The sequence below is a fragment of the Amphibalanus amphitrite genome, unplaced genomic scaffold (assembly GCF_019059575.1).
Source record: "Amphibalanus amphitrite isolate SeventyFive unplaced genomic scaffold, NRLGWU_Aamphi_draft 001540F_arrow, whole genome shotgun sequence".
NCBI classification, from domain to species: domain Eukaryota; kingdom Metazoa; phylum Arthropoda; class Thecostraca; order Balanomorpha; family Balanidae; genus Amphibalanus; species Amphibalanus amphitrite.
In genome coordinates, this window is record NW_024883033.1 from 1 (window position 1) to 142,180 (window position 142,180).

Consider the following 142,180-nt stretch of genomic DNA (forward strand, 5'->3'; position numbering starts at 1 on the left):
GACGCACTCGGTGCTGCGATACTGAGCGGGCAGGGCGGGACTGGTGGCGCGGTAGACAACAGCAACATGGAATGCATCTTGCCACAGAAGTCTATTTCCGTAACATTAAAGCTGTTTGTGTCCGTAAACGTATACCACAAATGCTAGACATTCCTAAAATTTGATAAGCATATTGTTGAAAGCACAATTATATTGTAGGTCACAAAAACATGATATTTTTGGCCCCCCAAAACTGTGGAACAAATAATAAAAAAATCAAGCACGCTGTGAATGAGGAAGTATGGTTTACAATTTTGTTGCGTCCCAACCAGCGGCAACAAATAAAGACGGTGTAATAGCCAGAATATAATCATGTTGTGGACATCTGCCAAAGTTAGTGCACAATAGCCTTGCCGAAGCGACGTGCCTGTTTGGTCCGTTGAAATATGACTGCCTGCAAGAGGACAATACACACGTCATTTACATCGTCACGTTAGAGGAAGACAAAGATCCTGTGCGGCGGTCGGCGGCGCACGCTGCAGGGACGACAGGGACACGGTCGCGTTAGGGAACACATGCTGCTTTACGAGGCTCCCACTGCAGCTTTTATAGTTGTACGGCTGACAGATCAGCCGCAGTAATCCTGCGTTATTTGTTTCCGGGACTGTCCGATGAAAGACGCCATTGAGGCTGGCCTCAAGGAAGAGCCCACACGGGGCCAAATATCGCAACCACCTCGGCTAATCGCGAAAGGACTCGGGGAGACAGCGTGACCGACGCGGCACCCTCACGCCGACACCACCCCTGTCACCGTCAGCGCCTGAAAATGGCCCTTTATCGACGGCCCAGAACAGGCCAGCGCCGTCCTCCAGCCGGGCGGCCACCGGAGCCTGCCGCGCCCGCGCCCGATTCATCTCCGGCGCACGTGCACAATGCGGCGCAGCTCGAGCGCCGCCAGCTGCCGGTCGGTCGGACGCGCCGGCCGGCCGGCTGAAAAAGACATTCCCAGGACGTCATTGATCTCTCGCGGGCGCCGCCTTTTCACCGGTACAACTCCATCGGCCCTCTGAAAGCGTGTAATGACGACATACAAAGCACGCGCCTTGGGCGAAAATTTACGACGGCTGGTGGCGGACGCGGCGGCGACAAAAGCGGCGCTCCACACCGCGCCGCGACCGGCGCGCCGCCGCGCCGGACAGACCGACGGACCGACGGACGGGTGTGTCGGAGAGAGGTGTGACTGCGGAGCGGTGGACGGGGCGGCATTCCAGTCGACCACCACGGCGTGAGCAGTGCGTCAGTGCGCCCCGGGCGCCCCGGCGCCCCCAGGGGTCAGCCGGAGAGCGACGGGCACCCATGGCGCCCCGCCTCCCCCGCTCTGCCCTCATAATCGGCCGTATAATAACTCTGCCAACGTGTAATTTGGTCGGTCCAACCTTTATGTGGGCGGGACTGGTACAAAATATACGACTAGTAAAACTGGAACGCTGTCCACTTTGTGAGAGCTGCGCGCATAAATCACTGGGCGAGCCCCCGGGCCATAGGTAGGGCCCGGACTGGGTGATGACCGTGAATTTGAGGACATAATAACGAGAAATAAATCAGTCAGGCGCGAGCAAAAAGCTCAGCACGGAATGGGAAATGTCTGGGGGGTTGCAGAACTACTGCCTTTTCTGAGGAGATATTGAATCACAATCTGAGGCAACGCTTTTCAAAGGCGAGCGATTTCTCTGATGACCGTCTTATTCGCCGCTTTTGAAGCATAGCACTTCCGCTCAGTCGTCATTTTGTCATTTCCAGTTGGGATCCGGCAAGGAGCTGGAATATTGCCGGGCCGCGGATGACTGACCTCGAATACTCCCGGCTTCTCTGTGTGAGGGCCGGATTTCACTGGCGAATTGGTTCAACATTTAAACGGTATTTAGTTGTCTGCGTTCCTGCGTATATCTCAAAGGGCATCATTTGATGTCAGTTACTTGTCAAACTACTAATTAAAGGCTGGGATACTCGTAAATACCTACTATTCCCACTCAACCGCCATTTGTGAAAGCGATATAAAAGTAAAGTTCGAAGAAATACTTACAGTCTACACTACATGGATCAATACCTACTACCCGCTTTTCTCAACAGGAGTTTTCCCAATATCCATCGTGTCACCACAACGCATCTATATCATCAGTTTTGTGGTTCCATTCCACTCCCTTCGGTAGCAACTAATGCGTCCAGCAATTAGTTCAACTAACCTGTAACCGCAATTATAGCAGGCTTAAATCATGCCGTTTGATATTTTACACCATCAGCTGTGACAGGTGCGTAGTCATGCAGTTGCAGTGGATACAACAGTATTCAGAAGGAGAAGGCCATAATTTTCCCGGACCCCACCGAGCGATAATTACGCGTAGCATGTGTTCCAGGGAGTATGAAGATGGGAAGCGTACAGGAATACAACGGTAATTTGAGCCAACTGCCGATCGATCGACCTACTGTAGTTGCAACTTGCAAACTGCAAAAGTATATATGCATTCTAATCTAGCCAAAATAGAAACCGACTGCGTTATAATGCTTCAGTAAGCCATTATAGCGGACTGGCGTCCATTAACCCGTCTTGGAGGCGGCTAAAGGAGGCGAGCAAAGGCATACATACCTGGGTGGCGACGAATTTCCGGGCGGGCTCATTGCAGCTTGTCAATCCGTGTCGAATGGGCGCTACGGCCAGATTGGGTGGAGCGGCGGCTCCCACATTTACCCGGGGTCCACCGGCCGGCCAGCGCGCCCTGCGCTTTGTTTGAGCCCGAAATTGGTCCTCTGGATGGTGGATTGCACGGCGCCGGCCATAGAGGCGCTCTGACGCCCGCCTAGGTGTGATTTTGAGCCTTGTCGGCCGGCGACTGATGAAGGCTGGTAATTATGTTTATGAGTGCCGCCGGTCCGGTGGCAGAGGCGCGGCGGTGGCGGTAGCACATTTCTCCTTCCGTCACTCTGAGTGTGCCTAGCTTACCTCGCTATCAAACTGCAGTGCAACCACACATCGCCCAACCCGCCCGGATGCGCCCACAGTCGAGCGCACGTCCGCCCTGCGGCCGCGCCGCCGCCGCGCCGCTCCGAACTGCAGGTCAATTGGGGCAATTATGCGAGCATGCAACGGCAGCCGGGCCCGTTTGGAAACAAGACATTTGGCCGCCGGTGCGGCTGCCGTTCGGCCGGTAACGATGGGAGCCTCTGTAACGGCTGGCGGCGAGGTCGGCCGGCGATGGGAGACCGGCCCGACGCCCTTCCCGCTCGCATACCGGCGGCGGCGGCGTGTCGCGGGGTCAGACTCGGTCGCAGCTGACCGCGGAGGGGTGAGAACGGGTGCTGCCGCAACTCCACACAGCGCGGCATTGATAGTGGGGACGAATCAGCCCGTTCAAACGGCCTCCAGCGGTCGGAGCCTCCGTTACAGGCCAGCGCCGTGGCTCAAAGTTTACATGTTTACATTTGGGCCGGTGGCGGTGTCGCCGTTCGCAGTGTGTTACCAGCGCGGTCGGTGCGGTCACATTCCGGGTCGTGTTGACTCGAGTCGACCCACGTCTGCTCGCCAGTCGCGTGTCCACATTCCCCTGCAGTCTGTGACACGATGGACCGGTGGGTCCGCCCGCCGCCCCCGCTTACCCGCCCGCCCGGCTTGTAGCGTGTCACTCAGACGGCGGGCAGTGCGGGCGATCACACGCCGATCCGAGCCGGCGACACCGCCAGCCCGAGCCTGCACGAGCAATCTCCATTACGAGCTGCAGTCGCGCCGATCGGGCCCGTTTAGCCGGCAATCGATCGTGTAGGGACACCGACCCGACTGGATTGGCGGCCGGTGCTGAATCTTTACCGTGTTCAACAGTCGAAACCTGCCCAATGCCGGCCGTCGCGCCGCGCTTGGTCGTCGCTGGGGCAGCGGCAGCCGGGAAATGTCGCACTGTTGTGACACGTTCGCAGCTCTGGTGACGTTGCAGAGCGACACTCGTCAACAGGGCAGGCTGGGGGAGGGCAGAGTGCGGGAGGATGGGGAGAGGGGTGGGTGTCGCTCGCCACCGTAACAGGCAGGCCCGTTCCTCACCGCGCACCGAAGTCGCACCGGCCCATCGCTTTGGTCGCCAGGTCACGTACAGCTCGCTCACCGACCGCCGGGCAATCCACCAAGACCAAACACGAATCTACATACACGAGCAAAGTCCGCCTCGGTACCATGCATAATTCCCAGTACCGGCCGGGTATTTACGTTCTGGGACATTAGCAGTGGCGGCTGTGCCGCGCCGCCTTTATACGACTTGACCCGACCCGGTCCGGGCCGAGTCTGTCCTCCGCTCCGCCCCTGGTCGGCGGACAGAGGAGGGCATCGCGCGCCCGACGGCCGCGGTCCAGCTTTGTTTATAGCTTTATACCAGTTCGGTTTATTTCTTGGAGGCGAGTCGGTGGCCTGATACGTCTCTGAGACGACCGTTAATAAGGGCAGTGACACGTCCGAGGCTTCTCCGTGGCTGCTGTAGGAAGAAGGCATGCAGATATTTCAAATGGAGGGGCGTCAGGGTGACTAGAACGCAGCACGGCATAGCACAGCACGACACAGCGGGAAGCGTCTCTGCAGCGGCAGTGCACGGGTCGGCCAGTCTGGGTCCTGTTGGACGCCCGCGGGGCAGAGGACTGGTCAATCGTCTCCAGAGGCACCCTCCGAGGAGATAAAACAAGGCGATCATGATGATACTGAGTCGCAGACATGCCTCCTGCTGCGGGAGATGGGGAGCAGGGAATCCGCCTTGGCAGCTGGATGAGAAATGCCAGTCTGTCCAGTCCTTCCAGTTCTGTCCCTCCCAGCTCCTCGTCCTCAATATCTCTCCTTGCCTAGCCCTCCTAAGACGCCTCACTTTATTACGTCTGTTTCTGCAACAATGATGACAGATTCCCTCCCGAATGGATCATAACGATCCTAACAAAGAAGGGAAAACCGTCCTTCGAAGCCCAGTGACACGGTTCGTCGTCAGTTTTACCCCGAGCTTGTGAAACTTTAGACACGCTGCCAGCTGAGCGGACGGTGCCTTCCTCACATTCTCACATGCAGAAGCACCCGAAACAGTGAACGATGTGCTGGGAGTCGCTCGGTGACGGTGATCTGCCCTGCAATGCCGATTTTCCCGCTGCGAATGTAAGGTGCTCCGCTGCAGGATAACCGCGCACGTGAGCACAGATCTGCTGTGCAAGGTTGAAGAGAGTGAACGAACGGGCGAGCTTCCTCAGGTAACGGCCTGTGCTACCACAGCGGTCGGCGATGGGGGGGGGGGGGCAAAGGTCGGCAGACGGGTAGGCCACCACCACCACCCACAAATCCAACCAAAACCTCAAGGCACATCGCATATTGCACAGGATCAGCGCACTGGATGTCAGCATGCGACTGAGCCCTGTCAGCAGTGTGCCACGAGCCTGTGGGTTGGGACGTTTGTAAGTGTCCCGCGACAGTCAACCATCTGTTCCTTTCCCCTGACAGCTGCGGGCAGCCCGGCGTCCTGCTTTGGCACAAATTATTCAGCCGCCCCGGGCTTCACCGCGGGTTATGGACGACCAGTTTTGGCATGCTTAAGCACTATCGGAAGCCCTGGAAGTCACGCCTGTCATCACAAAAGGCTGGGAGCTTTTGAAGAATTGGATTAGCGCTAGTTTTGTCGTGCTGGGCCCCAAGTGTGGTCCGTGGGGCTTCCTAATGCAATTAAACGTCACTCACGATTACTGTACCCCCACAAAACTCTTTCGTTTTTTACCTTTCCCTCAGTTCCTTCTCTCTCTCTCTCTCTCTCTCTCTCTCTCTCTCTCTCTCTCTCTCTCTCCTCTCTCTCTCTCTCTCTCTCTCTCTCTCTCTCTCTCTCTCTCTCTCTCTCTCTCTCTCTCTCTCTCTCTCTCTCTCTCTCTCTCTCTCTCTCTCTCTCTCTCTCTCTCTCTCTCTCTCTCTCTCTCTCTCTCTCTCTCTCTCTCTCTCTCTCTCTCTCTCTCTCTCTCTCTCTCTCTCTCTCTCTCTCTCTCTCTCTCTCTCTCTCTCTCTCTCTCTCTCTCTCTCTCTCTCTCTCTCTCTCTCTCTCTCTCTCTCTCTCTCTCTCTCTCTCTCTCTCTCTCTCTCCTCTCTCTCTCTCTCTCTCTCTCTCTCTCTCTCTCTCTCTCTCTCTCTCTCTCTCTCTCTCTCTCTCTCTCTCTCTCTCTCTCTCTCTCTCTCTCTCTCTCTCTCTCTCTCTCTCTCTCTCTCTCTCTCTCTCTCTCTCTCTCTCTCTCTCTCTCTCTCTCTCTCTCTCTCTCTCTCTCTCTCTCTCTCTCTCTCTCTCTCTCTCTCTCTCTCTCTCTCTCTCTCTCTCTCTCTCTCTCTCTCTCTCTCTCTCTCTCTCTCTCTCTCTCTCTCTCTCTCTCTCTCTCTCTCTCTCTCTCTCTCTCTCTCTCTCTCTCTCTCTCTCTCTCTCTCTCTCTCTCTCTCTCTCTCTCTCTCTCTCTCTCTCTCTCTCTCTCTCTCTCTCTCTCTCTCTCTCTCTCTCTCTCTCTCTCTCTCTCTCTCTCTCCTCTCTCTCTCTCTCTCTCTCTCTCTCTCTCTCTCTCTCTCTCTCTCTCTCTCTCTCTCTCTCTCTCTCTCTCTCTCTCTCTCTCTCTCTCTCTCTCTCTCTCTCTGTTTCTCTTTCTCCTCAGCCTTTTCAACTCTGCAGTCACAAGTGACATTCTTTGTTGTTGATGCATCATGCTCTTGCAGTACATTTTTACTCGTTCATTCACATTGTCTGAATTTGCCAATATCGGCATACCGCAGCATGCATTGTTAATTTAGCAGTATGCAATGAAGCCCGCATATTCCGGTGCCGCTTTGAACATCAACCGCGGCCACTGGCGGTGATTATCCGACACACGGCGGGGCACAAATTGCTACCGAGTTTACACAAAGGCACCGACTCTACTGCTAATTAGTGGCAGCTTTGGACGCGGCGGCATCCGGCTACCGGTTCTGGCCAGCTCACTTCGACAGTCAACGAGAGCCGGCGACAGTCTGCGACAGTAGGCGACAGTCTGCGACAGTCAGCCGACGTCAGCTACTTAGCATCATCCAACATCGGCTAGATACAGTCAGCTATCCGTCAGATAATGCCTTCTGACTGCCAGCTATCTACCGTCTCCCACCATCAGTTGTCATGCTGCCGTCAGCTAACGTCAGCTCAAACTTCACCGCACTGTCATGGCTACCGCTGGCATACTATATAGACCGTCAGTGAAATGTGTGATGACAGGACTTACAGAAGGTATAAGCTGATAATGTGTGTGTATATTTGAATATATTTAATGTGAATAAGACGAGAAAAATTGCGTATCAGGCTGTGCTTTTCACCAAATCTGGCTTCCGCTGACCGTGATCGCTGTCATAAATTGTCAGCACTCGCAGTCTGCTCGGACGTGCAGCTTTGCTAAATGTATCTGACGGCACATCTATTCCCGTCAATACCTGGCAGCTTTCAGCTTTGCATCGCAACTGATTCTAGTGCGAGCTCTGTGAGCGACAGCTGAAAACCAGCCCTTCCTCCAATGCCCTCAGACAGGCCTGTCAGGACTGGTGCGAGGATAATTAGAGCATTTTGCAGGCGCTACCTAACGGCGCCAGATCTTTGCTCGGATGCAGTATACTGCAGTGTTACTGCCATTCTGGACGCAACATGGCGGCGTGTGGAATCTGTCATTCTGATTCTGGACGCTGGATGTGGCGCAGGTGCAGGCTGTTTCTGGGGCAAGTGTGAGGTTTATGTGCAGAGCGTGTGTTTTTTTTTTTGTGTGTGTGTGTGGCTGCTGCCTGCTTACAGATGTTGGGCGCCATGCTGGCTGGAATGGCGAGCGATGCCAGGTCAGGGGACCGAACACGATAACCCAAGATACAGCATTAAACATTTACTCTGGCTTCGAGCAATTCATAACGAGCAATGCCATAACACCGCGAATGTCATTAATTATAGAAACCATCTGCCCAGCTCATACCTACACAAACGGCAGTTGTTCTCCCAATGACCTCCCTACAGCCTACAAAGCAGGCTCACCATCAGAAACAAGTTCGAATAAACAGTTATTCGCTGACCCCTGAGTAGTCTAGCAAAGTTTGCAAAACTTCCTGGTGACCTTAGACGTTCTAGGACAGAGTTTTTTTTTTTCCAGAATGGAAGTAGGGAGTGTTGATAGGAGTAGGTATTTGCTGCAGCCGGCGCCACTCAATTGAAATTCGATAACAACTAAGTGCCTTGAAACAGGAACGTTCCTATAAATTGACCTAGCACGGACAATTATTGCACTGCAACAAACATTTACTTGAGCATAATTTGCATACTATGAAGCGATGTTACTGTAATGTTGAGACTTGAGCTATTATTCACATTGCACGGTATTCTAGATAAAAAGACGCTTCAGTTTACTTTCATTATTTTCAGAAATACAGGTATATAGAGGGTGTGCTAAATGCGGGAATCTCAGACAGCCTATGATCGGTATCGCTTAGGTGTTTTGATACTGTAATGGATAAAATCGTAAAAAAATTAAGCCACGTCCACAAGTTTAACTCTATAACGTCACTGGTAGACGTTTTCCGCATTAAATCAGTCTGGATCCAGCATTTTCACTCGCTGGAAACAAAAGCGTTGCATGCAAAGATCCACCCACTTAATCAGCTTTATGGCCACCCACGCAAGCATTACTGGCTGGCACAAAAGTGCCTGAGCGCTGTCAATGAACTGACAAGTGGAGTTAAAGTATACAGCTTCTGCAATACCACGGGGGCAAAAATAGGTGAGTCTTTTCCGTGATTCGTCAGCACCGCGCGAGCTGGGACTTGCTTTTGCAAACGAGCCCGATTTTATCAACAATGACACAAGGCAGGGTCTTAGAACAACAAATAGAGCATTGCAGCGCCAAACAGGATGGTTTCCATCTAGCCTTGTTCCACACAGGCCTTTCCATTGCACAAAGAGATAAGTTTCACACCATGTTGCGCGGACGGTGGTTGTTAGGGTTGACGGGCTGCTGCGATCGGAGTGTGTCCTTGAGCAGTGCTCTCCAGGGACCTCGCTCCTGGACCAGCTCCAGCACTGCATGGGCCACGGTGACACGCCGCAGGCTGTCGCGGGTCACGTGTGTCACTGACACCAGACACCGACGACACCGACACGGTCAGAGGTCACCCGATGAGGCGACACGGCCCACCTGAATCAACACTGGGCGGACACAGCGCCTGGCACGCCCTGAGAGCGCGCCTGCAACATACCCAGGGTGGACTGAACAAGACTCGAGATGGTGAAACTCGATCCAACGGTCACCAAGGCAGAGAACGAACGCCCACTCTCGTACATAACAACCTCACGAGAGGACAAACTGGTCAGAGCACACAGGCACCAGAGCTGGCGATGGCTAATTCCATCTGAAGCGCAGCTGAGGTTCGTTGAGCCCAAACTGCACACAGCTCGCCGAGCAGCCGTGCCCCGGGATTTGCCCACTCAGGAGCTGTATGATCACGGGGCGTGCGCGGTGCCGGGCCGCTGAGCAGTGACGGCAGAGATCCGTGTGGACTATGGGTGGAGGGCACGGTCGGCCCGCCATGGACGCGGGAGCCCCACTCCCGGCCGGCAACCAGCCGCCCCAACCACTGCACTCAAGCACTGAGATCACTGCAGCGGCCTCCCACCAAACACGCGCTCGCAGCCGCTACGGACGGAGGCATTGCGCAAGGGTAGCGACTGCGTTCCGGGTCGGATGCCTCTGTCCGGTGGCAGGGTCGTCTGTCAGATAATGTCTGCAGTGACAGCCCGCCGCTACCTGTCACACTGCGCCGCGTGGGTGACAGTGGCGCGGGGAGGGACTGCTGAGGTCCTCAGGGAGATCCGGAGTTGGTCCGGCCGGGTTAGGAGGAGCGGTTCCCAGCCCTGAGTCGAGGAACCACAGGATGGTGCCGGTCACATGCCACAGAATATCAGTCGAGCAACGAGCAGCTGCCGATCGACAGATAAAGACGTCATTCAGTCCACCAGCATCGACACCGCTGCATCGCAGTCTTCAAATAACAAATACTGCTCGACTTGAAAAAGGTGACGTGCTGACACGACAAAGACACAAGCTGTCTCTTCGCTGTTGAGCCACGGGATTAACTTTGAACTGTCGTGAGAGGAGACCATCAGACGCCGAAACTCATCGGCCTAACGACCGGGCGTCATCGCGGGGCAGCGGCCTGTGATGACGGTCGTCACCGGAACCGGGCGACCTCTGATGACATTTAATGGCGTCACGTGACGGCCGGTCGTAACGCCGGAGCCGGCGGCAGATGAGTAGAAACTGGGGCCGCCTCAGTAGCGCCGGACGGCCAGTGACACGGCGTCCTCCGCACCAATGGCCGCGTATACATTCAATTACGTGTCACGTACGATGGCGTCGCAGTGGCCCCCCTTACCCGACGGAAGGGCGTGATGGACGGCGCTGGGGATGGCGAACGCGCGAAATGCAACACCCGATAACCCCCTGGACGGCCGTTTGCGCTTATTCGATTACGGAGCCAATTGCGCGAAGCAGAAATACGGTTCGCCTATGCAAAGTGCTCGGCGCCCCAGGGAGCACCGCGCGGATGATTGCCCCGAGTTGATTAAATTTTAGCCGCTTCTGAAGCATCGACGATTACAAAGCCGGCATTTTGATGTCTCTGTGGACTCGTCCAGTGAGACACCACTAAGTGGCTCGACTGGCTAGAGTTTCGCGAGTAACATTTTAGCGCTTCGGTGCACTTACGAGTCATGGCAACCACGAAATAGTCCGTGTGGAACATTTGGCCATGACCACGTTTTCACGGTACCTTGAATCTGTTCCCAGAGTGCGCTGTGTCTCTATAAACATTGTGTGGTTCCCAGTGCGGCCGGTGTTCGTTCATCGAGTGACCACAACCAAACCGTGAAGGCAGCGAGGCAGTCACGGTTCCCACTTAGTTACACTAAGGACTCGTCACATTCGAGTCCTAAAATTCAAGACACATCTAGCTCTATAGAGATAGATGTGTCTTGAATTTTAGGCCACCTTCATATATATATGAGCCACCTTCGAGCCGGATATGTCTCATTCGTGCTATGTGAAATGAATTCGAGCCCCTGAATCCCACTTGAGCACTGTGACTTCTATTCGATCAAGCTAAGTTCCCATTCGATCAATCAGTCCTTTTTTAGCGAAACTAGCAAGCGGCCACTGGGCCTTCTCATAATTAATTTGACTGTTTCGAGCCACACCCATTTCAACTGCACACTCGTCGGCCTATAGAAAGAGCAGCACTGGGCGAAACGATACGAACTGGTGGCTAGAGGGGAGCTGTTTTGAGTTGCTCCGTCTACACAAGTCTCTGTTTCCTGCCTGTCTCGGCGACCAACGCTCGCCAGCATGCTGCGGTGGGGGAGGCAGCCTCAGATGAGTTGTGACCAGTCGACATGCATACCGACACACACAAAGGTAATGACTTCTCTGAGCCACATTAGAGAGTTGAGACCACTACCCGTCGGAGGGTCCGCGGTGACCGGGTGACCCGTCCAGGTCACGCCCTGACCTCTGACCCCCAACTCCCACCGGTGAGGCCGCACAGCGGTGGTATCATTGCTGGATCAATTTAAATTTGTAAATGTTATTTACGTCTGGTCGGCTGCGAGCCGATAGGTGACTGGCACGCTATGACTCTGTGTCTAATGGGGGTCTGCTGCTGGTCCGACCTGCTCCGGCCGGGCTGTCGTGACAGAGCTCCGCTCCGAGGGCGCCCACGTCCCGGGCCGCGACCGGTCAGCTGCAGCACCTTCCCCGAAAAACAATCTCCAGCGGGTGTTTGTTATATATAATCATATTGCACGCTGCTGAAATAATATTTATTTTCATGGGTAGTGATTGGTGAAAGTATCTGGGAGGCGTTCCTTCAATGCGAGCACTGTGGGACTTCACAATGAGCCCAACAATATGGCGCCGTTAACCCTCGCCGGCCGAGGGGGGGGGGGACGGGTGCCGCCCCCCCCCATAGGTTTTTTCGCGATAGCTCCGAACACGCTGGCGATAGAGAGCTGAAACTTGGCATACCTGACCTTTGATCCAAGCCGCATCTTTTAACACCAACCGCATTTTTGGGTCAGGTCAGGTCACTGACCTATGACGTCATAAGTGAACCTCTGCACGGTCTTCAGATGTCGCAACTTCGCAACGCCCTCACTGCCAGAGGAGATGTCACAGGGAAATGAAACTTGCAGGATCTAGTATCCATTATGAGTCTCACAACTTGTATATCTCGGATTTTTCCTAAAGGTCATATGAGGTCAGGTCATTTTTGTGACCTCACCATTATAAGTCAATGGGGAAAAATGAAAACTGCTATTCTGGCGCCGGGAACGATCTCCAACTATCTCAAGCACACAGAATCGTGATTTGATGCACGCCTTGCAAGGTTAGATGCGTCACTTTTGCAATGTTGACCTTGCGTGACGTCATTTATGACGTCATCAAGGTCATATTAGTTTTTCGTCAATAACTCTTGATCAAATTGAGATAGCGAGTCGAGAAAGCCACCAATGGACTCAGGAAGACCTGCCGAATCGAATGATATGCGACATGACCCCTTTCGACCAACTTCGTGACCTGGGGGTGCTGACCTGACCTTGACCTGAGGTCAACACCCCAAGTTGACCTGACCCGGACAAAAAGTATATCATTCGAAGCGCCTGAGCGAGGCGAACACGATGCTGCCAAAATCGCGGCTCTGCGGCCGTTTTTTGCGAAGTTATTCACCAAAAACTGAACCGTACCCTGGGGCACTTGACCTGACCTCAGAGGTCACCGGTTGACCTAGGACCTTAAAATTGGGTACCAATCTCTGCGTCTCGTAACGGCGCACACGCTCGTTTTTTTCCGCGACGCGCTAGCTCCACCAGGGGCGAAACGGCGAGGGGGGGTCGTACCCGCCCCCCCCCCCCTCGGCCGGCGCGTATGTAGAAAACCAATAGGTCCGGCGAGGGTTAACCCTCGCATGTGTGCGGCGTTTGCCAGCTTCTAATGTGTAGGGGGGGGGGGTCGGTTGGACCCCCCCCCCCTTGCCGTTTGGCCCCTGATCGAGCTAGAGCTTCGCGGAAAAAACGAGCGTGTTGCCCGTGACGAGAGGAAGCCGATGATACCCAATTTTAAGGTCCTAGGTCATTGGTTGACCTTCCAGGTCAGGTCAATGACCCAAAGTCGGGAAAATCGGGACCTGTTAGAAAGTCGTAAAGTGTGGCTGCTAAGGGGTTTTTCGGGGTGCTGATCACGAATATCGTGTTAGTTTTGATCACAGATGATGTCTTGAAGCATTTAGACCAGGTCGGGTCAGGTCAGGTCAGGTCAACCAGTAGGCGTCGTGACGGGTATTCGTAGTACGTGTCAACCGCCTCTGACAGCTTCGTAACATGTTACGAAGTCACCAAAACTACTTTGTAAATGTTCAAATGGTTGCTAAATTCGAATTCAGCTCCAAAAACTAGCCTAGAAACATGTAAAACTCGAAAAAGTGACCCGAGGTCACCCGAGGTCACCAAAGGTCAATGACCTGACCTGACCTTCAAGTGACCTTGACACACACGGGAGTAACATCAAATCACATGTTTGAACGTTTGAAACCACGAAAAGCTTGCAAACACGCGGCTAGTGCGAGCCGACATACGCGGAATCGCGATTCCGGCCAAACATGGTCTCGGAAAAGAGGTCACAGGTCAAAGGTCATTTGGGTCAGGGTCATGAAATTTTCAGGGTAGGTGTAAAATTGATCAATGCGAGGGTACTGAAAGTTTCGTCGCGATCGGCCGCTTTTTACGCGAGTTATTCGCAAAAAACCATGGGGGGTCCATCCGACCCCCCCCCCCTACACATGCGAGGGTTAAATCACCAGAAAAAGCCTGTCTTATATATTAATAAACATATTAACTGGGTCCCTAGTTATCAACACATGACCCGGCTAATGACGTCATCAGCTCGTTAGCCTGTGGATTTGACGTTCATGCGTTGCAGAACACCTCGTTTAGATGCAGTCCAGGCCAGCCAGCCTTCTTTTCCTGCAGGCACCCTCAAAACTTGCTCAATACATTATATACTGCTATACTTACCTACTGTTACGCTAACCTGCCATGTTTTATTCATTTATGGTTGGAGAAAGCAGAATGCCAAAAGCTTATAAATTTTACGCTTTACGATTTTTCACTTTCCATTTTTAGAGTGAGATCAAATTGTTGATTATTTTCATTAAAGTGTAGATGGTTAACTAAAACTTCATAAAAGCCAATTTTCTAAGTTGCAACACAAAGAGCGAAACACAAGTGTCCCTTGGTCCCTGACAGTGGCTGACAGGAGCTCTCAGCCCCGCAGGCCTCTCCAGCAGCAGGTCAGTGTCGGGCCGCATTAGCTGCAGCGCCAGTTTGGCTGTTTACATTCGATCGGTAAATAGGCGGCCATCTGTTTATGGTAGCCGGCCGCGAGTGGCGTATGTGGCCGGCCAAAAACGTCCCACCGCGCCCGGCTGCCGCAACCAGCCGCCGTAAATATTAGCTCCAGGAGCACCCCTGCCCCGAATAGCGACAGCAGAAAGAAAGCGCTGTCGTCGGCAACAGAAACAGCGACCGTGACGTGGCCGCTCGCTGGTCACATGACGTGACGTTCAGTGGTCACGCACCGACCTTCTGAGGCCCCCTGTCATGACCCGAGGGACTACCATGGATCGTCAGAGCGCGCCATGACCTCAGACCTCAGAACCCGCATGTCGTCGGCTGTCCGCTTCAAATCACTCCTATGCGGTCATGTGTCGTATGCCTCTACCCCGATTGCTATGCGCGCAGTTTTCTTTTTTCTCTCTGTGGTCTCCGTGATCGATCAGCAGATAGATCTGTACTTGGTTAGTAGCATAGTAAGCACAGCGGCGCATGGGATCCATATGTGGTCACGAGCTGTTCTCAGACGTCCTTCGGGACGGACAGTGGCCACCCGTGCGGTCCACGTCATCGTTGGGGGACAGGATCGTACCACTCGTGTTGCAGCAACGATGACAAATCTGACCTGTCAAGTGTTATCGATAAAGACCACCATCTTTTGCAAAATGACCAATTGGTACCATAATCACCAAGCAAAACCTATATTCGTCAAAATAAGAAAAATCTACATATACATAGACCGAAGGTCATTCCGTTTAGATGAGTGAAACAGAAGGATACCAAACGGCAAACTTTTACCATGAATCATCATTCAGAGTGAAAATAGACTATGTCGTCAGGCATTCGATGAAATCATCTAACGTTCGTCTTGACAGTCGAAGAACATAAAACAGTCCTACATTCTAGTCCCTGTATCCATTCTTTCCAACTTTTTTTATTAAAAGTAACCCAGATACGTCTCGACCCAGACGGCCGTCAGTTCATGACGTCAGCGCTTCCAACTCCGTTCGAACGGTCGAAATAGCAGTACGCCGAGCAGACGTCGAAATCGAGTGAACATCTGAGCCGCCGGAGTATCACGATGGGCCAGTCATCACTTCGAGATTCGTTTCCGACTGGTTGCGATTGAGGACCTTAGTCGGCGTGCGGGTGGCGGCGATACGGCAGAGATCGAGCGCTCTCCAGCGTGATATGTGACCGGACCATCCGGTGAGCGCGGCACCCACAGCCGACCCGACCGGCGAACCCACCCGGGAGCTGCCGGAAGAGGAACCCTTCCAGTGATGGATGCCGCCGCGCATCCGCCCCAGCCACGCACCACAACCGCCACCCGTCGCGACAGCGGCGACGGCGGCGGCGACAGAGGCGACGCACCCGTCAGTGTCTGACGTCCTACTGGATCCGTTTCCGATTTCAGTCCCGGGCGTCGGCTCCAGCTTCGATTTCCGAGTCTTTGGCATAATTTCTAGCTGACGCTTCCCTCTCAATATGCTCCGAGTCTGACCCCATGGCAGAGCTGGGCCCGGTCGGTCGCTGCTGGTCGATGTTACCCAGATAGCTGGCGGCTTTGATAGGCCATGGCGTGCGAGCGAGTGGCGTGCGCCCGCCGAAAGCAGGCTTTACAGCGCGCCGATGCCTGTCCCTGTGGTCCAACTTTGGCCGAGTACATACACGACCGTAAACCGGGTCGTATGGTGCCGCCCGCCGCCGACCGGCTATGGGTGGTAAATACACCGCCAACTTGTCCCGTTTCTGCAGCTGCGGACACTGATAGGGCTGATGGCGAGCTAAAAGCCACGGTGCTGCGACGCAGGTATAGCCCCTGATTAGAGCGAAGTTTGCCAGTCTGCGGTGACATTATGCGAAGGTGCCCTTCAGAAGGTGCCGTGATGGTGTGATTGGGCACCCTCTGGAGCAGTGCTCACGCCGACAAAATGACTCAACTACAAAGTGTCAAGTTCAAGAGGGCGAATAGCTTGGTTGAAATGAAAGTAAGTTCACGTAACGACCCGACTTAAGAAGTGAAAATAGAAGCGGCACATATGTTAAGTCAGCTAACCAGCAGCATAATTTGCGCATGCATGGTTATGATATCAAACGATCGTTAAACATACCTAACGAAGAGAAACAAGTAATTTGACATCACAAAGTTTACTTCAATGTCTGCACATCCGGGACCGTGGGAAGGTCAGAAAACATCCAACCGTTGCACAGCTAGATGCCGATCAGATATAAAGACACAAAGGTTCGGAACTCCATTTAAATGGGAGACAAAGGGACACAGCACGACTCGACGGCCGCATCACCCTGCATCTGTCGGCATCATCAGAGAGACTGTGACTCAGCTGGGCTGAATGTGCACGGTACTGTGAGCAGTCTGAGCTGTAGGTACCGCAACGCATCACACTGGAACCACACAGAAACGCATGCCGCACTGCACTGCAGTTCATTGCAATCAGGAACAGTGTCGCATTCTGTCCCTCATTGCACCAACTGTGTACATTTTGTTGTGGTGTGAAGCATTTGCACCGCTACGAACTATAGCAACGGGCAAAAATATCATCTCTTTGTCTATTATTTTGCAATGCTTTGGATTGGCAGGTTTGGCATGTCTGACCTGCTGTCATGTCAGCTCGACTGTCTATCACCTGCGGAGACGGGCAGCGGCGCGCGTATGATCTCCATTTCTCGCCGGTCCAGATCCTCCTCCATAAGAGAATGCCTCCTTTATGATGCAGCGAACAATCACTCCCGGATACAGCGGTATCTCAATCATGCATCAGACAATCCGCGGCCGGCTGGCCCTCGCCGCCGGATGACCTATCGGCCCGTGGCACCGGCCGGGGCAGCGATCCCTAGTCGGCTCCCCATGGACTGGTTCAACGGCACAGGGAACAGACTATCAATCTCAACAAAGAAAACACAATATGGGCGCAATGGTGCCTTATATTGAGAATCAGAAAATCACCTACATCGAAACATTGTCTGACCAGCACACGTGTGACGGTATGCGTTACTTTCCCTTGCAGCTGTGGCTTCAAGCTTTGCCCTCCCCTTCAGCCGCCGCGCCGTCAAGGCACAGGTCACGCATCGGTGGCCCAGCTCACGCATGCCACCACGCGCCGCCGACACCCAGTCACGTGGCTGGGCCAGACACGTGGCACGTGTGACGCGTGACGGCCGCCGACCATCCGTGACGATCCAGTGACGGTCCGTGACGATCCAGTGACGGTCAGGTGACGGTGTTCGTGTCGGTCCGCTAACGACACCATTTCTCTTTGTGATATGATCACGGTTTGATAGCCATAGCACCGGTGTCCTCAGAGTAATCATTTTCCATTGATGTCGCTCGGTACTATTGTAACTCAGTTGATCACCTAATTTTTGTATCGGAACTTGACCTAGCCTGGTCTGGTAGGTCCCTTGAACCGACACAAAGTCAACCCTGAGAGCGGATGTATTATGATCTGCCCTATCTACACATTGATCGAATGAATGCACACATACCTACATAAAAACACCTTCTATATCTTGCACCGTGTTCGATGACGAATGAAATCGAGTTGACATCTGTAGCTTTACAGTGGATACTTCCTACACAGTGAAGAGTGAGACGTTGTCTCGATCCGTGGGCGGCTCGGATGTGTTCCGTCTCTGCAGTTCAACCCGGCGTGGGAGGAACAACTGCCGTCTCCTAGCCCAAATCCCGCTGTAATTGACAATCTACAACATACTCCCACAGACAAAACACAGCCGACACACAGCGTGTAGGCAGGCGAGTGCATTGAACACAAAAGATGCTCGCTATAACCGAACCGAACTGACGGGTTGTGGGTGTACGATAGAAAAATCGCACGATTGTACAATGTGTACGCAATACACACCAGCCCAACCGATACGAGACTGCCACATTCCAGAGGCACAAGGTCACAAGGTCAGTGCCGGCTGGCTAGGAGGGGGAGGGCTGTGACACTCGAGGGGGGCATGTGACGGTCGTGAGCTTGACAGCACAGTGTGACCCTGCACTAGGGACGCAGTAACCGCCGCAAGAAATAACAAACATCGCATCTGCTTGGGTACTGCGGTCAGCGATGGGCCGCGGGCGGCGGTCAGCGGGGCCGGGCCGGGGGTAAGGGGAGGGGGCGTACCCCAAGGCGTGCTCAGCCGTAACTAACGCCGTCAGCCGGCACTGACTGGCCCGTATTGACACGAGCCCGCCGGCGGCCGGCCTACACCCTTCATCGCGCACATTGCCCGCGCCCCGCTACGGCCGTCTGTTTCCGCCGGCACGGCGACTACGGCCGACTACGGCCGGCTACGGCCGAGCACGGCCCGAGCACGGCCGGTCGCGCGGCGGCGAGGTGCCAGTAATGGGCCGGAGAACACGGGTTTGTGCCGCCAATGAAGTCACCCCAGCGGCGGTAAATTTGGCCCGAGCGACAAACGTCCGTCGGACACGGGTACGGGGGCGACTCGGACCGCTGCTCTAGATCGGGACGACTGCTATTAGAAACGGCCCGAACCGGCATTTGTTCAGGCATGCCGGCATGCCCAAACATCGGCTCACTAAGCAAAAGCACGCTTCTTTCTTCAGGACAGCGCTCGAACGTGCTGGACCGCCAGTGAGAGGGGTCGCCGTTGTCCTCAGTTATTTGTCAAGTGGCAAATGACATGGGCGGCGTGAACTGCACAGTCACCCCTGCAGCCATGCTCCCCCTGACTGACCTCTGCGTCAGGGGTCACAGAGAACGCACAGGCACGCCGCGGCGGCTCGGCGGCGCGAGGACAGTTTTTATTTGGCACAGGACTGTGAACTGTGGGGGACAGAGAAGGGGAAGGGGAGAGTGGACTGGCCGTCTGGTCTGTTCGCCTGGCTAACCTTAGATAAGAGGTCCGCTGTGGCGGCAAACCCACACAAGGTGAGGCTGTTCCCGAATGGTGTGTGTTTAGTGGAGAATCGTCTAAGTGAGTTGCAGATTGCACGTCTGCACACAGAGATCATCTAGATAGATGACATCATACAGGGAGGCGGCTCAGATCCACCGGAAGCGGCTTTGATGCACACGCGGTGCGCCGCCACGCCGGTGTCTCTTGAAACTTAGTGCACCGTGCAAACAAGTCACTCAGTTTACCGTCCTGCAGTGTCTGGTAGTTCACATCAAATGTGCACCATACCTACTAATTCATTGAGGCACATGAGCACCTGAGTTTTTTTTTTGTATTAACCCGTATGTTATAATCATTGCGGATGGACGTTTTAATCGGTTGTTCCTTTTTATCATTTTCACCATTATCGTTTTAAGAAACGATTTCCATCATTTAAGGAAATTTGATGAAGTGGCTAGTGAAGGCATTATAACATAGGCAAGCACCTTTAGCATACACAAGAGTTTTTACTTCGGAGGCAAAGGGGTCCTCACTATTTTAATTCGATCGACATTTTTTACTAATTGGCTGTGATATTTTATGTTAAACGTTTCAAATATTTCAATTTCCATTTTTAAAAGTCACATCGCTATGCAAAATAAATACTTTATTATAAGAGCAATATTCTACAGGGCTTCAAATGTCTTAACATGTTCAATTATTGTCCGTTCCATCTCACACTCAACAGCGCGGTTCATTCACAGAAAATTGCAAAGCACAGGAACGGCTGAGAAATCACCACACTTTTCAGCCCATCGCCATTTTCCCCCACTTCCGGGCTGTGATTTTCGCGGCGGGCTGTCGTCGGCGGCACCTTTGTGACCCTCCCCCCCCCCCCCGAGCGGGGAGGGCGCTCCCCAGCGTGCGGCGGACGGCAGCCTGCCGACCTGCGCGCCGCCTAGCGGCCTCCAGAACAAACCTCGGCCAGCGTCCGGAGCCGGCGGCGGCCGGCCGCCAGTCGCAAGGGCCAGTCGCCGCCGAGGAGAGTGGAGGGGTGGACGCACGTCGGACGATCCGTGCCCGTGGCCTGCCGACGCGCCGAGTCAGTGATCAGTCTTTCTGTGGACCGGGGGACGGTAGCCGCCTCAGGGCCGCTCGTTCCACCCGCGGCGCTCGTTCAGTCAGTGGACGGACGGAGAGTTTTGACCGGCGCGCTGCATTGTGACATGTGAGAGGACGCCGACTCGGGGAAACAGATCTCAGGTGAGTTCACCCGCCGTGAAGGCGGTGGTGGGATTTTGTCACACACTTGCATATACGCACATCACAAACTCGCATTATATTTCATTGAGTCACGGCGAATTCGATCTCTAACTGAAATTAGAGCCCGTGGAAAATATTTTGCCTTCGCGGATGGCGGCCGATCGGGTATCACGCTCCGCTGGCGTTGCTGAGGAGGTGGCCTCTCTCACACCCTGTGTCATGGCCACCTCGGCGCCGTCAAATTAGCGGCCCGATCGACGCCGATCCATCGACGCCCAGTTTTTACCACCTCTGAAAGGCGCCCGCATCGGCGGCGGCGTGGCCGTCTTCACCCCTGCCGCGGGCCATCTCCATATCAATGGCCGGCCACAATGCGCCCATATGGCCCTCGGCGGGCCCGGCTCGGCGCTACGGCGGTAGCGCGGCCCATTTTCGTTCATCTCTCGGGCTCGATTGAGGCCGGCGGACGCAGAGTAAACAGTCATCTTCCTGCGCGCTGCGAGAGGAGCTCACTGAATGCCACCTCTTGACGGCCGCCTCTCACAGCAGCCGCACAAAATAACAGCGGCGACGCGTCCGCAGATTAAAAATCCGCTACCGAAATTCAGCCTCACTTGAGGATCACTGGCGCCTGATTTAACCCTGATACGGAGCCTCGGAGAGCGAAAGGATTGGTCGGCGTCCGTTCAAGGCTGTCGCTGGCCGTGATCAGACTTTTCCCACGCTCGGTTCGGCCGGCGTGCCGGGCTGCCACCGGGGCAGGTTCTGACCTGTCGGCACATGGAGCTGAAAACTGTTATTTCGCCTACTGTTCGGTTCACAATTTGCCACTGTCTTGTCCGCTGTCAGTGAGCGGACAGGCGTTCCTAGCCGCCTGCATCACGGTCCGATTTGCCGCGCCTGCCTCGCGTTGTAAGTCGGCTCGCGTGTCGGCACCGGCTCTTTGTCCGCACCAGTGCGCCCAAATACGTCAGTCGACCGGCGAGGCGGTCGGTGGCGTGTTGGAGGCGCACGTTTTCCTGCGAGTGGCCGCGGTCCGGTCCGGGCAGGGCCGTCGGGAGCTGCCAGTCGGACTCGCCAGTAATCTGCGGATTCCGCCATCCGGCACGATCGCGCGCTGGATGCGTCCGCCGGCCGTGTCCGTCTCCGCTTCTCCGGAGATGGTCTCCGCGTCTCCCGGAGAATCGTCTCCCGGAGACAATCGGGTCACATTCAGCATGTATCAACCTGGGACGTGCTGCCGCGCCCGGCGGCCAGTCGCGGCGGACATTTAATTCGGCCAGAAATACCAGGTCGGCTGTGTCTCAGGCTGGTCAGCCGGAGCCCGTTTAAATCCCTCCAAATACCGGGCCACCGGTGGAGTCGGAGTTACGATGGTGACCTTTTTCAGCCATCTGCTCTGGCTGACTGGGCTCGTAGCTCGGGGAGACACAGGGTCGGTCAGGCTGGGTGGGGTCAGGTAGTGCCGTGTAACGGCCGAGGTGGCCGGCGGCCGGTCGGGGCGGCCGCGGCGCGCGGAAGCAATGACAGCCTGCCGCAGCCGGTAATAGCCGGGTGCGCGCGCGCCGCCACCGCCACCGCCGCATCTCCATAATCGGAGACCACTTTGAACTGCTCCCGATTCAAATATTCATGCCCGATGTTCTTTGACTTTCAAATGGCGGCCGGTGCGGCGACCGAATGGTTTAATCCGACGGCGGTCCGTGTACCGTTCGGTCGCAAACAGTGTCGCGCCGTGTCCCCTCCGTGCGCTGCACGGGCACGGTCCGTGCACGCCGGTCCGTGCACACGAGCGTGCACGACCGGCGCCGCCAGCCGCTGTTTATGTCATGCGCCTGAGTGCCACCCTGCCCTCTCTCATTACGGTCCATTACCTCGGCTATGAAGAATGGGTTTGGATCGGCGCATTTGTCGGCCTCTGTGTCGCGGCCATCTGCCGGCCCGGCCGGACACGGCGATTAGCGGCCCACCCTTTATAGACGGCTGATATTTTCATCCCGGCGCAGTGCGTCCGCCGCCGAGGACAGCTGTTTGGCAGCGGTCCGGGCAAATGTGGTGTATTTGGTCGGTTTAATTCCAGTCGGGCGGTCGCACCGGGCTGTCCGGGACGGCCCGAGCGCTCCCTCCGGCGGAGGATCGCCCCGCCGCGCCGCTCCGGAGGGACCGGACGGCCCCGCTGCAGGGGGCGCGCGCAGCGGCTAATTCCAGACGCCAAATCTTTAATTAACTGTCCATGACCGCTTTGAAGGCACCGCCGGTGCGTCCAGGTTGTTTCTGTTCGCAAAATAGCGGCTAATCCCGCCGTTAGCACCGGCTGAGTGCGCAGGGAGGCTCTGAGGGGACGGCCCGCCGGTTTGTTTGAACTCTCCTCTCATGCAGAAACACGCAGGGTAGCGGAGGCCACCCGGCGGTTTGGGACAAACCGGGGGCCGTTCGGCTCTGGACGGGCGATACGGTCTTCATGCCTCACCGGATCTGGAGATACAGCCGGGAGGAAGCACCATCCGGTCGTCTGACGACAGTTGGCGACCACCCCCGCAGTCTGCCTGCACCAGCAACAGCAGCGCGGCTATCTTACCGCAGTTTTTGAACAACGGGACGTGGAGACTGCTGCCTACCAGACCACTGGCTTCCTGTCGGCCAGGGTCGTTCGGTTGAGCGCCTGCGTCAGTGGGTCACGTCATGGGCGGGAAGCGACACCTGCAACTTCCTGTGCAGCGCCGCATGTCGGGAAACGGACCCGATAGTGGTCCGCGAGCGACTCCGCCGGAGGAAGGGCTTCAGCTCGAGTCGCTGCGGGCGGTCGCGAGGTGAGGTCGGGGTCATCAGAGCAGCTTCTCGGCGAGAGCGGTCTCCGATCGCTGAGATAGCGACCGGCAGACACGACCAGTGGTCCGGGCAGCTCTCGACCTGCGCCTGCAGTCGGAGGGCATTGTTTACGAGCGGCCGCCGGTCGGCCGTACACATGCGTCCGACGCGATAATAGCTAGCGAACGGTGTAATTTGGCCGCTGGACTGCAAACGGACGGCGGATTTATGCAGTGGCGATAATAATATATCTCCGCCCCGTGCGCCCTCAGCGCCGCAGACCAATTTGTACTCACGACTCCATCCGATGCAGCCTCCCCTTGCGTGTGAGGTAGGATCGTCCGGTAGTGAGTGCCGGCAGTGCACTGGTGATGGACTGGTCCGAGCGGAGGGGAGGTCACCTGAACGACCCGCTAATGGCCGCTGACAATGGGACGGACTGAGGTGGAGGGTCGCCTGCGTGAATGGCCTCCCGGTAATGACTCCGGCAGGCGGCTACCTCTCGACCTCTGAATGGCCGCGATGGGACGCCATTGAAGCGGCGCCGTTATCGCCACGTGAAGGCTTAATCTGGCAATCAGCCTGGTGGACAATCACCATCGGCTCGGCGGCAATGGTGGCGCAGTCAAACACGGCGCCGCAACTGACCGATTATCGGTCTCTGTGGGCTGACAGTGTCACTGCGCTCGGCGCCGACACGGCACGACCCAGCTGCCTGCTAATGAGCGGTCCATTGATGGCGCACCGGTGAAGATTTGATGGTCAAAACACGGGGCTGGTGGAGCGGCGGCAGGGTACGATCACCAGCCGCTCGGAGTGGAATGGCCGCATGGCCTCCGCACCCCACTCACCGCAGTGTTATCGCTCATTTCATTAGACTCCACCGTGAGTTGATTTATGGGGAGCCGCCATAAAACTCCGACTCCTCTCATCGTGCCGCGTCTCAGCGGTGGGGACCGCCTCCCGTGCCGTCCCTCCAGGCGAGGGGACGGGGAGGGGACCCTATCCGGTGTCCAGCCGCCCGTGTCGCCCGCGGCCGGCCGGAGACAGCCCAGAAAATATGACACCCGATGATATCTGCCGGTGTCAGTGAGTCGCGACGGTAGATGAGGGAGGGCAGGCGCTCTCCCGGTCCCCGCATGCCTCGTCCGCCGGCCGCCGGCGCTCTATCGGGCGACCATCGCCAGCTTTAATTATCAGCTTCCATACCAGCCGCCAATTAAAGCTGAGCATAAAAGTGTCGGCTGACGCAGCGTCTCTCCGGCGGCCCGGCGCGGCGGCAGGCGGTGCGTGCCTCCTGACTCGGCGCGTTGTCCCAGATGAGATTTGACGACGATACGGCTGTGTCTCGATTGGGGACAAAAACGGTGACGGCCATACGCCCGCCGCTCAGCGTCCATGTCAATTTGTTGAGCCGTGACTGCTGGCTTTTTATCTGCGGTGCCAGTGTCACTGCGCGTCAGAGCCTCTCAGGCTCCTCAGTCGGAGACCGCAGCTGCCACAGTGATCCGAGACCGGAGAGAACGGCCGTCCGATGACGGACCGCATTCCAGCCCGGCTGTCTCCGTTCTCCCTCTCTCCGCTCCTCCGTCCCTCTGCCCTCCAACTCCTGGCACCGGCGCAGAACATGACGCCGTAATAGGCCGCGTCAGCTGGACGGAGGGTCGGTAATCACAGCTCCCGTACCGACAGCGTGACCCGGTGACCCGCCGCGCCGGTGACCGGCCACTCGCTCCGTGTCTCCTGCTACTGATGGTGCCGTGACTGGTGCGCTCAGCGGCCGCCGCTCGGTCCGTTCCCACCATCAGCCCACGCACGGGACCGGCGACGCGACCCCGGGTCGGCGGCCAGCACTCCGACAAAGGTCCGGCCGGCACGTCCGTACTCTGAGCACGTCTCAGCGCCCGGCGCGGAGGTGACGCCGAGCGTCCTACCAGCAAGCCCAAAAGCCGACCGTGACTGGACACTATGCAGGCGGAAATGGCAGCTGATGACAAGTTGTATCCGCAGAGCTGATTCACCGCTGGATTTCTGTGTCGACTAGGTCGCTCAATCGGGACCGGATCTGTGGAATCTCGGGGCTCACGGGATCGCGCGTGTTTCGACTGGCCGGCTCGCCAGCTGAGCTCGACAGGAGAGCCTGTCATCGGCTTACCGAGCGGCGCGGGGGCGGCTCGGACTGCGAGCCTGCGTTTGGAGCGTTCTCAACACGGGCCGAGAGTGGCACAGAAGCCGGCCGTGCGCGCTCGTTAATCCCAGCCGGCGCACTAGACCGGACTGAAGAGCGGCAGGACAGCTGAGAGAGGTCCGCTCGGTCCCGGCCCGCATCAAACCTACACTGGAGAGCGGACCCGCCGCAGGCTCCGACGGCTCCGCGGCATCCCGCCTCCGTCTATACGGCCGCTGCAAACCGAGGTCGTAGGAGATGGCGACAATCAGCTCGTTCTCGTCTGCAGCAGCGACACCGACCTCGCAGCACGGCAGTTGATGTCACCCAGCCGGCCGGAGAGACGTGTTAATTCGATGATCGTCCGGCGCCGACGCCCCCGAACCGCCATGCTCTCTTGTCACCCAGACAGCGAAGGGTGAGGGGGGTGACATTGCTGCACCGTGCCCCGCGTGCCGCCCTGTGTCCCAGCGGGACGGAGGTCGCCGCTCGCGACTCACGTCACGTGTTAATTGCCGTGATGGCGATCGGCGGTCGCTAGTTAGTCGGCCACCAATACCGGTCTCGGGTGTCGACTGTAACGCTGAGGTATGACCCCCGGCGGCTGGCGGTGACGCCTCTGCCGACTGCGTCTGACACGGGCCGGGTGATATCACCTCACCCGCCACTGTTTATGTGGAGGGTGGCGAGAATTCCGAGCTGCCGCTGAGCAGAGCGCGCTGAGACCGCCGACTGTTTGTCGGAGAGCGCGTCGAACGCACGGCCGATTTACGGGCGGTCCGGGTGTATCAACAGCCAGAGCCGACGACGATTGTTTGTTTGAACTTGGACGCTCACGCGCGCAACTGAAGAAGCCTGTGTTTGGAGGGCTCGCCGGCGGAGCGAGCCGCCACGTCCACCGCCCGCTGTTTCCGCTCACTTACACGCGCGCACTCGGAAAACTTCGGCACTTTCGCAAGTTTGCTGGCACCTAGAAAATCCGGCACAAATGCAATCTGTCTCGGGGCTCCGCGAAGCCGGCTGGCTGACGAAGTACCTAAAGGGCGCAAAAACTCCCCTCCTGTGTGGCGACGTTTCGGACAGGCGGTGCCGAGTTCGACTGGAGGTGCTGTCTAGAGGTGGTCTTTTTGTTCGAGCCGAACGTTCCGCGAGCATCAGTGTGTCGAACAATGAGCTAGGTTTTGTTGGCCCGGGTCAGGCTCGGGCTGGTGGTGTGGGACCGCGGCCCAGCCGGGTACTGATGTCAGTTTGTAGTTCCGGGTCGATCGTCAGTCTCTCCGTGTGCGCTGATTCTCCGTGGGAGCCGTCGGCTGACGGTCCCGTGACCGTGCTTCCGTGGGCTGCTGTCTATTTTGACCCGTGACCCACCGTGACCCAGTGTGACCCAGAACTCCTCGGCGACCAGGACATGTTTCCGGTTTGCTTGGCGGTGCCGTGCGATGTGGACCGCCGAGTGGCGGCTATGTCGTACCCTACCGTACCCTTTGTTCCCTGTCGCTCCCTGCCGTACCCCAGCCGTACCCGGCAAGCTCGCCAGAACATCACCCCACTTGGAGCGCTCCACTTGACTCGATTACCGTCGAACCATGTCGACGCCGGTGGCCACGTGACCGACCCCTCCGCTCGTCCAGTCAGCACCGGACCGGCCCTCCGCGGCGCCGCGACCGCTTCCGCCTGTTGAGCGACTGCTGGTGTCGTCAGCGATGCGGCCCTCGACGGCCGACCGGACAGCCCCCGTCGGCCCCGCCGCCGCCGTTGTCGGCAGCGACGATATTCTCGGCAGGACGGGCGTGAGATTCTCCGCTCGAGCGACGGCCTTCTTTACGAGCTGCCGAATGGGCTGCGGCTTAGCCGGGCATCTGTGGTCCAAATTTATGAATTTGCTCAGCCAATATCGCCCGAGATAATTCGCCAAAGCCCGCCGGGATTGATTTATGGATGAGCTAGAATTAAGTCGCAATCCTTAAACAAATACGGAGAAGCCCATACCAGCGATAAGCGCTTATTGAAACGTCATTTTTTAGGCACGTTTGACGGCTGTGTCGGCGAACAAACGACATCCGAAACTGAACCCGGAATAACCGTCGGATTATGGAAATGTATTCTGTCCGAGCTGATATCGAACACCTAGGCGGAGACGGTCAGGCAAAACGAACACCTCGCTTGGGAGGCGCACCTCCGAACATCGGGTGGGGGATGGGGGGGGGGGGCTGTCGTCAGCCCCCTCGCGCTGTTTGGCATGCCGATCGTGACTGGTGGCCGGCGCCGTCCGCGCTGCCGGAGCGCTGTTTTCTATTCGCCGTGTGCGGTGATGCGGCGCTGCGCGGTCCATTTGGTTACCGTCTCCGCCGTGCCCACAGCGGCTCCGCGCGGCGTCGCCATCGATCCTGCCCGTCCTGTTTGCTGCCGGCACCCGCAGCAAATGGTCACTGCAGATCGGAGTCGCCGGCCGGCGCGGCACGCTCCCTTTGATCCGGCCTGTTTTCGGACCGCTCGCGTGATTTGTACCCAGTGGACTCCCCATCAGCGCCGAGCCGCCGACGGCAGCGACGACGGCGACGACGAAAGGTGATACACTGTAATGACGGTGTTTTCGCGCGCGCATCGCCGCCGCGAGGCGAACACCGATAGTCGCTCTGCGCGCCGGCCGGCCGCCGGCCGCCGAGGCGGGTAATTACATTACGCTAACAGCGTTCCGGTGTAGGTATGTGCGCGCCGCCCAGGTGACGTATTGATTCGCACGCCGCTCCGAGAGGCACTGCTGCAGAACAAAGCGGCCGCACTGGCCACGCGCGGGCGACGACCGAGCTGGAAATCACAGCGGGTCGACACTGGCGGTCCCCAGCAACAATCAAGTCTGTTCCGAGTCGCGCCGAGCGCGCCGAGACGTCATCAGCGCCTAATCGGTCCGGTCTGGTCCGGTCCGGTCGGGCTGGTCCAACCGTGAGAACCGAGTACAGGTCTGTGAGCCGCCCGGCCGCGAACCGGCCGCCGGCGGACACCGGGCGGGGTGGATTGTTTTGATATCTGGCGGCGGCGGAAGGCCGGTATGGGCCCGGTTCGCCGCTCCATTACCAGGCCGGTGATTACGGCGAGGCATTAGCGGCGCGGCGGCGGCGGCTGCGTCATCTGGCGGCCGGCGACACGCCCCTTTCACCCCTGCAGTTGTCCCTCTCTCCCCTCTCACCCTCTCCCCTCCCCCGGTCAGCCCGGCGCCACTTTGTCCGCCGGCCGGCAGCAGTTCTGGTCAGCCGTGCAGTCGGTATCGGTCCGTCATTACACAGTCATCGGTCTGTCATCCGACAGTCACCGTCACTGTCACAGTCAGCAGACCGATCACCGACCGACAGCTGACTGATGGTCGGAGAAGCGTGACGCCGGGGGCCTGACCGTCACCCGCCGCCACCCTGGCCGGACCCCGCCACACCACGTGACCGGCATGGCTGGCTCCGTGGCGTTTTTACCACCCGTCACGTGATCCTCTCGGCGAGAGGGCTGTAAAAACGGGCCGGCTCGTCCCGTCGCTGGACGGCCGAGGAGCGGCTATCCGGTGTCGGGCCAGCCGGTCTGTTCTCACTGGGTCGGTCTCCTCTGGCCTCGGCTTGAGGACCATGGCATACGGTGGGCAGTGCCCGACCCAGAGCGAGGCTGCTGCAGCCCTTTTGGACTTGAAACTCCTTTTCTCTTCACGCGAGACTCTTGTTCGAATTCTGAGCGTTTGAGAGGCGAGGCGGCACGCCTCACTTCATTGTGTTCGCCATTCGTCAGTGTCTGCTGACGACGCCATGGTAACCGACTCAAACACTGCACATAAAAACAACGCCGAGCGGCAGTACCCGGCCCATAACACAGCGCCGCTCTGACGTCACCAAATCTCGGCTGACAGACAGCGGCGGCCGATCGGGCGCCCAGCGGGGCCGTCAACAGCGTCAATGGCTGACTTCCGACAGGCTCCAGACGCGCCCCGCCCGGCCGACACGGTCGGGGGCGGAGGCACGCGCTGAGAGTTTGCTCGGAGCAGGGACGCGTCTAATGACTCGGACTCGTATCGCGGCTAGATCGACCCGTAATTAGTCGCGCCGGACAGCTCCAGATGGCGAGATGGCCGGGCCAGTCGGACTGAAGCACAGGCGCGCTCCTCCCGATCGCCGCCGCGGGCGCCAATGACGGATAGCCTCCGAGCGCCGCGCACCTGTGCAGAGGCTACCCGGGCCGTGTCACTGGCGGGTTTGAGTCGCAGCTAGTGCCGCTAACTGGCCTCCATCACGACACGGGACGGCCTTTTGTCCCTGCTCGCCGGCCGGATAGCGTGGTTTTTGTGCGAGCGGCGCCTTTTTGCGGCGGCGCCTTGAATCGGAATGCCGCCGGACGCTGGTGGCGTTCTATGGGCGCCGAGGGGTGACGGACGGCGCCGGCCGGGGCTCCGGGGGTGCCGCTGATGTGCTACCTCAGCGCCTCCTCCGGCCTCCCCGGCGTGACGACTGGCGGCCGGAGTCTCAGTGACACGCCGCGCCATGACCGGACCGGCCCAGTTTCTGAAGAGGCTGGGCGGCGCCGGCTGACGGCTGCAGACTGAGCGCTGACGGCCGGTGGCTGCAGCAGAGGAGCAGCTCAGCCACCCTGCAGCTCAGCACCCTGCAGCTCAGCACCCTGCAGACTCGGCTGTTGACGGTCGTATTTACCTCTGGCTGACGCCGTGCTGCAGGATGACATCCTCAAACTTTCGTTCCGGTAAACAAACGACGCGTCGCCACAGACAAATGGGCTCGTTTCCAGTTGTGACATGGAAATTTACCGATCGCTCGGCGGCGGCCGTCACGGTGTGGCGGGTGGGTGCATCAATCACATTCAGCATAGACTGCGCGCTCGACGCACGGCCCCCGACCCGACCCGGATCGGCCGCTCGGCCGGCCGGGTCAGAGAGCCAGCCGTTCTCCGAAATGATTACTGAACTTTGGGGCGTCGATCGCTGGCCGTCCGCGAATCAGCAATCTGCAGATCGAGTTTGTCGGCTGATTAGGTGCGGCGCGTTTGTCTGCGCCGCGCCGCGCTGTCAGCGCCGGGCGTGTGACCGACGCGGCGCAGAGCGGCTATTGCGGCGCCCATCCGATGGAGCCGCCGGCGCCGGCCGCTGCCCGGCCACTCTGCATCACAATGAAATCATTTTCACGATGTAAGTGGTCACGGCGAGGCACCGGCCGGCCGTTTGTCGAGTTGTGATTGCTTCGTGCGGTGCGCTGGGCCGATCGGCCGCTGCAGACACCGCTAGCTTTCCGGAACAGGGTGCTCCGCCGGGCGGTCCAGCCTCTCAGCGCGACCCGGTCGACTCTGCTCGACTCGGTTCGACTCTCGGCCGTCAGCCGCAGCCGGCTGGCCCGGTCGTGTCCCGACTATTAGCGGCTATTCTCGGTTTCTCTGGACAGATGGTATCGACGGGGTATCCGGCCGGCCGGGGCGACCATGAAACCGGGCCCAGCTCGATAAAAACCGACAGGTGGGAGAGCGATGCGCCGATACGGGCCCATTTGTCCGGCCGCTCGGACATGTTACCCCATCACCTGGTCGTCTCGACGAGCAGGCGAGACATGATACCCCTCCAACCCGTCCGCGCCTGTCCTCGGCCGGTAACCGGCCAGCCCGTCCCTCTCATGGCCGCTCTCTCCCGACTCTGACTCTGCCCGCCACTCCGACTCCGACTGAGGCTCCTTGTGCCGCTCTGTTTGACTGTGTGTGTGTGAGAGCACGGTGGTCGGCGCAGACCTCCCCGGGGCGGTAAACAGCCCGCTCGCTTCTGGTGAGGTGAACTGGATAAACAGCCCGGCCGGCATGGCACCCCGCCGAGCTCCCATGTCACTGCCGACGGCTCAGAAAACGGGCCCTCAGAGACCATCTCCGGCCCGGGAAAGTCCACCGTCTGCAATAAAATCATCTGCTCAATTAAGCTCAAGGCTTGTAATTACGTTTTTTGAGTCGTTAGGAGAAAGGTGTTTTAATTACGCCGGCCGGCAGAGTGTGTGCAACCACGGTCGCCTGGCACCGGCACGCTCGCTGTGTTTTGAAAGCGACGCCTGCCGGTGCCGGCCGACGAGCCGCCATCCATCTGGGGTCCAATTAAACGTTCCGACGGGCCCGCCTGCGCCCCGTTGCCGCGCCGCTGCCCGTCGACCCATAGCGCCGAGTCTGCGTCGTGATCGACGAGGTGACGGGCCCGTCGGCCTGCCGCCCCCCGTCGGTCCGCGGGTCGGTGGAGGGTGCCGCCCGCGCCGCCTGAATTATACAGCGGCGGCGTGGGAGTCGCCACCGGAACAGACGTAAATAGTGCACATCTGTCGTGTAAATATTACACACATTCATTGGAGGCCAAATGACTCAGTCCAGACTCCCTGTCTCCTAATTCATTTCAGCTAACCACTGATCCGAATCGTTCGCAAATATCTGAAGAAAAGACAGCTTCCTGTGTGACCTCAGTTCCAACCCCACGTATTACCCTGACCCAATATCTAACCAATGACCTTCCAGCATGCCACTCCGCTCAATGAACAAAGCGATCATTGTTTTTGGGAAGACCCGCATCCCTGCCGGTTCCAAGTAGCATCATCTGGCGGCGTTGGACAGGGACACGTGAGCCTCTCTCCCTCTTTGTCTCCCACTGCTCTCTCTCTCTCTCGGCTCTCTCCGTGCAGCCGCCCTCGCTCCTGGGGAGGTCCGTCTCTTACGCGTGACGCCGAGCGCCGCCCCAGCTCCAACAGGGGCTGCTGCTGCGTGCCGGGCCGGCGCCCCACGGCCGCGGCTTCGTCACGGCTCTCTCTCTCTCTCTCCTCGCGCCGCGCGCTGACCGGACCCCCGCCGGCGGCCCTCGGCGCCGCCCATCCATCGCCCGGCCTGCGCGTCGGGCCCGACGACGCTAATTGAAATCGACGCTCCCACGCACCGAAAGGTGGCCGCTCCATCACGATTGTGACGTCCCGTGCCGTTTTGGCTTTCTCCGGCCGGATGATATTGACGCAAACAGCCCGGCCGGCGCGGAGGAGGGGAGGATGGTTCTCCGCTCAGCGGTCGGGTCGCTCGCCGATTGAGAACTCTTCAGTGGCTGATTGGCTCCATCGGCGAAACGTGCTCAGCCAGTCAACAGGGACCGGGCACGATCGGAAAATCGAGGTTCGGTTGAACGCGGCCGGCGACGAAGGTGGTTTTGCCGCACGCCACGACCTGTGTCGGCTCTCTGCCGAGTCAGGAGCGGAGTCGGGCAAACCGGGCCGCTCGAGCTGCGTTCATTCACGAGAAGTCACGCTCCGCATTTCAGCATACCTGCGCGTCCCATCGATCCCGGGGATGTATGCGGGAATGCGCTGTTTTACCACCTATCGCGGCGCCCCGGGTAGCCGAGCGGCGGGCGGCGGGCGGGGCGGTCCCCGTGCCGTCCTCACGAGGTGCCAACACGGCCGGCTGTCCACCCGGTCCGCTCCCTCAGAGCCGTCCACCCCGGTCTTTGTGCGCCGGCCGGAGAGTGTCGTGTCGGCGCGGGCAGAGGCTGTTGTGGCGCCGGCCGTCACTGGCGGCCAGCGGGGTCGACAGCCGGTCGGGCCGCGCCGTCACCCCGCCGCCCCGGCTGCCAACCATGATCGATCGCTGCCGGTATTTTCTGATATTTTCCCAGTGGCTCCCCGCGCGCCGGCGGACCCCGGCCGGCCGGCGGGCGGATGGGGCCGGGACGGGTGGGTGCCATGCCAGGTGCCGCTGCCTCTACTGTGCCAGACCCAACCTCTGGTGACTGTCCTGTCCTGTCAGCCCGCCGCAGGACACAACTATCGTCACCGCGCCGCAAATGCCGCCGTCTCGCCACAATGACGGCTGCTGCGCCACAATGGCCTCGGTCGGGCGGTGCCGGCGGCGCGGCGCGGTGATTTTGTTTTGGTGGCGGTGTGTATTTGCGGCGGGCCAGGGGCCGTGATTGTCGCACCTCGGGCTGTCATTAGCGGCCAATTACCCATCTGAAAGCTGCATGACGCCCTCGTGGCGGGGTCACTGCTCGCTCCGTCGCCCCGCGCGTCACTACGCGTGACGCCCGTGACGGGTGACGGGTGACGCCAGTGACGCGGGCGAGGGTGAAGGCTGCCGCCGCCCTCTGACAAACAGGCGCTCCTTATCGTGCGGCGGCAGCGCCGGCCGCCCCCGCCCCCGCCCCCGCCATCCGTCTGTGGCGGCTGCCGCCGGGCCGGATTTCCGCAGCTACCGTCGCGCCTCCCTCGGCCGTCTGCTACTGCTCTCGGAGGCGTCTGGTGCCACTGGGAAGGAAATAACTCGGCAGCGGCGGCGGCGCCGTATCAGGCGGCCACATCTGGCGCCGACGCACCTTCCGCACTGTATAAACATCTCGGCTGCCGCCGCCGCCGCCGCTCCTCGGCCGCCGTCCGGGCGAGTGTTTGCCGTTTTCATAAACGGCTGGTGGCGCGAGATTAGGCGGTTTCCGATACTCGGTGGTGGCGTGTGTGTGCCGACACCGCGGCGTCTGGCGGCCCTCTATTGTTCGCCGCCGTCCGATGGCTGCTCTCCATCCGCCGCCGCCGCGGCACCATATGTGGGTGAAACTGGCCCGTGTGCCCGCGGCGCCCGGCCGTCGGAACCGCCCTCTCCGCGCCGCGTTCGACACACAATTGATTCAACAGGCAAAGCGACCCATTAACCCCGTATTACTCCATTTAATTAACATTTTCGAATCGTAGACGTGGAGCAAAATATCCATTAGACGGCGCAGCACCGCCGTAAATTACTCGACTAGAAAGCTGACCCTGAGGAGATGAACCCGTGAACTATGAGAGTCGGCTCCGTCGGCTTTACACAACGGGTCGTGTCGACACGAGTTTGGCGTCGACGCTGAGGGTGATTTTTCGTGTTTTATGGATGCTAATAATCGTTTTGTCTCTCTGTTACAGACGATGCCGAGACGAGTCGGCGCGATGCGTTGGCTAACGTCGGCCTTGTGCCTTCTTCTACTTCATCTGTCATCAACACACGCAGGTGAGTTGGGCTCGCCCTCGGCGGGGCCGCGCGCGGCGCGCTACGTCCGGCCCGCCCACCGCCCGACCGGTCATCGGCTGCCCAAGGACAGATGCTGCACGGGATACCGCAATGAGCGCAACAGGGCGGCCGTTTTTGTGCGTGTTTACAGCGCTGTCGGCGCGGCGTGGGCCAGTCTCCCCCGACGCTGTCGATCGGTCTCCCGCGCGCCCGGCCACCCTCATACATAGCTCATGTTTCCGTGGAGGCGGTGGGTTGGTCGGACGGGCGACTGCGAGTACGGTGGTCTGGGAGCAGCGGGGAGCGTGAGGGCGGGGCGGACGGGACACGGACGGCCACCGTGCTCTGTATCGGGGTGGATAATCCTCAGTGGACTGACCGTCCTCTGGGGCCGGTCGGGGTCGGCACGGAAGCTGCTGCCGTACCGATTTGGGATCGTTTTTGTGCGCCGGCGGCGGCGCTCGGGCCGACCGGGGCTCACGGCAGCCATTACGGTCCATTTATTACAGCCGGCGCGACTCGGTGGCAGCCGCGCCGATCGCCGCCCGGACGGCCAGCTCCACGTCTCAATGTGGTCGGTCGGCCGGCCGGCTGCGCCCGGTGCCGCCCGCTCGCCGGATCGCCGGCCGGCCGGCACCGTTAGCCGCACCTCCGGCGCCGCCGAACGACCACGATCGCCGCGCCGGCGGCCGCTCGCCACGCCTAATGATAGGAAATCGTCAACATTAATTAGCGCGTCCTGACCTGCGGTCGGCGCCGACGACCTCTGCGCACCTCGGCTCGGCCTGCGGCGGCGCCGGTGGTAGCGGTGGGGCGGCGATGGCCGTCCCCGCCTCCCCATGCCCCACACAATCAGCGCCAGCGAGCGGTCGCTACTCATTCGCCGGATCCTATTAGGTTTGCATTCACAATTATCCGGGGTCGTATCCCATTTCCCGAAGCCATACGGTGGACGGTTTTTCCTGGCTCCCACCAATACGCCTTATTACACGAGCAAGAGCGCAGACTGTGGTGACGCATTATCGGCGCAAAGGCATCATTTGTGCGACTATTTCGGTCGCTGCGTTCCGCGCTCGTAATTATTCCCATCGATTTGACACACGGCGCGGTCGACGTCACAGAATCTCGCCCCTGCGCCGCCGCCGTCGCGGACCCTCGGCCGCCCCTCCGTCGGGCTGTTTGACACGGTGGGGTCGGATACCGTCGCCGGAGGGGCGGCTCGTAGAACCGACACGGCCGGGTGCCGCCGCGCCGCGCCTGAGCCGTGAAAATAGCCGCGGCGAGCAGTTTTTCAGCTCCAGCAGCCGCTCGGCTCGCGGAGCGCCGCCGCGTTATTGTGCCGTTTTAACGGTGCCGCGCGGAGCACGGAGTGGCTTGACGGTCGGACGGGTCGCCGTGAGTGACCTGAGGTCATTGGTCAGACCGAGCGAGTCATCTGTGGCCATCAGAGGCCGCGCCGCCGCCGGCTACCGGCCACCACTGACCCGAATTGTCACGTGAAATGTGAAGTGTCTCATGTTTTATGAGCGCCGGCTGGCGTGCGGGCATGCGGCGGCCTGGAATCCGGCCCGGGACGGCTGGGAAAGGCGGCCTGGCCCGCGCCCGGTCCCGCCGCAGGGTCGCCCCGTTCGGCTGGTGGAAGCCAGCACCGTGTCCTGCCTTGCTTTACGATGGGAGAGTCTTCCGTCGGTCGAAATAATGCAGCACGCTAGACACGTCCGGAGTGGACCGCGGCTGCCGCTGTCTCTAACGCTGCGTATACAGCAGCTCCAAATAGAAGCTGCGTGGCTGCGTACCTATACACGTCTCGGCCCAGCCCGGTTGCGTGCCATCAAGTGTGGATTATTAATGGAGCCGCTCGACGATACAGCCGCGGTACAAAGCTTCCCCTGTCGGGCCGGCAACGAATGTTCCTCGAGCACGACACATCCGAAAGGGTGTATTTACGAACATACTCGGCTGGCATTAAACGCGCCACGTATTAATAACTTCTAATTAAACGGCCGCTGCGATGGATGGCACGGCCGAGTGGCCGGCACGTTTTTCCACATGGACGACTCGCCGGGATATTAAAGCCATTATATTGCTTTTTGCCACACCCGGCAAAAAGCACCGTTCATGTCAACTGGCATTATGCGGCCGGCTATGGCGAGTGGCCAGGTCATTTGGCGGAGCTGGTACTATCCCACGGCCCGGGAGGCCGTGCGCTCGGGATACCGGGCCGGCTTCGATCGCCTCTACCCTCCGGCTATGCAAATTACTTCTGTCTCACGCCTGAACTCAACGCGTTATTGAAACTCGCAACGGAGAGCGGCTAATCCGGCGAGGAGGCTCGATGTGGCGTCCGAGCGCGCGAGGAACCGCTGCCCGAGCCTGCGAGAGGAAGATCGCTCGCCCCGGGGCACAGGGTGAGAGCCAAACTGCTGCGAGAGCTGGCAACGAAATGATGCCCTGCCCTGAGAACCGGCACTTAGCCGACCAGATTGGCCGTATAAGATCATGTGTGACAAGTGGGATGTTCTGAGATCCCGGAGGCCGCTCGGAGAGAGCTCACATCCGCGGTCCGCCGGGCGGGCCGGCGCGGTAGGTGTTCTGACCTGATCTGACCTGACGCGGACCGCCACCGGCGACGGAAGACTCCATCCGGCCGCATTGAGGACGCCGCCCGCCGACGGCGGGAAAAACAATACCGTAACAGCCAAAGGTCGCCGCTGCTCTCATGATCGTAAACCCGGAGAGCGCCGGCGGCCGACTAACGGAGTCATTGTCGTCCGGGGCGGGCCCGCGAGTCATCGGGCAGAGTCGTCAGCCGGGGTCATCAGCAGAGTCATCAGGCGAGTCATCAGTCGCGCAGGTGTCGCCCGAGCGACTCGCCGCCGGGCGATGATGTGACCGACCGGCGCAGGTGACTGTCCTGCGGTGGTCCGATGGTCGGGACGGACTCCGGACCTGCGGCGGATCCACACACAGCCCGGATGCCCTCCGGTAAGCCGTGGGGCGGCCGCTCGCCGCCGCCCGCTGGCAGGCTGCAGCGCGCGGCGCACAACTCAGCGCGGCGGCCGCGGCCGCTGACGGCCGGCTGTTTCTGCGGCGGCGCGGCCGCTCTCTCTCTCCGCGCCGCGCCGGCCTCGCCGTCTCGCAACTCACAGCCGGCGCCCCCCGGCCGCTCGTTGTTGCAAATTGCGGCCGGCGGGCGGCTGTCGGAGTTGTCTGGTTGCCCACCGCGCTCGCCGGGTAGCGCCCTCGCCGGGCACACCTCTGGGTGAGCTCGGGCAGAGTGGCAGCGCCCCGGAGAGGCGGGTAGAGCGGGACCGCGCGGCGATCGTCCGCCGGCTGGGAAGGTCGCCCATCACTCGCCAACCGACCCTGTTGTGACGGTCGGTCGCGTTTTATCAGCGCCCAAGTGCCGCTTATTTGGCACTGCCGCCGGTCGAGATGGTGCGATAGAGTAATTTTCCCGGCCGGCTGGCCGGCGGGCCGGGCGGTGATGGGGTGACGGCCGGTCGCCTTTGCCGCCCGCTCCCCATCCTATCGGCCCTGTCTCTCTATGTGAACGTAGCCTCACTGTAGACCGCGTGCTCCGCTGTCTCCTCGCCAACCCCACGGCGGCGGCTCGGGCGCAGGTTATGCATGCCAGCATGTATTTAACATGGCGCGGCCGGGCGGCGGCGGTGGCATTCCTGCTGGTCGGTGCAGCAGCGGCGGTGGCGACTGCAGCGAGCGGTGAGGCGCTATCACCGGCCGTCCGCTGCCCAGTACCCACAGCCCGCACACGGCTCACGGCCGGCGGGGAGGTGGCGGGGGGCCGACCACTGACGGCCCTATGCAGCGCGCAACAATGGCGCCTGTGCGCTGCATTTCTGCCCCGGTCCCGGTTGGCCATTAATCGTACCGAGCAGACAGAGCGCGTCCCGGCGCGCGGCGGCCGCCAGCCGGCGCGAGGATGAGTTATTTTTTGTTGACGTCGCCGCGTCGCCCGGCGAAATGTCGCCCGGCGTGACGCGATTTATGGCGTATTGACTTTTGGTCGTGTTATTGTAGAAAAATGTGAAGCGGAACGAGAAATGTTTCTGCCTCTAGCTCTGGCGCTGTTTACGAGATGATGCTACGGCCCGCTGTTTTCGTTGTCTGCGCCGTGCGACGTTTAATCGCCGTTTTAATTTGGTCGGCTGGCGCTGTTTATTTGGCGTGCTCGGTCGCGCAGGCCGCGGCTGTTGTGCTGCTCGTCGGCGCTTTTCACGGCTAATTTCGCTCGGCGAGTCTGGCTGCACGTCGTTGCGCGGCCACTCAGCTCCGCGCTGACCACAACACCCCGCTGGTGATGGATGTCGAACGGTTACATCGTGCGCGCCGGCCGGTGTTGTTGCAATTATTCAGAATCTATCCAGTCACTGCTAATTGTCGAAATGGCAACGAGCCGGCGCGAACGGTGGCTGTCGGCAAGGCTCAGCGCCGGCAGCGAGCTGCACCAAAATCGCCCTTCGGCTCCGGCCGCTGCAGATTGATGATTTGCACTATTTGTGATGACATGATCCTCATTGTGGCGCACCTCATCGGCCAGACGGAAAATGGAGCTCCTTTTTAATGCGGGCTAATTCTTGTCGGTACTGCCGGAGGCACTGGAGGCTTCCAGCACTACAATGCCAGTCGTCCCGGCCAGTAATGGCCCTAATACTGACCGGTATTTTTCACTGTGCACCGGGCTGGCCGCGATGGCAGGCTCGGTCCTCCAGCGCGGCCGCATCAGCCGACATGTGTTTGTGGCTTGTAGCTCCATATAGAGTACCAGACAATTACGAACGGCGTGCACGTGCTAGAATGCGTCCTGGATCGGCCGGGTGCGACGACCGGCCCTCCCAGGCAGCCGGATAGACCCGCCGACCGGGGACGATGTCCGTTCCCGTGTCTGTGTCGGCCGTCCGTCGGTGAGCTGATGTATGAGTCCGGGCACCGCGGCACAGTCCCACGGCCCTCCGGGTCGGTGGGTGTCCGTACGCCGGCCGCGCGAGGCGCCCCTCCAGCGAACATTAATCGCCGAGGCCGTACACTTTTTACCGGGCTCTGACCGGACCGTTCCGCTGTGCACGATGCCGAAAAAGGTGTAACCCTATCTGTGCCGGCGGCGCGCGCACGCCGTTTTTACGGCTGTCTCGCCTGTGGGGACGCTGTGTCCCCGCAGGTCGGTAACTCAGGCAGGGCGAGAACCGGCTGCCCTGTGACCGGCTCTGTGTCCGCCGCCGCTATCGCCGCCGCCATCGCATGACTAACGTGAGAGTGGCGTTTGCGGCGGACGTGGCGCTCTCTGCGGCGGACGCGGCGCGCTCGGCGGGGACGCTGTTGCAGAGGACGCCGGCCCGTGTCGCCTGGTGATTAGGTGACGACGACTCGTCATCCGGCCGGCGGACGACGCTGTGGCGACGGTGATCCGATCAGCAAGTAACGAGATGCTAAAGAGCCGTGAGAGCGGAGCGCTGTTGACTCATACGTCCCCGCTTTGGAGGGAGGTATGTGTCCGGTCCTGGATTCGAGGAGGAGGGAGTACACTGGGAGTTGCCTCCTCTCTCGCTGTCCGCCGCACCTCGCCGCGCGTTTTAGGGCCTTGGCCGCGCGGAGGCCGTCCCACGCGGCTGAAAACCGAGCCGGCAGTCCCTCCTGCCGCTGTCAGCTCAATTATTTTATCTTGTCACCGTGCAATGAACGACCGACCACCTCTCGTTTGCATATCAGGGGGTATCGCTTGGCGCTGCCGCCGGCCACCGCCTTGTCGCGGAGGCGCGGGGCGGCTACCGACCGGGGGCCGACAGACTTCCTCATCTGAACCGCCCTCCGCAGTTCGGCTTACGACCCGAGCAGCATCCACGAGCCCCCAGCGACCCCGCGCCGCCGACTTCACTTCCGACTCGATATTTCCAGTGGCAGAGCGTCGGCGTTTTTCTTCGTCGTCGTTTTTGTCACATGTTCAGCGACAGACGGAAAATATGAGCCGACGCGACAGCGACGGGCGCGACGCGTGTTTGGCTGGCAGCAGCGGTGAAAGGAATACCTGTCCGGCGCTGTTTATTTGCCTGGCGCGTCTGAGCGAGCCCCGAGCCGGGTCCGCGCTGGGTCCAAACGAGCTGTCCGGTCCGCGCTGGGTCTCCGGCCGGCCAGTCCAGGCCTGTGGGAAGACGCGACGACCGAATACCGAGCCGGGTCTCTCCTGCTCGCTCGTGCCTGCCGATGGCTATCTGGTTGCAGGTAAAAACGGAGATGCTTGTTGATGGGTCGTAAAGATTAAGCCGGACGGTTCTCGTGAGATGATGCGAGAGCCGCGGAGATGCTGAGATAAGACGACGGAACAATCGCCGCCCGGAAAAAGCACTCGATTCGCGGCGAAGGCCGAACGCCACACCTTTTTATTTTGTTGGCGTATGAGGGTAATTAGTGCCTTCATCGCGGCTCGTCAGAGTCCCCATTGTACGGCGCAGCCGTGCGCCGCTGAAAAACGCCCTGCGTGTCGGCGGGGAGCGGTCGGCTGCTGCCTGGCTGGCCTCCTTTCAGAGCCGGCCGCCAGATGTCTCCTCGGTCGGCGGACCTCTGCCGAGCTGTTGTGAATGCAGGTGGCCTGCCTGCCTGTCCATCAGTCCCTGCTGACAGTACACAGCCGATTAATTCGACGACACCCGCGTATTCATCCCATCACAGCTGAATAATGACTGTTTACTGCGGTGACAGATGCGCTGCTCCGTGTGGTCCGCATCAATCGGATCCTCTCCTCTCCTCATCCTCTCATCCTCTCTTCTTCTCTTACCCAGCCTCATCTCTCCCCTACGGACAGCTGTGCCGAGTTCATCATCTAGAACGCCATAGTCGCCCAAGTGAACCCACCGTTATGAATGTCGTCCCATCCGTCCCGCAGTTTTTCGATCAGTTTCTCCCACCCCTGTCCCAAACGGTCGCAGTTCTCTCGCCGAGGCTTCGCCGAATGATAAGCAGAAAGTCGGTCGGACCTGGCCGCAAATGAGAGTGTTAATGGCGGCCGAGCCGGCACGCCACTGCCGTATTGAGCCGTGCACGCCGCGGCCCGCCTCCATAAAGGTTTGTTGCAGGCTTATACGGCGTTTAATTAGCCAACCCGCCGCGAGAGGCGAGCTTGAAACAAAGCCTCGCTCCGCACCGCCATAAAAACAATACATAAATGAGTGACGCGGACATATCCATCTTAATAAACTGTCGCATACCTGGCGCGATGATGCTGTTTATGTTCGACGGGTGTCTGGACTGGCCCGACGCAGGACCGCCCGTGGCATCGGTGACTTTTTTACCGCTCCCTCGGCCGGCGCGTCGGTATACCACTGTGTGTAATTTCACCGGCCGGGGCGGGGCGCTACGTTCCACTGGGTGCGTCCCGTGGTTCAGACCGGTGATCTAAAGTGACCTCCCCGGTGGCGGCGGAGTGGGTCAGGTGTCCTCCCAGCCCTCACCAGGCCGTCCATCCCTACCGGCGTTGATCCGGCAGCACTGTCCCAGCTTCAGTGCCCCTTGTTAGTGCCTATCAGCTTTCATGGATTTTTTACTGCACTTCTGACATTTAATACCGACGGTAAAAAGAAAAGAAGGAGTCATTGGTTGCGGCGTGCAGGCGGGCCGGGGCTTGTTCACGTCTTCGCCGCGAGTGACGGGCTGTCAGACAACTGTCGGCTGTCCGGCCGGTCCCCATTCACTGCAGGCGAACAGCCCCGGCCCGGCCCCGAGCAGGTCACCGTTCAGAGGCGGATGGCGCCTGTCTAGCGGGCACCATGTCGGCCCGGCCCGGGTCTCTGTCCGGCCCCGGTCACAGCCCGGACGCCCCCGCTGGCACGGATTAGCAGCAGCGTCGGCGGCCGGCGCTAATACGACCCACGCTCCAGCGACGGCGGAGGCGACGTCAAATTGCACCCGCTGCCGGCGACGGGCTGCGCTGAACAGTCGCTCCGGCTCGACTTAGTCGGACTCGGGACTGTCCCTGATGTTTCGTAGTCGGTACCAAACGGCCTGTTGAGATTCAGACGCTGGGGTCGAGATTCGCTTGCTTGTTGTGTTTGCGGCCTGCCGCCAGTGGCGATGTGGAGATGCGGAGAACCGTTGCCCCTAAATTTGGCTCGTGCCGACCACGCACCTCTGCGCCGATTTCGTCACAGATCGCGGCAATCACGGTGCGTGCAGCCGCACCGGGCGGCAAACAATCGGTATTAGCATGAGAACGGACTGGGCAGTGTCGATTGAACGGTCGCAGCCGCAATCACTACGCAAAAAGTCGCTCATCACCTACCGAGACAAAGCCTGACCGGCAGAGGGCGGGCGGGGGCACCGGGCGTAGGGCGGAGGGCCGGGGAGGGACGTAGGTTACGAAGGGTGCGAAGGGCGGGTGGCGTTGTCGCACCACCTCACCTCCTGCTCCCTGCGTGTGTCCGCGCAGCTCCAGTGTGTCGCTCCCGTGCGGCGCGCGGGGCGATCGACGCTGATGGAGCGGCCGCCGGCCGGGGCGGGCACGTCTGCCGCCGCTGATGGATAGGTGCGCTAAAGGAAAGTCTAATCAGGACAGATTTCATGGGTGGCTCCGACAGATGCGCCACCGGTGGGCGGGCCTCCGCGTCCGAGCGTGTTTGTCAGAGATGCCAGAATTGGGGCTGGTAGCAGGGCGGACACCGTTCGTGTGTACCCACTACACAAGTCGGTTTCCTTGTGGCACGTACTCGTTATACGATGTTGTGTCATTCAGCCATGCGGATGCGGGCCCTTCCATTTGGATTTACAGTCGAAACAATCGAATTAATACATCGTAAAAGAGAAATACTGGAGAAATTGCCCGGCCGTTTGTCTTCCACGGGTCATAAAAGGCGATCATGTGTCGGTGGCAGGCTGACGCTGGCGCCCGAGGCAGGTCGCCGCCATCACCGATTCTCTGCGGCCGGGCTTTCTCAGGAATCCGCCGACACAACAGCCTGCTGAATCGCCGATCAAAACAGCCACCATTGTGTGGCCGCGACTTCATCCGGCGATCGGAGCGTCGCGCCTGGCGGCGGCGCCCGCGGCGGCCGTGAGAACCGGCAGCGGCGGTGGCGGCGCGACCTGGGCGGGGGCGGGGGCGGCCACCGCCCGGCCACCGCCGACAGGTGGCGCGCAGGTCGGCGGCCCTCGGGAGGAGGCCGTCCGCCGACCCGAGACGACACTAAAACCGCCCGCCTCCACCGACAACGGCGGCGACGCACGCGAGCCGAACCGCCGGCCCGTCCGGTCACCGACATCGGGTCACGGCGCCCGGGTGAAGTGGAACCGCGGACGGGCGTGAACCGGGACGGATTTCAAACAAAGCGGCCCCGCACCCACTCTCAGCCCGCTGCCATACCTGCCAGTCAGCACCGCGGGATGCGGCGGCATCAGTCGTCGTCGCCGCGCACTTATCCCATTATCGTTTTATTGAGTCCGCTCTGATGGCTATCGAAGGTGGCAGCGCCGCCGTGGCGCGGCGCCGCGCGGTGTGCGAGCGCCGCGCGACCGAAGATAGCATCTCAGCCGCGCGCGCCGGCCACTCGCCGCCGCGCCAGACTCTGCCGAAAAACACACGGCATAACAATGAGATAAGTGCCCGGCCGGACGGCAGTGGCGTTCGTATTTCGCCGCGATGGCCGGGCGCGGCCGGCGCGGTCGGAACACGCGGTCGCGGGGCGGCGCGGCGGCCAACCCGCGCCGGCGTCGCCATCGTCGGCCTTTTGTCTCCATTACTGTCGACACCGACGACACATCGGCGCACAGCTGCGCCGCGCGGCCGCCGTCGCCACGAGACGAGAACGACGCGACGACGGGACGAGAACGACGCGGCGGCGGCATTTGGCGAGTGGCCCCGTCGGATAATTTGTCCATAATTTTCTATATGTGTCGTGGAGGCCGGGGCGCGCAGCCGCCCGCTGACGGCTCGCTCTCCGGCTGATTTGTCGCCGCTGCTAGAAAGTAAAATGCGCCGCCGGCGAGCCTGTCGCGGATTTATGTTGGCCAGAACAGCGTCGGTTGGCAGAGAGACGCTCGTCTGATGGCGAACGCGACGCAGCAGACGGCGGCGAGCGACGGACCGACGGACGGCTCGTTCGTTTGTGGGACGATTATTCCGGTATCAGCCGGCGGCCGCGCCGCCATCCGGCCACTGACATCGCTGGAATTAGAGAAAAACACGACCCAGAGCGCGCCGGCAGACCCAGATGATTGGAATGGCGGCCAGATGCCGGTGGGTGACCGGTTAGTTTCTCTCCACAGCTCGTCGTGACATACCCCGGCTAGTTCCATTAACGGAAACCGACAAAAATACCGCCATAATAGTGGTCTTATTTCCTGGCAGCGTGCTATGAGGATTTGTGAGAGCATTACCGATTCCCATAATGGCGTGCTTGAATGGTGTGTTTTGTGTCCCGTCCTATCCCTAATTACCTGGTTAGATGAGGGTGGACACGACGGCTCGAGATGAGCGACAGTGCAGAGAACGTGACCGCCGGGGTCCTGTCGGTAATTCACTTTCGCTGTCGGCCGGGTTTTTGTCCAACTATCGGCGGTCGATCGGGTCTGTTGGCTCGGCGGCGACCCGTCGGCGGCCGGCCGGCGGTCCCGCAGTCTCGGCAGCCGATAGTTGTGACACGGGCCGATCTGCTTCAGCGTGGCCCCGGGTCGGGTCTCTGCCACCCTATCTCACGGGAGGAGGGCCTCCACCCGCCCTCACCTTTGTCTCTCACGCGCAGTTAACCCGTTTTCCGTGTGTTAACGAATCTCTCCTTTTGTTCCAGGTACGCCCCCCGTGGAAGTGAGGCGGCCCCGGCGAGCCGGGCAGACACGACCGCACGGTAAAGCCGATCTTAATTAGGCGCTACAGAATTATCTTCGGGCGTGTTCTAGTGAACGCATGCTCTCCGCTCATAACGGCCGGGCGCTCTGACAAAAACTCAGCGGCAGGTTGGCAGGACGGCGGTAATTGGCTACCGCTCCGCACCGCCCGGCCGCCGTGTCACCGACCTGTGACGTCACTGGGGTGGTGACGTCATTGGTATATGGCGCTGACGTGTCTCTTGTCCAGTCTGACGGCTGATGACGAACGGGTGCTGGCAGCTGCCGCGCCCAAACGGAAACGACGCGACTGACCGTGTCCGGCTCAGAGCCAACTTTGCGGCTGTCAAGGGCGGGACGTGTAATAGTTAGGTGACACCCACAGCTGACACTTCAGCTGACACTCCAGCTGAAACACAGCTGACACTTTGTTCCGACACCCCCGTCGACACCCCACCTGGTTCTGAACCGTGACTGCGGCCAATTAGTGGGCAGGGCGGCCAAAAATGTCCCCAGTGCAAACGGTCCTGCCGGCGCCGCTTACCAAAGGGGCTCGCGTGCGGCTGTCGCCTTTTTCAGGCGCTATGGGCGGACCACAAGCGCTCGACAGGCGAGCCACAGGCGCAGAGGAGGCGCCGTCCGACCCCCTGGGCAGCCCAGATGCGGCGAAGAAGGTCATTTCTGTTAGCTACGGCCCGAGCGGGCGCGCCGAATGAAAAATGGACAAAAGGTGTGAAGCGCCAGTCAAAAACTCGTAATGAAGTATCGGCCACGATTTATGGTAAATTAAGGGTGAAGGTCAGGTGTGCGGGGCGTCACGCTCTGTCGACAACACAGAGACGTCAGGAGACGCAGACGGAGACGGAGGCGGAGGCGAGGTCGCTCCGTGGGGACGGAGAGGCACGGTGAGGCAACGCGGCCCGTCCCCGCCTTTTGTTGTCGCTGGCGAAAGATGAACGTGTCGCGACCTGATGACTGATGGCGGCGACGCCGGGGGCCGATGAGCCTCTGATGGCCCCTACAGCGCTCCTGCAGCCGGCCAGCCGTGGAGGGTCGCGTGTCAGCCTCTTACCGTCCCCGGCCGGTGACCCTGTCGGAATGTCGTCGCACGTGCGGCTCTGTCAGTGCCGGCGTCTTGCGAGGCCCGCGAGTGTGACATTCCTGCCGTCGCAGGGGCGGCGGGGGCGGGGGCGCGGGCGGTCATGCGTCGTCGGCGCCGGCGTTGTGACAGGGTGTCGCTCCGACGCCAGGGGCGGAGACGGCCGTCTCGTCGGCGCTCGAGCGTGCAGCGTCGCGGCCACTGGCGGCTAACGCTGTCCGACAGGCGGCGGTCTATAGCGGTGTGTCAGCGCGGCCGCCCCCGCCGTCTCCACTGCACAATGCCGTCCAAGGTCCCGGCGCGGCCGCCCGCTCCCCGCCGCGGCCCGCGGATCGTGGGACGGCACCGGCAACCGCAGATTACCCTCCGTCGGCCGACTGGGGCGCCGCTGGCCCCGTATTATGTGGCCCCGGCCTCAATTCGCCGCCGCTCTATTATAGATGGCCGCTATCGTCAGGGGTCGGATCCCACCGGCACCCCTTCGCGTTCGACCCGACACGGTAAAAGAAGCACACACTTTTTCTTGGTCGGTGCACGAGGCCTACAATAACGCGTTATCTGCACGGGAAATGGACCGTATTATTCCCGGCACTTGAGGCCGGTTTATGGGGCAAAAAACGTGTTAGAAATAATCATTTAAGTGTCAGTATCTAATGGGACAATTTGATATGCTATTATGGAGCTGATGCGCCCCGCTCGGCTCAGCCGTTATGGGTGCGCTACGGGTTTCTGCAGAAGCTATCTCTTCCACTTTTTAGCCACACTGCAAAACACCTTTTACGAGACGAGATTGAAAATCATAAAAGCTCCATCGTCTCTGGTTGCCGGTCAATATTTCCATTCAGCAGCGACATCAACAACTTTTACGGCACCATTGGGAGGACGAGAAACGACCGCACGGGGCTGTGAGTGCGGCGGCCCGCTCTCTGGCCGCACCGGTCGGCGGCGGCGACCACCGACACGGCGGTGCTAGCCGACGGCCGCCGCTGCAGTCGCCGTCCCGCCTGTAATGACCGCGGCTGGCACGGCAGCCGCTAATGGCCGGCCGCGACACCTTTTTGCCGGCGATCGGGCGCGGCGACTGCCCGATCGGGTCGGGCAGCGCCGCCGAGCGACCGGGCCGGGCCGGGCTGCCGCGCCGTAATGCGGCCATGGCGTGCTGACCGGCCGGGCCGCCGCAGCAGCGCCGGCCAACAGCCAACGGCCCGGCCGCACGACAGGCCCTGCCCCGACCTTTCTGGACGACTCTCACATTCAGCAGCCATTATTACCGGCGAATTAGATTTAGCGGGCTCCATTTCCCAGACCAGTAAATTCGGCCCGGGGTGCGGGCAGTGTCCGGCAGTGACGCGGCCACTCCCCAACCGCACCGCTCCCAGGAACGCCCCAGCATAACTCACTAATTGGTAAACAAAGTCGGTGCACGCGCGCGCGTAATTAATTTCCGCCGGTGAAGGTGTCCGCCTGGTTTTACTTTTACCGTCCAGCCTTCAGCCATCAGTCGGCTGATGTATCGTAATGTATTTACGTCGTGTTCATTGTGTATGCATCACCCACGTCGCGCAGTGCTGGGCCCGAAACGTCGGGCGGAGCCGGTGGCACGTCTCTATTGGTGGCGGTGACTGCCGCTCGGCTGAAATACCGACCTGTTGCATGACACGTCACGTGACCTTTGACCGGTCGTATATGTCACCCCTCCTCCCCTGCCCATGGCTCGGCGATGCGCCGCTCCGCTGTCACGGCCGCCAGCTCAGCCGACTCTCCGCCACCCCACCGGACGTTATCTATCAATCTCGGGGCCTGTTTTCCTGCGTGGCTCACTCTCAGTGCGCTCAGCTCTCGCCATCACTGGAGATGAAGACGCCGCCGGCGGGTGACCCACAAACCACGTGACCTTGCCCGCCGGCGACTGACCCGACGCAGGGGTCATCTGATGATCCCACGATAGCAGGATCTCGGGCGCTGCAGGCTCGACGCCACTCTCTCCTCTCAACGATCCGCCGCTTTTCTCTCGTATATTGCCCTTCATCTCCGCTCTCTCCCAATTCGTCTCCGTCTCCGTCGTCTTCTCTCCCTCCTTCTTCCGTTTTCCTCTTTCGCTCTACATCTCTCTCCCTTTTTGCCTCTCTCTTTCTTTTTCCTTCTTCTCTGATTCTCCCCTATCTCTTTCCTTCCTCTCATCTCCGTCTTTCCATCTCCTTTGCTCCCTCTTTCTCCAAATAAACCTCTCCCGTCCCCAGAGATACGGCGCCAGATATCGGTGCCGTCATATTCGATGTGCGGCAGTAACTGTGTTATTCCAAGGAAGTGCGCCCGGGATCAGATTAGTCCACCCCGCTGGCTCAATTACCTGTCAATAGGACGGCTGGCTGGCGGATGGCCTCGCCAGCACTCCTCTCCCCAGAACTCAGTCCGTGCAGTGAGACGAGCTGACGGCCGGCCGACCAACTGCCAGCCCACCGAACCCGTCTTTTATTAGTCAGACTTTAATGAGCCATCGGGAGGGATTTATCTCGCCGGCGGGGTGGTTGACCAGTCGATTGAGCGCTGGCCGTCCCGTCTCCCGCTCGCCAGCAGTTTACGAGCAGGGCTGTTGGGCCGAGCTCGGCGGCGATTAGTCGGCCGGGCGGCGCGGTTCCCCGGACAAATTAGCGGCCGCTCCGGTTCCCCGTGCTGCGGCTACTGCTGCTACGTGCCGCCGCTGCTCGCCAGTCAGGAAGGCGCGGCTCTCAGCCAGACGCCGTGCGAAAAGTTCATTGCCTCATCTGGCGTTCTGCCGTGCTAAAAGCCGGCCGGCTCTCCGCGGCCGGTCGGCTTGGCGGCGCTGTGAGACGCTCATGGACGGCCGTAGACGGGCGCTCGGCGCCTCGTTCGGCCGACGGCGGACGCCGGAGGCGGTGTGGCGGCCGCCACTCGGCCGCTCTGTCTCGGGTAATTGAGTGTCGCCGGCGGTAAGACGGAGACGGATGCTGCCCTGTCACTGGAGGGCGGTCGGAGCCGCGGAGCCGTGACAGGTCAGACGTGACGCCGCTCCCGGGGAGTCGCAATGGCACCGGAGACCCACCAGGGAACCAGCTGAAAATTGTACCGACGCCACCCGAATCGCGCTCACCATAACCTCGTAAAGTACGGCATTAATCCTATGGCGTTGCATGAAAAGGAAAATTAAGGGTCGTTCCCGGATTTAACAAAGCTTTGCCTGGGCCATTCACGCGAACAGTCTGGGAAAGGATGATATCAATTCCGTGGCACGATTCCGGTTAGAAGAAAGGGAATTTGAAAATGGATTCCGGCCCATCTGCTGTCGGTCGGGGCCGTGGGACGCTTCTCAGGGTCCCTTCAGTGGGCCGGAGGGTTCCCCTGGAGTCATTCGACAGGGGAGGAGGGGTGGCAGGGGCGGGGTTCGGGTCGTCCCCGGACAGTAATCGGTCCGAGGACGCAGTGACCCGGCGTGACCCGCCACGGCCGCGGGCCATATCGCCAGCGTCGGCCGTAAACGTCGCGCCGTGAGCTCTCAATCTGGCACCCCATATTTCATCGCCGCACTCCGGCCGGCCGGCGGTCCTGACGGCGACAAATTCGGCGCACTGATGGCGTTTGGAGCGGCCATCGTTCGCACCTGCCGGTCGTTATCTGTCCCGAGTTCGGACCCTTTATTGGTATATGGGCCGGCATCGAACGGGGCTCGCCCGGCGACTATATAGGAGGTGACTGTGGACCTTTAACCTCGCCGCGTTCTGTGCCAGGCACTGGCGAATGGTGGCCGCGCAGGTTGCCCACCAGCGTCATAGGTCGGTCCACCCCGGCCGGCAGGCTGCCGGGCCGTTTCCTGCACCGTTTTCCTGCACTAGATCGGCGCGTCGCCGCCGCCGGCGTGGCCCGAAGGAGACACGTCACCGGCCTCCCGCCGTGATCCCAATACAAAGTGGTCCGCTCGAAGGCCCGGGTAACAGCGCGCCGCCCTCATTCACAGCAGCTCTGTCCACTCTGATAAGCCGAAGAGGCCTGGGTGTACTGCCGGCGTGAACGTGCGTGTGCGTGCGAGCGGTTCCACTCGGCCGGTGTTTGTGATGGGCTACCCGTGGGCCGGCGGCGGTCACTATCACCCTCCCATCGCGCCCCGGCAAGCTCCGTCCAATTACCCTCGGCCGGCAATCACCTAACGGCGCTCATTACGGCACGATTACAACTTCTGTGTTTTCAAAACAGGCGGGCGTGGGCCGCCTCTGTGCCGCCGCGGTGCCCCGTCAGATGAGATTACCCCAAACTCCGCTCTCCGGGAGAGGAGGGTGTCGGGGTCGGCCAGGTCCGTCAGCTGGGCCGAACGGGAGCACGTCCCGCAGCGACGGACACGCCGCGGCCGACTTTCGCGGCGTGGTGCGGCGCGGCCGAGACGACGATGGCGTGTCACGTGTGACGCGGCGCATTCCGGGTGGTCGCGCTGTGACGCGCCGCGCCGCGACCGTCGCCACCGCGCTGCCGCGAGATGAGCCGTCCCAATCTGGGTCAATCGCCCGCCGCTGTTTGCCGGGTCGCCGTCAAGCCGCCCTGAAGAGGCCCCGCGGCGAAGTCATCGCAGATCGGCCGCCGATACTGTGACACGCGTCCGATAAACACGGCGCCCTCGTATCGCCGTCTGCCGTCCACTCAGCGGGCCCCTGGCTGTCACTGCCTCCGCCACGGAGCCTCTCAGGACCCTCCGGGAGCCTCTGACTCTCTTGGGTCGGCGGCTGGCTGCTCGGCCGTCGTCTGATGTCGTGGGCGGACCGCCGCGCGCCGAACCGTACCGGGCCACCGCCGAATTCGGCTCAGTTACGCCTCCGTGGGGCGCGGCCGATGAGCAGACCGCACGGCAGACCAGCGCTGAGCGGCGGCTGGCACCAGCTCGACCGCCCCCGGGGCTGAGAGCAGCGCGCAGACTGAAGGGCTGTCCGGTCCCGCCGCCGGGTGGTCGTCCACGACCTTCGGCCCGACGGGAGACCGGAAAGGCAAATTACGAGTGGCGCATATTTTCCAGGGGAGGCGGGCGGACGCGCCTGCACTGGCACCCGTGTAATAACACACGCTGGGGAGACTGGTATGGTCCGTGGGGACACGCCGATCCCCCGCACACCGGACCGACCATGCGGCTCGGGTACACGGTGCTCTGTAAAAAGTCGAGCCTCCCCGTGGGGTTTGAAGAACGAGGCGCCGAGAACAAGACAGCGCGAGGATATCGGGTTCGCGTCGTCGCGGAAAATTAAATGGGTCGACGAACGGGGAGAGATGGAGACATCCCTCACCCGCGGACGGCCCGACTTACGGCCGCCACCAGGCGAGTCTCGCCCAATTTCCCGGCTCTGACTGGCGCGGACTGGACGCGGAGTGGGCGGGACGGCCTGAAAGCGGCGCCGGATGGACTGTCGCCTTCGCCGCCGGCTGGTAGTAGCGTGCGTTAGATGGACCACTGGACGCAGAGCGTCGATTCAAAGCCCGAGCGACGCGCTGCCTTCCGGAGCGTGTCCGAGATTATTGAGAAACTTTTTCAATCAGAACAATGTCGGCTGCTCGGGCCGCGGACGGGTGCGTTGTGTAATTGGTGGCGACACGACTTTGGAGCTCGCTGACGAGCTGCCTTCCGCTGGGAACGCGCAGTCCGACCGTCTTCCCGGCATTGTCCGTCGTCAGAGACAGTCGCCTGGCTACGCTCTCCTGTCGCATTGCACGCGCGTTTTTCCCCTGCGGCCCGTCCCAGTCCGACGTGCCACCGGTGTGTGTGACGCCCCTGATCCCCGTGACGGCCTGTGACGTCCTATGATGTCCTGTGTGAATGCCGTTTTTGTTTCGCCGGACGGCTCAACGGTCCGGTAGCTCAGAGGATGGCCATCTCGCAGTCACGTGAACTGTGCCGCAGTCTATAGCGTCGTATCACGCATGTTCGCGTCCGGTGTGGGCAAACGTGCGCCCGCCCCTGCCTCGCCACCACAGCCACCGCAGCCGGCGCATTTTCTCTCGTCCGCCTGTGTGCGGCCGACAATCAAATGGTAATCAACCGACCGACCCCGACAAAGGAAACCGCCGCCGTCCGATTCGGCCGAGGTTGAGCAGGAACAAACAATTAGCCGATGGCGTCTGTGGCGGCGGCGGGTCGGCGGGTCGGGGCAGGTCGCACCGGCCGACCCTAATGGCGGCCCCTTCCCAGCGGTCGGCCTCCGACCGGCTGAATTGGGATCATTGAGCGGCCGGCCGCCGCCTCCGCACGCCGTCTGCGGCTTCCTGACAAGGTCATACCGCGCTGGGGGTCACTGGGGAGGCGCCAGCCCACGCCCTATCCGCAACGGCCGGCACGACTTTATACCGTCTGAATGGCGCCGCTCGCCGGTGGACTGAACTCAGCAGGACGTCCGGCGGGTGGCAGATGACGCTGGTCATGTCAGGATTCCTCTCTCCGCGCCGGGGTCAGAGGCGGCGCCGCGCCACACTGGCGGCGGTGCGCCGGTTTCGCCGCGGTTCGGCGGTACCTCCGCGCCGAGTTGCAGCGTGCATACTGATGGGTACCGACAGTGCCGGCGCGCGCGACCATTTGTAACCGCGGCGAGCCGGCGGCCGGCTGAGGCAGCTGGGGGAGTGACCATGGCGATGATAAAGCTTCCCAGTCGCGGCTCTTCTCACCTGCATGTAGCACCTCCGGGGACAGAGGCGCCGCCGCGCGCCGGTCGCCGCCCGGGACCAGCACAGGTTTGTTGGTATTCACAGTTAATACCGGGGAATCGAATTGACGCCGCTCGGCTGGCAGCAAGTGGCTCCGCTAACGCGGTTAGCCGGGGTCATATAACTAAGCGCTGATAGTGGCGACGCTATTGGCATAGCAATGGCCCGGTACCTGGGCCGGCTCCGGCCAGGAGGGGGCAGGGGTGATGGCCGGAGAGGCTCGGGACGGCCGCTGGGCCGCGAGCGACCGCCGCCGGACGGGCCGCCCGCGCGGCGCACCTCAGCCCCGCTCAGCTAATGATGATAAACTGGGGATGAGTTGTCGTTTTTCGATGTCATTCTCTCCTTATAAATGGCGGCGATCGCCACAGCCGGGTCGGAGCCGGGTCTTAGGTCCGGTCCGAGCTAGTGGCGGAGATGGGGCGCGACGCGCGGCGCATCCCACCCCTGAGGAGGCGCCCGGGGCGGTACGGCGGCCGTCGCGGTGCCTGGTGCCTCTGGAGCACGCCCCGGGGCACCAGTCCACTCTCCGCCGCACCGGCGCCGTGAATAGAAAACTAATTAGACGGCGCTGCGATGCCCAGTTGGTCCGACGGACCGGCGCGGAGCGGATGATGATACACCGGAATACGGGCGCCGATGACAAATAAGAAAAGTTTCGGCCAAGTTTGTAAAAGTTAGATATTGCCTGCTGTCCCTATATATAATGTCGAACGGGAATGGACTGACGCCAGCGGTCGATGAAACCCACGGTCACGTGAAATTGTCTGCCAGTTTTAGACGGCCTTTGTCAGAACGGTGAATTACCGCGCGCTTTGCGCCTGATTATGGTCGAAATTGAGAAGCACTGCTTTTCCGGCGTTTGATGGTAACGTTCGCTATGATAAATTTACGGCTGCCGTTGGCGGCTTGATACGCCCTTAATGTTCGCGCCTGGCCCGTTTGTAATTGCCAGTCGACACCTGAGTTCCCCATCGAGCGAGTGAACGGCCTTCAGCTAGAGTGGTCAGCTGATTAAATGGGCCGCTCGTCCCCATCTAATAACGCCAACGCTGTTGCAGGCAGAGTGCTTTTCGTCATATTTTCATTTTCAACACTAAGCAAACAAACCTTTCAATTTCCTCATGAACAGTTAAAACTACCACCTGTGCAGTGTACGAACCTACTACCTCGACAAAGACTTCTTGCCTTCGCTCAGCATGTGTCCCTCATACGACTCAGCTCGGACCCATTACCCTATTGTGTGCGTGCTCTCAGTGTCTTAGAATGCTTGTCTGACCCGATGTCCCCTCTCCACAGCTGGGCCTCGCTACCGGACCGCCTACGCCTGCGAGCACTCAAACCTCACGTTCAGCTGTGAGCAGGGCGAGGTGATCCACGTGGTGCGCGCCAACTTCGGCCGCTTCTCCATCACCATCTGCAACGAGCACGGCAACACGGACTGGAGCGTCAACTGCATGAGCCACCGCTCGCTGCGCATCCTCACAGACAGGTCAGTCAGAGGGAATCGTCGCTGGGGTCTCCTGCAGGAGCTCACTGCTCGGGCGGGCTAGTCAAGAAGGGTCCGCCATGTCCCTTTTTGAGTCCTCAACATGGAAGGAAAGTCACAGCCATGGAGCTGTCCCTTGCGACGCAGAGCCCCACCGGTGGAGGTGGCAGGTGACAGCGGGGTCAGAGCCATAGTCGTCCCCCGCGCCGGTACACGGCTCTAGGGGATCGTTACGGACCGTCCGGTGTAATCCCGTATCACGTCTGTAATCCTCCCTGCGTCGCCGGGCTGTGCCACGGTCCCTGTCCGTCGCGGCCGGTGGACGGCGGTCACTGGCCGGGTTGATCGGACCGAGGGTGGAGAGGGGAGATTGGACAAGATCCGGAGATCCCCAGCCCGATCTCGTGCCGTCGTGAGCTCCCCGTCACGGATTGTGGGTCACGCGAGGGGAGCGAAAGCGCGCTGCGCCGCGGCCAGGTAGCGCCCGAGTCTCAACAAAGGGCGGAGAGAGGACAGGCTCCGGCCCTCGTCGGCTTTTGATGTCGCCAGGCGTAGGACAGGCTTTCGACGAGGACGGCGCCCCGTCGAGCGCCGGACGCCTGCCGCCGTCCCGTTGCGCCATTGCTGCCAGTGGCCGGCTGGTGGCTCCACAAAAGACGAACTGACGCGCGCCGAGTGGGGTGGCATCACCTGCCCTCGCGGCCCCTTTGGCCGGCGAGTTCTGCGCGGCCGGACGGCTGGTCCACCATAACAATGACAATTATCGGCCCAGCGGCGGAAACGATTAGCGAGTTGTTGACGTCGGCCGGGCTCTGTCATCAGGGGATTCAGCCGGACGGGACGGGTCTCAAGCCGCTCTGCAGCGTCCAGCCTCCCCCGGTTCAGAGCCGTGGGTGGGTTTGATCCAGTCCGGCCTGTGCTGTCATCAGGAGGGTCTCCGGCCGCGCGGCACCCAATTAGAGGAGCCGGGCAGCGGCTGCTCAGCGGTCCGAGCCCCACCCCACCGGAGACGGAGCGGGGCGCCGACCATCAGCCGCCGACGCCCCCGCGGCGCCCCGCGGCGGATGCCGGCCGATAGTGCGCCCCATTAGACGATAGCCGACGTGTGCGCCCTCGGCGTCTCGGCGGTCCCCCGGAGGACACCGCCGGCGACGACCATCGCTCCCGGGAGCACCGCGCCGCGGCCGCAGTGATGGATCGGTCGCGCTCACTGATGCATTGCACAACTACACTCGACCGCCGCCGATGGCACGGAGGGGAGGCTCGGAGCGCGCCGCGGGACCGACCGCGACACGGAGACAAAGAACGCGACGTGCCGCCGCCGCCGCCGGCCCATCTCGCCACTTTTCACCGCCCTGATAGATGCGCCACCGGGCCGAATGCAATCAGAGGCGAATTTCGCCGGCATTTTTCATCCATCGTATCTCAGTCCGGAATCCGGCCGGGTCCGGGTGCAATATTTTACTCCCATGCGGCCGTCTGTCCTGGTACATTCTGATTAAAACCGGTAATGCAAAACTCTGCATCCAATCGGCGTCTTTAATACAGTCCTCTTTTGTTATTTACAGCCGCCAATAACTCGTCTTATTGAAGGTTTACGGCGACGGGGTCCGTACGGCAGTCGCTGACACAGAGTCCATCCTATGGGGGCTCTAAAGCTGCCGTGCCGACAGCGCGCCGCGGCGGCACGGTGAGCGGCCCATGACTCCGCCCGCCGCGCCGCTGCGCCTCCTCTGCAGCGAGCGGCCGCTGCAGGCCGACCTCCGCTGCACAGATCCAATCGCCGCGCCGCGCCGCCTTATAAGAGCTCGCTGCAATAAGACATCCATCTCATTTAGGAATGTGCCAGTTGAGCCGGTCGGTTCGCGATGAATGTCGAATTATTATTGGGATTTGTATCGGCGGCGTGCGGGCTGCTCCAAGGCCGGCTGTCGGACGGCGCAGTGATTTACCGGGCCGCGGAGGGCGCGGAGGTGGCATGGAGGTGCCGGGATGGCGCCTCGGGTACGTGCAGAGGTGTGTCGGGGAGGAGAGGAGCGGCTCGAGACGGGGAGGGGAGCGAGGAGCGAGCCGGGACGACCGTGAGCCAACCCCAGCCGGGCAGGCGAGACGACGCGTGTCGAGCGGGGACCGCGCGGTATCGGGCGGATCTCGCGACGCGCCGCCGACACGCTCAGATGTGGGCCGAATCGCGCCGCTCCAGATGGCCGCTCATGAGCGAGCGACGCGATAGCGGGCGAATCCATCACGGCTGCGGCGCGGCCGTCCGCCGGGACCGACTCGTGGCTCGGGTAACTCGGTCACACTCCCCGGAGACCCATCGGGCGACGGACGCGGCCGCGCCGCTCCCCGGTGGATGATAGCGGACCGCTCTGCTCCCGTCTGTGTGTGACGGCCCGCCGCGCGCTGCACCCGTCCGCTGCCGCGTCAGGCTGCCAATTAGGTGCGGGCGCTGCAGCGCCGGTCGGCACAATGCTCGGCCGGCCGGCCAATAATGCACCGGCCGACGGTGATTACCAGCGGCGTGCGCCGCCGGCGGCCGGCCTCTCCGCCGCCGCCATTGTCCGCGCGCTGTAATTGCCGCTTGTCAATGAGCATTGGCCATTGACCGGGTGGTGCGGCCCGTGTTGAACATGGTCGGCGCGCCCGGCGGCCGGCCACTGCCGCCGTGCGCCACCAATGCCGCCCGGCGCCGATTTGTCACGTTGAGAGCGGCCTAATACGGGCGAATTACGACCCGTGCCGAGCTCGCCGGGTCAACAGTGCAGCTCGGAGCTGTCCCACTCTGTGAAGGACGCCACATTGACGGCTAATATGCCGAGCCGTAATGGCCTCAGGCCGTATTGCATGTCATCGTCGCTGGGGAGCGTCGAAATGTTGAAAGGAACGGCCCCGCGGCAGCACTGAATGACAGACCCATATTACGACAGTCGATATTTCCCTGCGGCACCGCGCACGGAGCCACTGTGCTGCGGCTGCCGCGCAGCGGGGCCCGTCTGCCCGTCTGTTCGGCGCCGCGCGGGTCGGCCCGCCGTCCTGTAATTAGTTGCACTGCTGAATACCATTAGCCGGCTGTGATCCGGCGGGCTGTGTGACGGTGGAGCTCAGGCAGCCGCCCGCCGCACCAGTCGGTCTAGCCGACTCGGACAGAGCCTCCCAACGGCAGATATATGCGCTGCAGCACTGGTCAGCACCGCGCGGCACATGACAGTAACCCTGCAGCGGCCTCTTGGACATCGGCTTACTGCGGCTCACTCAGGGACGACAAAGAGCTTCAGCAGACGGTAGTCCGACATCAGGCAGCGACTCAGCTCCTGGAAGTTGCAGCTACTCAAATAGTTGACGCGTCACCAATCTGTCGCTCTCGCCGCGCTGTGACGCGGCGTCAGTGAGCCCGGCGTCATGACGTGGCGTCAGTCCTCCCAGCGGGGTGTCGCGGCGGCGTCAGAAGGCTCTGGCGTCACGTGCCCGTCAGTCGCAGCTGCCCAATTTGGACGGCGCGGCGGCACGGTGCGGTGGTCGCCGTTTTTGCGGGCGCCAGATTTCACGGCGGCCGGCGTATCTGCGGCCTTCGTCGGTCAGTTGAGACGCTTTTTGCCGGCCGCAGCGGCCTCTTTGCTGGAAGTTGGAGCGCGGACTGGGCCGTTTACGGTTTTATCGGTGGTGGCCGGCCACTTTTTATGCGCGGCAGCGCGTCATTAGTGAACGGCCGATCGGCGATGATTTATCTCCGTTTGTCACGAGTGTGCAAAAACGCAGCTCGGCTCGGCGGTTACGGCACTCTGCGGCCGGCCGATGGCCAGTCGGCGGTCGGTTGAGCGCAGACGGCCAGGGAGATGTCGGCTCGGTTTTTAACCCCGAGGCGGAACCGCCGTCGACGATGTCGCCGCCGTGTGAAGTCTGACGTACACCTGGAGCTGAATCTTCAGACCGAGGTCGCACACATCCGACAGCTGCGCGTGCTGCTGGGATTGTCTGAGAGAGGGGAGGAGGCGAGAAGGAGAGGAGAGGGGAGGGGAGATGCTCTGTACACTTGTGCAGCTTCCCGACAGATGGACGGTGTGCGCCAGGGCGTGGGCGGCTCCTCAGGCTGCCCCAGACATGTCGGTCAATAGTGAGGATAATCAGAAGGCGCCGGTGGCCGGCCGAGTAATCCCATCACCGCCGCCGCCCCCGCCCCCGCCCCCGCCCCCGCCCCCGCCCCCGCCCCCGCCCCCGCCGCCGCCCGCCGCCGCCCCCGCCGCCGCCCGAGGGCCTGCGCCGCTCACCAATGTGTCGGCAGCTCCGCCGAGAATTGGCAGGCCCCGAGCGGCGCGGCACGCTGCATTGTGGCCAATATCGCAGCGTCGCTGACGGCGGCGGTGGACACTTCCGTCGCCGTCGGTCCATCTGTGCGGCGGCGGGGGTGCGCCGTCCGACTATTTCCCCCCGGTCGGCCATTCGGCGTCGACGCAGAGAAATGGGCGCAGTCTGTCAGTGCCAGCGCACACGGCCGCCCGGCCCGCAGCGATGTTTGTACCCGCTCCGCCGGCGGCCCGCCGTCGGTCATCACCATTGGCGCTCCGGCTCACGTGCGCGCAGCCGACCGAGCGCCATTCAATTACTAGATTCGCTTCTTTGGCAGAATAAAGATACTGGTTCGGGGATCTGGCCGGCTTCGAGTATGCAAATGCAGCCGGCGCCGCGATCCGCAGCCGGGCTGGGAAAGCAGCCTGTTTGCTGACGTGGTCCGGGGGTAATTTGCCGGGCGAATTTATCTGCCGAGAATGCAAATTAAATATCCACATGCCGAGCGCCGGCGGCGCCGGTCGGTTTGCCAGCGCGGGCGCGCCGGCCGCAGCCGTTCGCTCGCCGTGAATGTAAATGTCCGTTTGTGGCGCTGCGTTGTCTGATGTTTGAATCAGGCGTCAGACCGACCGAGACGGGCGGGTGGGACGCGCCTCCGTCCGGCCGCCGACAGGGCGCTGATCTGTAGGGTTTCTATGTTCGGGGGTGCGGCGTGGCGGCCGGTAAGCTCTCAGGGCCGTGCCCGCCCCGGTTTGTGAGCGGTGCACCAGACACCAGCAGAGCCCTCACACTTTACGGCGACAAGTTGTGCGGGGCGCCGTAGATGATGGGACGCTCAGTGCAGCACCAAGACTGACGACTGCCGCGATTGCCCCGAATAACAATGAGACAGCGGCGTGCCACGTCCCCATCATTTTCGGCGTAACCCTTGGCGCGGCGAGTTTGTTCGATAAGTCGCCCGTCGCGCCGTTTTTCTTTAGCGAGGCCGGCTGTGTATCACCAGCTGGACACTCGTGTTTCCCACCGAGCCCCGGCGTGTGAGGACGCTCGACTGAAGACACGCCCCAGGCTGAGGCGGCATGGGAATGAACCGATCGTCATCTCCATTCCCAAATAGAGTCCCCCTGATTAGCATGACCTGTTGGATGACACCGGAGCCTGTCTGAGCTGGGAGTCGCATCTTTTCAAGGCCGCTTCGCACAGCACCACGCCGGGGTGGCTTTAGTAGCTGATCGACAGCTTCCTCTCAATGTCAGGACGGTAACCCAGTTACCTCCTGATCGCCCGCGCAGATCCAAACTCCGTGCCCCGCACACCAACCCGTGTCGCCGTTAATATTCATAGGCTGGAGGCCTTAACGGTCGTGTCGGCTTTTATCTGGTTCCGTGAGGAATTTATCAGAATATTAGGCCGGTCGACGGTGTGAAATTGAGACATGGCCGCCATCGGCGCGACAGCTTCTCCGCCCTGTCTGTCAAAGCGGCGTGCGGGCGGCGCTCGTGGCGCCGTGGCGTGTCGCGCCGCGCGACGCCCTCGCCGACAATGCGCCACTGGTCGCCGCCCTCTCGGGTCGATCCAATTTTCTGGCGCTCCGATCCGATAAGCAGCCCACAGGTGCGGGGTAACAGGACACCGGGGCCCTCCCCGGCCGGGCGGGCGGCGCTGATGAACCCTCTCGGAGGTGGGCGGCCGTCAGCCCGGAGACGGCGGGCCATCAGTCGGGAGGCCCAGCGACCGGAGCGGCGGCAGGAGTCGGGTGGTAGTCGGACAGGACTAGGAGTCGACAGGAGTCGGTTACAGGGCGGCCTGTCACCCAGTATTTCTGTCACGAATCTATATGACAGCACTCACTGCCGTTCGGCGCCCCTGTCATTCCTCGCTCGCCGTGGGCGGGACGGGGGCGGGCCGGGCAGCTGTGTTGCGCGTGCAGCCGTCTAATGCAGCGCGGCGGGGGCCCGAGCTGCCGTCAGCTGTCGGAGGAGGGCCGAATCATGCGGCGGCGGCCGGCGATGATCGCACCCCCGCCGCGCCACCATCGACCGAGCTCTATTGGAAACCTGACGGGGGGCGGCCCGACCCCGATCGGCATCTGGCCTCATCCCGCCTGACCGGCCGGGCGGAGGCTGCACGGGCGCAACTTCCATTATCCCGCCTCCGTTTACGGGCAATTATTCAGAAATCCTCACCCCAACACCTCGGTTGACGTTGATAAATTATTTTGTATTGTTCGCTGGGCGGCCGCGGCGCCGCCGGCCAGGCGGTAGTTGGTGGGACTGCCGCGTGGCGGCGCCACCGGTCGTGAGCAGGGCGCAGGTGGGACGAGCGGCGGCGGCCGGACAGAGGCTGGCAGGGAGGGACGGCGCGGGTATGCCGGGTACCGGCAAACAGTGGCACAGGACAGCCGGGCGCGTCTCAAAGAAAACACAAATAGAATGGAGGGAGTGGCGCTGCGGGGACGCGATGAAAGGACGAGAAAGGCCGATCATAATGGGAGGCGCTCCAGATGGGGCGGGCGCGGGCCAAACAGGACACTGGGACACAGCCGGGCGGGACGGGTCAGGGCACGCCGGGCCCGGCGACTCTCTCTGTTTGGCCACCGAGCACTGGCGGGTCCGTGCCGAGAGCGGCGCGCAAACAGCGGCATCTCTGGTGCCGGAGACCAGCAGACCCGTTGTTGTCGCCGGCCGGCTCCGAAATGAGTTTGTTCGCCAGTGTGCAAACACGCTTTACCGGCTTTTGTGACCGCGTCTTGTTTGGTCGGTCGGCGGGGCGACGGGCTGTTCTGCGTGATCAACTAGCTGGTTGGTTACTGCCTTGTGCGTGCGCCCCCCCCCCTCCCCCTCCAGTCCCTCTCTCCTCAGCTCTCAATCTCTCGCTTCATCACCCGCCCAGCCGTGCACCGCTGTCGTTATCCGGGCGCACCACACTGTGTGTTTCCTCCATCCTCGCCGGCTGGCTGCTCCAGTAAGCAATCGTCTTGTCGCCATCAATAAAGCCCATCATCCCGTAATGCGCTGGCTAACGATCGCTATCTCTCTCGAGGGTCGGCCGCCGCTGCCTGCCGGCCGAGCGTGCTTAGCGCCGTGTTCGTGTGCGTGTCTGCCGACTGGTGACTGATGATGCTGATGCCTCTGTCCACAGATGCGGTGAAAAGCAGAGCTGCAGCGTGCCCGCTTCCGAGTCGGAGTTCGGTGACCCGTGCCCCAACACGCACAAATATCTGGAGGCGCACTATATGTGTGTTCGTGGTGAGTAGAAACGCTCTCATGTGCTTAGTTTAGTCGGTTTTTACTGTGATTGTTTAAACTGAGCCGTGGGTTGAATCCGGGAGCTCATGGCTTGTTTATCTGCACCCGACAGTCCCAGACCGGCTGTCACAGTGCGCGGCTGACCACATCTGTGACCTGTGACCTTTGACCCATGTCACGCGGTGTCGGCCCTCTCGTAACCACCCGGGGGCGGTTAAGCTCGCCGCCGCCGGACCGTTTTCCGCCGGCGGTATCTAAACGAGCCACTGGTGTGATACCTTAGAGGACGCCGTGCCGGGATAAGGGTCGATCAGGCGCGCCATCAGACTGAAATCGGGCCTCATTTTTGCGTCTTTGACACGGTAGAGCGGCTGTCAGAGCTGCTCGATCGGGCCGCCCTGACGGCAGTGACAAGTTAGCCTCATCGCCCGCCAGACAGGCTGACACGGGCGCGATACCGACCGGCCGTCAACGTGGGCGAGAGATTGACGAGAATAGTCCGTCACTGACGGTATAAACCCACTCAGGGAGTAAAAGTCGTGGTTTTGGCGTCTTGATAGTGGATAAGGTTGCGCAGGCCGCGTTATGATAGCCTCTGACCTCTGGCGTGACATCATGTTTCTCTTTGCCAGCAGCCGTGCAGCCGACCACCAAGAAGGCGCCTCCGGCCTGGCTGACCACGCAGCCGCCGCCGCCTTCCATCCTCACCGAGTCGCCGTTCAAGCCTCCGCCGCCGCCGTTCACAACGACGACGACGACTACCACAACAACGACCACGACAACTCCCAGTACGACCACCACGACAACCACGACGACGACGACGACCACAGCTGCGCCCATCTCTGTCGTACCGCCCAGCCCTCACCGCGACCGCGACCTGGTTGAGACTCACGACGACGTCGAGCTGGACGGTCGTCACGAGGAGATCACCGGTGTCCACACGGAGCCCCGTCGGCCGGACGCTGGAGGTCGCCGGCCGTACCAGGAGCCGCCACCCGCCCATCGCGGTTACTACAGCAGTGAGTACAGCACGGGGCCACGGGCGGGGCAGCGCTGCGGGCCAGTTCTCCAGCACCATGTTTGTGTGAGATGGAACTCACAGAGCGTCTAGTTGCGTCATGAATAATTTAGCCACCGGCAGCTGCTGAATTATGCAGATGCAATTCGAATGCAGGCGTTGACATTAGCTTTCATGCAATTCTTCACGTTGTCAGTTGCCCCCGGAAAAGTAGTTAACATTTGTGAATTCCTGCGGGGTTCCGCCCTAGTCCTGTCAGCGGCGACCCTGGTGTTTGAACATGCAGTTAGTCACGAGGGAATCGTGTCGCATTAGGTTACACCTCGCCTGCTCCCCTCTGCTGCCGACATGTCTGGCTGGTCCCCGATGGCCGTGGGACCGTTTCGACCCTGTCCCCCGGCGCCGACTGACTCACACCTCCTGCCCGCAGCTCCGGCGCCGCCGCCACCGAGGTCCGACCCGGAGCGTGTCCCGGTGCCGGCGTCACCGGCCGACCCCGCCCACACGGCCTGTCCGCCGACCGAGAGTCGCGGCGTCACCTGGAACTGGACCGGTGTGGGTGAGGAGGAGCGCCGGCCGTGTCCGCACGGCGCGCAGGGCGAGGCGCGCTGGGGCTGCCGGCAGACGGCCGCCGGACCCCGCCGCTCGCCGCCGCAGCCCGACCTCAGCGCCTGCCGCTCCCTGTGGCTCAGCTCGCTCGAGGAGCGCTTCCAGGAGCGTGAGAACGTGCTGAAGATCTCCAGCAACCTGGCGGATGTCACCGATGACCAGCCGATGCTGGGAGGTGACCTGGAGGCGACGGTGCGTCTCATCAACGGGCTGCCGCTGCAGCTCAACTCAGGGACTCTGGATACGCTGGACCCGCAGCAGCGCGAGGCAGACGTGGCCGCACTCACCAAGACGATCGTGCGTACCACAAGTAACCTCCTGGAGCCGGAGCAGCGTCAGATGTGGGGAGACCTGGGCGAGGAGCGCGCCCGGCCCGTGATGACCGATCTGATGCTCGGCCTGGAGGAGAACGCCTTCCTCCTGGCAGACAGTCTGGCTGAGGAGAAGTCGGTGGTGCAGTTCAGCGAGAACGTGCTGTTGTCAGCTCGCCTGATGACCGTCTGGACCCAGGAGGCTGTCGAGTTTCCCTCGGAGGAGGAGCGTGAACAGTTGACGCAGGTCAAGGACTACGTGCGAATCCCTGGCGAGTCGCTGCAGGCTAACTCGGACAATGGCCGCGCAGTGGTGGTGTTCATGTCCTACGAGGGCATGGACGACATCCTGAAGCCCTCAGAGCAGCGCTCGGGCATTCCTGAGCAGCAGCCTGCGCCTGGCGAGCCTCACGTGCGACCCATCGTCAACTCTCGCGTCGTGTCCGCCTCGCTGGGTAAGGGTCGCCACGTGGAGCTGCCCTACCCGGCTCTGCTCGTCTTCCGTCACCTCAACACGGAGAATGTCTCCAACCCGCGCTGCGTCTACTGGGACTACACACTCAACTACTGGTCCGAGAAGGGATGCCGCCGGCTGGCAACTAACGACTCACACACAACCTGCGAGTGCGACCACCTGACCAACTTCGCCGTGCTCATGGACATCCACACGACGCCGCTGTCGGAGACGCACCGCATCTCGCTGGAGGTCATCACCTATGTGGGCTGTGGCGTGTCCATCGTCTGCCTCCTGCTGGCCATCATCACCTTCCAGTTCTTCAGGGGACTGAAGGTAAGAAAGTCTACTAACGTGCCGTGAGATTCGAAAATGTCAGTTATCTCACCTAAGTTTATGTGGTGTTATCTACTCACGGCAGTTGAGTTCAGCTTTGACATCTATGCTTTGACAAATGGCTTCTGCAGCATCTGTTTGATAATCTAACCCACAATTGTTTCTCTTCTTTTCAGTCGGACCGCAACTCGATCCACAAGAACCTGTGCATCTGCCTGCTGATCGGAGAGGTGGTGTTCCTGGCCGGTATCGGTCAGACGCAGGACAGGGTGCTCTGCGGCGTGGTCGCCGGTCTCCTGCACTACTTTTTCCTCGCAGCCTTCGCCTGGATGTTCTTCGAAGGTCAGTGATGGACGACGCGCGCGCGACGCCACTCGCAAAAGTTTGCCGGTGGTGCCCAGCGCTCTCGTGTAGAATTACACTGTGATTGATGTGACAAGTTAATGTCAAGGAGCCATAAGGCATTCTTTGCGCAATTTATTTCGCACGCCTCACGCATACCTGACGAAACTGGGGCCGTTTCATCTCCATTACTTTGCAGTAGTGATTAACTTGAACACTTTCGTGGCCGTTTCCAGGTGTGCCGTTAATCTCGCACTGTCCGGCCATAAATGGCGGCGATAAACTCACACGGTCCGACCTTTCTGGGTCGTCAACGTTTCCCAGTGGTCCGTTAACGACCCCTAAATCGCCCGCCCGTCGCTCCGTCGGCCGACTAGGGACTCCTCTGAACCCTGCGCGGAGGTCATCTGGGACCTTTTTCACGGCTAAATCTCATTTTGGCACTGACCTGTCCTCCACGACCCTTGTGGACTCGGCTTGACTTTCGCTACTTTCAGTCTAGTCTGACCTCTGCTGTCTAATCTGGGACCCTCCGCCATTGATCATCTAACTGCGTTACCGCCCAATCTAACCCCTTATTTCTCCCTTCCACAGGCTTCCAGCTATACGTAATGCTGATCGAGGTGTTCGAAGCGGAGAAGTCGCGGATCCGGTGGTACTACCTGGCCGCCTACGGTCTGCCGGCGCTGGTGGTGGGGATCTCCTGCATCATCGACGCCACCAGCTACGGCACGGCCGACTACTGCTGGCTGGCCACCGACAACTACTTCATCCTGGCCTTCGTCGGGCCCGTGGTGCTGGTTATTCTGGTGAGTCAGCGATGGGGATGAAATGAGAGGGAGTTAGTAGTGGGGTGGGGTGGGATGGTTGCGTTATTCGGATGTCTGTACAAGTTGAGGAGGTGGTTTGGGGCCCGAGGGGCCGCGGATTGCCGGCTGCAGAGCCTGTCGTGGTCCTGTTGGTTATCTATCGATACCCTAGCTGCGGCGCAGTGGAGTGACCGCAGTTTGTTTGTGTTGCGGTCGGTTTGCTGAACTGGCAGAGGCGTCACTTCGGGCAGGGCTAGCTGGGGAAGGATGGACTGGGTGTGGTCGAGCCAGAAGCTAAAATCCCTACAATCTGCAGTTAGGGGTCAGGAACTCAGGACTGTGGGCCAGGAGGCAGTTCGCCGAACTGCGTACCGTCTGAACCCAGCCAGGACGTCGGCAGGTCTCCTCTGATCCGACAGCGCCCTACCCACTAATGGCAGCCGTCCGTCACGGCTCTGCTGGGCTCCGTTGTCGCTGCGGCTGTTTAGATTAGCACCGCTCGCACGCGACCATGCGCTGACGGCACGGGCGCCGCTGTGGCGCACCGCCTGCTTTGACTCAGAGCGCCTGTTTAGCTGGTTAGGTCACCGCCGGCCGAGCGGTGGCGCAGTTCGATCGTGACGTCACTGGCCGGGGGACTGGGACGGGGGACATGAACGGTTTTGTGTGACCCACTCTGTCTCCCGGCGGGGACGGCTTGTCGCCGCGCGCTGGTTCATTGGGATGGTTTCAGGGTCAATTGGTATGGTTTGTCGTCCGGCTGTTCGGGAGGGGGAGGAGGGGTGAATCCAGTGCTTGCGCCTGGACCAGCTCATCAGAGCGCGACATTAAACCGGCGGCTGGCTGGCGCCGTGTGACGAGAGTCTGCTAATGGCCGTCCCGGGCGGCTGTCAATGGATGGTCACCGTCCGACCGCTGGCCCGCGTCACTGAGACAGCGGCAGCGCTCACCGCTCCGCACCGCAGCCAGATTCTGTTTGGACTGGCAGAGACAGCTCGTCCTTTAGTCTCATTCGTGGTTCTTAGTGAGCGTTTTAGATGCAAACTTCAAAGTGAGACCCCGCCATGCTCTGTAAACTTCAAATGGTTCTTGCTGCTGTGTGGGCGCGACATTAGACCTCTCCCTCCCACTGTCTAAATGTCCCCACGTGCCCTTCTCGCGACGTCACCGTGACCAGATCTGACATCACGGCGTCCGTCTCTCCCCAGGCTAACCTGGTATTCCTGGCGATGGCTGTGGCCATGATGTGCCGCCACTCGGTCGCCACAGTCACCATGAAGTCCAAGGAGCAGTCGCGCCTTTCATCAGCCAGGTCAGTAAGCACTGTGTGACTAACACCCTCGGTCGCCCCTTTCCTATCGAGCGACTGTTGTTTTCCTCATGTAGCGAACGAACGAGCGAGCGACTATGGTGGCGGGCGCTCTGTCTCTCTAAACCGACGCTCCCTGATTTGCTAGAATAGTTGCTCAGGTTCCTTGTCCGGAACGTCTCGTGACCGCCGGTGGCAGATGACTTTCCTGGAGCGCGCCGGGCCGTCATCGGATGATGGACGAGCTGGGTTTTTGGAGCGGCCTGCCGGCCACCGGTGGCACGGCCGTTAAATCCGCTCGTCCACAGGACGAAGAGCGATGAGGCCGCGTACGACCTCGGCCGTTGTTTGTCACTGCGCGTAGAGCGATGGGACCGACGTTGACACCTCTTCTGACACGGACCCTACTGTTCCCCTTTAGTGACGAGGAGGAGAGTGTGATCGCCATGAAAATGAAGGCCCATATGTAAGAGGACCACTTGCTTGCGGGTTTCTGTGCTTGTCTCACCTGCATGTCGGTCTGCGCTCTCACTGCATGCTGCTTGCTAGCTGTGGGCATTTTGGCTTGGCTCTGTCTGTACAGGAACACTCCTGGAGGTTCCAACTAACTTTGTACAGAAGCACCTGTGTGTGTGTCTGACTACACGCTATGGTTGGCGCTGTCCGTCCCGATCATCACCCTGCTGGGAGCACCATTGGTCCTCCCCAGCTGCGGGCCGGTCGGCCGCCTGTGCGCCGCTGTGCGTGTGCGTGTGTGTTGTTGCTGGGATGGTGTGGATAGTGCGTGTTGTTACTCGATGTGTCTCCTGGGAGCACCGGGAACGGCCGGAATGTATTGTCTGTTTGTATTGCTCAGCGCTGCACGCCGCTTGCCGCTCGTTCAATAGCCTGGCTGATGTCCATTCGGACGGTGGGAACGACTGTATCGTGCAACAAGCACACGGCTCGCATTGCCCGCACAGTGTGAAGTTACGAATTGACGCATTTTGTATGAGCCTGCTAAATGATTCACAAGGGTTGCTTTAGATTACGCTGTGGCGCACAAATTCGACACAGATTTGCTGAATCACCAGAAGAAAAAAAGTCAGTGACAGCACTTAGGTTCGGATCATGTCTTTTGTGTCCTTTCTTTTTCGGCCATACCTAACTAGTTGTAATATTGCTTTTTTCCTATTGTATCACCCGCCTTGTGCGTCCCTCTCCTGTACCTGCCGTCGCTGACCGCTGCCTTGTGTGTGGGTGCAGCGCCTGGATCCGCGGCGCCGTGGCTCTGGTGTTTCTGCTCGGGCTCACCTGGTCTGTCGGACTGCTCTACATCAACCAGCGCAGCGTCGGCGCCGCCTACGCCTTCACCATCCTCAACAGCCTGCAGGGACTCTTCATCTTCTTCTTCCACTGCGTCCAGAACGAAAAGGTAAGGATGGGAAACGAGACGAGATGTAGTATCTTCAAGAATACTAATCTGTAACTTGGGTTTAATCGAGGTACTTTTACCTAGACCAGAATATGCATAGCGCTTAGTGTGGGATTCGATGGCCTGTCGCCATATCCCACTCTCCATGAGACCTGTCTTCACCTTTGTTTACCGGCTGCCCTCTGAGATGGGCTGACCTTACCGTTTGCTCCCAATGACCCATGCAGCAGTTAAAGGGTGACAGGTCATGGGTGTGAGTGATAGGATGACAGGTCACAGTCCATCACCGGGGCCCCGCTACCCGCCGTCCATCCCGGCCTGAGATGACCATTAATTTTAAAGTCGTTGACACCGATTTGTTTGGATGGACGCCGTGATATGCAGCCTAGCCTTGGCTGTCGTGTTGATGCGGTAGTCGGACTGTGAAAGGATAGGAGACGTTTCATCGTGCTATTGAATAGGTGCTAACGCAGCGTACCTACCATCAATTCAGTTACGCGTTATTTTGCCTATGTTTTCATCCTAAGCTGACTAGGTATCGTTCTTAGTGTTTATCTTCGATGTGTGTTTCTCCTGTCCCAGTTTCTAAGCCGTCTCGTCTTTCCGCAGACCCGCAGCGAGTACCGTCGCTTCTTCAGCGCGTGCACCTGGCTGCCCGACTGCCTGCGCCCGGCCAAGACCAAGGACACCAGCTTCTATAGCAACACGCAGTCCAACACGCAGACCACGCACGCCGCCGGCTCGCCGACCACCGTGGGTACCCCGTTCGCCTATACGCCCGCCACGCTCCTGCCCGCGCACCATTTTTCGTCGTTCAAGTGTCACGAGGCGGCGCCGCCGCCGCCGCACCGTCACCACCTCCGCCTCCACCTCCAGCACCACCGCCTCCCGTCGGTCGGTGTCGACGCCGACGCGCGCTGCCCCTCGCTGTCCGAGCCGGTACAGTACGCCGAGCCATACGCCACGGGCAACTACAGTCCGCCGACGGCCGGCCGCCACCCGTACGACCTCAGTCGCAGCTCCAGTTACCTCCTCAAAGGTAGACGGCAGCCACCGGCCGCCCGCTCGCCTCACGCACGCATGCCGAGATCCACGCAGCTGCCTGTCGCATGGATGTTCGCCTGAGCCGATCCGGGCCGATGGACTGCCCGGAATCGGCGGGTATCTCGCGCCCGCTGGGGTGGTTCCGTCTACCCCAGCGGGCGGGCCCGGCTTGTCTGTTCACCGCCAACCCACCCATGCCTGTCCGGGATGTTCCGTTTCCTTTGCGGGTCGCCTGTAAACCGAATCCAGGCTATTGCAGCCCAACCTCGTCAAACCTAAGCTTCCCTCGTTCGCTGTCATATTAGCATGAACGCGTGCTATGATACGGCACATGACAGCGAGCCTGACTCGACCAAACTACTGCGTCCTGTGTCGCTCGGCCTGACACGACCCAGCCGGGGCTGCATGGTTGCGGACCATCGGGCGATGGTCCGTCACATTGGGGTCCATCGAGCTTCAGTTAGTCTAGTCTCGGCCGGTGAGCCGACGCTGATGGCCGACGAATGGTCGTCAGTGGGGACGCATGGCTGCGGCTGCAGCCACCCACGGAGGGTAGCCGCTCCATATTAGGGGAACTAGCTTCTGCCGAGAACTGAATGGCCATCTTAGCTGCCTACAGCACTGGGACTACCGTCAGCTTTTGTAGCGTTACATCCATATGGTTTAGTTTCTGTTGTCAGATAGTTGTGTAAATTCAGTTGTGCATATTTTTACGTTTTAGATATTTTGCGCTTTTAGAAATGCCTTGTTTGCGAGTAGTTGAAACATTATGTCGTTCATATTTCAACTAAACAACACATTTCAGTGTTACTAAACCGATATAACGCACGAAAAACTCTAGAGTTCATTATTAGTCACGTATACAAACTAGTATGTCTAAAGCAAAGGGCGCATTCCACATTATAAAGCTTTATTCTCACTTTTGCCGCTGCCGTTACCTGTGTGCTAATTGTCGCTCCATTTCGACAGTATCTGGCGAACATGTGGACACAGCCGGAGGAGGACCCCAGCAAAGAGCGTGCGGCCACGACTACCGAGACGCGGATCGGCCCCGGCTCGCTGCGGACCCCTACTCATCGCAGCCTTACGCGTGACAAGAAGGTGAGTGCCGACGCCGAGCAGCGGCGCAGCCGGCGCGCCGCAGTCGTGACAGGCGTAAATGGCACTCTTCAGCGACCGAGATAAAAAGGCGCAGGGTCGCTTTCTGGTCATTCACGCTGCAGACAAAACGTGGGAATGCATCGGTGCGTTTTTACAGCGCCGCGCGACAGAAGAGTGGTCGCCGGACGTGGCTGCGAGTCACTCGGGGAGGGACGGGGCGCGTCAAGTGTGGTTACCTTGGCGAGGCGGGGGCGGCACGGTGCTCTGCGCGCTGAATGCACGCTGATTGCGCGCATTTGAGACTCGCGGCGTGTGACGTAGTCCTTTGTCGGCACGTCGGAGCAGTTTGCTGGCAGTCATGCTTATTTGTCTAGCCCGGGCCGAGTACCGTGTGCAAGCAGTAGCAAAAATGGCAGAACTCGCTCAGAGTTGTTTGTATCGTGGCAGACGTGAATGGTCCCAAACGTCAGTGGTTGATATTTTTGCACAGATACGCTTGTCATTTGTCAAATGAAAGCCATTTGTGCGGCTGCGAGACGCTGACCGTTCTGCATTAGTCTTCTGACTGTTCAACATTCTTGCTCTGACTGAGCGGCATTCCTGTTCTAAAGTCTCTGCATTCCTGATCTGAGTGCCGACTAATTGGGGATTGCCGACTAATCTTCGTCTAATTTCCTGATTTGTTTTTCTACTGTTCAGCTCCACAATGAGTAGAAGTATCCACCGCACGTCTAACCCTCTGCCCTCTGTGTGTTTCAGTCTGCCAGCATGCGCTCGGCCGGCCACGACAGTGGTAACGGCGGCTCGGCGTCGGACTCGCCGCCGCGGCTCAACACCTACCCGCTGCAGCAGCTCAGCGGTTCCCTGGTGCCCAACCCGGACTTTTTCGCCGTGGCCTACAGCCAGCAGCGGTGGCGGCCGGCCGGCGCGGCCGCCTCGGCCGGGCACCCGTACGTCGAGGTCGGCGAGCCCGTGTATGAGGAGATCGACCGCGAGCCGCACGGCGACCTCAGCGACGAGGAACTGCGCCGCCAGAGCGACATCTCGCGCCAGAGCTCGCGCAGTTACGGTGACTCGCGGCCGCTGATCCCGTACTACCCGGAGCCGGCGGGCGGCGAGCAGGCGGCGCACGAGCGCCGGCTGGCGGCCCAGGTGGCGCTGGCCACCGCGCCGCCGCCACCCGACACCTACACACTGGAGGCGCTGGCGGCGCGGCGCCAGCCCGTCTCGGCGCTGTGCGAGAGCAATCTCAGACACTTCAACCAGCGCCAGGTGATGAGTGACATTCAGCAGCTGCAGCAGCTTCAGCAGCTGCAGCAGCTGCAGGCGGCGGAGCGGCGCGCGGCCGTGCTGCCGCCGGCCGCGGTGCGGACAGAGCCCATGGGTCGGCCGCCAGTGACTGCGCACAATGTGTGACTGGCCGGACAGTCTCCGTAGCCCCAGTGTGTGATACCCGCCCGGGCGGCGGGCCTCTGCGCGTGATCGCTTCATTCTCTAACCCGACAGAACAGGGCGGAGCGGGCTGGACAGCCGAGCTCCGGACAGTGTGCCCTTGGCGTCATATCGGACCCTTGCACACCGCTCCCCAGTGCTGACAGGGTGCGAGCGGAGCCCCGACGCGCGTCTGTTTTGATGTCCATGTTCACTCGGCACCGTCAGCCAGCTCTCAGTTGTTGCTAGTGTGTGCGCGTGCGTTCGTGTAGTGTGTGTTCTGATGTGATGGTCGCGTGGGCGCGGATGTGTGTACATTAATCTTCATCTGTGATATTATTATATTAAGCTGTCATAATGGAGATGAGAATATTAATAATAATGGCTGTTTGAGGAACGTTACTGTGTCGCTATACGAGAAGAGCTGGCAAGTCATGCGCTAGGTGAGAGAGAGGTGCTGACTAGACGGCTCACGCTCCGTAAATACAGGCTGAACATAATCCGCGCGTTTGAACGGAATGCGTGTTTGGTAGTGATGCTCGCACAGGAGGGCCCATGAATAACCCGCGCCCCAGTGGCGGTCTCAGCCAACTTCGCGATAGTGGGGGGGGGGAGCATATGTTACCACCCACCTCTAACTAAAAAACTAAGAGACGCAGTAAACAGCAGTCGATAGCTCTCAATGCGTACGTTTGAAAGTATTTCGGTAATTTTTCATCTTAGAGCAATATTGGGGGTACCAGAGGTCATCAAAGGTTAAAATTTTGCCAAATGTCATTATATTTTTTTTTCAGAAAACATGCCGTTATCTCAGGAGGAACAAATATAGCTAGAAAAACGCATGGAAATGGATAGCTTTCGAACTCTTCTTTTGATAAAGTCATAATCCAAATTGACGTCAGGTCAACGGTGAAAGGGATTATCAGGGTTTAAAAATTGAAAGGAATCGGCATAAATTTCCAATCAATGAACTCCCCAGACTCTGCCGATTCTAAATATATGCATAAAATGTAAATCGGTACCAAAATTTGCGAGATAAAGCCGTTTCAAAATTGACAAAATTGTACTTACTCACGCAAAACAAGTACTTGGGCGGCCAAGTTGGCCCATCACTAAAATGTAAACAAAGAGCAGCCTTGGGAAATTTCGCCAAGGCCGCCCAAGGCTATATAAACCAGGTAGAACGCTCCGGGAAAAAAGTTGGAAACAATAAATTAGTTGCGGCATTCCCTGATGACGCGAATGTGGGTCAGCGGCCGGCGGCCGGCCACCGCTAACACTGTATGAGGAGGGATGCGCGGAACTTTTGCTTGTTGGTGATTGCGCTAGGCAGTTAAATGGTAATGTTAGGATATGTTTCGAAAGTAAATTGAACGACGCTTCGAACGCCGTCAATGAATTTGCGATACGACGACTATTTGTTTAGTTAGAGCCGGCGAACTTTTACCTTCCGACCGCGCGCGGAGGCGACATGGTGCCACACTGGCGGTTTTTACGATAGCTCAAAATTCTTTTGAGATAAAGAGCTGAAATTTGACATGTCCTATCTTTTGATCAAGCTGGATCTTATGGTACAAGTCGCATATTTAAGGTAGGTCAGGTTGTTGACCTATGTTGCCGCTCGTAAGCCTCTGCACAGTCCAAAAACAACGCAATTTCTGAACACTCAGTGCCAAGAAATCCTTCACAGAAAGATGACACTTGGCAGAAAGAAGAGTTGTCCTTGTCGGTTTCTTACCGTTCGTATGTGTCGTGTTTTCACAAGAGTTTAGTAAGGTCAGGTCCGTCACGTGACCTCCCCTCATAACTCAATAGGTTTACTATCATAGAAGCGTTTATCAATCGCCGGAAATCTTAGCCAATCCCACTGGACACTGGATCCATACCCACATGGGGCCCTCCTGACTGGCCACTCCCTCTGAAATCCACAATAACATTGGGCTGCGGCCACGGTTATGTATTAATGCTTTTCACTAACAGAAATACAACTTCAACCAGCACAGTGCACGCCGCCACAACAGTCCGACCCACGTCCCTGATATCGACTAGCTCCCGGCCGGATGCACATACGCGGAGCCAATCAGTCCGAATGTGGCCTGCAGCTTACAATTGCTGTGTCGCATGGCGCATGGCACAGGACGATTCCTAGCAGCTGTCGGCTGGAGTGGAGAAACAGCACGTTGCGACACACCGCGCCGGCGACAGAGCTCAGCAGGGCTGGTTGGAGGCTGGAGCCGGAGGTAAGGGCGGACACAGGCACAGACATTGCAGGACAAATAACAGGATGTCAGTTAGGGATATAATTCAAGACGAATGATTCAAGACGGACTGAAATAATACACATTTTGCTCACTTGGATACCAACTTCAAACTTGACGTTTATGTATAGCACCATGGAAACAATGGGCACACAGGAAAGAAACAAAAGATGAGGGTTTTTTAACTCGAGGAAGTAAAACCGCCCGAAGTGCAGACAAGCACATACTTCTGGTAATAGCTATCAGCTGTCTTACTCCTCTTCTCCCTTCATCAACTACTGGACACATTTGAAGCATCATATATAGCACCAATGTCCATAACCAAAGCTTGCAAGTAGTTTTAACTTCTATGAAGCCAAGGGAAATGTGCCTACATTATGCATGTAAACTCAAAATTACACATGCATGACAAAGGAAGCTTATGTAAAGAGAAAAGTTGACAAAAGCATCTCATGGTTAAAATTATTCAAAACTGCACACAGGGCAAACATAAAAAGCAGCAAGTGTACTGTTCTGTTATGCTAAGAAATAGTCCAAAACAAAATACAATCTTTTCATGTTTGAACTGGTTGTTCTTCTATGCCCCTTCATCCATATCTTGATTACAGATGGGCTGTTACTGTAGGCTGATGAAGTGACACTTGATTGCCTTTGTGCGAGTTTCAGTTGCAGCCTCCTTGGTACTGCACTGGAAAGCAGATTGAATTGAATGCCTCTGAAAAATAGGAATACAGGCAAAGTTAGCTGTAGTAGTGCCAATGATAATAGACATGACATTTTTGTCCTTTGACATACATTTGTTGAAGTACAAAAAGGTACAAAATAAATTGGTTTGTTTCAAGGCACGCACACTGCACAAAGCCGCACAGACATTACACAGGCATATGAAATTGGTACACATAAAAATTGATGATTAAAAAGGTCAAAACTTGCAATAATAATTGAAGTAAAAGTTACAATCACAATCATTTGATTTAAAATGACTTGACATAAGTCACAAGACGCAATGCTCCTATTCTTTTATGCTTTCATTATCCTCCACATATCAACCAGCTTGATACCAGGCTGTGCAATAGTGTGTACATAACCCCATGTTGCCATTTTATTAGAGCAAGTGGGGTTACAACAACAATGCTAATGTCAAACCCACATCTGCAACCCGTACTGCAGTTTCAATCACCTTACAAGCACACCTTCTGGCAGTTTGATAGGCAGAATGGTCATTACTACTTTCCCCTCATATTCAACACATATTCCCTTTATACAGATACTGTTTAGACCTGGTTATGGCAAGCACTTTCGAGAAAAGATATGATTAAAGTCCAAGACAAAGGTCGAGAGAAACAACACCAACATAAAACACCGACTATATAGCACTAATACTGTCAAATTCATAAAAATATATACATGAGTCGATCAGAAATTCACTGTAGATTTCGAAAATGGTGTCAAATGCCACTCAAATACCCCCATTCGCATGTACGAAGCAATAAAACACTGACCTTCAATTCCGCGTGCCATTCTCCATAGGCCACTGTGTATTACATAACGCGTTCACTGATAGCAAAAAAAGAGACCCACATATGACGCGTTTGCTACCAGCCAATCAGCGCTCGAGTTACCGAGTGCTGATTGGTGGAGAGGGCCGTCGTCAGCAGCTAATTACACGTTGTTTTCTTTGAACATGTGCGTGAGCGCTGATGCTGCTCACGGGCTGTTGCCATTTTTCGTAATGCTGAAGGCACGGGAGCGAACCCCCCTGAGGCCGCCGCACCTTGGCCGCACCGCACTGTCGATTTCTACAAGACGGGCCTTGTCTGTTTTGTTTTTGTCTGTTGTTTTTAGGGCCTTGCAACAAGATTTCAGTGCTTGGCATTGAATTTGGATATGAACAAATTGAAGATTTGCTTTTCAATAAGACAGCAAGAGTTATCAACATTGCCAAAGTTATTATTTTGATTTGGGTGTGATTTGAATAGCTTGAGCTTGTTTGCTGATCATCAAATCTTGATTAATATCATTTAAATGTCAACAATTTTCAAGGGTAAATTTGAGTGTTTTATTTCAATAAATTGAAATGTAAGTGCATCAGGCACAAGAGCTAAGTTTCAATCTGATTATTTTGTCAAGAGTGGTCAATCTAATGTAACGTCTTGCGAGAAAGCTTACCTAAGTGACTGAAGAAAGCGCTACCTACAGTTTTTCAAGATCTATGTTGATCTGTTTTTTCGAACAACAGGTTGTACAACATGATGTTGTGACATGACCTCTGTGTCCTGTACGTCTCCCCTGCTGCTGCAGCAGAGCCCCGGCTTCAACTATAGTTTGTTATGGGTGGGCTCTCCGTGAACGTCTTGGTGCGTTTCTACATATTGCTGCTGTGAAAGGACGGTACATGAAAAAATATGTAACTTGTATGTTTTTTATTGCCCTGGTACCTACTTAATGTATATTTTTGTTGTTTATGAGTGATAAATGAATATATTTTGAGGAAAATTGAGGCATTTCAGTTTTAGTTTGTGGAACAGAACAGAAGAAGCTGCTGAGTGCGGATCATGCTTCAATTGAGAGAATCATCCTCAGTTATCTACATATAGGCATGCTTTGTAAGCTCCTTGCATTTTGCCAGCTTCTACTTGCTAGTCAAAGTTGTAAGAAGGGTTAGGGAGAACAATTGGTACACATGCCACCATGTGCAATCACCAAACGAATGAACGTGAGGGCCAAGTCCTTTACACAGCATGGATGCTTATAGGTACTGCACTAATGTATAATGTTCATTATGTTCATATTAGCAACTCACCCAGGCAGCCTGCCTGGTGGTATTTCTGAGTTTAAGATTTTTTAAGACACACTAATCATAAGGTAAATTATATTGATATGTATGGATGAACAATGTGCAAAGGGGTCGCACGTGCCTGCTCAGTGCTCAGCCATGGATGCACGTGCCTTCTCAACAATGGGCGTGCTTGCAGACATCTCCATGGACGAACAATGTGCAAAGGGGGGGGCGTGCCTCCGCGGCCGCCTGTTGGCTCAGCCGCTGCTGCTGCTTGGCGCCGCTGCTGAGCGCTGCCGGAGACGCCGCTCGCTGCCGGAGCTGCCGGAACAGTCACCGGAGCTGCCGCCCGCTGCCGGAGCTGCGGGAGCCGGGCCCGCCGCTCATCTGTCAGGACCGCCGACGGCAGCACGCCCGTCTGTCAGGGTCTGTCAGTGCCGGCAGTGGACGCGCGCGGGTGCGGGCCGGGTACGGACGCTCGCGGGTGCGCGCCAGGTACGGGTGCGCGCCGGCTATGGACGCGCGCGCGCTTGCGTGCCGACGATGGGCGCGCGCGCGTGTATGCCGACCATGGCTGCCGCCCGCTGCCGGAGCTGCGGGAGCCGGGCCCGCCGCTCATCTGTCAGGACCGCCGACGGCAGCACGCCCGTCTGTCAGGGTCTGTCAGTGCCGGCAGTGGACGCGCGCGGGTGCGGGCCGGGTACGGACGCGCGCGGGTGCGCGCCGGTACGTGCCGGGTACGAACTCGCTTGGGTGCGCCCCGGCTGTGGACGCGCGCGGGTGCGCGCCGGGTACGGACGCGGCGTGCTCGCCGGGTAAGGACGCGGCGCGCGCTTGCGTGCCGACGATGGGCGCGCGCGCGTGCATGCCGGCCATGGCCGCGCGCGTGCGCCCCAGCCATGGACGCGCGCTAATGCGCGCCGGCGATGGGCACGCACGTGCCTGCTCGGCAATGGATGAGCGACGAGCGTGCCTTCTCGGAAATGAGTATACATGCAGACATTTCATGGATGAACGCTTTCAATATGTTCAATGTGTTGAGACGGATCTGAGTAAACTGGAGAGAAACTAGGATAGTTTTAGTCCTGCTCAACTAGTTCTGCCAATAAGTACAAACACCACCTTGCTGCCAACTGCTTACCAAATACCGCATCTGTTGTACCCTTGCATGATGCATATGTACATACAGAAAAAAATACAGTCTGTTGAAATCTGAAAACATACACTGCTGAGCACTGTGGATGAATCTGTATGAACCCTGTGGCTCAGCGAAACCTTCTGGCCCAGGTTATAATTGACAGTGAATTAGGAATCAATCCTTGCGAAGAGAAAATAGATCATTGTGCTTTAGATGAGCATAATGAAGAAGCGTTCCTGAAGTTGAGTTAGTGACTTTCCATCATCCATGCCAGATGGCCAAAACACACCATTTCAATACTGTCCCAAAAATATATTTCAAAACACTTATTGCATGGCTATACACACCAGCTTACTCAGTCACCACACTCAAACCAAGGCCATATAAGGGTAGTAGTATAGCAGGCGTCACACTTGTTTTTTTGCAACCATGAACGAACGAAGAGAGGCGCTGTAGGTTAGGTTTAGTTTGGTAAGGTTTGGTGAGAAAGCATCTCTGGGTATAGCGCATCTCCTTGGTTGCAAAAAGAAGTGTGACGCCTGCTTTATGACTACCCATATAAGTAGACTCAAACACAGTCTACTGATACAAACGTCACTGGTCTCAAGTCTGCGCTCAATGCACCAGATGTACACTACTCACAATACGTCAGGACTCAACGTCAGCCACCAATTTTCTACATCAAAATTCACATCAGGTTTTCAAAGTAACAATGTATGTGCCACTTCTGTACTTTGTGCTACAAACACAGAATAAATGATATCAGTCAGCAATGCATTGCTCATTGTCAGCCAAAGTCTGCAAAGTCAGTCCGCAGGCTTTGCAAGTAAGTGCAAAGTCTGCGGAGATCAGTTGCTTTACACACCACCAATATCATGCTGCAATGTGCTCAAAACATGCCTATACACCAACAACAAAGCACAACCATGAAGCACCACTGATAACACTTAACCTCAAAGCACACAACATGATAATTTATTTATTTTGAGTACCTACAGAAACAGAATGTCTCAAGGCCACTCGTGCTCACTCCGAAATCTGCCAGTCGCTGAGCCTTGAACAGTGACATTATTTCATCTGAAATCTATTTTCTTCACTTGATCAAAGTTGATCTGCGTCATACATCTTACAACGGATGTCTCGAATTATTGGTAACGTTCAGCACTTAGCATTAAAAATGATAGGTAACTTTGATTCAACACTAGTTCCATCCAAGCTTCTTCATTGCTTGAGCTATATCACTTTCAAGTTTGATTACTTGAACTAAGTCATTCTTGAATTACACTCGGGATGAGCTTAGTTTGAACGCACACAACACAATTTTTTAATTTGAATTATTTTGATAACCCACAGGACGTAACCGGACAAATCTTCGTATGGCATTTCTTCGTCGCGCAATATTTCGTCCGCATTTCTTCGTCCGCAAATCTTCGTCGGCGCATTTATTCGTGTCGCATTACTTCGTCTCGCATTTCTTCGTAGGTGCAAAAATTCGTAGCGCATTTCTTCGTATCCGCATTTCTTCGTCGGCGCATTTCTTCGTCAAGCATTTTTTCGTCCACGCATTTCTTCGTCTACGCAAATCTTCGTCCGCATTTCTTCGTCCACGCAAATCTTCGTCTGCGCAAATCTTCGTCCGCAAATCTTCGTCCCCGCAAATCTTCGTCCGCAAATCTTCGTCCGCATTTTTTCGTCCACGCATTTCTTCGTCTACGCAAATCTTCGTCCGCATTTCTTCGTCCACGCAAATCTTCGTCCCCGCAAATCTTCGTCCGCAAATCTTCGTCCGCAAATCTTCGTCCGCAAATCTTCGTCCGCAAATCTTCGTCCGCAAATATTCGTCCACGCATTTCTTCGTCCAATCAAATCTTCGTCCGCAAATCTTTGTCTGCGCTATCTTCGTCTCCGCAAACATTCGTCCACAAATGTGGTTCAATAAAACCATGAAACAATATCAGACAGTCAAGTGAATGACGAATTTAATGCATGGAATGGATGATCGAAACTTTTGAAGTCAGGTAGATGAGGTCAGTCAGGTGAAGCTATTGTATTTGGGAGCCGACAATTGTAACATTCCATATCATTTGTGTCCCGGACATTCTTTTTTTGCGGTCGTTGAATGACAATATAATCTCTTGTACCCTCGCCGGCATAGGCGGCGGAACGGGGAGGGCACCGGGGCACCGTTCCCCTCTTTAATTTTGGCCTTTTAACAGTAGCCCTATGGGCGTTGCATGGAAAGCATATTGGACCAAAACTCGGCAGTGCCGTGCCCCCTCCCCCTTAATTGAAGATGTTCCGCCGCTACTGGCGCCCGCCGGACCTATTTGTTTTCTACGGTACACGCCGGCCGAGGGGGCGGGTGCGACCCCCCCCCCATCGCCGTTTCGCTACTGGTGGAGCTAGCGCGTCGCGGAAAAAAAAAACGAGCGTGTGCGCCGTTACGAGCCGCAGAGATTAATACCCGATTTTAAGGCCTTCTAGGTCAGGGGTCGGCATGCGGCCCGCGGGCCGGATCCGGCCAGGTGGGTGACGGTTGGATCCGGCCCGCGACCATCTGACGTCCGGCCCGCGGCTGGTATCAGCGACTTACAACGTGTTCCGGCCCGCCCCCCCCCCCCACACACACACACCGCCTGGAAGGTTAAGCGAGTAGACCACGTGAAGCCGCCAAGTGCACGCAGCCAGCAGTCGTTGATGCTGCGCGCAAAAGCTGCTGACCAAATCTTACCGTTGCAAGTTTTGTCTAGAAGTAGAATTAGACAAAAACACCCGCAAATGGTGTTTATAAACTCATGAAGTGTGCAAAGGAAGAACTGTTGTGCCAAAGCACATTTGAGTCACTTTTATATCGGAGTCGATTTATGAAGGAACCGCGGGCCGGAACACGATGTAAGTCGCTGATACCAGCCGCGGGCCGGACGGACGTCAGATGGTCGCGGGCCGGATCCAACCGTCACCCACCTGGCCGGATCCGGCCCGCGGGCCGTATGCCGACCACTGACCTAGAAGGCCTTAAAATCGGGTATTAATCTCTGCGGCTCGTAACGGCGCACACGCTCGTTTTTTCCGCGACGCGCTAGCTCCATCAGTGGCGAAACGGCGATGGGGGGGGGGGGGGTCGTACCCGCCCCCTCGGCCGGCGTGTACCGTAGAAAACAAATAGGTCCGGCGGGCGCCAGTAGCGGCGGAACATCTTCAATTAAGGGGGGGGCACGGCACTGCCGACTTTTGGTCCAATATGCTTTCCATGCAACGCCCATAGGGCTACTGTTAAAAGGCCAAAATTAAAGAGGGGAACGGTGCCCCGGTGCCCTCCCCGTTCCGCCGCCTATGCCGGCGAGGGTACAAGAGATTATATTGTCATTCAACGACCGCAAAAAAGAATGTCCGGGACACAAATGATATGGAATGTTACAATTGTCGGCTCCCAAATACAATAGCTTCACCTGACTGACCTCATCTACCTGACTTCAAAGGTTTCGATCATCCATTCCATGCATTAAATTCGTCATTCACTTGACTGTCTGATATTTCTTCATGGTTTTATTGAACCACATTTGTGGACGAATGTTTGCGGAGACGAAGATAGCGCAGACAAAGATTTGCGGACGAAGGTTTGATTGGACGAAGAAATGCGTGGACGAAAAGTGCGGACGAATATTTGCGGACGAAGATTTGCGGACGAAGATTTGCGGACGAAGATTTGCGGACGAAGATTTGCGGACGAAGATTTGCGGGGACGAAGATTTGCGTGGACGAAGAAATGCGGACGAAGATTTGCGTAGACGAAGAAATGCGTGGACGAAAAAATGCGGACGAAGATTTGCGGACGAAGATTTGCGGAGACGAAGATTTGCGGACGAAGATTTGCGCAGACGAAGATTTGCGTGGACGAAGAAATGCGGACGAAGATTTGCGTAGACGAAGAAATGCGTAGACGAAAAAATGCTTGACGAAGAAATGCGCCGACGAAGAAATGCGGATACGAAGAAATGCGCTACGAATTTTTGCACCTACGAAGAAATGCGAGACGAAGTAATGCGACACGAATAAATGCGCCGACGAAGATTTGCGGACGAAGAAATGCGGACGAAGAATTGCGCGACGAAGAAATGCCATACGAAGATTTGTCCTGGAATCCCCACAGGATATCTAGAATGAGAAGCTGAGAAGAATGAGAAGAGGTTGTGTTCGTTGTGTTACGGACCTATGCTATATTTCCCTATTTTGTCTTGGGAAAATATAATGGAGCATGTAATCCATTATATTTTCCCTAGATCCATTATATTTTCCCTAGATCCATTATATTTTCCCTAGAAATATTTAGAAAAGTCTCCGCTAGTGTAAACCCTATGGGCGTTTAGAGATGGACCACCAAGTACTCGCAAATTTACGCGGCTGGCAGCCGCGAAAACTTTGGAGGCCCACCATTGGAAAATTAGGCAATTTTGAGACGAATGACTTTGGATTGGGGCTTCAGTCACCTTCTTCTACACGTTTCACTGAGTAAGTCCGAAATTTTGGAAAAAAACCCTGATAATACCTTTAAGCCTCCATAGGCCAAACATTGTGAAAATAGCTGTTTTTGAATAAAACTTTTTCACGAATAACTTTTGAACCAGCAAAGACGAAGAATTGGCAATGGCACTATCGTGTTACTCTCCCTCAGTCGCTTCGAAAAATATATTTTTTACCTGGAAAGGTTAATGTCAAACTTTGACCTCAGGCCAAGGTCACGTGGTAACCCAAATATGTTGAGAGGTGATTTAGTAACATGTTACAAAGCTGTCAGAGGCGGTTGACACGTACTACGAATACCCGGCAGGATCCCTACTGGTTGACCTGACCTGACCTGACCCGACCTGGCCTAAATGCATGAAGACTCTGTGATCAAAACCAATATGACATTCGTGATCAGCACCCCGTAAACCCAATAGCAGCCACACTTTACGTAGTTTACGACGCTCTAACAGGTCCCGATTTTCCCGACCTTTTGGTCATTGACCTGACCTGGAACGTCAACCAATGACCTAGGACCTTAACCCTCGCCCGCACATGGGGGGGTGGTTGCCACCCCCCCCCCCCAGGTAGTCTTTCTGCTCTGCACTCAACATTTTTAGAGCTAGAAGACTGATTTTTCGTATAGCTGCTCCTCTATCCTTTCTTGATGTCCACTGAAAATTTCAAGTTTCTGTGATTTTTGGTTTCGGAGATATGACCTTGTTTTTCAGGTCATGTCATGACCCAAATGGCCAATTCTCAACATCTTGCGTTTGCCATGGGCCTTATGAGCTTTTGACACCCTGATTTCGGCCTTTTTTGCCAGTCTTACCTCCTACCTATCATGGAACATGTTCTTTGACGATGTACAGGGGTCAAGGTCAGGGTCAAGGTCAACCTAGGTCACTTAAGATAATTGCGTTTTAGGCAAGCTGAATTTACTTTTTTGAAGTTTTTTGACGGCATTTTTGGTAAAAGCTTCTCAGATCATGATTTCATGTAATATGGACCCAAAAACAATCGGTGCACACATCAGTACACACACAGACACACACAGACATACAAACACATATAATTGACCTTGACCTAACTTGACCTGAAATGACCTCAGCAGCAAAATTCTGGTCGGGTAGTGTGACAAAGAGGTTCTAGCTGGCTTGGCACCAGAAAACAGCATCGTCATCGGTATTTGATAAGCAGCACACTTGATATCCAACGGTGACCCAAAACAGCAACATTTTTTAGTTTGACCTGACCTGGAAGGTCAATGACTGACCTGAGAAGGTAAAACTGGATATCATTGGATTCGTCTCTTCCCAAAGAATCTTTTTGGTCTTTACTGCTAAGCTCTATCTCCAACAGGAACGAAATGGCGCGGGGGGGGTGGCAACCACCCCCCCCCCCCATGTGCGTTCTAGGATGGGAAAATGGCATGTGCGGGCGAGGGTTAACCCTCGCCGACACAGGGGGGTGGGGGTTGATGCAACCCCCCCTAAGGTTTTTCGCGAATAACTCGCGTAACAAGCGGCCGATCGCGATGAAACTTTCAGTACCCTCGCATTGATCAATTGTACACCTACCCTAAAAATTTAATGACCCTGACCCAAATGACCTTTGACCTGTGACCTCTTTTCCGAGACCATGTTTGGCCGGAATCGCGATTCGGCGTATGTCGGCTGAGGCTCGCATTAGCCACGCGTTTGCAAGCTTTTCGTGGTTTCAAACGTTCAAACATGTGATTTGATGTTGCTCCCATGCATTAGGGTGGGTGTCAAGGTCACCTGAAGGTCAGGTCAGGTCATTGACCTTTGGTGACCTCGGTTCATTTTTTCGAGTTTTCTGTTTTACATGTTTCTACTTTCTATGGCTAGTTTTTGGAGCTGAATTCGCATTTAGCAACCATTTGAACATTTACGAAGTCTTCGTAACATGTTACGAAGCTGTCAGAGGCGGTTGACACGTATTACGAATACCCGTCACGACCCCTACCGGTTGACCTGACCTGACCTGACTCGAACTGGTCTAAATGCTTAAAGACATCATCTCTGATCAAAGCTAACACGATATTCGTGATCAGCACCCCGGAAAACCCATAGCCGCTACACTTTACGACTTTCTAACAGGTCCCGATTTTCCCGATTTTCGGGTCCCGGCAACTCGGCATCGGCATGCCGACGTCGGTCCAACCTCGGCACGACGTCGGCTGGATGTCGGATATGCCCGCATGTACCGACGTCCAGCCGAGGTCCAGCCGACGTCGGGGCGACGTCGGACCGAGATCAATTGCTGAGGTCCAGCCGACGTCGGTCCGACGTCGGGGCGACGTCGGACCGACATCGGCCGCTGTTTTGACCGTTAAATAATATAAAATGCATGTTTCATGTTTCATAAAGAGCTTCTGTATTCAAACTATCCTCAGGAAACTCAAATCTTCCTCCACGCCGCAACCCCCTGATCCGGTTTTTTTTTTGGGGGGGTTAGGCCCTTTCGGTCCAGTAAGACCATTTCAGAGCCGGGAGGATGATAGGATATAGGGGGAGACATTGGTCTGGGCAGGCACCCTAGTGAGTCGCCGGGGCTGAGCCCGTCCGAAGACAGGCCCCACCCAGCCCCAAGGCACTCACTGCACCCGGCTACGGGGTGCGCTCCCTCGGGAGCAGCGGTGCCGCTCCAAGGGAGCAGCCCGCATGAGATAAAGTTGCCTGTCCAGCCCGGAGGGGGTTGCGGTGTGGAGGAGATGGATTTCAGTATCCTGAGGATAGAAGCAGGGAACGGTGACCTGATCCGGACTGGACGGGAAACTTTATCCCATTTGGGATTGCCCGTAAGCCGAGCTCGCCCGTAGCCGGGTGCGGTGAGTGCTTGGGGGCTGCTCGGCCTATCCTTTGGTCAGGCTCAGCCCCGGCAACTCACCAGGGCCGGGCCCAGTTCATATAGAAAGGCCAGTCGGCAAGTGTCACTTTGCCAAAGTGCCACTTATCAAAGGGACACTTTGGGAAACGTTGGTGCAGGTGTGTAAGATAAGATGGCTAGGTATATGAATCCATTGTGGGGTCGCCCTTTCCAATAAGTGTCACGTAACAGCAATGGGACCAGGGACTCTATTGAACTGGACCCAGGGTGCTCGCCAAAACCAATGTCTCCATCCTATCATCCTTCCGGCTCTGAAATGGTCTTGTCAGACCGAAAGGGCATAACCCAACCCAACAAAACAAATAATATTTTTATGGCTGCGTGGTGTAGTGGTTAGCGCACTAACCTCGCGGTCAAATGGCACGGGTTCGAATCCCATCGCCGGCTGATGCTTTTGGCGTGTTGTCCCAGTAAACATGCCGACGTCGGCGACTAGGGGGCTCGAATCCCGCCGCCGGTTGATATTTTTGGCGCGTTGTCCCAATAAACATGCCGACGTCGGCCCCGTCGGTCCAACGACAAACGATCTCGTCAACCTCGGCAAACGACCTCGGCCCGACGTCGGCTCGACGTCGGCTGGACTTCGGCTGGACGTCGGAACATGCGGGCATATCCGACGTCTGCAGCCGATGTCGGGCCGAGGTTGAACCGACGTTGGGCCGACGTCGGCATGTTTACTGGGGCCATTGACCTGACCTGGAAGGTCACGTCACCCGATGACCTAGAACCTTAAAATTGGGTATCATCGGCTTCCTCTCGTGACGGGCAACACGCTCGTTTTTTTTCCGCGAAGCTCTAGCTCGATCAGGGGCGAAACGGCAAGTGGGGGTTCAACGGACCCCCCTCTTATACGTTCGCGGTTGGAAAAACGCCAATACGGGCAAGGGTTAAATCTGCGAGCAACAAACCATACAGACTCCAAGTATCATCAAACCTTTAAAACCCGCGCCCCGTAGGGGAGCCGAAACGGCCCCCCTGTCCTTTTCCGTCGATATCTCCTAAACGGCTAGAGATATCGCCACCACTCTTTCAGGACCCCTCCGGGCATCAATTTTACACATTGTGACCAAAATTTTTTCCAGAGGCTATGATAGGTTGGCCACAAATGACGTCAGAATGACGTCATGTTCTGCCATTTTCGACCGAAAAAAGGCCTTCGCGAGAAGAGCTGTCAGGCCTACAGCTTTGAAGCTACAGAAAAATGATTAGAACATAAAAGATGTAGAATTGACAGGGCTACAAAACTGCTATCTGGGATTTTAAAAAATTTTGACTTTTGACCCCCAAAAATCAAAAAAGAAATTTTTGGATACCTATATTTGCCGTAAAATCCAAAAAGTTTTTTGAGTTTCGAAAAAAACGGAGTATATGTGATAGTACCTACCGTCTTCTATCTAAATACCAAATTTCAGATCAATATCTTGTTTTTTGGTCAAGTTATAGCGAAAAAACTGTTCAAAAATGATGACGTCAAATTTTCAAACTTAATTTTTGGCAATTCTAGACCACGTAGAGCAAAACAAAGACCACCATTAGACTCCCCGTGACGAGCTGCATCGAATCGATACCCATTTTATGCAAAAATATCAACTTTGAAATTTAACCTAATTTGACCTGACCTTGACCTGACCTTCACCAAAACGTGACCTAAGCTGGCCCCAAAGGCTGTCTGACCCACATAATCGCATTTGTCGTGTAAAATGGACCATAAAACATGCATCACACGACACTTCCATATTGTGACCCCCAGGTGACCTCCAGTGACCTGACCTCTGTGACCTGACCTGGTATTAGTGACCTCAGATAGCAAAGTATGTGTTTGGCGAACAATGTACCATCGATAGTTTTCAATAACTTACCAATTTTCTCGATTTCACAACACATTTCTTGAAATGCCTGTGAACGGTGAAAATCCGACCTTTGACCTGACCTGTGACGTCATCGGTTTGACCTAGGTCAATGAAATTTGGTCACAAGGTAGTTCCCTGGTGGGGCTATCGAATGCCTTTTGAATTTTGAAAATCGGCCGGTAAATTTCCGAGATCTTAGGGGTGCCGAAACGCCCCCCCTCCCCCTACGGGTGGTAGGGTCCGCCGATAGCCCTACGGGGCGCGGGTTAACCCGGCAGGGTTTTAACACTGATCTGAACAATGCGTCAACTTTAGAACAGACCATGAACACCTAACACTAGCTATGCAGTATAGCTTTGACGAGACAGTGCAGCCCCGGTCATGCAATTGTACTTCAATCGACCGACACATTTTAGATCGTCCAATGTTGCTATTCGCAGCGGTGTCTGTGAACGCAGTGGTCTTTGCAGCTTGTAATGTAAGGCTCTACTACCCTAAATCGCTGCCGCGGGCATACCTCCCCAAAAATGGCCAAGTTATCTCACCTAGTTATATAAGCCATAAATTTCCTTGACCATTTGTGACCTGGGCTGACCTTACTCTGACCTGAAAAAATACGGAGTACATGCTTGGTACTTACGTCCCACAGGGTATCTTCAACATTTGCAAGTGTGTAGGTAAACCAATTATGAATTGATGTAGCTTCCAGCCGGCCAGAATCCAAAGGAAGGTCATGCCTAAATGTTGATAATTTTCACTTTCAACTGCCTTGTGACCTCATCAGTGGCCTAAAAGTCAATGAAATAAGGTTTCACTCAACAGTTTTCGGGCTAGCCAACACCGTTTGTATTTTTCCAACCGGGCCAGAACTTTCGGAGATAGGAGGGGGTGGGGCTCAGTAGGTACTTGTAGAGCCCCCACAGTCACTAGTGAATTATGGAATAAACCCAAGTCATAAGCGGGTTAAGTTTCCACAACTCTTTTGGGCGCCGAGTTCTTGATATTTAACATGGTAAATGTTTGCGAACCATGCGTGGTGCACTTGTGAAGGATGTTTACACTGTAGACCCTTTCTCGTGCATTTATCCGGGCCCCACTGGGGGGGGGGGGCTATTCATAGCCCCCCTCCCGTCTTTCTGCAATAACTTCCAAACCGCTCGACGTATCGACGCCAAACTTTCAGTATCCTTCGGCTGCACCAATTTGACACCTTGTGTCAAAATATGAACGTAGCTACCATAGGTCGGCTGGATTTCCGACCATTTCCATTTCCGATTTTTGGGTCATTGACCTGACCTGGAAGGTCAACCGATGACCTAGGACCTTAAAATTGGGTATCATTGGCTTCCTCTCGTGACGGGCAGCACCAGTGGCGCGGGAACTTCTTCCAGACTGGGGGGGCTGAACCATAATAGAAATCAACCTAGGGTACCCCCAAATCTAGTTTTCTCACCGGTTTTAGGCCACTTATTTTTCAGACCTTGGCCTTTTCAACAACAAAAAAAAAACGAAAATATTTTCAAAAAGTGAGGTATTCCGTCTCAGCTGAGTGAAGAAACTACCGTTTTGGCAACCTGGAGTAAAGGTTTTAATCTGCCAAATGAGTTGCCGAGCCAGTGAAATAGGTGGATTTTTCACTTACATGCTTTCTTCCTTTGTGACCCACAACCCCTAATTTGGGGAGGACAAGCTGCCCGACGGTTCCTGGCCTCATGAAACGTTGTGGGGCACCGCCCCCACGGCCGCAGAGTTGTGGGGGCAAGCTTCCCCCACTGCCCCCTCCCCCGGTTCCCACGCCTATGTATGAATCTATGAAATTATGTTGGTAGATTTCCGATTTCGATTCCTCCAGCTGGAGGGGGGGCTCAAATACATTACGAGCCCCCCCAGCCGAAAAGCTGGGGGGGCTCAGCCCCCCCTAGCCCCCCCGGTTCCCGCGCCACTGGGCAGCACGCTCGTTTTTTCCGCGAAGCTCTAGCTCCATCAGGGGCCAAACGCGAGAGAGGTCGTACCACCCCCCCCCCCTTGTGCCGTCGGACTCAAAATGGCCTGTGCCGGCGAGGGTTAACAACTGTTGTTATCTATACATTAAGCAATAAACGTGCTGATGTAAAGACTCAAGTCGTCGTTGGTAGGTCGTTGCGACGGTGGCGTCGATCACCGATGCGTCTGGCCCGATAGGTGGCGACCCAGTCCTCTTGTTGGGCCAGACGGCGCTGCCGCTCTCTTCGCGGCCGCAGTGAGCGCTGTCGCACTGCCACCGTTGTACTGCTGGTAAAGCCGGACAGCCGGGGTTTCTATAGTACCTCACTCACTCACTCACTCACTCACTCACTCACTCACTCACTCACTCACTCACTCACTCACTCACTCACCTAGTGAGTGAGATGAGTGGCGAGTGGCTAATTTCCTTTGGACTCTATCCAAGGTCCTCCATTGGGTATATTTATGTGCGTCTCATTCTAATACGAGCACTGGATAGCTAAATAAAACTGTAGTAAATTGTATCACTGGTATTCCCTCGACACCTACACATTTTTCCTATCGAAAGTTGCTTTTGTCTCAGCTAGAAAATGTTCCAGTGACCAATAGGTTGGATGTGGTCTGAATGTCCCTAATGCCAGTCAAAGTGCTGTCAGCTGTCAAAACGACCCAGCTGTCAGACCTGGATCGAATGCACCCCGTTGATTATATATGTTAGAGTGAGTTTGCGAAATCTGTGGATCCGCGGATTTCCTAGGGTATCCGCGAAGTCCCTAGTGGCTCCGCGGATGAACATCAAGTCTAGTATATTCGCGGATAAACGGGCGGGGATCCGCGGATGAACAAGACTCTTCAGGATAACTGCGAACTCCCTCACTGAAAGAAAAGTACACCTTGGTAATTTGAATGTGATTATTATACACCGCCATTACACCGAAATCAAGAATATTTATACCCTTGTTCGACGTATATGGGGAATAAAATAATGCTCCGGTGCGAATGTACTCTATCACGAGCGTATTCTTGGGGTTTAATTCAATCCAGTTTAACACTCATGGTGCAATTCTAACTTTTGAGATGTTTACCCCTCTAATTGATGGATGGTAAAATTACTACTATAGTGTATTTTCTTCAAGTGGGATAAGAATACCCATCTGATAGCATAAATTTGCACTCTGATTTGTCAGCTGATAATTCAACCCTCATCATGGTGTAAATATGCATCCTTGGTAAAGTGTGTTTCGATGAGGATGGTGTTATTTTATGACAAGGAATTAAAATACCCTAGACATGATAGTTCTGCGCCCATATGCTCATTATTTTACGATGGCGTCCACGTGCGGCTCGCGAGCCTTCCGTTTCCGCCATTTTCATTTTTGTGTCTGCTCCGGAGCCACGGAGACTTCTGGCGCTTGCAAGTGATCTTCTGGCGGTTGAAACAGTGAGATAGGTGCAAGTGTGCTGGTGCGTTCGGTGTGGTGATGACTGACTAGTGCTGGACCCATTTCCGAATAACTTTGAGGGTAAGTTGACTTGATAATGTTTCGATGTAGCAGTTGATGAAATTGATTTGCTGCTGTCTGTATGCACGTCACTCGCTTAGCTGTTTGTGTCAATACCTACGTGGCATTCTGATTAGTGATTCCAGAAGCTCAAATTGACCCTCTCAGTTTGTTCTCAAGGGCAAATTGAGAAATCAGTTAAGTACCTACTGAGGTTGTTAACTGTAACTTCATCAAATGTTCAATGTGTCGATTGATCAATATATGTTTAGGTATGTTTAGTAATTTTATTCCTCTACGTTTTACAAAAGTACTAGAATCTTGGCCTTAAAAAGTTGCTAATTTATTTTGTGTATTACTTTCAGGTTTGGGGTGACCTGGCTCTCGTCGTGGGTCACGCCGGCGAGAATGGCATTAGGACAAAGTCACCTCAATGACGCGACAGGCGTGCTACACCGCACAACTCCTGCCTCCGGAAGGCGCCACAGCCGTTGAAGGTGAGTTTTAAACTACCATTAATGATAACCGACGACAATTGTCCGTCTGTCCGTCTGTCCGTCTGTCCGTCCGTCCGTCTGTCCGTCCGTCCGTCTGTCCGTCTGTCCGTCCGTCCGTCTGTCCGTCCGTCCGTCCGTCCGTCCGTCTCGCCTGTCTCATCCATGGGCTCCGCCAACGGGGGGAGGGGGAGGGACGGGGACGTGTCCCCCCAATATTTTACATTTGTCTGTTTCGTCTGTCTCGTCTGTCGGTCCGTCCGTCCGTGACATACAATATCGTTCTGTACTTAAATGTTACAGTGCTTACTAGTTATATATTTCAGTTTTCACGGACAGACATACAATATCGTTCTTTGCCTTATGATTACAATACTTAACCCACGCACCGACGGGGGAGCCCCCTTCAGGTTTTGTCAGATAGCATAAAAACCGCGGCGCATAGCGCCGCCAGATTTGGCACGACTGTTGATACATCCATTTCGCACACCCTCTGGAAATTTTTAGCTCATATCCCGCGAGTTGCTGGGGGGGGGGGGCGTTAAACGCCCCCACTTTTTTCGCCGGGCCATAGCATAAAAACGGCGCGCCGCAGGCGCGCCAAATTTTGGCTACCTGTAGGGAATTGATTGAAGTTTATTCTGCCAAAGTTTCAAAAAAAAATCGATCGGAAAATTTTTGAGATATCGAGGTTTTAGTGACGTCATGATTTCTGAGTTTTCGACCAAAAACGGCATATGTTCAAAAAATCATATAAAATCACAGAATAGACATATAGACATGCCGTAAACGCCATTAGACTGCCAATACCATGCACAATCACATGGCCATCTTCGATTATTGATTATCGTTTCACATTTTCCAAAATCTTGAACTGAATCTTGGCAATTTCTCGTGACTACTTCACGACCATGATATATGCATTTCTTAAATTGAACTTTTTGAGCCAAACACGTACACATATGCTAAAATGAATGTCACCATCGTGTTCTACGCCCCAAATTACCCATAAAACATGTGTCACAGGCTGCGAATATCAGTTTTGATTTTCGGGGATATGTGCCTACCCGGTTGACCTGACCTTGACCCTGACCTATGCTTGATTGATCCCTACATGGAGCTGACACTCTTTTAGGCCTTATATGATGGATTGTGCACCGTTTTGACAGAGTTTATGACGAGAGGCGCCCATTGCGAAGTCCTGAAATCCATGCTACTGAAAGCCCGATTTCAGGTGTTTGACCTGACCTTGACCCGACCTGTGACCTCAAAATTCAACTTTAAAGTACTCATCTGAAGCGTCTCGTCGCGTTCTTTCGTTTGCCGCCTCGTGCGTTTCGCTGCGCCTATTGGTTCTCGAGTTATCGGCTGGGGGCGTTTAACGCCCCCCCCCCCCCCAGCAAACGGTGGGTGGCGAAATACCCCAGCAACTGCCGGGATATCTTAAAAAAGTCAGGTCACCAGGCCACGTTAAGTGACCTCACCTCGAAACACAATCTTCGAAGTTTTCTATCTCGTTGTTGAAAGCAGATCTTGAAACTCACAGAAATAATTTTGGTGATGAGCACCTACAACTTGCATATCTCAGAATTCCATATCGATGACCTACGAATAGGTCATTTTTTACCTGCCCATTGTAAGTCAATGGAATAAATTTCAAGTCATTCTTATTTGCATCAGATTCTTTTTTATACGACTTTTTATCTCTTTTGTTCATGAGCTACGGAGTCGTTTGTTGAATGTTGTCGGTCTTTTTACAGTTACTCGCATAATTTGACCTTCGATGACCTCTGATGACGTCATTTTGAACCCTAGCGAAAAATGACCGAAGTACTTTTTTCATAGACCTTCTTACGAGCTTTCGAATGTCGTTTGCCGCTTCTCGCGAGGTTACTTAGTTCTTGAGATCTTTGGGGGGCGGTCATCCACCCTCTCGTCGGTTCTAAGTTGGCTCAGAACCCCTTCGGTGCGCGGGTTAATAGATTCATCTGTCAATTTTTAAGGATCGACATTCAAAATTGCTATTTTCTTGAAGATCACAGTGCTTAATATTTCTTTACATCCTTCAATTTACATGGATGGGCTGATGGACGGACAGATGGACGGCCTGACATACAAAGTCGTTCTTAACTTAAAGATTACAGTGGTTAATAGTTCTTTTTATCTTTCAATCTTGGTAGATGACGACCTGGCGGCCACCTTGGTGATCGGTGGCGGCACGACGATTTCGGAGCTGCAGGATGGGCGCAACTCTGTGTCCGTTCACCCAGAAACCCAGTGCCTGGTCAACGATGTGAAATATCGTCTCCCAAACAGCGAGATGAAGATGCTGGCTGCCTTCGCTGCGGCGCACGCTGTGCTATATTTGCCTTTTAGAGGGCCCAGCATGATCCTTTTTGAGGTCATATATGCATGGGTTATGAAGTTCGCGATTCCTCTCAGTGCGGCCGGGAGGGCCATCCTTCGTATGATATAGAATCCACTGTTGCCGATTCAGAGGCACCAGTGCAGTGGTCGGGTGACCGAGCAGGGCCCTGTTTCACGGCACGGCACTACTGTGCGCTACTAGTATCGCGGTATTGAGTTTACATAGAAACATCTACAAACTTGTACGCTCCAACATTGAGAGCGTTCGAGTATGTGGATGTTTCCAATAGGAACTCAGCACCGCGATACACGTAACGCACTGTAGTGTCGTGCCGTGAAACATCTTCAGTACCTATAGGCACTGAAGATGATGTGAGTTGAGAAGGCCTCAGTCAGTTTTTTACGGAGTTTTTGTTGTCAGTGCTTTCCTAGTTCGTACACCTGTGCTTTGATTTCAGAGACCGTACGTTTGGTGTCGATACTCGTTACACGAAGAAATGCTCAGTTGTTTTTAGAGTACATGATGAAACGTGACTTAGTGACCTGATGACCTGTGCTGCTGTGAATAAAATGTGATTTGTGCAGCTTGTGATCTCCTCAGGGAAGTCAGTGTTGGGAGGAACCAATCTGTAGCAACCTGTGATCTGTCGTTTCAAGTTATTTTAAATAAACAACACGTTGGAGAGATGCAACATAGTTGACTTTATCGAAAGTGCTCAGAAGACGACAGTAGATACAATTACGCTGGGGGATAGTTATGGCTAGCGATGTATATTTACCCAGTCATATTTTTACTCCATCTGGAAAAGAACATACAATTATTATCGTTTACTTTTGTTTTGTATGCGGATTATAACGTGAGCTATTTTTACATATTGACTTAAATTGTACACCTTCAGCTTCGCACCCCGCTGGTATTTCTACACCATGTCGCAAGGCGTAGAAATTGTTTTGGCTTAAATTGCACTGTGGCGTAAAATTATTATCGTAAATTACATGCTTAATTCTTCTTAACGCCCCTTTACACCCTTTACCTAGGGGTGTAAAATGAATTGATTTGGGGTGGAGATTTATGTACCGTACTTTTATTCCGCAACGGGTGTAGTTCTAAGCTTACGAGGATATATTACTTACTACCGGGTGGCAGAATTAATCTCCAATTGTCCATGCAAACATCTTTTACTCTGGCATAAAATGAAGTTAAAAGGGGTGGAGATTTGTGTACCGTAATAATATTCCAGTTTCAGGTGTAGTTTTTCTTTCAGTGCTGAAGAGTTGACGAGATCCGCGAACCACCCGGGGAATCCGCGGAGTAACGATTCATTCTAGTGAGTTTGCGAAGTTCCTATGCGTTTCGTGCAGCTACCTAGACTAGAATGCATTGGGTAGATCATCTGCGACTTAACCCGCGCCCCGTTGGGGTCTGCCGGAGCAACGCGCCCTGTTGTGGGGGGGGGGGCATTTTGGCCCCCTCCCCCTAAGATCTCGAGAACCACGCAACATAGCAACACGCCGCAAACAGTGTTGGGTAGCCACGGCGGAGAACTACCTTGTGACCCAATTTCATTGACCTAGGTCAAAGCGAGTGAGGTCAGGTCAAATGTCGAATTTTCACCGTTTACAGGCATTTCAAGAAATGTGTTGTAAAATCGAGTAAAATGCATGTCATTGAAAATCATCGATGGGAATTGTTCGTTAAACACATATTTTGCTAGTTGAGGTCACTGATGCCAGGTCAGGTCACTGAGGGTCAGAATATGAAAATATCATATGATGCATGTTTTATGGTCCATTTTACATGACAAATGCGATTATGTGGGTCAGGCAGCCTTTGGGGCCAGTTAAGGTTATGTTCTGGTGAAGTTCAGGTCAAGGTCAGGTCAAATTAGGTCAAATTTAAGCTGATTTTTTTTAAATGGTAATCGATTCGATGCAGCTCGTCACGGGGAGCCTAATGGTGGTCTTTGTTTTGCGCTACGTGGTCTAGAATTGCTAAAAATTGAGTTCAAAAATTTGACGTCATCAATTTTGAACAGTTTTTTTTTCGCTATAGCTTGGCCAAAAAAGGAGATATCGATCTAAAATTTGGTATGGAGATAGAAGAGCGCACGGACTATCATAAATATTCCGTTTTTTTTCGTAATGCGAAAAATTTTGGGATAATTTTGCGTTTTTCTAAAATAGACTAAGTTTTTTTAGGGGGGGGGGGGTTAAAATCCCACAATTTTAAAAATCCGAGATAACAGTTTTAGCGCCGTTTTATTTCTACACAACCACATAAAGAACTTTGAAATTGCTTGGTAACCGTAGCTTATGTGATGGTTTCAAGATTTCATGTTTTTTGGTCATTTTTGCTCGAACATGACCTCAGTTTGACCTCAATAACTCCTGACCTAAGGTGACGTAAGACTTGAAATTTTGTGTGAAGATGTCAAATTGATGCCCGGGAAGGAACTAAAAATTTGGCATTCAGGATAAACCATAGGGGGGGGGGGGGCAAATTACCTCCCCCAACGGGGCGAGGGCTAACCCTCGCCCGTATTATTGTTTTCTCGGACGCTACCGTGTGCGGGGGGAGGGGTCCGCGGGGGAGGGTTCCGTTGGAACCCTTGCCGTGCGGCCCCTGATCGAGCTAAACCTTTCGCGGAAAAAAAATAGCTTGCTTTCCGTGGTTACATAGAAGAAGCCAATAATACCCAAACCATACGGCCCCAGGCCATTGGTATTTGGTTGACATTCCAGGTCGATTCCAAATAGCATAGGGGACATCCTGTCTTTTTAATCGCCTTTGAGACGCAACAGCCAACAACCTCAATTAATGCCAATGCGTGATTAAGTTTTCATTAGTTTTTTTTTGCAAGTACGCAATGGCTTCGGCCAATTACCGTCAACTTGGGTCAAATAACTATATTCAAAGGCGGGTTGATATGTACGTGTTGGGTTCTTGTATCGAAGTTCAGCATTGCCATTGCCCCTCCAGTCCAAATGTTCCCCAGAATACATACTGTGGCGCCGGACTGGAGCGTCTGTAGGCGCGGTGCTGACCGGTCGAGTCAGGTCGGCTGTGGCAAAAGGGCAAGTTGGGGGGGGGGGGCAACTGCCCCACCAACTGTACGGGAAGCTCCGTCCCTGGAGAAGAGTGAGCATTACTGTTATGCATACATACTTGCATACATTCACATGATCGCTCAGATGCGCGGTAGCCTTTCCAGCTTTCCATTAATGGTTGGGAGAAAAGTAAGCAGACTGGTCGCAGAAGTTCAACCACGCCAAACATGGCTTACCGTCCATTATTTAATTGCATATTAATATTTGCGAGCGACGTCTAAGCGAGATGAAAGAATAATTCACGAACTCACTAGAATGAATCGGTACCTACTCGGTGAATTCCAACAGCAACTGGGAAAACACCAATACGGGAGAGGGTTAAGTCGCAGACGATCTATCCAATATGCCTTGCATTCTTGTCATAAGATAGCTGCACGAAACGCATAGGAACTTCGCAAACTCACTAGAATGAATCGTTACTCCGCGGATTCCCCGGGTGGTTCGCGGATCTCGTCAACTCTTCAGGGAGTTCGTGGTTATCCTGAAGAGTCTTGTTCATCCGCGGATCCCCGCCCGTTTATCCGCAAATATACTAGACTTGATGTTCATCCGCGGAGCCACTAGGGACTCCGTGGATTCCCTAGGGACTCCGCGGATCCACCGATTTCGCAAACTCACTCTAACATATATACTCAACGGCTGAAATCTGGCAGCTCATTAAAAACAGAACGTAAAAAGCTATCAAATGCGCTTTTCTCAACGCTCTAGCGCCTCTAAGTAGCTTTATTCGTTCCCGATCTATGCGCGCCGCTTTCAAAAACAAAAAGTAAAAAAAGGCAAAATTTGATCTTTTATGAACCTGACCTAAGAAATTACCGATGTACTTGCTTCATGATTTTTTACGCGCTTTCGAATGTCGCTTAGCCCTCGCATGTGTAGGGGGGGGGGGTCGGATGGACCCCCCATGATTTTTCACGAATAACTCACGTAAAAAACGGCTGATCGCGACGAAACTTTCAGTACCCTCGCATTGGTCAATTTTACACCTACCCTGAAAATTTCATGATCCTGACCCAAATGACCTTTGACCTGTGACCTCTTTTCCTAGACTATGTTTGGCCGGAATCGCGATTCCGCGTACGAGTATGTCGGCTCGCATTAGCCGCGCGTTTGCAAGCTTTTCGTGGTTTCAAACGTTCAAACATGTGATTTGATGTTGCTCCCATGCATTAGGGTGGGTGTCAAGGTCACCTGAAGGCCAGGTCAGGTCATTGACCTTTGGTGACCTCGGTTCATTTTTTTTCGAGCTGTACATGTTTCTAGGCTAGTTTTTGGAGCTGAATTCGAATTTAGGAACTATTTGAACATTTACGAAGTGGTTTTGGTGCCCTCGTAGCATGTTACGAAGCTGTCAGAGGCGGTTGACACGTACTACGAATACCCGTCACGACGCCTACTGGTTTACCTGACCTGACCTGACCCGACCTGGTCTAAATGCTTAAAGGGAGATAATGACCTTTTTCCACAAAATCTGAGTTAGGACCATTTTCTGACAAAACACAACAAGTTATAATGTAAATTAAAACCATTTTGCTCAATTCGGTACCTTGCCGCAAATATCTCAACTTGAAGTCACGTTAGCGGGGAGCGCTGAAAATGACCGTTGAATAAGTACTTACATCACTTTTTGGTACTTGCATGTAATTTTGTAAAATGAGCGTATTCCTTACATTTGATCTTCATCACATCTAGTTAGTTAATGGTCGTCTATAGTGCCTTCAAAAGATATTCATGGTTTGGGGGTGGTTTATGTCTAAATTTACGCAACTATTTTTCCTGTTCATCATCTGACGCCATATGCTGCTATTTTAGTAGCAACGACTCAATTTTGAATCGGTCCCGCCGACTGCACAATAAAAGAAGATAGATACAACACTCTTGCGGCATCACTGAAAAACTTATGCAGTACTGTTATCAAAATTATCATAACACCGTTCGACAAACCTGAAGTCTTTTTGAAATAAATATGCTTGTATTTTTAGCTTCAGGCTCTGACGCCAAAATAATGAATTTCGTAGTCGCAATCGCAAGATTTGGCTGCGTTTCTGGCGCATGCCGTTCATTTGTGGCGCAAAATAATACTTGGAAACAAAGAAGAGTAGGCACTATGTACCCCCGAATTAGAATCTAATTAATTCTAAACCGAATTAACTCTAATTCAAATTAGAATCCTTACAACCAAGCAACGACAAGGCGATAACATAAACAAAAACCCAAGTGTCGCTGTTTGAAACAAAAGCGCCATATACTGCGACTTTTTTATAGAGAAGGACAACGCATTTCGGTGGGTGTTACAAGTAGGTACTGCAAGTACTGCTTCTTTTTTGCAAAAATAAAAACCTTTTTCACATACGAAAATGTGCTAGGAAATCTTCATATTTTATAGAAACTACAGTAGAAATAGTATAGATGTCGAGTAATTTTTATTTAAGAAAAAAGAAAGCTCATTATCTCCCTTTAAAGATACCATCTGTGATCAAAACTAACACGATATTCATGATCAGCGTCCCGAAAAACCCCTTAGCAGCCACACTTTACGACTTTCTAACAGGTCTCGATTTTCCCGACCTTGGGTCATTGACCTGACCTGGAAGGTCAACCAATGACCTAGGACCTTAAAGGGACTGTCCCACCTTTGCATTAGTTCTGAGTTGAGATAGCCAAGTTGGCGGCCAGGTTCAGAAACCACTATATATCTTGGTCGCAATATCCTCAGTTTCGTGGTTAAAGAAATTCGTTCCCTTCATTTGAAAAGTGGGCCTTAGCTAAGGCCCTATCTATTAACACTAACGGACTCTGATGACGTCATCAAGCCCATTGACCGCGCGTTATAAAATAAAAGTCTTATATTTCAAAAACGGGTGAATATTTTTCGGGGAAATTTGGTAGATGTTCATTTTCGCTCTTTCTGATTCACGGTACATCACTTTTATGCCAATTCATTAACTTTTTTAAGGTGGGAGGGTCCCTTTAACCCTCGCCCGCACATGCCATTTTCCCATCCTAGAGCGCACATGGGGGGGGGGGGGGTGCAGTGGCGTATCCAGGATCTTGAAAAGGGGGAGGCCAAACCTGCTCAAGGGGCCCCACCTTTACCTTAGGGGCCCCAGTGGTAGCATACTTAACCCGCGCACAGGTGCGGTTCTTTGCCACTTTCGCCATGTGAGGGAGCCTTTTAAGCCACACTTAGCAATCTAAAAACTCTGAAGACTCATTCTGGCCTCTAAGCCCCTCTTCGGCAACAGAGTGAACGACTCTGGCCTCAGCCGGCCTCATAATGGCCTCAGGAGACCCATACTATTGCTGACCTCCCAGGACCCCACGCTGGCTCTTTGTCTTGGGAGCCTTTGAGTCAGTCTGATGGCCCTATGCCGCTCTCGAACCCACGCCGGTCTCTAGAAGCCCATGCTGCCCTCTGAGGGTTCCGCGCCGGCTTCTAAGGGCCACTCCTACATCAGGGTGCTTAAACATGCATAAGATCTGAAGTATGGCTGCCGAGGCCCTCGAAGTGGCCTCTAATGGCCCGACGCCAGCCTATGAATGCCCCGTGCTGGCTTCTGAGGGCCCAGCACCAGCGTCTGAAGTCAGATGACAGTTGGCCCCACGCTTGTCTCAGAGGGTTCACGCTGGTCACAGAGGGTCTCACACTGGCCTCAGAGGGCTCCACATTGTCTTCAGAGGGCCCCAAGCTGGTCTCAGTGGCCAGTGGGCCTCAAACTGACTTCAGAAGGCCTCACACCGCTGGGCTTAGAAGACCCCAAGCTGGACATAGACGGCCCCACACTGAACATGAGGGTCCCACACTGGCCTTAGAAGGCCCCACACCACACTGTCCTTAGAAATCCCCACAATGGACTTAGAGAGCCCCACGCTGGCCTTAGAGGGCTCCACGGCTGGCCTTAGAGGGCTGCGCGCTGGCTCCTTAAGGTTCCACGCCAGCACCAAAGGGTCCCACGCCCAAGTCTAAGCTTCTGTAGGACCGCCGAAGCGGCCTCTGAGGGCCCCCACGCTAGCCTCTGGGGCTCGGCCTCAGCCTCTGAGGGCCCTGAGACGGCCTATGATGGCCCTACGCCGGTCTCTGAGGGCCATCGAACGGCAAATTTAAGATAGTTTGACGTAGTTGACTTTATTCAATGGCTTAATGGCATAATGACTTTATAAGTTTGGGCCAGTACTTCGGATAAGGCCCTGTGAAGGTCGTTTTTCTTGAGACACCCAAGCATGCACGTACCCAGGATTTCGCCCAAGAGGGGGCAACCTGCTCTCAAGGGGGCCCCGGGTTACCTGGGGACTACTGTAAACCCAGGCAGGGGCGTATCCAGAACATTTCGATGGGGAGCGGGATTGGGCACAATGGGTCTGGTTCCCCCTTGCGGACGGGCTCCTCTGTCTGTCTGTCTCACTGTCTGCCTGTCTGTTTGTCTAAGCCCTGAGAAAATGTGGAAAATTGGCAGATAAAACTATCATTTTGCCTGAGAAATGTACATAAAATGCACGGTCTTTTATAAAGAAACGAAGCGAGCGAGCCCCTCAGAGTCACCGGTGTTGGTCCCTCAGACGTGTCTGTGAAAGGCCGTCAGATGCGCTGGTGTGGGGTCCACACAGGCGCCGTTGTGGGGGCCTTTGGGCTTATTAGAGACGCTGGTAGGGGCCGTCATAGGCATGTATGGGGCCCGGAAAGTTACTAGTGGCCCTTCATAGGCCGGCAAGAGAACCTTAGATGCCGGTAGGAGGCCCTCAGAGTCGCTGGTAAGTGGCCGTTAGATGCGCTGGTATAGGGCCCTCGGAGGCGCCAGTGAGCGGGCCTTCAGAGCTGCCGATGTAGGCCGTTAAGAGACGCTGGTGTGGGGCCCTTAGAGGTGGCGGTGGCCGGTGAGGGCCCTCCCAGGCGCCATTGTAAGGGCCCTCAGAAACACTGGTGTGGGCTGTGGGGGAATAACAAACAGATGTGGGACCCTTACAGCTGATCCCTCATTGGCCGGCAAGGGCCCTCAGAGGCCGGCAAGGTCCTTCAGAAGCTGCGGTGGGGCCCTTCTGGAGATAAGTGTGGCTACATAAGAGCCCATGACGTGTTCTCAAAAGCCGCGTGGTGTCCTTTCACTCCTTTCCAGTTGAAGCGTGGCCAGCGCAGACCCTCTGATGTCAATTGGCACCGTAGGGCCCCTCGGGCCCGAGGGGACCCTAAACCATATAACGGACACGTGTCCCTCACCCCCTGACTATGCCATTGAATCCAAGTGATCAGGGGCCCCTTAAGGCAATCAGGGGCCTCTCAGGTGACTGCAGGGGCTTTTCAATTGATCAGGGGCCCACCAGGTTACCGTGACCAGGAGACCCTCTGATAATCAAAGGCCGGTTATACCAGGGACTCCTCGGGCAACTAAGGGCCTTCAGTGACTGCAGAATCCCTTCAGATAACCAGGTACTCCCCGGGTAAACATGGGCCCCTCAGGTGACCAGGGCTTCTTCAGATGATTGGCCAGGGGCCATCCAGGGGATCAGGGGCCCCTTGGGTAACTAGGGGCCACTCAGATAACTAGAGGTCCCTCAGGTAACCGGAGGTCCCTCGGGTAACCAGGGGCCCCTCAGGTAACCAGGGGCCCTCGTAACCAGGGGTCCCTCAGGTAACCAGGGGCCCCTCAGGTAAACAAGGGTCCCGTGACCAGGGGCCCTCAGGTAACCAGGGCCCCTCAGATAGCCAGGGGCCCCTCAGGTGACCAGGGGCCCCTTGGGTAGCCAGGGGGTCCCTTAGACAACCAGGAATCTCTTGGACAACCAGGGGCCCATCAGATAACCAGGGGCCCCTCAGGTAAATAGGGGCTCGTCAGATAACCAGGGCTCCTCAGGTGACCAGGGGGACCCTCAGGAAACCAGGGGCCCCCTCAGGTAGCTAGGGGCTCTCAGGTAGTTAGGGGCCCTCTGTGTTCGTGACTGTAATAGATACTGCTCTTTGACATTTGTTTTTCTTCCGAGTAAGAGACATTCTGTAGTACTGGAATCAAGGCAGAGAGACCCAGAACGCCTTCGTCACGCTGATCCCCTGAGTTATCCTTGGACCTCAGGGGCCCCGTGGCCCCTTGGGTACGTCACTGCACTCAAGTGACCCAAAGGGCCCACTTGCATGTCTGATCCCAAAGGGGGAGGCCATGGCCTCTTGGCCTCCCCCCTGGATACGCCACTGGGGGGGGGGGGGGGGGGTTGCCACCCCCCGCGCCATTTCGTTCCTGTTGGAGATAGAGCTTAGCGGTAAAGACCAAAAAGATTCTTTGGGAAGAGACGAATCCAATGATACCCATGGTTTTACCTTCTCAGGTCAGTCATTGACCTTCCAGGTCAGGTCAAACTAAAAAATGTTGCTGTTTTGGGTCACCGTTGGATATCAAGTGCGCTGCTTATCATATACCGATGACGATGCCGTTTTCTGGTGCCAAGCCAGCTAGAACCTCTTTGTCACACTACCCGACCAGATTTTTGCTGCTGAGGTCATTTCAGGTCAAGTTAGGTCAAGGTCAGTTATATGTGTTTGTATGTCTGTGTGTGTCTGTGTGTATAGGGTAAGGTGCCTAATTAGCGACCCCCTTAATTTGAACCGTCATTGCTCACGCTCTGTGGGTGCCACTGTATTACTGGCTTGATTTTCGGAGAGGTCGTTCATTTTTCTATTAAATTATAGTCATTTTCTGCCCCAATATTCACTAACTTATTTGTAGTGAGCATTTTAGCAAACCATTGCAAAAAACGCTAATAGGGAACTCTTCCCGATTAGCGACCGGGGAGGGTCGCTAATAAGTCTATGGGTTTCCCCATATTAAAAAAGGCAAAAAATGCGACGCCTGAAAAGATGAAATATTATCTCAAAAAGGTAACCTATACGCAAAGCACTCAATCACTCGAACAGGAACGTTTATCCAACACATTTATGTAAGTAAGAACTGATCACGTGATGCACCGAAGGCGAAAAGAAGGCGGAAACCCAAATTTTGCGGGCTGTCTCGTATGATATTCGAGGGCTGGGGGGGATCCGTGCTATCGTAAGTTATATCGGACGTGGCTGCGAAACTTCTCTCGGTACGAAACTTCTCTTGATCGGAAGAAAATCGGAGGGATGAAAAAGAAAGAGCGGCAAATCGGAGCTACGTTGTACGTAAGTTGTTTCGCAGCGTTTAAATGCCACTTTTACTACGATTTAAATGCCAAGCAGATCAGCTGACCTCGTAGTACCATGTCGATAAGGTCGAATTCCCCATACGTCTATAGTGTAAAAGTGACCCCTATTGCAAATGGGCTGTCAGGGACATCTCCTCCTCTGTAAATTTGGAGGGATCATGTGTCGGCATTCCGACGTTCTTTTCGGAGTCCATCTGTTCCATTTGGAGCCCGTCAGTTGGCGTCAAGAGTTGGCGCAGCGAGCGCCCCGAAGACTGCGTCTGCGCACGAGGCTTCGCGATGGAGGAGTATTTTGACGAAATCGCCCTCGCTGCAGAAGAAATAGAGGGACTTGTTGAGAAAGAGGAGGCCGCAGTGTGCCAACGACTTTAAACTGTACGCCAACGCCAAGACCAAGGCAATCAGGGGGCGCTCAGATGATCGGGAGGTTTCAATTGATCAGGGACCCACCAGGTGACCAGGGAACCCTCTGATAACCAGGGGTCCTTCCAGTAACCAGGGACTCCTTCAATAACCAGAGGCCCCTCAGTAAACGTGGGCCACTCAGGTTACTGAAAGGGACAGGAGTCCCTTATAACCAGGGACCGGCAAGGTCTCTCAGGTCCGTTTTTGACAAAGCTGTTATTGACGTCATATGCGAGCCCTTTGCCACCAGCAGAGGGCCCTTTCAAGCCTTTTTAGGGCCGTTTAACGTCTCTTGAGTTTCCTTTAAGGCTAAGGGCCTCTTCAGCAGCCGAGGGGTCTTTGAGGCCTTTTTGAGGGCCTCTTAACGTCAGCTGAGGACCGTTGGACGCCATCTGAGGACCGTTTGGGGCCTTCTGATGGCCAGTAGATGCCAACTGAGGGCTCTCTGACACCAGCTGAGGGCACGCTGACACCAACTGGGGGCCTCCTGACACCAGCTAAGGGCGCTTTTATATTTGACACGAGCTCAGGGCCCTTTGATGCCCTTTGAGACCTTCTGAGGTCCATTTGACGCCAGCAGAGGACCCTTTGGGGTCATATGAGGGCCCTTTGCTGCCTTCTAAGCGGCCTTTGAGGCTTTTTGAGGGCCGCTTGACGCCACCTGAGGACCGTTGCGGTTGGACTCCAGTTACGGACCGTTTGAGGCCTTCTGATGGCCATTTTGCGCCAACTGAGGGCCCTCTGACACTAGCTGGGGGCCCTCTGACACCAGATAAGGGCCCTTTAAGGCCTTCTGAAGTCCGGTTAACGCTAGCGGAGGGCCTTTTGAGGCCAAATGAGGGCCCTTTGAGACCTTATAAGGGCTCCTTGAGGCTTTTGAGGGCCGCGTGACGGCATCTGAGGACCGTTGTACTCCAGCTGACGACCGTTTGAGGCCTTCAGATGGACTTTTGGCGCCAGCTGAGGAGGGCTCACTGACACCAGCTGGGGGCCCTCTGACACAAGCTAAGGACTCTTTAAGGCCTTCGGAGGGTCGTTTGACGCGAGCTCAGGGCCCTCTGACGCAGGTTTAGGGCCCTTTGACGCCCTTTAAGGTCTTCTGAGGTAGGTTTAACGTTGGCTGAGAGCCCTTTGAACCCATCTGAGGGCCCTTTGAGGCCATCTTGTGGCCCTTCATTTGGCCATCTGAGGGCCCTTTGACACCAGATGAGGGCCATTTGACGCTAACCGAGGGCCCTTCGAGACCATCTGAGGACCCGGTGACCCCATCTGTGGGCCCTTTGAGGTCTTTTGAGGGCCATTGAAATTTCACCACAATACCCCTGGCTGCGCTACTGGGCATTCATGGACTCGTATGGGCCTGCTGGGGAACGAGATGGGCCCTCCCGGTCTTTTCAATCATTATTTCAGTTCATTTTACATGGTCTTCGGCGGTCTAAAGATTAGGGGCCCCAACTCGAATGGGGGGAGGCCCGTGTGCCCTCTCCTGTGTGCGGCCTTGCCGACACTACACCGCTTCCCCTCCGTCCGCCATAAACGCACCGCTGCACTGTTAGGCGCCGACAAATACGGACCGGCGCCGCAACCGGCTCCCCCGCGGCCTGCCATTGGATCATTGATGGTGCGATACATGTTTTGGTCAGATTTTCGCAATTAACGCGAAAAATTGCCCAAAACACTTTTTAAATTTAAAAATTGAAAAAAAAAATAATTACAAAAATGACGTGAAAGTGACCGTTTTCAACGTGTAAATTGAAAACGCTCTAGCGCAGCCATTTTTGAAGAAATCGACTTCAAATTTTGCACACGTGTTCATCAACCATATTTGTTTGACATATATTTCGGTTTTGTGAAAATTTTGAAAATTTCTTATGTTTTTCTCTTGAGAAAGAGGTAAAGCTTCGCTACGATCGGCCTTCCGATCGACCGAGAAGATTCGTAAAGTTAATTCGTATCTTCACCATTTGCGATACAACTTGCGTATCTACTTAGCCTACGATGTGATGGATCCCTCCAATATCTGTTCCGATTCAACTTACGTTTGATCGCAACTGCGAGGTGCCTTGCGATCACATGGATCCCCCCAGCCCTCGGGTCTGCGCTGAATTCGGCACCCCTGCAGTCGGTGACGACATTTGACATCCCCTGCCACACATTGCAAGCTTCAGCAACACCTCATTTTCCGTTTTCCCCTTTCTTTCCCATCTTGAGCTATTTGCGACCATGTCAGGCGCAAATAGGAAATATGAGTTGCGACACATTTTTAACCGCCATGCTGTGCACAGTTAAGCGATTCACTATGGGAAAACGGCAATCAATTGAAAAAGGAATGTCGATTCAGAAGAAAAAAGGTGCATCATCCTAATGTGCATCGCTTTTCATCAGAGAGGGCCCAAACACACACGTTTTGGATAAGAAACTCGTCATTTTCATTTAAACTCACCTGAAACGTCCCATCAGAAACATCGACAACCGTAAAATAATTTGATTTGATAACCAAAGTATGGCTGACCTTTTGACGATGTTTTTACCCTGTTTTCTCCCGCCAGTTTTTCTGTAGGGAGGTAGGTCGCAAATCGGAAAGGGTCGCTAATTAGGCACCTTACCCTACTGATGTGTGCACCGATTGTTTTTGTGTCCATATTACATGAAATCATGATCTGAGAAGCTTTTACCAAAAATGCAGGCAAAAAAACTTCACAAAAAGTAAATTCAGCTTGCCTAAAACGCAATTATCTTAGATGACCTAGGTTGACCTTGACCCTGACCTTGACCCCTGTACATCGTCGAACAACATGTTCCATGATAGGTGGGAGGTACCTAAGACTGGCAAAAAAGGCCGAAATCAAGGTGTCAAAATCTCACAAGGCCCATGGCAAACGCAAGATGTTGAGAATTGGCCATTTGGGTCATGACATGACCTGACAAACAAGGTCATATCTCCGAAACAAAAAATCACAGAAACTTGAAATTTTCAGTGGACATCAAAAAAGGATAGAGGAGCAGCTATACCAACAATCAGCTCTCTAGCTCTAAAAATGTTGAGTGCAGAGCAGAAAGACTACCTGGGGGGAAGGGGGGTGGCACCCTCCCCCCCATGTGCGGGCGAGGGTTAAGATTGGGTTTCATCGGCTTTCTCTCGTCACGGGCAACACGCTCGTTTTTTTCCGCGAAGCTCTAGCTTGATCAGGGGCCAAACGGCAAGGGGGTCCAACCGACCCCCCCCCCCCACTACACATTAGAAGCTGGCAAACGCCGCACACATGCGAGGGTTAACACGTGTCGATACAAAGCCCGAGGGTCGCGGTTTACGGGAGGGGCTGTTCAAACACCCCCCGGTACGGCGTGGATGGCGCCGAGCACCGGCCCGGCGCGGTTAACACGTCAAAGAGGAGGGTGCCTGCCTTTCTCGGCTCCTAAACCACTAAAATGTTTGTTATTTAACAACCTATCACATGAGCAACAACCTGTCACATGGTAAAATCAAATTTGGGACATTTTCTTACCAATTGCTTCTGCAAAACCACAAATGCAAAAAGGTAGGTACACAAAACAGGTGCAAACCTTAGGCATCGCCAAACTTTCAACCCCAACGTCAGACCGTGCGTCACCAACGTCAAATGTCCATTGCACTGCGTATAAGGTCGCGTCAGTCGTGCTGACGTGATATGACAGTGACGGACGGACGGACGGGGGAGGGGGTGGGTCAGCTCACCTGCTCACTGGGTAAGTGCGGAGAGCGGCGGCCGGCGCTCGCGGCCGCCACAGTCACGTGCGGTGTCGGCTGGCGTTCAGTTGGCGGCTCGCACGAGGACGCTGTCAGACGGTATTAGGTATACGTACGTATGTACGTGACTGACGGGAGTGAGAAGAGCAGGAGGAACAACATAACCGAACCGTGCAGTGTAGCACCAGCCTGTGCACTGTGCAGTACGCTGCATCGGTAGCACTGCTCGGGAGAGGTAACACGGAGCTGTGGAAACAGGTCTGGCTGAAAATGAAGACTACGAGTACTGCAATCAACAGTGAGTGGAAAGGTTGATCAATTGGGGCCAAATTCCAAAAGCGAAATGTTAAGCACAGGTGATCAATAATGCAACGAACCCTCATTAACCCGGAAGCGCCGCTACCCCCCCCCCCCCCTCCCCACCCCCACCCACCCACCCCCACCCCCTCCAAAGAAGATTTGCGATGTAAGCTTCCGAGCGCTACGATATTGGAGCACGAAACTGTCAGTACCTTTTCCCCTATCAATGGCAAACCTTTTGAAGTAAAAAATGTATTTTTTTCTGACGTCAGAAGGCTGATGTTTACACCCTTGCAAGAATGGTTTTGACGTCAAAGACCTAAATTTCAAACTGCTGTCAAAATAGAGATTTAGAGATAAAAACTAATGACGGAAACTTTGCGTAACCTAGGTTTGCGTTAGGAAAAAGTATTTACATAACTTTTGTGGCCTGAGGTCAGGTCTCCAAGTCAGGTCAGGGAAACTAACAAAAAATCACAAATTTCGCTTTAGATCATGCTTCAAAACCTGCAGGTTGCAGGTCGATACTAGCTTAGGTCAAGCCAGGAGAGCCAAAAAGAGACATAGTTAGGTGATACTTCTCCATTTCTTAATGGGTAAGACGTGTGATTCTCTTTGCAACCGAGTGTCCGTACGAAAAAAAGTGTCAGTGTGTCAATTTTACCTACATCTCGATGTTTGAGAGTGTCTAGAATAGCGTTCGTGCAAAACAGACGCTTTTCAATTTTCTCCCATTGAGTTATAATGGAGAGGCCGCAAAATTGACCTGACCTTAGGTCACCGATATCAAAATTCCGAGATATACATTTTATAGATAATGTTGCTCTTATCAATCGCTGAAAGTTTCAAGGCAATCGTTCAGCCGGTGCAGCTATGACACGAGCATTCTTATTTTTCTGAGGTGAGGTCATTTGGCGTGACCTGGTGACCTGACCTAAGGCGACCTGGGTATGAAATTCTCACAAATTGTGCGGAAAAGATGCACAAACAGGTGTGCCAAAAACGGCGCAGATATCTGCGAAAAACTGCAGGGGGTGGTCAAACACACCCCCCCCCCGGCCCGGCGCGGGTTAAACGTCATTTGCTCAAAAAATGTCCGACGGATTTCGCTCCAATTTGCAGGCAACGTGTTAACCCTCGCCGGACCTATTGGTTTTCTACATACGCGCCGGCCGAGGGGGGGGGGGGGCGGGTACGACCCCCCCCCCTCGCCGTTTCGCCCCTGGTGGAGCTAGCGCGTCGCGGAAAAAACGAGCGTGTGCGCCGTTACGAGACGCAGAGATTGGTACCCGATTTTAAGGTCCTAGGTCAACCGGTGACCTCTGAGGTCAGGTCAAGTGCCCCAGGGTACGGTTCAGTTTTTGGTGAATAACTTCGCAAAAAACGGCCGCAGAGCGCCGATTTTGGCAGCATCGTGTTCGCCTCGCTCAGGCGCGTCGAATGATATACTTTTTGTCCGGGTCAGGTCAACTTGGGGTGTTGACCTCAGGTCAAGGTCAGGTCAGCACCCCCAGGTCACGAAGTTGGTCGAAAGAGGTCATGTCGCATATCATTCGATTCGGCAGACCTTCCTGAGTCCATTGGTGCCTTTCCCGACTCGCTAGCTCAATTTGATCAAGAGTTATTGACGAAAAACTAATTTGACCTTGATGACGTCATAAATGACGTCACGCAAGGTCAACATTGCAAAAGTGACGCATCTAACCTTGCAAGGAGTGCATCAAATCACGATTCTGTGTGCTTGAGATAGTTGGAGATCGTTCCCGGCGCCAGAATCACAGTTTGAATTTTTCCCCATTGACTTATAATGGTGAGGTCACGAAAATGACCTGACCTCATATGACCTTTAGGAAAAATCTGAGATATACAAGTTGTGGGACTCATAATGGATACTAGATCCTGCAAGTTTCATTTCCCTGTGACATCTCCTCTGGCAGTGAGGGCGTTGCGAAGTTGCGACATCTGAAGACCGTGCAGAGGTTCACTTATGACGTCATAGGTCAGTGACCTGACCTGACCCAAAAATGCGGTTGGTGTCAAAAGATCCGGCTTGGATCAAAGGTCAGGTATGCCAAGTTTCAGCTCTCTATCGCCAGCGTGTTCGGAGCTATCGCGAAAAAACCCTATGGGGGGGCGGCACCCGCCCCCCCCCCCTCGGCCGGCGAGGGTTAAACTGATGTATGATAAGGTACTGAAAGTTTGATGTCGCTGGCGTAAAGTGTAGAAGCTATTGGCGAAAACCGAGATGGGGCAGATTCTGCCCCCCCCCCCCCCAGCTTGGCTAGACTTCGATTACTGGGATCGTGTAAAAATAACCCGAATTCTGAATGTCAGTTACTTTTTATCTCAATGCAATGGAAAAATTGACGTCTGTTCCAGCGCAGACCACGTATGTACCACCCGCACACCCACAGAGTCTGCCAGGCACGTGCCCGTGACATCACCTAGGGGAGAGCGGGGCCAGTTGAACCACTTTTTATATATTGACATGCACAGCGAGATCTAGTTGTCATATCGAAAAATGCACAATGCCATGAAAAAATATGCTCTTTTGGCTTCATTTTAAGATATGTAAAATTATGTTTCAAACATATTTTGCTGCCAAACGCATGCTTATAAAACAGCTCTACGCCCGTTTCAAATGACCCCGATGCGAGGGTCAATTGAACCAGCCCATGGGGTCAATTGCACCTATCCTTAACAATGGGATGTTTTCCTCTTTAAGGCCACTTTCTTAAGGAGATATTTTGTCCGGTTTACTTTTCCAAATGCTACATTCAATAGGTCGTTGGAAAGCTAAAAGTGCAAAGTTCCTCATAATAGGTGACATAAAGTACATAGACTATGGCAAAATGGGCGGATGAGGAAAATGAGAAATATCTCAGGCTATAGTGTGCTTTCAAGCAAAAGGCTGGAGAAAAAGGGGTCAAAAATTGAGCTCTATTTAACTACTATTTCAGTTTAAAAGCTCATTTCAAAGGTGGACTATTTCCTTTAATGTTTACCGATAGGCGTTATCACAAGTGTATTCGCGGCCATTGGGGCAACGTATGAAAAGAAGAAAACAACTGGCCCCAAGAACTTTAAATTATCAGTTAGCATGCACATTTTCCTTGATGTGTAGAGAATTTACCATAAATTGTTAGAGAAAACTGCATTTAATATCTTCCATTTATGCTTTTTTCATCGTTTGCACAATGTGTTCTTTTACTTAGCTAGAAACACTAATTAGAAATAGTTCCCGCATCCGTCAAGAACAATAGGGAAGGCTTGAAGTTAATACAATAATCTAAACGGTTTTGTAATCTATGTGAAGACAGTTCTAAAATTGCCTGTAGAAATATTGAAGGCAAAAAGTCAACTTCTTCACAAGACTGATGTCTATAAACCTATTCAACGTATGACAACTCAGCCGGTATTTCGTCGCCTACAGCCCAGCTTTCCCTAGTGACCGATAGAGGCGCTGCTATTGATGTCCGCCCGTGCCGCCTAACGCAGCCCCTGAACAATAACCATTGCAAAGGTCACCGGGGTCCATTGAAACGGCCTGTGGCCCTGTTTCAACTGACCCTCAGAGAAGCGTTTCAATTGACCCCATCCGCTCCCGCCATCTCGCACGCGCCGTAAAGCATATGTCAAACAAGCTGGAGGGACGGCATCATGCTTAATGAAGGGCCAAATAAGGTGTTATTCCGGAGCCAGGAGTTCTTCTTTCAGCAAACAAAGGTATATGGGATATCACAAAATATTCATAAAAACGATTTCTACCAAACGCCCCTCAAAAACACAAAAACAAGTGTCAAATCAAAATTACCGTCCGTTTGCCGCCCAAACGCCGTTGACAAAGAAAGTGGTCGAGCGCGGATGCGCAGTGGTGCCGGCAACGCCATATGTTGCATACTTTTGAAAATAAAGCCATGTTTCATCTGACCCCGTGTTTCAACTGGCCCCGCTCTCTCCTACTCGCTGTGCAAATATCAACCTCTTGGAAAGAATTGATTGACAGCGCATCACATCACCACACAGCGGGTGCAAACAGATAAACAGGTAGACAAAGTGGCATTATACAAATGGTACAATGGAGGTACTATATAGTGGATAGGGAGAAGGTAACCAGCACCTTGATACTGATAATGCTGTCACAGTCGCCAGCCACTGACACTCTATTAGTCTCACTCTTGCTAAAGTCGACATGTACGTATATAAATGCATGCCTAATTCCTCGATGTGAAGGCTCGCGTCCCGCTGGAGGAGGGAGGAAACGAATTATCCCCCCCCCCCCCACACACACATGTCCTGCCTGCAGTGTTTGTCAGAAAGGTTTTTAACTTGGTGGATTGCATGCTGCTATGGGCGCCTACAATTCGTATATCTCGGATTTTTTTTATATCCGTGACCTAAGGTCAGGTCAGTGGCGTGACCTTTCCATTACCTACAAGTCAATGGAGAAAAATGAAAATGCCTCTAGATCCGTGTGTACGCATAGGAACAGTCCAAATATTTCAGAATCACAATGATTTGGACCACTAGTGATGGCCTTGGTGTCATTTTTGCTGATAGCAAAAATGACACAAAAAATGAAAGGTCATCCGAGGTCATTTGAGGCTACAAACAGATTTTTGCCAATAACTCGCGATTAGAACGCTGGGGATGGTCTCATTGTGTTCGTCTTGTTGAGACGCATCGACTGATATGCAACATGACCACTGGCGGATCCAGACTTGCGTTTTGGGGGGGGCCAACTCATGCAGGAGCCAAACCTAGGGTACCCCCAAATCCTGTTTTCTCATCGGATTTAGGCCACTTATTTTTCGTCACAGCCCTGACACTATGAATATTTTTTTTAACTAAAAATAAAAATATATTAATGGTAGCTCACCCGACCCATGCCTTTATATTACTTTGTGAACACTTACTATTGCTTTTGTCGACCACACTGTAAAAAAAAGTTTAGCATTTGGGGTACTAACGGCTGCTATTCGTAGCACCTTTTAGCGTCAAAAGAACCCTACGACGTATTTACAAAGAAGCATGGTGCTAATACTGTGCTAATGATAGCTAACATTCCCATCAAATATTCTAAGTTTAGATCACCTATTCTTCTACTGAGCTTAACGTCTACTTCTGCTAGTACCCAGTCAATCAGTGAGTGCTCTTTCAAGCTGGATTTCTAATTAGAACCATTTTAAGTGTTTTAGAAGTTGATAATGCTGAATATGGTGCTTACGTTAGTATCACAATAGAACCGGACATGCTTACAGAGGAAACAAATTTGAAATTGGCGCCAAAGAAAGTAGCTAAGCCCTGCTTTACAAATCTCTGGGAGTCTTATCACCAGCCCTTTAGCACCTTTTGACGGCGCAGAGCGATATGCGCATGCGCGTGCCAGCTGTTTCCGGCCACGTGTTGCGCCATTTTAGTGGAGTCCGTTGGTCGTGGTGGGAGTGTGTGCACGTGCTCCGGTATATGAAGTGAAATGAAGTGAAGTGAAGTGCTCCGGGCACATGCCACCGAGTGATAGCTCTGGAATGATAGCTTAAATCAGCTATTATCGGTGGAATCCGTCGTGCGTGGCATGGGAGTGCGTGCCCCTGCTCCGGGAGGCAGTGAGGTGGAGGGAAGTGCAGTGCAGCAGTGCAGTGAAGTGAAGTGAAGTGCTCCGGGGCCGGGTGGTACATGAGCATTTGCCACCGACACATGCCACCGACACCGACGTTGATCGACTTTGGTGAGTCTGACACGTATCTTTTGACATTATCTTATATTGTTTAAGTGCTTCATATTCCGACTTTGGCAAATCGCGCTTCTTGGTCTGAAGGAAAGTTGTGTTGTTTGCGAAAATAGCTCCCAACAGAAAAAAATCTTGGAACTGATCCAGTTTTTTTTTTGCTCCAGGCATGGGGCCTGGTCAGTTCTTCCGTCGACTACCACTTACAATGGAGGACAACTACGACAACAACACGGGGTCTCCGGTTCCGTCTATCACTAAACGCCGTCTGGTCGTGGATGAGGTCGAACTTATGGCCATGAACGGAACGTCGGTTCAACGACCCCCCCCCCCCGCCTCCCCCAGTCGATCTCGCGTTAATCGTCGGTCACTGCGAGTGTGCAGCTATATGAGCGACCTTTCGTTATTTCCCGTGCGTTTGTTTGTGTATATATTTACATTTGTTTTTCATGCAGATGATATGAAGTGTTAATAAATGTTCCATTATTATTTTTTAATTTTATAATGTGTTGGATGCTTGAAAGATGCACTTACACGGGAATATTGCAGAATGCAAAACACAATCATTGAGTCTTGTAGTTATCACTTATCTAGGATATAACCTTTTTTTGCACGTCTTTTCGGCCTTACACAATTTCCTTTTTGGTAATTGATTAGTCCTTTTTGCAGTAACTACACTGTAAAAAAAGTTTAGCATTTGGGGTACTAACGGCTGCTATTCGTAGCACCTTTTAGCGTCAAAAGAACCCTACGACGTATTTACAAAGAAGCATGGTGCTAATACTGTGCTAATGATAGCTAACATTCCCATCAAATATTATAAGTTTAGATCACCTATTCTTCTACTGAGCTTAACGTCTACTTCTGCTAGTACCCAGTCCATCAGTGAGTGCTCTTTCAAGCTGGATTTCTAATTAGAACCATTTTAAGTGTTTTAGAAGTTGGTAATGCTGAATATGGTGCTTACGTTAGTATCACAATAGAACCGGACATGCTTACAGAGGAAACAAATTTGAAATTGGCGCCAAAGAAAGTAGCTAAGCCCTGCTTTACAAATCTCTGGGAGTCTTATCACCAGCCCTTTAGCACGTTTTGACGGCGCAGAGCGATATGCGCATGCGCGTGCCAGCTGTTTCCGGCCACGTGTTGCGCCATTTTAGTGGAGTCCGTTGGTCGTGGTGGGAGTGTGTGCACGTGCTCCGGTATATGAAGTGAAATGAAGTGAAGTGAAGTGCTCCGGGCACATGCCACCGAGTGATAGCTCTGGAATGATAGCTTAAATCAGCTATTATCGGTGGAATCCGTCGTGCGTGGCATGGGAGTGCGTGCCCCTGCTCCGGGAGGCAGTGAGGTGGAGGGAAGTGCAGTGCAGCAGTGCAGTGAAGTGAAGTGAAGTGCTCCGGGGCCGGGTGGTACATGAGCATTTGCCACCGACACATGCCACCGACGCCGACGTTGATCGACTTTGGTGAGTCTGACACGTTGTATCTTTTGACATTATCTTATATTGTTTAAGTGCTTCATATTCCGACTTTGGCAAATCGCGCTTCTTGGTCTGAAAGAAAGTTGTGTTGTTTGCGAAAATAGCTCCCAACAGAAAAAAAATCTTGGAACTGATCCAGTTTTTTTTTTTGCTCCAGGCATGGGGCCTGGTCAGTTCTTCCGTCGACTACCACTTACAATGGAGGACAACTACGACAACAACACGGGGTCTCCGGTTCCGTCTATCACTAAACGCCGTCTGGTCGTGGATGAGGTCGAACTTATGGCCATGAACGGAACGTCGGTTCAACGACCCCCCCCCCCCCGCCTCCCCCAGTCGTTCTCGCGTTAATCGTCGGTCACTGCGAGTGTGCAGGCATATGAGCGACCTTTCGTTATTTTCCGTGCGTTTGTTTGTGTATATATTTACATTTGTTTTGCATGCAGATGATATGAAGTGTTAATAAATGTTCCATTATTATTTTTTAATTTTATAATGTGTTGGATGCTTGAAAGATGCACTTACACGGGAATTTGCAGAATGCAAAACACAATCATTGAGACTTGCTAGTTATCACTATTCACTTATCTAGGATATAACCTTTTTTGCACGTCTTTTCGGCCTTACACAATTTCCTTTTTGGTAATTGATTAGTTTTTTTTTGCAGTAACTAGTGAAAATATAAGCTGCTAAAGAAAGCAGTTTTTACGAACTTTTCATGCAGCAGCTTTAACTAGTATAGATATTCTACTTTCAGCCCCAATGCTTTCGTTAGCATTATTCTACTTGTCGTGGGGAAACAATAGCGCTAAAACGGTTCATATGTGAGTACGGAAGGTACTAACTGCATGCTATTCTTAGCACCTTTTAAAGTTTAGCACCGCTAGGGTACTGAAAATTGGTCTAGCAGGTGTAGGGTACTACATTTAGTACACGGGTGCTAAACAAATATGGGTACTTATATTAGCACCTTGATACTAAACCAGATCTCAGTTAAGTACGAATAAAATGCTTAGCTTAGCACCGCTAGGGTACTGAAAATTAGTCAATTGAAAAGTACCTCTATGGTGCTAAACTTTTTTTACAGTGTAGTGAAAGTATGTGCTGCTAAAGAAAGCAGTTTTTGCGAACTTTTCATGCAGCAGCTTTAACTAGTATAGATATTCTACTTTCAGCCCCAATGCTTTCGTTAGCATTATTCTACTTGTCGTGGGGTAACAATAGCGCTAAAACGGTTCATGTGTGTGTACGGAAGGTACTAACTGCATGCTATTCTTAGCACCTTTTAAAGTTTAGCACCGCTAGGGTACTGAAAATTGGTCTAGCAGGTGTAGGGTACTACATTTAGTACACGGGTGCTAAACAAATATGGGTACTTATATTAGCACCTTGATACTAAACTAGATCTCAGTTAAGTACGAATAAAATGCTTAGCTTAGCACCGCTAGGGTACTGAAAATTAGTCAAATGAAAAGTACCTCTAGGGTGCTAAACTTTTTTTACAGTGCAGTTAACCCGCTTCGAGTCAGTGCTTGGGTCCCTTTGCGGGCCGGGAGGTGGTAAAACGGGAGGTGGTCTAACTCGGCTCCTGGGCCAGGCACTGATTGAACTGTGCTTCATTATCGCTTGGGGGAGGGGGCAAACGGGCCACTTTAGGCCTCTGGGAAGGGGGCATGGCCCTAAATGCCCCCTCCCTGGATCCGCCAGTGTAAGAGACCATTGGAGCTGCAGTTGAGTACCTCAGACGTCAGGGTACGTCCTCAGATGTATAGGACTCGCATGGAGACCTCTTATGCTATAGTGGACTGAAAGGACCCAAAGGAGCCTGTCTAGGGCTCCCGGAGATAGACGTGGGCCCTCAGGAGCCCGCCAGAGCCCCCAATGAGGGCTAAGTGAGGGATACCAAGTGCCTGCAATTGCATATTGCATAAGCCATAACGCCATTACAAATCAATATGATATGTACCAGTGGCAGATCCAAGGGGGGCCACATGGGTCATGACCCCCCTTGGTGCCCTTGGTGCCCGGGGGCACCACAGGCCTGTCAGGGGCACCACCGGCCTAGCAGGGGCACTACCAGCCCGCCAGGGGCACCACAGGCCTAACAAGGGCACCACGGGCCTGTGAGGGGCCCACAGGCTAGGCTTGTCAGGGGCACCCCAGGTCTGTCAGGGACACCAGAGACCTGCCAGGGGCGCCGCCGGCCTTGCAGGGGCACCATAGGCCTGTCAGGGGCACCAGAGGCCTAGCAGGTGTACCACAGGCCTTACAGGGGCACCTTGGGCCTGTCAGGGGCACCACAGTCCTGTCAGGGCCCAGGGGCACCAGCGGCCTAGCAGGGGCACCACAGGCCTGCCAGGGGCACCACCGGTCTAGCAGGGGCACCACCGGCCTCGCAGGGGCACCATGGGCCTGTCAGGGGCCCCACCGACCTCGCAGGGGCACCACCGGCCTCGCAGGCATCACGGCATCACGCAGGGGCACCTTGGGCCTGTCGGGGGCATCACGGGCCTGTTGGGGGCACTTTAGGCTTGTCAGGGGCACCACAGTCCTGTCAGGTCCCAGGGGCATCAGCAGCCTAGCAGGGGCACCCTAGGCCCGCCAGAGGCACCACAGGCCTGCCAGGGTCCAGGGGCACCACAGACCTACCAAGGGCACCACGGGTCTGTCAGGGGCACCTCAGGCTCCCGTGCCCCCCCCCCCCCCGGATCCGCCAGTGATGCCACACCACGCGAAACACCGCCAACTCCGAGCTACCGCGCCATAAACACGTGCCAACAAGTCTTTTTTGAAGGTCGACTCCACTCGCGCAACTTTTGACTGACCCTCACTGCTACCATATTGCTTCCATATTATGCTGTGGAAAGCTTTACTTCACCAAGTGGCTAAAAACCTCCATCAAGGTATATTTTCTTAGCAATTTTTCTTACGTTTTGGGGGGGGGGGCCAAACAGGCCACTTTAGGCCTTTGGGGGGGGCCATGGCCCCCGTGGCCCCCCCCCCCTGGATCCGCCAGTGAACATGACCTTTTCTGGTCAGGTCATGACCTTGACCTGAGGTCAAATTTTCAAGTTGACCTTTCAAGGTCAAACAATAGTTCATTCGACGCATCTCGGCGAGAGGAACACGATTCTGGCAGTAGAAATGTCGTGGCTTTTTGTAGTCGAAAGTTATTGTCAAAAAACCACTTTTCATAAAAACAGCAATTTTTGAAGTTTTTGCCCTCTGGAGGCTAAACCGTTGACCTGAGGTCAATTTTGATAATAACCTTATCAAAAGAAGAAATCAAAAGCTATCGATTGTTTTTCCATGCGTTTTTCTAGCTACCTTAGTTCTTGAGATAACGTCATGTTTTCTGAAAACATAATGACAATTGGCAAATTTTGACCTTTGATGACCTATGGTGACCCAAATATTGCTCCAAGATGAAAAATGACCGAAATACTTTCAAACGCACGCATTGAGAGCTATGGACTGCTTTTACCGCGTCTTTCTAGCCCTCTTAGTTTTTTAGTTAGAGGTGGGTGGTAACATATGCCCCCCCCCCCCCCCCCACTAGGGCGAAGTTGGCTGAGACCGGCACTGGGGCGCGGGTTAACTTCCAACACAGCTGCGTCGGAACGAGAGAGGGCAGTGTTGGGCGGAAATGTGTTGCAACCCTTTCCGTGTTACTGTAGAAACATTTTTGCCTCATTTTCTCATTTTTGTTCATATTTTAATTACCTAGCCGGTGGATTGGCTGCGAGGCACAATGCATATTACACACAATCCAGAATTGGATCTTAGCAGGATAGTGAAGGATTATGAAGCGACGGGAAGCGAGTGACAAGCCTCGACTCACACAACCAGTGTTCAATTAGAGACGTGTAAACGTCGCCAAACTAGCTCGAGCGGATATAAAGCGAGCGGATGTATAGCGAGCGGATGCATAGCGAGCGGATATACATGCATGTCGGCTCGAAAAGGACCCAAATGAGCTGTTTTAATTCTATTCGTTTGCAGGACTGTTTGGATCTACTCGAAGCAAATTCATTCTACTTGCCATTGTAATTGGCGTGGGTCACCTTCTGGTGTACAACACATCTTGCGAAACATGTAACTCCCTGCTTACTTCGTTCCGCAACAAGACGGTGAGTGTGGCAGGAATGGTCAATTTGAAACTACTTGATGTATAATGTATGCAAATGACTTTTTTTAGGCAGTGGATGTTGATTTTAATCAGTTGTAATAAAACTGTCTGTCAGGTCAGTTTTGTATTTCAATTGTTGGGTAATATGTACTTGCGGTGCCACCAAGGTTGAAGCCTTCTCAAGCAGTTAAAGGTGAAAGCAAGCCAGAAGTATCTCAGATTGGTATCACTCGTGTTTGGCTCTCGTGCCATTATTTTTCCGAAATACGGGTTCATGGAAAAACTGGAAGTAGGCAAGGCCGGGCAAGGCGATATATAGTAGGCATAGTAGAAGAGAAGTAGGTAGAAGCATGGGATAGAAGTGATTTTTGTGTAACATGTAACCATTGACTTTCGGAAGTAAATAGATAATCCTTGAATTGGAAGATAATTTGGAACTTTGCTTCGGGCACCAATAAGCAGTAGAAAAATGCTGTTCTAACGAAGTGTTTGTTTGGCTATTGAACACAAACCTTCGACTATGCGTTTCAAAGATAAGAAAACGCAAAAGTTAATAAATTCAGTTTGGCTAATTTTTCTAAATGGATGTTTGTGCTCAATTTCAAGACGCAAATCCAAACTCGAAGAAAACAAAGTCTAATAAATGGTCAGTGAAGACATTTCACATTTCATTTATTTGACGCCATGCGTTTTCTCCTGTTGGACGTTTTCTCTCGGAATAGCAATGATACCTGATGACGTTTTGTATCAAATTCGCGTCGCGACAGCACAATCCATACACAACACGGCTCCAAAATTAAGAACATTGAACATTGTGTGTCGAGGAACAATATCATATGGCCTTGAATCTTGATAATATCGGCGACCCGTCTGGCCGGACCGGGACAGTGCCGTTTCATGGCATATGCCGTCCCGGCCCCGCGGGGAGAGCTGTGGATATCTCCCCGGGTCAGGGAGATCTAGTGGATACTGAATGTATTGTCTATGTATGTCATTACGCGTGGCAGTTGGCAGGGTAGTGAGGCGCTTCCCCCGAGTTACGCACCCGGCACCTCACGAGACACGCGTGGCCCCACTTCCACAAATTAGCGGTTCAGCTCGGCGGGTGGTACAATGGTACATCCGGCGTGGTGAGGCCGCCTCGACCACTCTCCACTGCCGACCTCACATGGGTCTTAGGGGCGGGGGCCTCAATCTGCGGCCGCCGCCCAATCTTCTGACAGAGCTGTCATGTCTGATCATGCGCCGGGCGGCCCGGTTCACCCGTTTATTTTTGGCAGCGCTGTGGCCGAGTGTAAGTGAGCACAGCGCGGCGACTGGATAAGAGATCACGAGTCGGTTCACTTAAAATAGGTGCACGAGCATTCCTAATCCGCATCGTCCGCATGGGGGCATGTGAATCGACCCGACAGGCCGGCACTCCGCCGTCCCGTCCGGCCGACCGGTCCCTCTCAAGTGGGACCGGTCCCAGGTTTGCCCGGATATGGGGCTTAGGCGCGGGGGCCTCAATCTCGCACATTTGCATCTCTTGCACCTTTAACTGTCCTCTCGCTATGACAGCTTTTTTTTTACAAAACCGCAGGCTAACAGATCCCAGCAATCAACAACCGCGAGGCATCTGATGACGTTAACGGACGTTTTCTCATTGCACTGCAAACGTTAAATCCTTGTTTTGTATTTTTATCCAAGAAATTAATAATCAAGCTTTTAGCAATACAAATTCTAAATTTAACACAGTTATCCACTTGTATTATTTATCACACTATGATATTATCCCGCGCCCCACTGGGGTCTGCGTATAACACGCCCTAATGGGGGGGGGGGGCTGGCTCTTCATAGCCCCCCTCCTAACTCCGAAACTGCCGGGTCGATGGTCAAAAACCAAACGGCGTCTGATAGCCCCGGAAAAAAACTGTCGGAAGATACCTAATTTCATTGACCACGAGGTCACCGATGACGTCACAGATCAGGTCAAAGTAAAAATTAATAGCATTTTGGCTTGTTCACATTTTGGGCTCTGGCCGCCGTCTTACAAGACAGATCAGCTCATTTTTGGTTTACACACTCGTGAACAGATGCTTTAGATACCCTGAGGGTACCAAACTTGTACTTTGATTTTTAGGTCAGGGTCAGGTCATCACAGGTCACGGAAATCTTATGTAATGCGTTGGTCACGTGACACATGTTTTATGGTCCATTTAGGCCATAGATTTTGAATTTGATGTCGTTTGTGTCATTCGAGGTCATTTTCAGTTGAATTTAGCTTAGGTCAGGTCACTTTCAGGTAAAAAATGTCAAATTTTGAAGTTAAAATTTGTCATCAATAAATGTGTCTATTGGATGCAGTTTGAGCTCAGGAACACGATGGTGCTACTTATATTGGTGTGCGATGTCAAATTCGTACTGAAAAATGTATTTGAAAAAAAAATTATTATTGTTTTTTTTTCAATAATGCGTATAACTTGGCTATTTTTGAAGATATTCAGCTTAAAGTTGCTGGGTTATAAGCATGTGGTTTATCTTCCGTTTTTTTTTTCGAAAAGTAAAAAAGTTTTTGAAAAAAATACAAATATAAATTTTGAATTTTATTATATACCTATGATTTACCAAATTTTCAAAATTTTGAAAATCCGAGATAGTAGTTTGATAGCGCAGTCTATTCTGAGTCCTCTCATGCAAAGAAATTGGATCTTTCTTAAAAAAAACTGAGCTCTTGGGAGCGATTGCCGTGGTTCAATGTTTTGCGTCGAAATCGGCCGAACATGACGTCACTATGACGTCATTTCCGGCCAGCCTAGCTATAGTAGGTACGAAGCTCATATTTTGACACAAGGTGTCAAATTGATGCAGCCGAAGGTACTGAAAGTTTGGCGTCGATACGTCAAGCGGTTTGGAAGTTATTGCAGAAAAACGGGAGGGGGGCTATGAATAGCCCCCCCCTCTCCCAATGGGGCGCGGGTTATCGATGCAAATTTCACGTAATCTTTAAACCGATACCAAACCAAGCACCAGCCAGAACCATGCGTAAATACACACAAAAGCGGAGCAAGTCGTGGAATTTAGAGAAAACCAACTAAATGAAAAGCCGGAACTTAAAAAGTTGTGTGAAATATTGTAAATGCAGGCATAAACCAATGCTATAATTCCTGATAGTCATAGAACATGCGTTTGACGGCCATGAAAAACTGTCGAGCGAAATTTCATTCAAGAGACCTCAATGTTACCGCTGACGTCACAGGTCAGGTCAAAGTAAAAAAGATTGACATTTAGCCATGTTTACTCTACGAAGTCTTGATGCCGCCAGGTCACATCAGGCTCATATTTCATTATCACAATCAGAAATGTGTGTCGACGATATCATACGTGGGTACCGAACTTGCGCTTGGTATGTTTCAGGTCAAAGCTAGGTCGGGCTACGTCATAGATTGTCAAGAATTTTTTTAAGGCTGGCATAGGTGATTTCAAATACGTTTCATGGTCCATTTTGGCCATTGAATTTGAAAATAGTGCAGTGTGTGTCGTCCAAAAATGACTGGTTTTAGCAAAGTTCAGGTCATTGTCAAGTCAAAAAGGCCCAATTTTGAAGTTCAAAGTCTTCAGCAAAAAAAAAACTCTAAGTTCCAGTTTAAGATAAGTCACACGACGATATTATTTGTTTGGATGTACGATATTAAAAATGTATTGGAAATTGCAATTGAGTAATTAAAAGCAGATACCTTAGCCGTTCTTGAGGAAATCGTGCAAAAATTGTCTAGGGTAAATCATCGCCTATGTGGTTTAGCACATATGTGCCGTTTATCTACTATACTATTTATTATTATTTATTGTTATTATTAGTGTTATTATTATTATTATTATTATTATTATTATTATTATTATTATTATTATTATTATTATTATTATTATTATTATTATTATTATTACCAGTAAAACGCCTTTTGGGCGAAGAACGAGCGAGCGAGATAGTGAGCCCTGCACGTGCGCAAGGGCGAGAGGGTACTTCCAACGGGCTTGTGCAAAGCACCCTTCTAATCGATCGCTAGTGGTGTGCCAAATTTGAACGCAATCGGCCCAGCCGTTCCTGAGATCTGGAAGCGGCATTCTGCACGTGCGCACGTGCAAACGGGGTCCAAACTGACCTTTGCACGGCACCCTACTAACTGGTCCCCAACCGTGTACCAAATTTGAGCGCAATCGGCCCAGCCGTTTTCGAGATCTGGAAACGCCCCCTGCACGTGCGCACGTGCAGTAGCACCCAAACCGCAACACATGGGAAAGCATTGCCTGGTGGCTGCCGACTTGTATGCCAAGTTTCAGCGAAATCGCCCCAGTTATTATCGAATTATTAAAATGGGAACAAATTTGACACCTCTTATTGTTGTATTTTGCACGTGCACTGGGGGTGACCCACATGCATCGAGAGTATCCTATTTTTGGTAGAAGGGATGCAGCTACCCTACAAAAATTACCGCAAGACAATCGCCCAAGCGGCTGCTGAGATATGAGCCTCTCAAAATCACTACTTTTGCAAAACAGCTTGAACACCCTTGACTTTTCACGTGGCACGTGCCCCGACGGTCACTGAGGTGTATCAAAAGTAGTCAATTACGGGGTAGAAGGAATGGGGCTACCCAGCGAAAAAGACCGCAGGCCAATTGGTCCAGCGGTTGCTGAGATATAAGCCTCTCAAAAGCGTTACAGGCCGGGCCGGGCCGGGCCTGTAACTAACCGTTCCGTTCTATTTCGCAGGTTGTCTTGCCAGCACTCGCAGGAACGTTTCAGCCTTCAAGAGCGGACAGCGTTCAGACTGATGATCTGGCCAGCCCGAATATCACCCTGCCTCCTGTACAGCCTCTGCCGGAGAACTCCAGCTCAGATGTGCGGTGCAGAGCTCGTCTTTTATCGGGCAACAACAGATCTGTGAGTACCGAAATTGTTGCTCAATGGCTCGCGGGCTGCAACATGCAACTCTTCACGGCTGCGGCGTGTCGTATTACGCGCGAAACATGTCGAGCCTCAAAGCAGTGTCAAATGGTTCGGTGATCTTTTCAAAGGATTTTAGGAAGAAGACTGCGTTGTTGTTTAACCATCGTAATTAGTGGGTGGTCTCGAGCTGTAACAATTCGGGTAAATGTATGTACTACATACCTAGGCACATATTATAGTTGCATGTGAAAATATCATGTTGCAGGTAGACCGAATAGTATGGATTCACCTCTGCTGTGTTAGTGACAGGCCTATTTTTACAGGGTGGATTCATAGATCTTTCTGCTGGAGTAATAACAGGAGGATCAAATGGCAGACTAGGAAACAACCTTATGGAATACGCCACCATTTTCGGCATGGGAATCAAGTAAGTAGTTTCGTCAAACATGCACAGAGTCGCAATTTTACACTGTCGTGTTTGACATGTGTCCAGGCACGTTTAATTTACTTCTTGTCTAGGAAAGTTCAACTCGGGGTGTTGAACAGGCACTCAGCTCATGAAGCTGGTTAAAGGGACTATCCCACCTTTAACATGGGGTTTGAGTTGAGATAGCCAAGTTTGCGGCGAGGCTCAGAAACCACTATCTATCTAGGTTACAACCCCCGCGGCCTCTTGGTGTTGAAGAAATTCGTTCCCTTCATTTGAAAATGGGCCTTGTACAAGGCCCTATCTTCAACATGGAGCGACCGTTAGTGTGACGTCACCTCGTTTAGTCATTCTGATTTAAATGGGTTTGTTCGTTGAAAAATCGCTTAAAACTTGGTCTGAACTTTGTTGTGGTGCCTACAGAGTAAGAAGAATCAGCTTTATGACAGTAATGTGGCCTGGGGAAGGAGGTAATTTTGGGCTGTGACGTCACATATTTGAAAGTTTGTGTTTGGAATATGGGAAGCCTAAGACGTTTAATGAAAAATAAATGCCAGAACCGTGTTCCTGGTCATCCAATATATAAAGTCGGGCACAATTTAACTGGTTTTAACCCTATTAGTGGCAGGCTCCTGGCTACCCCCTATTAGTGGCAGGGGGGGGGGGCTGTTTACGACCCCCCCTTGATATCTCGAGATCTAACGGGCCGATTTTCAAAACTCAAACGGCATTCGATTTCGCTCAACGTGATCTACATTTCTAAGAAATAAAAATTAAAAAGTGTCAATAGGGGGGGGGGGTAGAGGGGGGTAAAAACGGGCAAATTGCAGATACATTTTAGACTGTTTATCACGGCCAGGTTTCTGAACCAATCTTAACGCAACTTTTGCCGATCGATAGAGAATGAACCAGGAATTCACATGGATCCTAAAAAATATGCATTTTCAAAAATCATAGGCGGATACAGATCATTGAAATTGGGGGTGCACAAAAAGTATAGTAAATAAGGTTTTTGTTGGTACTGTTTCTAAAAAGGGTGGTAATGGTCTTGTTATGTTACAATTTTCTTATGAGAGAACGACTACAATTGTATTGGTCATGCATAGGCGGTGTCAGGGCACCTATGTTGGAAGGTAAAACATAACCCCCCTTTTTGGACGCCTGGATCCGCCTATTATAGCAAAAACGTGTCAAAAGAGGATGCACAATAACTGTATATGTTATCACATGATACCTTTCATTCACTGTTCGTAAAACTGGTGCAGCATCGTGATCTTCGCCCAAATGACTCGCTTCACGAATAGGACCCCCCAATTCCAAGTGCTCTGGAGCCGCCCCTGGTAAAGTTATGAACTTGAAATTTTCAGGGAATGTGCCCAATTTAGTTTTAGGAAAAGTCAGAAAATTTCAGCATCGTAGCTTCAGCGGTTTTGGAGATATTCCCGAAAAAACCTGAGGGGTGGATAAAAACAACCCCCCTGCCACTTAGAGGGTTAACAACATTTTAGAAGGTGGGATAGTCCCTTTAAATGAGTTCATTTTGCATATCGTTCGATTTAGCAGGCATTTCTGAGTTCGTTGCTCGCTTCCCTCATCCCTGACCCTCTAGCTCAATTTCATCGGGAGTTCTTGACAGAAAACGCAATAATTCCGAAGCGACTAAGGTAGCAACAAGCGACTTATATAGTAAAACAAATCATTTGGTGTTGCATAGAGTGTACGAAGTCACGGCACCAGGTGCTGGACATATTCTTAGATCATATCCGGCGTGAAATCCATAACAGTTTTCAGATTCCTCCCCTTCCCCTCTGGCCTATAATGATGAAGCCACGTGACCGTCCTGACCCTCATGTGACTTACGAAAAATCCGAGACATATGTACAAGTTGTAAGATCTCGGGAGCTTATTACGTTCAGTGTCAGTCCCCTGCGGCAGATTCTCTTGTGTGGTATACACTGAAGGCGTTTCGAGGTTACGACATTTTGGAACCATGCAGAGGTAGTTCACTTATGTTGTGATGTTTCACAATGTTACTATTCACTTATAACAGTGACGTTATCTGACCTGAACATGTGGCTAGTGTCACAAGACTTTTCTTGAATCAAATACGTCAAGTAGCTATGCCAAATGCGAGAAAACCGTCAGGGTGATGTCCCCTAAAGATACCTCGGCCGGCGCGGGGTAAAGGTTGTTTTGCATAGGGGAACTTTAAATTCAGACTTTTCTCACATTTTCAGGGTCATATAATTTGATAAAGGCTATATCTCTTCTCACAGATCGTCTCTCATCGTCTCATAGGCACCTTCACATAACTTGGCCCAGATGGTCCACAACACATGGCCCATTCTTCGTAACTTGAGTGTAACATTCTCTCTCTCAGGTGAATTATTCTGCCTGAATATAGCATAACACCCCGTTTCTTCCCCCAGGTACAATATGACCGCCGTGGCAACACCGTACCTGCTTCGCCGGATAGCGCGAGTTTTTCCACATACATCCATGCCAGTGGTATCGGACGACTGTGTGAAAAACTTCACAACCATTTCTCCAGAAAACTTCGAAGCGATGAACGATACTCAGAGAAGGAAGGGAAAGTGGAATATTTCTTACTACTTGCATCGAATCAGAACTTTCTGGTACTATCGTGAAGATCTTTTTAAGGAATTCCGATTCAGGTATGTCTAGTGAGCTGCTTTTACATTTTATTTACCCTCGCCGGCACAGGCCATTTTGAGTCCTTCGACGGCACAAGGGTACGGTACGGTAGGGGTACGGTAAGGGTACGGTAAAAAAGTGGTACGGTACGACCCCCCCTCGCGTTTGGCCCCTGATTGAGCTAGAGCTTCGCGGAAAAAACGAGCGTGTTGCCCGTCACGAAAGAAAGCCAATGATATCCAATTTTAAGGTCTTAGGTCATCGGTTCACCTTCCAGGTTAGGTCAATGACCCAAAAATCGGGAATATCGGGACCTGTTAGAAAGTCGTAAAGTGTGGCTGCTAATGGGTTTTCCGGGGTGTTGATCACGAATATCGTGTTAGTTTTGATCACAGATGATGTCGTTACGCGTTTAGACCAGGTCGGGTCAGGTCAGGTCAGGTCAACCGGTAGGGGTCGTGACGGGTATTTGTAGTACCTGGCATCCGTCTCTGACAGCTTCGTAACATGTTACGAAGGCACCAAAACTACTTCGTAAATGTTGAAATGGTTGCTAAATTCGAATTCAGTTAAAAAAAAACTAGCCTAGAAACATGTAAAACTCGAAAAAGTGAACCGAGGTCACCAAAGGTCAATGACCTGACCTGACCTTCAGGTGACCTTGACACCCACCCGAATGCATGGGAGCAACATCAAATCACATGTTTGAACGTTTGAAACCACGAAAAGCTTGCAAACGCGCGGCTAATGCGAGCCGACATACGCGGAATCGCGATTCCGGCCAAACATGGTCTCCGAAAGGAGGTCACAGTTCAAAGGTCATTTGGGTCAGGGTCATGAAATTTTTAGGGTAGGTGTAAAATTAGTCAATGCGATGGTACTGAAAGTTTCGTTGCAATCAACCGCTTTTTACGCGAGCTATTTGCGAAAAAGCTTAGGGGGGTTGCATCAACCCCCCCCCCCCCCCTGTGCCGGCGAGGGTTAATTCATTTTCATCATTCATTTCATCATCTTTATTTCAACATCCTTGACGCACACATACAACTGCATACATGGCAATACATGTGAGTAGGACAGGGGAGCAAACTGGAAACCTTGGTGATTACACAGAGACGTACAGGCACATATAGCAGTCATTCAGCCGTTGCATTGTAATTTGTAAGCGTCACAGGTCAATAATCTAATGAGACCCCAGGCGCAACGCAAACACCATTTTGAGCCATTAGCCATCGTAGTGAGTCGGTTAAGCCACAGGAAACTCTAGGAGGTACTAGCCAATTCAGATGACATCATTCAAAGGACATTGATTATCAGAAACACTAGACGTTACGCTCTCTTAAATAAAAACAACGTATATAAACAACTTGAATCTAAACATCAAAGTAAGAAGTTAAATAAATGCAGCAAAATATTGTAATTAAGTACTTGAATCTCAATACTGTACTTCAAGTGTATACGGTACCCATGACGTGACTTGCCTTGGCTAATGTACATTTTGTAACATTTAACCCGCGCCCCGTAGGGCGGTGGGGCCGAAACGGCTCCCCCTGTCCTTTTCCGTCGATAGCTCCTAAACGGCTGGAGATATCGCCACCAAACTTTCAGGACCCTTCCGGGCATCAATTTTACACATTGTGACCAAACATTTTTCCAGAGGCTATGATAGGTTGGCCACAAATGACGTCAGAATGACGCCATGTTCTGCCAGATTTCGACCGAAAAAAGACCTTCGCGAGAAGAGCTGTCAGGCCTACAGGTTTGAAGATACAGAAAAATGATTGAAACATAAAAGGTGTAGAATTGACAGGACTACAAAACTGCTATCTCGGATGTTTGAAATTTTTGAGTTTTGACCCCCGAAATTCAAAAAGCATTTTTTTATATTAGCCAGAAAATCCAAAAAGTTTTTTGAGTTTCGAAAAAACAGAATATATGTGATATAACTTACCGTGTTCTATCTAAATACCAAATTTCAGATCAATATCTTGTTTTTTGACCAAGTTATAGCGAAAAAAAAGTGTTCAAAAATGATGACGTCAAATTTTCAAACTAAATTTTTGGCAACTCTAAACCACGTATGGCATAACAAAGACCGCCATTAGACTCCCCGTGACGAGCTGCATCGAATGGATACCCATTTTATGCAAAAATATCAACTTTGAAATTTGACCTAATTTGACCTGACCTTGACCTGACCTTGACCAAAACGTGACCTAAGCTGGCCCCAAAGGCTGCCTGACCCACATAGTCGCATTTTTCATGTAAAATGGACCATAAAACATGTATCACACGATACTTTCATATTGTGACCCCAGTGACCTGACCTCTGTGACCTGATCTGGGGTCAGTGACCTCAGATAGCGAAATATGTGTTTGACGAACAAAGTCCCATCGATGGTTTTCAATAACTTACCAATTTACTCGATTTCACAACACATTTCTTGAAATGCCTGTGAACGGTGAAAATCTGACCTTTGACCTGACCTGTGACGTCATCGGTTTGACCTAGGTCAATGAAATTTGGTCACAAGGTAGTTAGTTCCCCGATGGGGCTATCGAACGCCGTTTGAATTTTGAAAATCGGCCGGTAAATTTACGAGATCTTAGGGGGGCCGAAACGCCCCCCCCCCCCCCCCGACGGGTGGTAGGGTCCGCCGGTAGCCCTACGGGGCGCGGGTTAACGAATTCGCCTACCGCTTATACATAGCTATGAGCACACGATGTCCACAGGCATGACCTGACGAAGTACGCCAACGTGCGCCTGCACAGGGTGGCGGCCGGCAGGAGTGACGTCACCTTTGTCGGAGTTCATGTTCGAAGGACAGACTTCGTCAAACATATGCAGGTGAAGCCGACGCCTTTTTCATGTGTTCCTGTGCCGCAGAGTACTTGATCGAGGCGGTGTCAGTGCATGGTAGACGTTACTAAGCAAGGGCAACGAGAAAATGAGCGCATTGGCTGTAACGAGACATTTGAAGTTACACTATTTGTGATTTTTGTTAAAGATAATGCTGGCAAAGCTGCAAATAAATATAAGCCCATCTTTTTTTCGTTCGAGTTCCTTTGCTTTGACTGCTTTTAACTGAGGTGGCTTATCATACGATATGTTTTTGCAGAATTTCTTTCACGGTCATCTAGTGAATGCGTCATTCTTTCACTCTGCGATGAGCCTATGCAGGAAGCGGTATAATAACCCAGCATTCATCGTGACCAGCGATGACAAACAATGGTGCAGGTAAGCATGTAAGCAGAAAAAACTGTCTTGATTTGCCCGGGTCGTTGGCTGATAAGCCGATGTCTTTGCCAAGTATGTTCATCCTATACCCAGCTGGATTTATGGATAGATGGAATGTACCTGATATTCACACTAGCCGTTTTCACGATGACCATCTGGTAAATATTTGGTGCACATTAGGTGGAGATTTGGTGCAGATTTGGTCAAATTGGGCTCAGTGTGTTTCCTAAAAGTTATCAGTGCGGGCTGCTCAGATGCTTATGCCTTATATACCTTATTTTCGAATTATCAGATTTTATTAGCGATTATAACACTAAAATAAATTCATGATGCGAAATGTCAATCATAAAAAACATACGATATGTAATGTAATAGGGAGTTGGTGCAGCTCTCGTCAAATTAGGTGCATAATCACAGTTAGCCCGGAGTAAAAACGGCTACTGCCAGATATTTAGAAATAAACGTTTATGCACCATGAAGCATAGTTACATTTTTCATTTCTTAGAAATTTAGTCCAAATGGTTGAATAGTTGACAATGTACATTAGTGCCCCCCGCGCCCTACTGGGGCCTGTGTATAACACGCCCTACTGGGGGGGGGGGGGGGCGTGTTATACACAGGCCCCAGTAGGGCGCTTGTATCCCCCTCTTAACTCCGAAACTACTGGGCCGATCGTCAAAATTCAAACGGCATCTGATAGCCCCGGAAAAACTGTCGAACGAAACCTAATTTCATTGACCTCGAGGTCACCGATGACGTCACAGGTCAGGTCAAAGTAAAAGTTATCGATATTTGGCTTGTTCACATTTTGGGCTCTGGCTGCCGCCTTACAAGTCAGATCAGGCTGATTTTTGGTTTACACACTCGTGAACAGATGCTTTAGATACCCTGAGAGTATAAAACTTGTACTTTGTTTTTCAGGTCAGGATCAGGTCATCATAGGTCACGGAAATCTTATGTCATAAGTCGGTCACGTGACACATGTTTTGTGGTCCATTTAGGCCATATATTTCGAATTCGGTGTCGCCTGTGTCATTAGAGGCCATTTTCATCTGAATATAGCTGAGGTCAGGTCACTTTCAGGTCAAAAAGGTCAAATTTCAAAGTTAAAATTTTTCAACAAAATATATCTATCGGATGCAGTTTGAGCTCAGGAACACGATGCTGCTATTTATATTGGTTAAGATGTCAAATTCGTACAGAAAATTGATTAAAAAAATAAAATTGTGAAATTTTTGCTTTAACCCTAGAACGCCTAGGTTGTATCACCCCCCCCCTGAGGTTTTTTCGAAGTGCACGCTAAACGGCTTGTCGTAGCGGGCTGAAATTTTCAATACCCTCTGGGGCAACCTTTGCGCATCTTTTGCCGAAAAAAATTGATCGGGTCATGTCAGGTCACGAAGTTATGACGTCATAAGAGGTACAGCCTCCGGCCGGATTTTCACAAACTGAGTGCCAACGCCCGAGGTTTCCTGCCGGTGGTACGGACATCGCGGTTGATGGATCGTGATGAAACTTCCCATGCATGTTGGGGCAGGTATTGGCTATCATATGGTATAAGAAATTTGACCGGGTCAGGTCAGGTCACGGAGCTATGACGTCACAAGAGGAACAGCGTCCGGTACTATTTTTGAAAAGCGCCCGAACCACTATTTTGCTAATTCTTGTCACCTCAATGGGAATATGCAGCAATATTAGCTTATATAGGGAGCAAATGGACCTCCCAAATCCAAAAATACAATCAGATTTCAAAAATTTAAATTTTGATTTTTCGAATTTCTGCCGCCGACTGTGACCTTACCGACTTCCGGCGCTCCCAACGCGCCATTTTTAGAGCTAGGGAAACGAAATACATACCAAACGATAGAGAATTGATCAAGGAACACGATAGTGAAGGTTTCAAGTCGATATCTCCCACCGTTTTGCCGCAATCGCCGCCGAAATTTGAAAAAGTCTATTTTTCCGAAAATTTGACCTTTGACCGGTCAAAAGTAGGTCAAATGTTGACCTAGGACCAAAAAATATACCACCAATCGCGAGATCTCGTTGAGAGCAATCCGTTGGTTTTTCCGCTAAGCTCTACGACCTTCCGTTTCGAAACGCCAGGGGGGGGTCGTAACAACCCCCCCTGGTCGTTCGTGTTATGAGAAATGGCCTGGTCGTGCGAGGGTTAATGCGCAATGCGCATAACTTGGCCATTTTTGAAGATATCTGGCTAAAAATTGCTAGAGTAAGTCATAGGCATGTGTTCTATCATATATATTCCGCTTTTTTCTTCAAAAAGTCAAAAAGTTTTTGAAATACTATAAAAATACAAGTTTTAATTTTAATATATGCAATTTTCAACATTTTCAATATTTTGAAAATTCAAGATAGCAGTTTGATAGCGCAGTCCATGCTGAGTCCTATCATGCAAAGACATTGGATCTAGCTCAAAAACTGAGCTCTTGGGATCGATTCCCGTGGTTCAATGTTTTGCGTCGAAAAAGGCCAAACATGACGTCACTCTGACGTCATTTCCGGCCGACCTATGATAGATACGAAGTTCAATTTTTGACACAAGGTGTCAAATTGATGCAGCCAAAGGTACTGATAGTCTGGCGGCGATACGTTAAGCTGTTTAGAAGTTATTGCAGAAAAACGGGAGGGGCTATGAATAGCTCCCCCCCCCCCCCAGTGGGGTGTGGGTTAGCGGAGCTTGCTACGTTGCCAAAAGAACCCGCTGCACCCGACCTGCGCTGGTAAGTACGCATATTAAAGTGTTTTTCCTCTCGCAAATACGTTTCATGTTTGGTTGTAAATCCTGAGAGCCTCACCTGATTATATTTTTATTTTATAATTCCATCCATCGGATACGGCTTAATTTTAGATAGTAGAGACGAATCACTCAGAGCTCTTGTGAAAGTCCTGCGGATGACTACTCTTCGTGGCGAAAAAGTCATCAAACGGCTTGCATGACATCTATATCGGTCAGAGATAATTATCATCATCATCATCATGTATTCTTATGTTCGTCCACATTCGATGGCTTTTCGGAACAAGTGTCAGGTTTACATAAAATCAGGTACCTATTAAAAGTAAAATATGCAGCATAAAAGTAATTGCACCCTACACTAAAAATATTAAAATACACATGAAACACGCCTAAAGGTTATCAACACCATTTAAAAAAAATCAGTGTCCTATTTAGGTGGAGGTCGTCAGCCACTTTCTCGCCCTTCTCCGACAGACTCTGGCAGAGCGGGACTCTCTCACTTCCGCAGGAGCGCGGTTCCAGAGTGAGACAGCACGACAAAAGAACGACTTCCGTGCGTGTTCACTGCGCACTCGAGGGATCTGCAGCGAGCCGGCTAGAGAGCCCCTCGTGTCCCTGGTGGAGACGTCACTGCGGTGTGCGATTTGGGCCGTGAGGCCGGTTGGCGCTTGGTCGTTATTGAGCAAGTAGCGCATTTGCGATGCGTCGCGCTCGGCCACAAGGTTGTCGAGTGACGGCCACTCCAGTTTCGCTAACAACGGCGTGACATGGTCGCGTCTCCTCGCCCCCTTCACCACCTGCGCACAGTGGTTTACCACTTTCTGTAGCCGATGGCGCTGGGTGGCGTTGCAACCAGCCCATACAGTAGAGCAGTAGGCGAGATGTGGAAAGATGAGCATTTCTACAATCATTTTCTTTACAGACTCCGCAATTTGCCAGCCATTTTTGATAGGCCTCCGCAGTGGCGCGGGAACTTCTTCCAGACTGGGGGGGCTGAACCATCATAGAGATCAACCTAGGGTACCCCCAAATCTAGCTTTCTCTCATCGGTTTTAGGCCACTTATTTTTCAGACCTTGGCCTTTTCAACGAAAAAGAAGAAATATTTGCAAAAAAGTGAGGTATTCCGTCTCAGCTGAGTGAAGAAACTAACGTTTTGGCAACCTGGAATAAAGGTTTAAGCTGCCAAATGAGTTGCCGAGTCAGTAAAATAGGTAGATTTTTCACTCACATGCTTTCTTCCTTTGTGACTCACAACTCCTAATTTGGGGAGGACAAGCTGCCCCAACGGTTTCCTGGCCTCATGAAAAGTTGTGAGGCACCGCCCCCACGGCCCCAGAGTTGTGAGGGCAAGCTTCCCCCACTGCCCTCTCCCCCGGTTCCCGCGCCTATGTATGAATCTATGAAATTGTGTTGGTAGATTTCCGATTTCGATTCCTCCAGCTGGGGGGGGGGGGGGCTCAAATACATTACGAGCCCCCCAAGCCGAAAAGTTGGAGGGGCTCAGCCCCCCTAGCCCCCCCGGTTCCCGCGCCACTGGGCTCCGAGTGTGGCATAGCAGCGTCTGACTGTGCCAGACACATGCTTCTCAAAAGTCAGCCCTGCGTCTACATCCATCCCCAGCACTTTCACCGTTGAAGACGGTCTGATTGAAGCATCGCCAAGTTGAACAGAAAATTCAGAGGTTAACACCTCCTGTTTGACTTGATAAGAATAAGATCCGTTTTAGTGGGGTTAATTTTTACTGTTTTCGTTAAACCAACTGTGCGCGGTGGCTACGGTGCGCTCAACACTCGCTTTCAGTTGAGACAGATCGTCGGGTCTACTCCGGTGCAAAAACTGGACATCATCGGCGTACATGACTATTTTGGACTCCTCTGTGTCTATGTAGACACTAAATCGTTTGTAAAATTAAAAATACACTGGGCCGATCAGGGACCCCTGCACCACGCCATGCGTAATGGGCAGCGTGTCACCTGTACCACCTCTCACAGCCTGTCTGCGCCCGCCGAGCCAGTTCACAAACCAGTGGGTATCAATCCCGTACCAGCCGAGCTTCTCCAGGAGCCGGGGATGATGCCGAACGCTGTCGAACGCCTTGGACGTATCGGCCGTGGTAAGGCAGCCAATGAACCCACGGTCCATGCCGTCCATTAAATACCCAACAGCGTCCAGCATCGCCGACTCCGTGGATCGGCCCGGCCGGAACCCATGCTGTTCATCGCAGAGTATGTTGTGTGACAGTAGATACGACATCAGTTGGAGACAGACAACACTCTCTACCAGCTTCGCGACGGTCGGCAAATTGATACGGGCCGGTAATTGCTGGGGTCTGCTGTACTCCCTGCTTTATGGATGGAGAACTGTTGCGATTTTCCACGACACTGGCAGCTCTCCCGACACAATGGAAGAGTTCACGACATTAAGTGCCGTGATGCCAGAGTCAGGGTGATCCATGGGGGGTACAACCACAGAGCTGACATAACCGAACGTCTATCACTAGATGAGCCGGGGATTGAAAATTTGATGTCATCAATTTTGAACAGTGTTTTCGCTATAACTTGGTCAAAAAGGAGATTAAAGTCAATTGGTATATGGATAGAAGTGGAATGACTATCAGATGTATTCCGTTTTTTTTTTTTAATTCGAAAAACCTTATGGATTTTTTGGCCATTATATCCAGAAGTTCTTCTTTTTTCATTTTTAGGGTCAAAATCCCAAAAAAAAAAAATCCGAGATAACAGTTTTATAGCCCTGGTAATTCTGCACATTTATGTCCGGAACATTTTTCTCTATCTTCAAAGCATAGGCCTGACAGCTCTTCCCGCGGAACTTTTTTGGGCGTTAAACTTTTGACTCTAAATTCTGCCATAGAACTGGAATTGCGCGATCGGAGGGTAGAGGGCAGGGTCACCGCAACAAGCTTCGCTTAGCGGTGGCTCTGTCCTTGTGAATCCTTCCTATCAAAAAGGTTCGGACAAAATTTATATAAAAAAAAAATGATGCCCGGAGTGCTCCTCAAAGTTTGGTGACGATAGATGCAGTCGTGTAGGAGATATGTACGGAAATGGACAGGGGGGCTGTTTCGCCCCCCTCCCTCCCCTACGGGGCGCAGGTTATTTATTTACAAACAAATCAATTTTCGATTCTAGTAGCCCACCTTTCGACTATGAAGGATCAAATCAGCCTGCCAGCTAGATACTCGGCTTCTGTTTCACCGGCCCGACGCTTCGCGCGCCCTGGGCCTCGTTTCATAAAAGGAATTACTTACGGCGTTCCGTCAATTATTCCAGATTTGGCGTATTTGATGCCAATTCGGTTTCATAAAGCCGGAAACCGGAGTAATTCACGCCATCGAAATTACGGAGCTCCATTTACGGCAAATGCTTGATTCCGGACCAATTGATGCCATTTGGGTTTCATAAAACGACGTAATTAACGCCAAATATTTTATCAAGTGCTTGATATCAGTGGTGTAAACTACGCACAAAAATGTTGCGTGAATTTGAATTAATGTGAAGATTCGAAGCTAATTTTTAATATATTTTACAATGTTGAGCCCGGTGAGGAAGAAAGAACAGCCAAAATGAAAAGAGAAACTGCAAATCTTCTGTACCAGTCGCTTTTTGTGGCCACTATCGGAATTTTGTTTATTCGCCGCGCCGCGCCACTTTCGTAGTTAGGCACTTCTGCTTAGCTGGCTTTCTGCTGTTTTCATATTGATTTAATAAAGGATGGTCATCAATATCAATTTTGTTTTTCATAAATAATTTTTAAGATTTAAATTCAACATAATTGTTTTATAATTTCTCGTAAAAAATAAGTGACATGAAATTGTAATTTGTAGGACGCTTGATAAATTACGGCAACTACGCAAATGTGCTTAGTTACGGAGGTGTAAACAATTCCATTTGTGGCTTTGTGAAACGGCTTCATTTGCGCTCCGTAGTTTGAAAGGGTGTGATTTACGGAAAGGTGTAAGTTACGGCAGAGCTTTATGAAACGAGGCCCTGGTGGTGCCGGGCGCAACAAATCCGCCGCCGCCTTATGCAGTGACCTTGACCTCCGCCGCCTGCTGCGGTTCCAAAGCTAAGCCAGCGTGAAGTTGGGACTGGAGAGCTCGGTCAGTCATGGTGGCGCGGGGTTTACACCTCCGCCCGGCGCGGGGTTTACCACGCACTTATAGGGAGGTCGGATGGACTATACTCCCCCCTCGGAATTTCACGAATTACCTCGCGTTACAGCGACCGATCGCGACGACACATTCAGCACCGCTGAGTTAATAAATTGTACACACACCCTCTCCCCAGAAAATTTCAGAATTCTGACCCAGCTGGACGTGTACCTAACCTTTTTCTCGACATCATGTCCGGCCGGAATAGGTCAGCGTATGTTGTAAGCGCATCTCAGCGTATGCCAGCTCATGCCGCCCATGCGGTTCAAGACGTTTTCTGTATACAGTATAAAAACGTTTCAACTAGTGCAATGATGGACGTTCCATGCGCAATGGTGGATGTCAAAGCCACGTGAAGGTGAGGTCAAGGTGGAACTCCGAAAGACGTTGGCTAACTTTTCGAGTTTTACATGTTGTTAGGGTGATTTTGGAGCTGATCTTTAATCCGCGCCCCGTAGGGCTACCGGCGGACCCTACCACCCGTAGGGGGGGGGGGGCGTTTCGGCCCCCCCCTAAGATCTCGGAAAGTTACCGGCCGATTTTCAAAATTCAAACGGTGCTCGATAGCCCCACCAGGGAACTACCTTGTGACCAAATTTCATTGACCTAGGTCAAACCGATGACGTCACAGGTCAGGTCAAAGGTCAGATTTTCACCGTTCACAGGCAATTCAAGAAATGTGCTGTGAAAGCGAGTAAATTGGCAATTTATTGAAAACCATCGATGGTACATTGTTCGTCAAACACATACTTTGCTATCTGAGGTCACTGATACCAGGTCAGGTCACAGCGAGGTCAGGTCACCGGGGGTCACAATATGAATGTGTCGTGTGATACATGTTTTATGGTCCATTTTACATAACAAATGCGATTATGTGGGTTAGGCAGCCTTTGGGGCCAGCCTAGGTCACGTTTTTGTGAAGGTCAAGTCAAGGTCAGGTCAAATTAGGTCAGATTTCAAAGTTGATATTTTTGCATAAAATGGGTATCGATTCGATGCAGCTCGTCACGGGGAGTCTAATGGTGGTCTTCGTTTTGCTCTACGAGTTCTAGAATTGCCAAAAAATGAGTTTGAAAATTTGACGTCATCATTTTTGAACAGTTTTTTCGCTATAACTTGGCCAAAAAACAAGGTATCGATCTGAAATTTGGTATGTAGATAGAAGACGGTAGGCACTATCACATATATTCCGGTTTTTTCCGAAACTCAAAAAACTTTTTGGATTTTTTGGCGAATATATCCAAAAAAATGCTTTTTTGATTTTTGGGGGTCAAAACTCAAAAATTTCAAAAATTCGAGATAGCAGTTTTGTAGCCCTGTCAATTCTACACCTTTAATGTCTGATCATTTTTATGTATCTTCAAAGCTGTAGTCCTGACAGGTCTTCTCGCGAAGGTCTTTTTTCGGTCGAAAATGACAGAACATGACGTCACTCTGACGTCATTTGTGGCCAACATATCATAGCCTCTGGAAAAAATTTTGGTCACAATGTGTAAAATTGATGCCCGGAGGGGTCCTGAAAGTTTGGTGATGATATCTTCAGCCGTTTAGGAGATATCGACCGAAAAGGACAGGGGGGGGGGCCGTTTCGGCCCCCCCTACGGGGCGCGGGTTAACCTCACCGAACCATGCTCGTCTGTCTCGCCCGCAGGCAGCACTTGAGTGCGCCCGATGTGCACTTTCTGGGCGATCCACGCAGCGAATCCCCCGGCGTGGAGCGGGACCTGGCCCTGCTGGCCGCCTGCAATCACACCATCTTCGACTATGGCACCTACGGCTTCTTTGCCGCATTCCTAGCAGGTCAGTGAGGTCAGCTACCGTGTCATATTTGATGACAACTTAACCCGCGCCCCGTTGGGCTCTGCCGAGCAACGCGCCCTGTTGGAGGGGGGGGGCATTTTGCCCCCCCCCTAAGATCTCGAGAACCACGCAACCTAGCGACAAGCGGCAAACGGTGTTGGATAGCCCTATCAGGGAACTACATTGTGACCCAATTTTATTGACCTAGGTCAAACCGATGACGTCACAGGTCAGGTCAAAAGTCCAATTTTCACCGTTTACAGGCATTTCAAGAAATGCGTTGTAAAATCGAGTAAAATGCATTTCATTGAAAATCATCGATGGGGAAATGTTCTTCAAACACATATTTTGCTATTTGAGGTCACTGATACCAGGTCAGGTCACAGAGGTCAGGTCACTGGGGGGTCACAATATGAAAGTGTCGTGTGATACATGTTTTATGGTCCATTTTACATGACAAATGCGATTATGTGGGTCAGGCAGCCTTTGGGGCCAGATTAGGTCACGTTTTGGTCAAGGTCAGGTCAAGTTCAGGTCAAATTAGGTCAAATTTCAAAGTTGATATTTTTGCCTAAAATGGGTATCGGATCGATGCAGCTCGTCACGGGGAGTTCAATGGTGGTCTTTGTTTTACCGTACGTCGTCTAGAATCGCTAAAAATTGAGTTCAAAAATTTGACGTCATCATTTTTGAACAGTTTTTTCGCTATAACTTGGCCAAAAAACGAGATATCGATCTGGAATTTGGTACGTATATAGAAGAGCGCAGGGACTATCACATATATTCCGGTTTTTTCGAAATTCGGAAAATTTTTGGATTTTTTAGTTTTTCTATAAAAATCAATTTTTTGATTTTTTTTTGGGCCAAAACCCAAAAATTTTGAAAATCCCAGATAGCAGTTTTGTAGCGCCGCTTTTTGTCTACTAGACCATATAAAGAACTTTGAAATGCTTGATAACTGTAAATTTAGTGAGCGTTTCAAGATTGCATGTTTTTGCTCATTTTTCCTCGAACATGACCTCCGTTTGACCTCAATACCTAACTCCTGACCTAAGACTTGAAATTTGGTTGTGAAGGTGTCAAATTGATGCCCGGGAAGGTACTGAAAATTTGGCGGCGCTGCGCGCCGCTGTTTTCTTGCTATTCAGGAAAAACCACAGGGGGGGGGGGGGGGCAAAATGCCCCTCCCCCAACGGGGCGAGGGTTAATTCTCCGCTCCTTGCTCCCTATCCTTGTCAACGTAAGATGCAGAGGTTGCATCAATTTAGCATCAATGCGGCTATTGCTACAGAGGTATAAAGACATGAATGAGTTAGCCATTTGAGGAGAGGCACCGTTATGTCACCTTCATCAGCCCAGTTGAACCCAGAGTCGGCTTAAGGCCCCCCACACTGAACCTCACATACGGGTTGCGAGTTTATGGGTTGTGGGTTTCTTCAAAGTTAAAGAATACATTGAATACAAAGAATGCATACTACATTGAGTGACCTACACTGCGACGAGCGAGTGTGGGTCACACCCAACGAGTGAGTCGGCGAGTTTTTGACTTGCGAGTCACCTCGCGTTGCATTTCAAAAATTGATTTTGAGGTAACCTTCGGTTTTCCTCGCGAGTTTTGGTGTAGTTTTGTTGGTGTCGGTTGTAGGTTCGTTGTGCTGTTATTGAGGTATTGTGTGATTTTCGAGCTCTTTAAAATGATCTGGGATTTTCCATAAAATGCCATTTTCACCCCAAAAAATTCAAAAAACTATATTTTTTGGAAAACATTAATAAAATCCAAATTTTTTGGAATTTGCAAAAAACGGAATATATGTTATAGAGCTCTATTAGAACATTAGATGTCCCAAATTCCAACTTTCCATCTTGATTTTTGATCCCAAATTGTAAAAATTAGCTCCAACATGCATAGGGCATGGTATTGGTGACGTCATAAGTTTTTCGTGAATTAGAGGCACTTCTGAACATCGCATGTGAAAACAAATGGCACC

The 142,180-nt window shown here is 53.8% G+C and overlaps 2 protein-coding genes and 1 long non-coding RNA gene across 13 annotated transcripts; all 3 read left to right on the forward strand.

Annotated features, from left to right (window-relative positions):
- The first annotated feature begins 20,329 nt into the window (after window positions 1-20,329).
- Window positions 20,330-72,887, forward strand: LOC122373712 (latrophilin Cirl-like). Of its 11 annotated transcripts, none has more exons than XM_043352043.1 (15): window positions 20,330-20,576; window positions 34,485-34,569; window positions 54,485-54,677; window positions 62,103-62,209; window positions 62,842-63,228; window positions 63,658-64,937; window positions 65,114-65,279; window positions 65,874-66,088; window positions 67,297-67,400; window positions 67,819-67,863; window positions 68,643-68,811; window positions 69,421-69,564; window positions 69,688-69,850; window positions 70,825-70,956; window positions 71,716-72,887. In XM_043352043.1, the coding sequence occupies exons 2-14, from the start codon at window positions 34,488-34,490 to the stop codon at window positions 70,947-70,949; spliced, it is 3,180 nt and encodes a 1,059-aa protein (XP_043207978.1). In that variant the 5' UTR covers window positions 20,330-20,576; window positions 34,485-34,487; the 3' UTR covers window positions 70,950-70,956; window positions 71,716-72,887. The 11 variants fall into 11 exon arrangements, with proteins under 11 accessions (XP_043207978.1, XP_043207979.1, XP_043207974.1 ...); XM_043352044.1 differs by having other exon boundaries at window positions 62,845-63,228; XM_043352039.1 differs by having other exon boundaries at window positions 69,421-69,850.
- Window positions 72,888-90,659: 17,772 nt separating this feature from the next.
- LOC122373714 lies at window positions 90,660-94,866 on the forward strand. Its single transcript, XR_006255096.1, has 3 exons — window positions 90,660-91,334; window positions 91,679-91,810; window positions 93,988-94,866. It is a non-coding gene; the product is annotated as an uncharacterized LOC122373714 (long non-coding RNA).
- Window positions 94,867-108,612: 13,746 nt separating this feature from the next.
- LOC122373711 lies at window positions 108,613-140,192 on the forward strand (the record flags this gene model as incomplete). Its single annotated transcript, XM_043352034.1, has 6 exons — window positions 108,613-108,879; window positions 120,095-120,222; window positions 124,971-125,141; window positions 125,471-125,574; window positions 128,004-128,249; window positions 140,044-140,192. Coding segments are annotated over exons 1-6 (826 nt in total), but the record flags the coding sequence as incomplete, so codon positions are not given.
- Window positions 140,193-142,180: the final 1,988 nt, after the last annotated feature.

Bases quoted from the DNA above. Each gene is read 5' to 3' on its own strand.
- LOC122373712 (XM_043352035.1), top strand. From the start codon at position 34,488: ATGCCGAGACGAGTCGGCGCGATGCGTTGGCTAACGTCGGCCTTGTGC. The intron at 54,678-62,102 runs GTCAGTCAGAGG...CTCTGTCCACAG, and splicing joins CTGCGCATCCTCACAGACAG to ATGCGGTGAAAAGCAGAGCT. The intron at 64,938-65,113 runs GTAAGAAAGTCT...TCTTCTTTTCAG, and splicing joins AGTTCTTCAGGGGACTGAAG to TCGGACCGCAACTCGATCCA.